Source organism: Ixodes scapularis, unplaced genomic scaffold (genome assembly GCF_016920785.2).
Source record: "Ixodes scapularis isolate PalLabHiFi unplaced genomic scaffold, ASM1692078v2 PGA_scaffold2__306_contigs__length_199485367, whole genome shotgun sequence".
NCBI lineage: Eukaryota > Metazoa > Arthropoda > Arachnida > Ixodida > Ixodidae > Ixodes > Ixodes scapularis.
This window is the reverse complement of record NW_024609857.1, coordinates 177,219,169-177,363,347: the sequence shown is the minus strand read 5'-3', so window position 1 is coordinate 177,363,347 and position 144,179 is coordinate 177,219,169. Positions and strand designations below refer to the sequence as shown.

The 144,179-nt window shown below is 46.8% G+C and overlaps 4 protein-coding genes and 2 long non-coding RNA genes across 7 annotated transcripts; 2 read left to right on the top strand and 4 right to left on the bottom strand.

The window, feature by feature from the left end:
• Nucleotides 1-51,055: 51,055 nt before the first annotated feature.
• Nucleotides 51,056-53,261, bottom strand: LOC120836213 (piggyBac transposable element-derived protein 3-like). The gene is made up of 3 exons (XM_042291631.1): nucleotides 53,231-53,261; nucleotides 52,811-52,950; nucleotides 51,056-52,749 (listed from the first exon to the last, which is right to left on the bottom strand). The coding sequence occupies exons 1-3, from the start codon at nucleotides 53,259-53,261 to the stop codon at nucleotides 51,109-51,111; spliced, it is 1,812 nt and encodes a 603-aa protein (XP_042147565.1). The 3' UTR covers nucleotides 51,056-51,108.
• A 13,288-nt stretch (nucleotides 53,262-66,549) lies between these two features.
• On the bottom strand, nucleotides 66,550-66,966 carry LOC120850288. The gene is made up of 3 exons (XR_005718102.1): nucleotides 66,951-66,966; nucleotides 66,737-66,819; nucleotides 66,550-66,614 (listed from the first exon to the last, which is right to left on the bottom strand). It is a non-coding gene; the product is annotated as an uncharacterized LOC120850288 (long non-coding RNA).
• A 2,316-nt stretch (nucleotides 66,967-69,282) lies between these two features.
• On the bottom strand, nucleotides 69,283-72,983 carry LOC115316340. The gene is made up of 4 exons (XM_040222693.3): nucleotides 72,165-72,983; nucleotides 71,803-71,863; nucleotides 69,793-69,961; nucleotides 69,283-69,400 (listed from the first exon to the last, which is right to left on the bottom strand). The coding sequence occupies exons 1-4, from the start codon at nucleotides 72,981-72,983 to the stop codon at nucleotides 69,283-69,285; spliced, it is 1,167 nt and encodes a 388-aa protein (XP_040078627.3).
• A 10-nt stretch (nucleotides 72,984-72,993) lies between these two features.
• Nucleotides 72,994-80,766, bottom strand: LOC121836851. 2 transcript variants are annotated; one of them, XR_006078039.1, is made up of 8 exons: nucleotides 80,702-80,766; nucleotides 80,483-80,570; nucleotides 78,271-78,357; nucleotides 77,857-77,951; nucleotides 77,450-77,544; nucleotides 77,036-77,130; nucleotides 75,357-75,450; nucleotides 72,994-73,328 (listed from the first exon to the last, which is right to left on the bottom strand). It is a non-coding gene; the product is annotated as an uncharacterized LOC121836851 (long non-coding RNA). The 2 variants fall into 2 exon arrangements; XR_006078040.1 differs by lacking the exon at nucleotides 75,357-75,450 and having other exon boundaries at nucleotides 80,702-80,765.
• A 685-nt stretch (nucleotides 80,767-81,451) lies between these two features.
• On the top strand, nucleotides 81,452-113,526 carry LOC121045576. Its single transcript, XM_040498531.1, has 4 exons — nucleotides 81,452-81,647; nucleotides 91,646-91,828; nucleotides 110,112-110,243; nucleotides 113,438-113,526. Exons 1-4 carry the CDS (start codon nucleotides 81,452-81,454, stop codon nucleotides 113,524-113,526), a joined length of 600 nt encoding a protein of 199 aa, XP_040354465.1.
• LOC120850294 lies at nucleotides 92,634-96,814 on the top strand. The gene is made up of 3 exons (XM_040222746.2): nucleotides 92,634-94,039; nucleotides 94,820-95,721; nucleotides 96,384-96,814. Exons 1-3 carry the CDS (start codon nucleotides 92,803-92,805, stop codon nucleotides 96,576-96,578), a joined length of 2,334 nt encoding a protein of 777 aa, XP_040078680.1. The 5' UTR covers nucleotides 92,634-92,802; the 3' UTR covers nucleotides 96,579-96,814.
• Nucleotides 113,527-144,179: the final 30,653 nt, after the last annotated feature.

Here is a 144,179-nt window from a genome sequence, read left to right as displayed (position 1 = left end):
TGCTGCACAGATATTGTGTGTCTCGGTGTCACATAATCTACAGCATCTAAGATGCATGTGTATAAATGTTTTTGAAGACGGATATTTTCAGAACTTATGGATACCAGGAGGCTCGTTTCGCAGTGTTCAAAGGTGACCAATTTCTTCTTTATGACTCTTCTGCATTGTAAATGCAAGCAACTTTGAATATGAAGCTCCCATGCCCACTTCTGTTTGTGTACAAAACTTGTTTTTAGCTACCCTAAATGTGTCGTTTCACAGACTCGGTACTGTCGAAGTACATCTGCAAATGGGGCAACGCTCGGGTATTGCGGCACTTTTTTTTTGCAAATATAAAGTTTTCACATTGTGACATTGCCAAGAAATAGGTCACAGGTGTTTTTTGATGTAGTAACCAGATAGGTTGCTTGCTGCAAAACAATTACTATATTTGAACAGGCAGAGTGCTTTGGATTGCTGAACCTATGCAGGTTGATCACAGGTCTAAGAAAAGTTTGCCAAAATATGTGGAATATATTTTTCAAAATATGTGCAATATTTTTCAAACTATGTGCAATACATTTTTCAAACCAGCATATCACAATTTTAGAATGTTCTTACTTTTATACTTGTCTGGCAATTTGGGTCCCGTTGCTGTTGCATCAGATGTCCCTAAGGGTAGTGTACTCGGGCCTCTATTGTTTCTAATATATATCAATGACCTATCATTATCAATTAAATTGACAATTAAACTGTTTGCTAATGCATGAGTTATTTACCGGAAAATTAATACACCTATATTAATCACAAGACGATTTAGATACAATATTATCATGGTGTTCCCTATGGCAGATGAACATTAACACATAAATGCAAAGAATTGTCCATAATTAAGTCCTTCACTAAAACACTAACCCAGTACTCGTTACTTTCCAAACCACTAGAAGACTCGCTGTCGTACAAGTATTTGGGCGCGTATTTCACAGACTCATTATCATGGATTGAGCAAATAACAAATAGCGCACTAAAAACACTTAATTTGTGAGAAAGCCATTTGTACGAGAAAATTCTTGTGTTCAATAAACGCATGACTCATGCAAGATATATGATAACCATATAAGAACTATATAAGATATATAAGAAACTTCTTACAAAGTTCTTATATTATTCTAATCTACTTCTTATAGGGCTCTTATATGTTCTTATATATCTTGTATGATTCATACGTGTTTATTGGACACAGAAGTTTCTCATACAAATGAGATTTTTAGTAGGGATCTTGCTCTTATTAAAGCAAAACTACTCGCATACAAAACATTTATCCTCCCACCATTAGAATATGCGAGCATAATTTGGAATCCACACCTAAGTTACCTATAATCTAGAGGCTCGAATCTTCAGAACAAAGCAGACAGATTTATATGTAGTGATTATTCATTCGAAACTAATGTCTCCGCTTTAAAAGCTAGCATAAATCTTCCTAATCTAGAAAGAAGACGAAAAATAGTCTGATTGTGTGTTTCTTTTTTTTTTTTCCAAGATGTATATTACTCAGATTCCAATTTTCAATCTACTTAGTGCTGGGCTGCCAATTTCATATCATCCATATTATATAATTCCTGCAAGATTGAACCATTTCAGTGCCATAATTACACTTTCCTTTTTTCTTCCTTAGTACTTTGCAACACTGACTAGAACAACCTACCTGACCATATTGTAACTGAGAGATATCCCATTTCATTGAAAAAGTGCATCAATTTGTGTAACTGAACTTTGATTTGTAAAACTGCATCATAACAATAACATGCTAATAAGCGGTTTTGTGTGTGTGTGACATTTTCTTTTTGTTGGTGTCTCTTTTATGTTCAATTACTATTTTGTCTTTTATTTTTTTTAATTCCCCCTGATGTAATGCGTCTTTGGATGCCTTTGAGGTGAATGAAATTAAATGAAATGAATGCCTCTGCATCATTTATCCAATTGTTACTTCAGTTCGTTTTATCTGGTCCTACAACTTCGATTATTGTCATTTCATAGGGATTCTTTTTTATTACACAAGTCCCATGTCGTTCAGAGATAATTACACCACCCAGTCTATCGATTAAAAAATAACACATCTGTCTCAAGATATCACTTTCTTGTATTTCACTACAATAATTGTAGGTTATAAGAATTTTCCTGCGTTCTAAAATTGGTTCTTTATATCACTCGGCGTTCACAGTTCTCACGTTAGCTCATAAAAAATAAATTGTGCGAAAACCCGCGTTTCTACAACGTAAAAGCTACGCGCGAAGCCTTCAGCTCCGCTCTATAGGAACCGTGCGGATCTAATTCAAGCCCCGACCAGGGCGCCTCTAGCGGCAAACGGGTCCGTTGCATCGGGCATCTTCTGCCAGTCGCTGCGTTGGTTGTGCGTTGTAGTGGGTTAGCGCCGTGATTTCTGAGATGGCTATTCCGCACCAAAAAAGCCGCAACAATTGCTGCGTGGTCGGCAAGATCGCGCACGGCACTAAGTGCTACATCGTCCCTTCGAAGCCGTACGAGGCGGAGTACTGCGCGACCTGGGTACGACTTGTGTGTCCATACAGGTTAGTGGTGTTTCTTACCTTCCAGTTCGCGCTTTGTTTAAGCTGCTGACGAATAATACAATTAACTTGTTTTCTCTTCTAGCAACGATGGAACAGCATCTACACCGACGGCAAACTCTAAAGTATGCAGCAAATACTTCACCGGAATCGAGAAGCGGAATGCGGTCGCCCTCCTAAGCCTACCGTTGGATGTTTCCATCAGCCTACAGGAAGATAGTTAAGAGAATCGCGGAACGGCGCGAAAAAAAATCGCCCAGTTATTGTCAAGCTGATTCAGAAATAAACGTACATAATTACCGCGGTCCACTCAACGCCAACAAAATTTTTTTGCGGGCGCGCTTAATTTTGTTTGCAGAGTACGGCGCTCCGTGACATCCACTTGTCCGTCGAAACGGACCTCCTTCACGTCGCACACGCGGCCAGATTCATGAAACAGTTTTCTCTTCGTCATATTGGCACCACGGAAGAAGCTTTTTGGATTCGTAACCGCCTTAAACACCGTCGTAATCACCCCGGGAACACTGTCCGCTGTGCTGCTAATCGCCACTGCTTCCCCCCGATGATTCTGCACCGGCTACCGAAGAAGCTTTCCGGATTCTTAGTCGCCCACTATCCTCTGTGCTGTTCGTTGCTATTACTTCGCGATGATTCTGAGCCGGCGGCACCGGCTTCCGAAGGAACTTTTTGAACTCGTAACTGCCTTAAATTCCGTCGTAATCACGACGGGGACACTGTCCGCCGTGCTGTTCGTCGCCATTGCTGCCCGATGCTCCTGCGGCGGCTACCGCCAGGTCGCGACGAACAATAGGCGACCGCCGCGACACGGCCGGCTTGCTCGCTTCCTATAGCGCGGCGCTCGTCAGCCTGCTGCCGTGACGTCACCGGAGGCGTGTGCTGGCCTTCTCCTCTAGGTGGTGTTGGTCCCGCCCGTCACCAAATCCTGTATGAGAGGGAGGGTGGAGAGGAGGCCCCAGCAAAGTGGAAGATTTCGGGGGGGGGGGGGGGGGGGGCATGGGCCACCCCCTTGTACACGTGCCTGGTTCCAGAACAATCGTGGTCGAATATTCTAGAAGCCTTAAGGGAAGCTGTGCCTCGCCGTGCTGAGTCAGTTTTGCACCAGCGCGCGATCCAGCAGTCACGCCGCCTTTGAAGCCCACGACGCATGTACCTCTGATCTTGTTTTGGGCACAAGTTGGCCCTAATAAACGCTTAGTTTGATACAAAATTAACCACATTTCTGTCCGTCATTCGTGGCAATATAGATTCATACGTTTTCGTAAACTTGTTTCAGCTTCTCTCATAGAATTAAAGGGGCCATGAAACGAATTTTGGGTTGGGATGAATGATTTTAAATTGGGACTTTACTAATGGCATATCGTTTAGTTAGCCAAAAGAAAGAGGCTAGAAAGTCAAAAGCCAGCTTTTCGGTACGAACATTTGAATATATAGCGGACTATTTTGTGCCTTCTTGCCTTCGAAAGTTCCCCGCCTTTTCACTATGATACATCCGCGGTTCCAAAAGCACGTCACCGGCGCCAAACGGACGTCAGCAGAGCCCAGCTCACGCATTGGACACGAGAACTGCGTCACTCGGACGTATGCGCTCGTCAACAATCAATCCGTCGACGAATATTTGGACTCGCGTTCATGGCCAATGAGTGCCCTGACGGAACTTATTGTCACTGGGGAATGACAAGTTCTATGGTGTGCCTAAAAAGCACGGTGGAACCTAGGAGTCATCGCACCGGTGCTGAAGGAACGTCACGACCACGTGATTTCACAATCTGCATTTGAGTTGAGGATTAAAGCTGATAAGGAAGGAGTAGGAAAATCGTTTCATGACCCCTTTAAGGTGCAACCCCACCCCTGGTTAGTGTGATTCTGAACCAACAGATGGCGGTGGGATCGCCTTGCAGGCCTGTACATCAATGCGAGAAATCGTGTGTGGTGGCGCTTCGATACAGTTGGATATTCTTCTATATCCAGAATTTGACATCCCTGGTCCCTTGCTTGGTTTTCTCCGCACGAGCTTTCTTTGGAACGCGCACGGCTGCGCCAGTTCTCGTGCAAGGGGGCCAGTTGCCACGCTCCGAGCTCACGTCTCCAACAAATGTAGGAAGAACAAAACGCAAAACTCGTCCTGAGCCAAATGGCGAGACAGATGCACAAAAAACCTACCGACGCGTTGAAAAATATAAAATTGCCTGTGCGCCGTTATCGGAGATTTCAGAGGCCAATGACCCATATTGCAATGTGATCGGATTTATACTGATACGAATGAAGGTGATGAGAGCACGAACAGTGAACTGAAAAATAAATGTTTAATCGGCGAACTTGTTCCAAACAAGAAAAAAAAGTAAACAAAGAGCGTCAAGGCAGCAGAAAAGCAGGCGGCGATTCGGCAGCGTTATAAAGAGCGAGAGCGAGACTGACTCGACAAGGTCGCTGGCAGCTGCTTATCTAGAGTGCGTCACGTCACCATCTCGAAAGTTCGACAAAGAAGGTTCGAGCGTCGGTTCGGGGCGAGGATGAACTGGCACTTTCGAGGACAAGAAAACAGGGCGAAAGTTCCGTCTGGTGCAAGAATGAACGCGAATCTTCCAGAAGTCCGTGACCGAGCGTTGCTTTCTCGGCTCGGCGGGCGGCAATATGACGGGCCGGCGCTTTTGTCGTGCATGTGTTTGGATCTTTGTGGATTTCCAGCAAAACGTGATGACGTCATAGTCTGGTTTCCAAAATTCTAGCTTGAGGAATTAACTACCTAAAAGAAAAGACTATTTCTTGGGCGATCAGGTGTGTCATTTAGGTAGCTGGGTGTTTATTTTGACCCAAACCACGAGACTGGAAAACACAAAAAATGACACTCAGGTTTAGATGTTGAGTTTGGTAAACCCAAAGTAGGACTGGTGCGGGGGTCATAATAAAAAATGCCGAGGTTAAAAATAAACTCACAGCAATACAGAATAATTATTATTTTAATACGAATTCGGGGATAAATTCAATGACTGACCAGGCAAAGATTCTGGGTCTGTTGATAGCTTTTGCACATAGTTTAAGCAACTTGCAGGGTGTCACAAAAAAAAAATACAGGGTTTTTTTACCGCAAGAATAAACTAGGCATCGCCGAACGCTCATTCTCCGCCCATAGGTAGCGGTAGAGGTACAACCAGATGTCAAAGTTTCAGCCCAATACGATACCTTCTTCAAAAATTATAAGCGATTTTCTGAAAAGTTCAATGGGAAAATAGCGGCCGACAGAGTTTTCGAATACATGGAGCTCTATGGCACCAGAAACGAAAAACAGGCAAAAATGGGCTCCATTTTTCCCATCGGAATTTTCAGAAAATCACTTATCACTTTTCAACACACTTGTACACGTTACTGAAAAAAAGTAACTGATTACAATTACAATTACTACAGTCAAAAAAGTAACCGATTACCGTTACTGATTACTGCCTCCCAGAAGTAATTGAACAATTACTGCAAAGTAATTGATTACTTTTCAAGTTACTTTCACGTTACTTCTTATTGCGGTGACAGAAATACACAAATACACAGTAAAATATTGCGTACACAATTTTGTTTGGTTATTGTTCCCTTTTTTGTTTTCAGACCCGGACCTTGTCGTGTAGCTGACGCGTCGACCTAAGGAACAAAGCCCACTAAAAAGTCAATAGCGAGTTCCCGCTTCCCGTCGACTTTATCAGCAATCTGCAACGAGATCCGGAACTCCCCAGCCAAGGCTGGTGGCGCGCTTGTAGAAGAGCGTGGCGCAAAAGAAAAAAGGATTTGCCGACTAATCCTAGTTTTATTTTTTTAGATGTTAAAAAAATGTCAATAATTTTTGCTCCATGGCTGAGTGACTATGTTGATTTTTGTGAGAAAAAAAAATTGTGAAATGAAAAATGTAATTGGTAATTGATTTTGTTATTGATTACAGAAAAAAAGTAATTGAATTACTCCAAGCGTTACAGCTTAACAAATGTAATTGAAGCGTTACAAAATTACACTTAACTGTAACTGATTACAAGTAATCAATTACTTGTAACGCGTTACGTACAAGTCTGCTTTTCAATAAGGTGTCCGTTCGGGATGAAACTTCGGCATCTGGTTGTGACCTAGCGCTACCTTTGGGCGGAGAATGAGGGTTAGGCAATGCGTAGTTTATTTTTGCGGTAAAAATAAAACCCTGTAAATTGTTTTGTGACATCCTGTGCCAGTCTTAATTTGGTGATTCATGCGCGCAAGCAGTGGTGTGCAAAAATGAAAAAAAATGCAAACGTGTAGGCTTTCACGTTGTATAAAATATAGTGTAAGCACGCACATGGTACGCTGATTAAGAATGAAACAGCCCTACGTTTTACACTAGCGTTTAGCGTGTCGAAAGTTAAGGGTGCATCAAAAGCTAAAGCTTGTACACATATACTGCTCAGGCCATTGTGTTTGAATGCTCATAGTAATTTATTACCCTCAGATTTGGTGTAAGTTGTCTCCTGATTGCTTACAACAGAAAGAAGGAAACATTCTAACTCTGGGTTGGTAGAAAAACGCGACCTGCTGATGGCCACCAATCATCTCGGCGCCGATTATGAGTATTCAGTGCATGCCAACGGTCGCGTGTTAGAACGAGTTTTTCCCACGTGATTTCACATGATCGCAATTGTTTTTGACAAACAACAATGTTTCGTCAGGCAAGCGGCCATGTGTGAAGCTTAGAATATTTTCTATTGGTTGCGGCACACGTGGCAAGTTGCATAGGTTTTTTTTTTTTTAATTCGCGAAAAAGATTGCTCTTGGGTTACCTTAGTCTCTAATAATTCATGAAGCACACAAAAGGGCACGAAGTGAATCGCTGTGGAAAACGAAAACAATAATGATAAACGAGCGTGCAATCACGCGAAATCTGAGGGCATTGCACATATACAGAAGGTAAGCTTTGTTTCATTAAATACATTACCAATAAAGTATTTAGTTTTATCCTGCGAGCGAAGCGGAACATACAGGTGCGAGCATACTGTCCTGAACTACACTTCCAGTGAACAAGCGCACCATCCAAAGCACCGAGCTCGCTTTTATAGCGTTTGGGGTGCTCAAACCTTTGAAAACACAATTATAATCAAATCTATTATTTCAATTATTTTTATTAAGTGCGCCTATGCGTTTTTCTTTTTTTACTTTTACGTTCACGTGCCATTTTCTTAGTTATATAATATTTTTCCAGAAGTCTGACAACTATGGTCTGTTTCATTATAAGCAAGAGCCACATAATTAAAGATTTAGACAAACAAATAAAAAAAAAACGCGAACACAGATTAAAAATGCGATGCAACGGATCATTCAACATTAGTCGTTAGTTTTTTAGAGAGCAGCAATTTCGTAGGACGACATTGTTACCCGATTAAGGTTATAAAAAGTGCAGTGCAACTGTTAGCTCGGGGTCTTTAACGTGCATTACGCGTATATGTGATACACGATCGCACGACGGTAGGATGCAGATGGGCGACTGAACCCAGGGTCCCTGCTAAAGCCCCTTGATCAAGGCGTTTTTTACAAGTACCGCCAACCATTATTGTGAAAACGCGCAAGACACGTGCCACGAGCGGGCGCTCCGCCGCCATTCGCCTTTCAAGGGCCAGTCATTATATACCCGTGCCCACGGTGCCCGTGCCACACGGGCAACTCGGATTCTATTTACACCGAATGACATTTGAAGGATCGGACAATCAGCGCGCGACACTCCGAGCGTGGGGCGTTCCACGCGCGACAGATCGCGAGCCGATTCGTTGATCACATGAATGTCATTCGTTGTGAATGACAATCGAGTTGCCCGTGTGGCGCGCGTTCCACACGGGCAACTCGAATGTATTAGTGCTGCGTCGCCATTTGTGTCCAAGGGCCGGTCGAGACACGGGCCTCGTGCACTGGCATCTTTGAGGTTATTTGAAACACCAACGCAAATGCATCGAGGGGATTTAAGGCCGGTTCAGACACTTGCGTTTGAGTGCGTTTGACTGCGTTGCGGCGAGAACCGAAAGCGAGTCACCGGCACATCTGTGCTTCGTATGAAGCGTGGAATCAAATTCAAGGAATCATCTTGGCACGCGACATAAGCAGCAGGGACCTCCTGGTTTCTCGCGGCCGCAACGCAGTCAAACGGAGTCAAACGCAACTGTCTGAACCGGGCTTTAGTCCCTACACGCTCTGCAGCGGGAGCTCCGTGCTTTGAACGGAGCTCGCACTCGAGCATTTCTCCACGTGCTCTTATCTGCAGTGCCACAACACATTCGGCCAACGATCCCCACCGCACTTTATTTATCCCGTGAGCTAGACAAAATGAGCTACACTTAGAGTATCGGCAATTCCTCCCCCGATATTGTTTTGGGCGCCGCCATGTTGGTGGTTAGTAACAAATCAAAGGCAACTGCAGGTCGTCATGATTCAAAAGTGCGACTTCCTCAGCAATAGTTTCGGTGTCAGGAAGCTCACGTAATATTGCTTTGCTTTGTCGCCAACTGTTTAAACATTTGTGGAGGACGGAAAAGCGTTTCCTATGATTTAGATAAAGCTTCAGATAACTGATAACCATCATTTTAAGCATCCATATCTGTATGAAGCGTAGCTTATTTAGTGGGTCTAGTTTAGCCCGACCGCATAGGCACATAAAGAGAATGAACAGCTTATTTTCGCGCTCTTGGCGCTGCTTCAGTGGCTTCATCAGCCCTTTGCGTTGGTTGCGCTCCGAACTAAGGTAAAGCAAAGCAAATATTCAGATCTTAGGGTTTCACAAGCCAAACCAACAAAAAACACTTAACACGCCCAAGCAAAAAAAAAAAAAAAAAAAAATTATTGCGGGTTTATTTTGACTAACCGTAGATCTTTTGACGTGCAACCGAAATCTCACATTGGCCTCCGTCGGATTGCGGGCACCTCGGCCGATATTTAAACCCGACAAATATAGATTCAAGGGCCAGCCCGTTGGCTGAGAGGAAAAAAATTGGGTTGTGTGTGTGTTTATACAGCCTAGAACTTGGTCTGCCTCACAGGGGCGACGAGTCTCCCAGCTGTAGATGAGAAATTTAGCCAGTGCGGTACAGCCGCTAGCCTGGGGTCTTTAACGTGCATCACGCAGTAGTGATACACGACCGCACGCCGGTACGATACTCATCCAGATCGAAACGGGCAGGGGTGGGGCTCGAACCCAGGATCCCTGGGTTCTGCAGCGCGAGCTTTCGCTCCACGTGCTCTGGCTGAGAGGAACTGAGACGTTTTAATGTCATTGCCACTTCAAAGCCACCGAGGTGGTTTTTGAAAAAAAATATAGTCGAACCATTCCGACAAGCACAGTTTGATATCGTAAATGATTTATGCAAGTGATAAAAACATTAAAATGTTTTCGCATACGTGGCGGAATCTGAAATGGCAGAATGCATTTCATGGCGCCCATTTCATTTGGATCGCGTCGGGCATGTGTACCGACGCACAGTAAAACGCGCGCAAAAGTAGCTGTGGTGCACCCGCAGCCTCGCGCTTGTTCTCACATCTCTGGCTCGCTCACTGCGGGCATCCGGGCATCTGACACCCTGACATCTGGCGCTTTTTCTGTCTTTCACGTGGCGTTCCAAGCGGCACACGACGGAAAATGCAGATCAAGCTGTTCTTGAACACGTGTCGCCATCTGTACTTTACATTAAGAGACTGCAATTCGCGTTAACTGAATGGGAAAAGTTTGAGGTCTTATAACATTCTTAACGTGTAATATATCGATATGGAAGTTCAGGAAAATGTAATATCGAAGGATGCTTCATAATTTAATGTCTCGTTATATTAATTAGTTGACGTGATTCCGTTTTTATAGCGCCATAAAATATTACAATTTTAAACTTTATTTTTTATTTTACAATATACATTACCTGTACAGTTCGTTACTTACTTTTTTATTTTGTTACATCTAACCGAACGCTCATGTAAAATATCGTGGACGATGGAGGGTCATAACTCGAGAAATAATTTTTTTCAATATTAGAGACGGTGGTCTATTAAACGCCAAATAATTAACTAACAATTAAAAATAATCGTGATATCAAGACATTAAAGCATTGTTGAAAAACTGCTCTTTAATTTGACTCTAACTTTATAATTGTAACATACATAGAAAGAAAGTTATAAGCCGTCGGAAAAGCACCAAAACGTCATGCACGGTGGGATTGCACCTTAAGGGTTTTCACAATGTACAAAATAAACGACATTTTCTGTGTCGTTTATATGTCGTTTATTTACCAAATTAAAGTTTTTTGTTGTATTTTGAAAGCAGTCAGAAACCAATGCATCTAAAACAAACTACGGAGATTAATATTACATGTTACACAACCGAAGGGGATCGTGCTACGTCCAATTGAGTGTCTAGACTGCCTAAACAAATCCATAACACTGTGTAGTCCTCTAAAGGCGGTACCTGGGGTGCTATGTTGCGCTTTTTGGACTCCCAGGAGACTAGGGAGAGGGAAGTGACGTCAACGACACAGCAAACACAGATTGGGTGTTGATTTCGTTTTCTTCTGTCAACATCCAATCTGCATTTGCTGTGTCATTGACGTCACTTCCCTCTCCATAGTCTCCTGGGAGTGCAAAAAGCGCAACATAGCCCCCCAGGCCACTAAGGAACTATATTTCTTAATGTGTTCTATATGCGCAGAATATTCGTATGGCATCAAAGGATATTAGTAATGTTTGGTAACTGTGATTGGTAAAATAAATAAAAACGAGTTGTTCGCACTCCTAAGTGCGAACTCCTAAGACTGGCAATCTCGACGGTGTAGACGGGCTGCTTAGCTGCGCACAGAGCTATGGCTGCCAGGGAATATTGATTCATTTTTTGGCAGAAAATCGAACTGTACTGGGCGCTTTATTGAGCTTCTTGTCCCCACAGCCCGGTGTTTACTAACACAACATAGCAAAGAAATGGAATTTCTTTGCTATGTTGTTGTCTGGACACGAGCACTTCGCTCTGACCAGTGCTAGAGTGTACTAGAAAGAACGAGTGAGGCCACCGGAGTGCTATTTTGGTACCTCCGCATGTGGAAGGAAACGGCTAATCCAAGAAGGTTATATTTTAAGTCTTAATATAACCTCCTTGGGGCTAATCCAAGCCACTTCGCACGTATAGCGCCCTACCGGGCGCTACGAACGAAGCGGTCCCGATTAGCCGCTTTTTATGAAAAACGCGTTTCGTTCCAACACCAAGCTCGACCGGTAGAACGCCGGACTATATTTTTTAGACAACCTAGACGTCAGGCGTCACGTACAGAAAGTCACCGCGACCTGGCTTGTCACAACGACATGCGGCATCAAGACGACGCCTTGACGTCAACGTCGTCATCGACGTTGACAACGTTTGTTACACGACATCAAGACTGCGTTCGGACGTCATATTGCGTTGCTGGCTCTTGCGCACGCAATACACGTTTGCAAGTCCGGCTTCAGGGCGCTGCCATCTTGCCTGTCTGGGGTGCGCTTGGACCAGTCATGATCCGATTACGAAGCCTTGCTAAGGCGTCGTAATCGGATTATGGCCGCTCCCGAGAGCGCACCCCACTGAGGAAGATGGCGGCGCCCTGAGACCGGACTTGCAAACGTGTATACGCAATAGTATTGCGTACGCTAAAAATGACCTGCTCGGACCGAATTTAGTTGTGCGTTACGTTTTCGAGTGAACACCGCGCATGATCTTGATTAGATTTGCTAGAGCTGCAGAATTCCGCGTGCTTATACACGAACTCATGTTTACAAACAAACCGGAGCGCCCCTAGCGGACGCCACCGGCGCCGCGCATGCGCGGTGGATGGTGGGCAAGAAGCCCGCCGTCGCCCATAAACAAACCATTGAATTGCGTTGTTGTCAGCGTCGGTGGGAGACCCCGTGCTCTTTTTCGCTTTTGAATTGTTGATTCTACGTCCTCCTAGCAATGTCTGACTACTTGAGCGGCTTCAGCAAAACTAACGAGGCAAAACTTTGCGTGAATAATGTGACGTGCGGCGATTCATTTCACGTGAACGCCGCAGAATGGGCGCTAAAGCCTGACTCCCACGATGAGATTCTGCTCGCTATTTTCAGTAGCGACGTCGCTCGGACTGCAAAAGCGTGGACCGTAGCTGAGATGGTGGACGTCGATACTGAAAACCGCAAGTAGAATCGGGCTTTACAAGTCGGTGATGGCCACTGGTAACAATGATTAACATCTTTTTGTATCTGTTTACACTTATAGCCTACTTACCCCAACCAACCTTCAAAAGTGTTTTGAGGCCTGCACTTAGTTCTTATCGCAATTACCGGGTCAATGTTCGGTTTACGGGCCGCTGTCGTTTGAACGAACTGACGACAAAAAGCAGCCAAGTTTGAAAGAGCAGACAACAGTTCGAACGCATGCGCAATGGAGTGCGGGCAAGAAGCACCGCGTCCCGCGTCAACAAACCATTCGAATGTCATGTCGGCGTCTGTGTGTATCTGCATACTCTTTTTCGCGTTGGAATTGTCGATTCTACGTCCTCATCGCAATGTCTTATCACTTTAATCGCCGGAGCGAAATTATCAAGGCTCGTTACGCCGCTAAACTTTCCGTAAATACTTTGATGTGCGGCGATTCATTCGCATGAACGCCGCAGAATGAACGACAAAACCATGATAAGATTCTTCTAGCAATTTTCGATCGCAACGTCGCTCGTGCTGCAAAAGTATAGAAGGTAGCGGCGATGATCGACGTCGACACTGAAATTCGGAAGCGGGAACAGACCAAGCGTAACAAATCGGTGATGGCCACCGGTGTCAATGATCAACATCTTGTATCTACTGTTTGTACCGAGCCTACTTAAATCTTTCGAGGCCTGCAATTACTTCTTATTGCAATTACCGGGTCAAAGTTTGGTCTACGGGCCGCTTTTATTTGAACGAGGAGACGACAAAAAGCAGACAAGTTTGAAAGAGCGGACGAAAGTTCGAACGATCAGGCGGCCGTGTGAATTTGAAGACGCAGTGAACCCGTGGGTGGTTCGGACAACTTGGGGGTTTTCTCTCGTTCATGTTGGAACAAAGCAAATACATCTGGCGACCACAAAGTGTTCACCGCACACGCAATCGTAGTTCGACAGCATCTGGGTTGCCCGTTTCACGGCTACTATCCACGTCCTCGGACGAACGGAGGGGGCAAAAACACATGAAAACTGATCTTCAAACCTTTCCAGACTCTCTTGGCACAGCCCCCATCGCAGCATTTTGACGAGAAGGCAGGTTTTTTGTCTCGTTTCTTCCAAAGAAACACAGGAGTGCATGTCTGGCACGGCGACTTCTGCCCACCACCCCAGACCGGAAGTGCGTCCGGTGCGCCACCACCGCGGCGTGACGTAGGAGAGTTGAGTTCGTGTATAGCCCAACCATGCTCCTGGAAAGAAATATTGAAAATGAAAACGTGTCCAATCATTTTATTTCAAATTAAACCAAGCCGCAGCTGCCTCGTCAAGCGCGCTTTTCTGCGGGGTACAGAGGCTACGAGTAAAGGCCGGTTCAGACACTTGCGTTTGAGTGCGTTTGACTGCGTTGCGTCGAGAACCGAAAGCGAGTCACCGGCACATCTGTGCTTCGTATGAAGCGTGCAATCCAGTTCAAAGAATCATCTTAGCACACGATATAAGTAGCAGGGATGTCCTGGTTTCTCGCTGCCGCAACGCAGTCAAACACAGTCAAACGCAACTGTCTGAACCAGGCTTAAGAGTGCGTAGCCAAATTCGAACACGAAGCCTCCGTCAATCGTCCCGTTGAAACGGCACCTTTTATCAATGCTATCGAGGAATGAAATTCGTGACCTTGATGTCCAGTGCATAGCGAGATCTTCGGCGATTTTTTTTAGAGTCGCTCGTCCGTCGGCGATGAACTTTGCGAATAGGCTTAGCGTTGAGCAGATCGCAGCGTTGACGCATATTCCGAGCGGCGAACATTTTCACTGTGCACTCCTTCAGCTGCACGACGATCTGATTTGACCGCGGTAGGTCCCAGAAAGAATTGCCGAGCTGAACACCACGCAATTTCACGTAACACAGAACTTCGAAAACACCACGTCGCCCTTGCTGCGCCAGTCGAGGTAACCGCCATCTTGAAACTGGCGCTCTCGTTGGGTCCGAGATCTCTCGAGAGCGTCCCGCAAAGCCCGCTAGCCCGCCTCGCAAAATCCCCAGCGTTGCGTGCGTACGCAATACGCTAGCCTTTCTATTGCGTTCTGCGCAAGCGCACTCACGACCCGCAATTTTATTGCGTGTACGCAAGGCTTTAGCGACGTTGTCGTCGTCCCGTGACGACGACAACGTCACGGGACGTCAAGATGACGGCGTCCTTGTCAATGCTACGTCATAAGGACGCTTGGTGTCAGTTCATTGACGTTGTTCGTCGACGTCACGAAGACGTCCCGACAGCTTCACGACGTCGACGTAGTCGTCGACTACTTTACACTACGTCAAGACTTCGTCGTGATTGCGCGTCGACGTTGATGCTGGCGAAGGCGACGACGTTACTCGCCGTCAAGGTTTCGTCGTGGCGTAGACGTTCACGATGACGTCAGGACGACGTTAACGTAACGTCATAGCGATGTGTGGCGTTGTGTGGGGCGTCGACGTTAACATCGGCATCGACACCCACGTCCACGTCGTCCTCGATGTGGTGCGCGACGTAATGACCGCGTTACAACGGCGACTTGATGTCGCGTAACGGCGTCGTGCTCAACACGACGTCACGACCGCGTCACAACGGCGACTTGATGTCGCGTAAGGGCGTCGTCCTCAACGCGATGTATCAACCGCGTTACAACGGCGACTTGATGTCGCGTAACGGCGTCGTGCTCAACGCGACGTCACGACCGCGTCACAACGGCGACTTGATGTCGCGTAAGGGCGTCGTCCTCAACGCGATGTATCAACCGCGTTACAACGGCGACTTGATGTCGCGTAACGGCGTCGTGCTCAACACGACGTCACGACCGCGTCACAACGGCGACTTGATGTCGCGTAAGGGCGTCGTCCTCAACGCGATGTATCAACCGCGTTACAACGGCGACTTGATGTCGCGTAACGGCGTCGTGCTCAACGCGACGTCACGACCGCGTCACAACGGCGACTTGATGTCGCGTAACGGCGTCGCCCTCAACGCGACGTCACGACCGCGTTACAATGGCGACTTGATGTCGCCAAACGGCGTCGTCCTCGATACGACGCGATGTCACGACGGCTTTACGACAGCATCTTGGCGTCACGTAACGGCGTCGACGATGACGTCGTGGCGTTGTCGTGTCCTGGTCCTTTGACGTTACCTCTGACATTCAAATCATAAAGAATACAATATAGCCCCTAAGGGGCTATATTGCCCATATTACCTTGACTTGTGTCGTTGCTTGATTGCTGCGAAGGTGGCGCTGCGAACAAAGTGTCTTGGTTCCACCTAATCGCTTTCCACGTCTTGAGGTGCAACTGAAAGCATGAACGAAGCCTGTAGCTCGTCCCACTCGTACCTTCTAGTACACTCTACCAGTGCATTAGTCCTGCGAGGAGCGGCCTTCGAATCGTCATCTCCGATTTCTTGAATCAAAAACAAGCGAGAAAATACGGTTCGCTGTCTCCACAGCTGAAGCGTACCACTAGAGGCGTGACTGTTTGATCTCCTCCAATATAAACAGCTCCGATTTCGTCCTCAATATTCACGAAGCTTGCGAGCAAATTTTCTGGCAATGCGGTCAAAGCTGTCCAAGCTATGAGCGCACGGACGCTCGAGCGCCTTGAGTGTCGATGAAAGCTATGCACGTGCACACTGACCTTCTGAAATGCAACAGAAAGTTGCCTGCAGGTACATCGGCGGACGACTGTGATACACCTTCTTTAATTTCTTGGGAATCGCCAGCTCTCAAATCTGGGGGAATAGACCAATTTTATTAAGCGTTCCACGCATGTGTGACGCCACCATCATAGAGTTATTATAATGTACGCTAGAGGTTCAACTGGCGGTAGTGTGCTGTTGCAAATTGAAGCAGACAGCAAACAGTCCGAAGTTGACTTCCGGTAATGCATTTCTACGGAAAAAAAACGAGTGTATTTCCTCTCTGCGCTCGATTATAAGAGCAAATATCACGAATAATTCGTACGTACTAGGCACATTAGAACATTTCCCGGACACGCAGATGAAATAATTGGTCAGTTACGGCGTTTTTATTTTAAAATCGTGACATGAAAAGCGGTGCTAAAACCGCTTCATACATGTATTTATGTGCACTGTCGGCCACTGTTAGCGCGAACACGGCGTCGGCGCTTTCCGGCATGGGGGTATACGTGCCAAACGAACGAAGGACATGTGGAAAACCAAGAGAGACGGCAAGAACTAGGCAGTAACACTGGATAAATAACTCCTTGTGCTTGCAGACGATCAAAATAAATTGAGACACGTAATATAGTCCGCTTTGCAATAAATAAGTTCTGCTTTATTCTTTCTGCTCATGAATATATGCGAAGATGCTTGTTCTGTGTTGAAATCATCACCCGCACGCTCCAAATCTTTGCAAATAGGGGGAAGCCAGAGAACAGGTGCGTGATGAAAACTGCCCAACATAGGAAATAATAAGAAAACACACCTTTCGTAGCCCACGTACTTTACTCTTGACGTTTCGAACGTTTTTTTTTTAACCACTCGTAAAGATGCACGACGGGGTCATTATCATATAGTGAGAGGACAGGCATATTAGCAATATATAAGCACGAACGGAATGCTGGCGAACTTTGAACACACTCTACATTTTTTTCGATCGTTATTTTGGTTAGAATCGTCGCTCGTTTCTACATACCTGCCATGGAACAGAGGTTTGGGCCTGAAATGTTGCGAAGTTTAACATCGTTCACTGGTAAAGAAAAAATGCTGTAACCAAAGCAATTACACTTTCACAATATTAATAAAGGTACATACTATCCGGAACAACAAAAATAACAAAAGTTATTCATGTTATTTTCCGGCGACGAGACGAAATTCACGCGCGTTTTCCCATAGGAATACACAGGAAGACTGGAAAAGTAGACTGCATGCTGTCTGCTTCAATTTGCAACCGAAAGTCCCGTAGACACTAGCGCCAGCTGAGCCTCTAGCGTTTCTTATAATAACTCTATGGCCACCACTACTGTGGTCCACAAGAGGTAGGCGCCCGTGCAAGAGACAGCTCGTGCCGTCTTGTGCTTTGCTCGCGCAGACCTCCAGCGCCGGCTTAAGTGACCTTGAGCTTTTGTTTGCTCTTATTCCGTTCGCTTCACTTCGTCATTGTTACAGCAGGACAGGTTATTGCCACTTTAAGTGCTACTGTGTCCTTCTCCCCAGCATGGAACTACTTGGAGTCTCGTCAACGCCCGCTTCAGTGGCTCGGCATCTCGGTAAGACAAGAGAAAGTCGGCAATGGCGGCTCAATCCGGCGTGCTTGAGGCGTCTATACCAACGTTACTGGACCAAGCTCAGTTTCACAGCTCAGGCTGCGACGTGGGCTCAGTGGCGGTCACGAAAACTAGCAGCGCTGCAGTCGAGTCTTGCTTCCGGATTTTCTAGCCCGCCCAACTTGAATGGCACTACTTCAGCTTGGGAGAGTTGTATATTTATACTAACACTTCACAGCGCAAGGAAACAGACGCGCACAAAATAAAGTTCAAACACTCAAAAAGAGAACACTCACAATGCGCTGACCCTGATCTCTGTCGTGAATTACACTTCATCTTCATCTTTCTTTTTTTGCTAATATACACATGGAAGTTAAAAAAAAGGTAAGAAAAGAAAAAGAAAAGGAAGCTCTCAACACAGTGGTAGCAGACAACGCGCGAGACAAGGAAGCAAGATCCGACTGCAGCGCCGCTAGTTCTCGTGACCGCCACCTGGGCCACTGACCTCTGCAATAGGGAGCTGCGAAACTGAGCTTGCTCCAGTAACGTTGGTCTATACTCCGTTAACAGTTAAGCTCATACTAGAAACCCCGCCTTTAGCGTGAACTTTCCGTCCTTGCTAACACAAGTGTGAACGCGCAGGCACGCGCAAGCAAAGCACTGCGGAAGCCAGCGAGTTCGCGCTGAAGGCGGAGCTTCTTGTCTCAGCTTGAGGGAGAGTGGAGTACACACAGGGAAAGTGTGCCATCAGACGTTTGACAGAGGTCTGGCGGTCGCAGCGAATGCTTTATTCGGCGTGAAAATGGTCGTATTTTTCGTTTGTTTTTGTCTGCTCGGTTTTGAGAAAAAAATAAATTTTTTCCTATCCCACATGCCTGCGAAAATGTGTGACTTGCGTGAGCGGCAGAAGATTATATTGAAAGCGCAATGTCTTTTGGAGCGGTCAGTTAGTTTCATTGTGTTGTTTCTTTATTTTGTTTGTGTTATGTTATGTTAGAAGAATAATTGTCTATCTCACCTTACATATCACCATTAAGGAAGCGAACTTGGTGTGATATGTTATGCCACGATTTGCTCTCCACTTTTGTGTCAATGGTCTTCTAATTATTTTTTCGTCAGCTCTGCATTTTTTCGGCATACCTTAAAATACCTAGTTTCTCTTCTAGTGTTACTGGATGTTTTTTTTTTTTTTTTTTGTAGAATGAAATTATAAAAAATTAGCTTTTTTCTTCTGCAATCTCACATCAAGCTTATATATAAACCAGGAAATCTCTGAATTGATTTCATCTAGTGAGCATCCATCATATCAAATAAGCACAAAGTTTGGTAAAATAAATGGAACAACTAAAACTGATGACTTTTAGGAAGAGCGATCTGGCTAGAAGCACCTTGCTTTCTCTGGCATGTGACATGTCAGAAAAAGTGAAATGGAGAGGTGCACTGCAATGGCGGAGGTGTGCCGGACGGAATACCGCCCCATTGATGGCCGAGTGGGCTAGCGCACACTAGAGCCACTAAATAAGCGTAGCTTATTTAGTGGCACTAGCGCACACCAGCTCGGAGCACGTGGAGCGAAAGCTCGCGCTGCAGAACCCAGGGATCCTGGGTTCAATTCCCACCCTTGCCCGATTCGATCTGGATAACTATCGCACCGACGTGCGGTCGCATGCATCACTACTACGTGGTGCACTTTAAAGACCCTAGGCTAACTGTTGCACTCCACTGGCTAAATTGCTTATCTACAGCGAGCGACTTGTCTCAACTTTGAAATGGCTGACCAACTACACGCTGTATAATTGCCTACACAACCCCAGTTATTATTTTTTTGCATGTAGTGGTAAACCCCGTTACACCCCGGCATAAAGCAGCACTGCTTCGTCTTTTTCTTCGCCATATTTGATTTAGTTGTGAGTCCCTCCTCTTTCTGGCACAACTAACAGCCACAGAAAACTGTCTCGCTTCACGTACAATGAACTACAAGAAAAAATAGTCACACATAACGGCCTCCTGGCAACGCTGTGACTGGCAGAACCACCCCAGGCCTCTGCGGCAGTATTGGGCAACACGACACTCAGCTTCTATGAAGAGGCCGACACACTCGGCACACCTCCCAGCTCTAGTACACCTTACTAAAAGGAACCTTTTTCCAGTAAGTTTCTGCGCATGCGTAAACCCCCTCCCCTGTCCTTTCTCCCGGCTGTCGCCACTTTCGGAGGACAAAGGTCATGTCGACCAGCATATTCAGCATTAATTTTTGCATGTATTTTGTTGTTTTTGGCGATTCTGGTTTGAGTACACGCCAGTATGGGGCATAAAATGCAACGAAGATTAACACAACGGCACGATGCCAATGTGTTCTGAGGGGCTGAGGAAAGCTGGGCTGCCCTTCATTTGTATTATGAAGACAATCTGCAGACGGTGTTTGTTACGGGAAAATGGTCTATTCCCACGATCCAAAGTTACAGCGGTGGCGTACTCAAACTAGCTGGCGATATTAGTCTAGAGCCGCTAAATGAGCTACGATTCGAGTATCGGCACTCTTTTCCCCTATATTGTTGTGGGCCCCGCCATCTTGGTGCTTGTGCAGAGCAGACGGAACTGCTGATCGTCATGATTCAATAGTGCAACTTCGTCAGGATTAGATTCGGTGTTAGGAAGTTAATGTAATATTGCTTTGCTCTGTCACGAACTGTTTGAACATTTCTGGAGGACGGAAAAGTGTTTTTTGCGATTTCAAATAAAGCATCAGATAATTGGCAGCCATGCTTTTAAGCCAAAAAGATGGGTGACTGTCATTACTCTGAATCGTAGCATATTTAGTGGCACTAGATTGGTCGAATCGGGCGAGAAAAAACTGGCGCAACAGTGGCCTAGAAATGGGTAGTGGGCTCATTGCGCCCGTTTGCTGACGCGGTTCATGTCCAAATTGAAAGATGGCGCTCCGGTCGACTCCTCCTGAGGTTTTTCCGCGCGCTTCTCAGATCGCGTGCGTATCAGCGCTTGTGTGCGTCGGTGTTTTCTTGCTCACATATCTCGGAAGATTCTGGAGAATCTTAGGAACTGCATCGGCCGAAAACATTGGTTTACCTCGCTGAACGCGTACCTCTTCACCGTCGATCACGTGCACGTAATCTCTACTTACGTACTGTGGTTCAAAATGTAATTCGCACACAGCAGTGATCTCATCCAACGTGTTGTCCGCTCGATGCAAGTTTTTATCCCACAGTTTTCGCCGCTCCTTGTCTTCGGGTACAACGAACAAAGATACTTTTGGCGCGACATTCGAGCATGTCCTGTTCTACAATCAGACGCAAGACGCTAGTTTTGCCGGCGATTAGGCATTCGCGCATTTGAGTAGAAGAACAAAACCGCATGACAACAGTAATCACAGTCACATCACGGCAGAAGCACGCCGGCGAACAGGGGCGAACTGGAGTCACTCACTCAACGCCAACACCCATGCGGGACGCAAACACACGCGGCGGGGCGTAGCCGAGATGCGAAACGGTTCAGGAAGGATGAATAATAGATGAATGGCAGCGATTGCCTTTGAATTGGGCGGTGACAGGAGGAGTCGACAGCAGCGCCCGCTCGGCCTCCGGGACACCTGACATACACCGCCTCACCTCGAAGCATGAGCGAGAGAAGGCGGGAGCTCACTACACACCTGTCCAAGAAACACTCGACCCCAGGGGCAGCAAACCGTTTCCGAGCCCAGACACTGGGTTTTAGGCTAGCCTCTCACAGGCGCTCCTACTAACCTAGCCTACTGGACTGTGATTCCGAAAGGCGCAGCCTGTGTAGACGCAGTTTCAAACCCTGCTGCCGGCTAAATTCTCGTCTTTTCTCGCTGCATTTTGTGTTTAATGGTGTATGCATATTCCCAGGGACACTAAAAAAGCATTGTACCACCTGCAAACAAACAAAAATAAAAAAAAAGATATTTTCGTTGGGCATGCGCGCGACAGAACAAATGCGACTAAAATGTTAGGTCTCGTTTATTTTCTTTTTTACGATAATTTTTTGACGCCGCTGCCCGATTAGCCGCGTGTCAAACGACAAATCGCGTAGTTGTCGAAAATAATTTACAACAGAAGATAGCCAAAAGGCATGCATTTTCCACAAATTACGTGTTTACGGATGGACAGGGCACGGGCACACAATTTAGCAATTGTTACATTCTAACAATATATTTTACGTATCACAGGATGCAGCGTTAGCTGAAAAGAATTTATTCGAGAAAGATTTCAAATAACACAGCCACAGTCGACGACAGTAACATCTGGACCATCGGACGGAATTCAAGATGGCTTCGTTTAGGGGCACGTTTTGCGGAGAGCCTTCTTTTCACACCAGCACGCAGGCGAAGGAACGGGCGCGACTGACTCCAACCCGAACAGCTATTATTGGCTATTCGCGACTCCAGCGACCTATAGGGGGCGCCACCACCAAACACACATGGCGGCTGAGTTCAGGTCGCGGCGGTTCGGCCGGGCCGCCTGAATGGGTGGCGCGTTCAATTTAACAGATTTTCTTTTGTTTAATGCCCAATTTTATAGGTATTTGAACTGAGACGGTGAAGTGTAGCCGGTGCAGATAAACTTGCAAAGCATAGTTTTGTTTTGCCGGTGTTTTTTGTTCTTTTCGTGTCAAACTTTCGTTTCGGAGATTTCGTTCAAAACCGAAACTATGGGCTCCGGAGAGACGGTGATATACTAATCAGTTTTGATCATCTAAGGAAAGCGGTGATGACTATAGAATTGTTCCACAGATAGTAACTTTTCAGCTAACTCGCATGCCTCGACCATGCGACTTATCTGTCCGCGGAATCGAGCTTTTGTGCGTATCCGCGTTAACGAAGCAGCTCCGGTCGTCTGCTCGGCCATCAACACAGGCTGCAGGAAAATTACGAAAATTACGCAACCGCTTTTTGAGCCAAGGACCATGTTAACCCGCCGGCGCCCCACTAAGCAGCTGATACTCGTATTTCAATTCAGGTTTTAGTAGCAATCGAGAAGTCATTTTGACGAGCGGGTTATGTATTATATTACGTACTATGGTCCCACTAAAGCGATATTAGTATATCCTTCGGGTTGAAATATGAGCTTAGTTGACTAGCTATTAGGTGAGCTGCTGAATAAAAGTATATTTGACAGACGAAGACATACTACTTAAATTTAGCCAAATGGTTCTATAGCCGGCAGCACGGAGACAAACTGAAGAGAGTCTTCATTGAAGATCCACGCAGAACCTCTCTGTATTGAACTTTGCTTCGAATCCTGAACGGAGAAAATTAGTATTTTTTTGTGGCCGGTCAACCTGATCAATGTAGACGTATATTACTGCTGGCTTCGACGTCCTGGTAATATAAATATTGGAAGCGCGATAGGTCAAAATGCCGTGGCAGCATCTAACGTTGCGAGACTTGTCTCCCACCTTTTGAAAACAGATAATTTACCTCATTCATCATTTGCATCGAGCAAGTTTTCCTGAATCAAGTAATTGCGAAATCAGCCCAACCCCTTCAGTGTGGTCCAGAGGCTTTTTCGGCGAAAAGCAGCCAAGATGGATAGCCAACGCACCGACCGGCGTGGGTGGCTCAAACTTGAAGCTAGCCGAACACAACCAAACTCAAGAAAAGCAGCTATCGAACCTTCCCATTCACTTGACTGCAACATTGATGTTCCCTCCAGTATCAGTTACCAAGCAGTCGTCACTTTGAATGTGATTCGAGACAGACAAGAAATCAAAAAGTTTTTCCGTGATTCCTCCCAATCCAAGAAATCGAAAGCACGCGAGCGTGTGCTGTGGAGTAAACGGGCTTTCAAACACGTAATAGAAGAAAACAATTTACTGAGGCTTCACCACACTAATGATCACTCAGGCAAACTTAAGAAATATTCGGACCTTCGTCAAATTACATTGTTCGCCACCGCGCCGACAACACGTCTCCGTGAAAGCCACCAGAGACGCGGAGTGGCGCGGAGCGAACTGGACCGGCTGGCTCCCGGTTTACCCGCTTGGCGGCGTCCGTTTTGCTGGAGTCGCGAATAGCCTATCACTGAGAAGGAGCCTGCGCGGATTATCTGTGGGAGGGGGGAGAAAAGTTGTCGTTGTTCGCAAGATGGCGTCGAGGGTCGTTCGACGTCTTTCCCTACCTTGGTTTCCCGTGAATGTCGAACAGAAACGCTTGAAGGGCAGGCACTTACAAGCCCTGTTTCTCACAGTGGAAGATAACACAGAAAGGGTACGCATTACACATCAGAAAAATGAAGTGGAAACTTTCAACAGGTGCCAGAAATCGTTGAATGCAAAACCGCAAAGCATAGGTAGAAAATCGTGCTGAGCGGGTTTTCACAGTCCAAGGGAGTGGCAGAAAATTTCTAGCTGATAGGGGGCGTGAGAGTTGCACCAGTCGCATCAGCATCAGGCACCGTGGTGGCTGTCTATGAGTGTTTTTTTTGGAAAGGTGTATACTGGCGCTAGTTCCACTAGACAAGCTACGCTTCAGAGCAGAGCCACTAAATAAGCTGCGCTTAGAGTATCGGCACTCCGTTCCCCGACATTGTTGTGGGCGCCGCCATTTTGGCTCGTATGCAGAACAGACGCAACGGCCGATCGTCATGATTCGAAAGTGCGACTTCCTCAGCATTAGATTCGGTGTTAGGAAGGTCATGTAATATTGCTTTGCTCTGTCGCGAACGGTTTAAACATTTGTGGAGGGCGAAAAAGCATTTCCTGTGATTTCAGATAAAGCTTCAGATAACTGGCAACCATGATTTTAAGCCACAATATGGCCAAGTGTCGTTACTCTGAAGCGTAGCTTATTTAGTGGCACTACTTCAGAGTAACGACGCTTGGCCATATTGTGTCTTAAAATCATGACTGCCAGTTATCTGAAGCTTTATCTGGAATCACAGGAAACGCTTCTCCGCCCTTCACAAATGTTTAAACAGTTTGCGACAGAGAAAAGCAATATTACATGACTTTCGGAACACTGAATCTAATGCTGAGGAAGTCGCACTTTTGAATTTCGACGATCGGCAGTTGCGTCTGCTCTGCATACGAGCCAAAATGGCGGCGCCCACAACAATGTTGGGGAACGGAATGCCGATACTTAGAGCCACTAAATAAGCTGCGCTTATTTAGTGGCACTACCGATACTCTAAGCTACAGTGTGTGTGTTTATACAGCCTAGAACTTGGTCTGCCTCACAGGGGCGACGAGTCTCCCAGCTGTAGATGAGAAATTTAGCCAGTGCGGTACAACCGCTAGCCTGGGGTCTTTAACGTGCACCACGCAGTAGAGATACAGGACCGCACGCCGGTACGATGCTCATCCAGATCGAAACGGGTAGGGGTGGGGCTCGAACCCAGGATCCCTGGGTTCTGCAGCGCGAGCTTTCGCTCCACGTGCTCCGAGCTGGTGTGCGCTAGACCACTCGGCCACCGATCCCCCCGCTACAGTGTTAGATACACTCTAAGCGCAGCTAATTTAGTGGCTCTAATACCCTTGTTACACGGGCACATTTAACTGCAGTTACGCTAAGCCACAGATAGCGCACAATACTTGCGGACAACATTCTGCGGCTATGCAGTCAAAGCTATGGGCGAACGTGCGCTCGAGCATCTTGAGCATCTATCGAAGCAGTGCGCTCGCGCTCTTCACTTCTTCTGATATAGCTGTCAGAGAGTATAGTGCGGTATCTGTGGTGCCGCGAAACAGCAGTTAAGTTGAGTTAACCGCGGTTAAGTGTGCCCGTGTAACAGGGGTATAACTGGCGCTGTTCCTTTGCCCACAATGTTGCCAGACTGGAAAGCGCTTGTGTTTGTTTTAACGATAAAATAACAAACTTTCACGCTAGCTAGAGAAAAGTTTGAAATCCAGCAGTTCAGTGCGTGTAAACCGGATTATTTTAGGGAGCGATCATATATCTTCATATTTTGCACCAAAATTATGTTATAGGTGAAACAAGTTGGTTGAATCTCGTCTCAAGACATCCCCGCGAATGCAGGAGTAAAGTAGGAAACTTCGAGGAATTCCTCATTGGAAGAATTTCGGAGAAGCTTCTGTGAACCGAACGCCTATTGAGTGGAGGTGTTCCTTTTTCTTTCCCTCGTGGAGTGCAAGTCGGGTGGCGTTTAAGAATACGACTGCGAGAGTAATGCCCGTGTCCCACTAGAGCGCCAGACAGAAACAAAAGACAGCGACGAGCCCCAAACCCATGCAGCATGCTCGCGATGGTACCTTAGGCAGGCGTTTAGTCGTTCGGTGCTCGTGAGGTAAGCACGAGCCATTGAAAGTCTGCCAAACCACGGCTGGACTGGAAGCGCGCGCTCTCTTTCTCTTCTTGAGATGAGAAAGAGAGCGCGCGCTTCCAGTCCGGCCGTGGCCAAACACACACTCGCGTGCATAATGCTCGTGTTTGAGCGTAGCCTCCTTTATTCTACAAAGCCTCTCAGATCGCGAAAGACTCTAGTTCGAGGCTTGTCGCTGTCGTTTGTTTCCGTCTGTCACTCTACCGGTACACGGGCATAATAACGCACCACTGCTCGGAGAGCGCGAAAGCTCGCGCTCCAGAACGAAGGGATCCTGGGTCCAGTCCCCCTCTCTGCCCGTTTCGATCTGGATGGTCGTGTATCACCTACTGCGTGATGCACGTGAAACACCCCAGGCTGGCAGTGATACTTTGCAGTTAAGATACCAGACGCCCACTGGGGTTCAATAACTTTGAACTGAATAAGCGTAAGCATACACATAGCACAATTACTTTTATCTTAAATATAAATTATAGTAATTGTGTTTCCGGCTGCCCGTTTCCACCGTGCAAGTGATAGGGTTTAGCGTGGAATATCAGCTTGATGATATTGCAATTGCTTCTTGACTAGAGTCGGCCAAACCAGTCATAAAGACTCCACAACGAAAGAAGCTGGGCACGCTCGTTGCGTCGCAGTCAAAGAAGACGAAGCGTATGACGGAACGGGCACGCATCGCCAGCACTGAGGTGTTCCCCTGCTACGGATTTCACAGACACCTAATACTTCAGACACAGGTAAGACTGCAGTGGGACATCCAGGAAACGTCGACCGCGCCCAAAGTAATGCGTGCAGCTCGATGTTTTCTCCTGCCTGAGCTTCGCATTTTGAACTCGGCGCGTGTTTCTCGGGTACATTGACGTGCTGGGCCGAAAATAGCGCACTCTTGTGCGTTACGCAGTCCCGAGGAACGAGGGTCGGCGTATCCCTTAATTGAAAAGCTGGGTTAACAGCGCCTGCTACAGTGTTTGCCAATAACAGATGATCTTGCAGGAACAGTTGGTTCAGTTCGAACCTATAAAATTTATTAAAATTAAGCACAGTGAAAAGCAAAAAGGCTCCGATGATCGCATTGATCAAAGCGTACAATATACCTTTTTTTTCCCTTCCGAAAGAGTATTTCGGTTTAGTGTTCATATAAACTTCACTTACCTTTAGGATCGTTAAAAAAATTTCAGAAAGAATACTAAATTGATACTACAACGAAATGTTGGCGCTTATTTTATGGTCTGTATGTGTTTAAAGGAGCAGTATCACATCGAACACACCAATATCTTTGTTAAAAGAGTCACAAAAAGGAATTTTAAAGCGAATAAACGATTAGAAAAGAGCACCTGGTGAATGTCGCTAACGCCTCGTTTGTAATACCCGTCTAGGAACCTTGACAGATAGTGACGGTGTGTGTCTCGCCTCCGGCCACGACGAGAGAAGAGGTAAAGGGGGAACTCCCCTCTTCCCGAGAATCCCTTTTGTGTGAACCAGAAGTCGCTACTGTCCATCCACAAGATTATAGAAGATTAACCTGTCACTCAAAATTCGTACAAAAGCAGCCGCTTCGGTGTCTGGAACGACTAGGCCATCCCCTCGACGTCAGCCTCGCCGTAGCTTTGCTCGTCCCGAGACGACCTACGTCACGATTGCGTCGGATGTCACGTGCTCTAAGCTTTGCCTTCTCCAAGCGCTTGCTAGAGTGGGCCGTTTATAACAAGAAATATAGCCACCAGGCTCAAAATACAAATGTGCGATTGTCATGTACGGATATTGTGGATCATATTCAACCTATTTTTGAACACGACGAATATATTTCATATTTCGTTGAAGTATCCCTTTAAAGGGACCATGAAGGCAGTTTCGAAGTTTTATTCGACGATTGAAATGGATGTCAGGCACGTCTCAGATACTGTTGACCAAGTTCTAGCCCGAACAGAAGTTTGGGTGCCGCACCAATCGAGCAAACAGGCGCGGTAATAATAGCGCCGGGAACGATGCCTCAGACCCCACCGAGGCGGCGGCAGAAAGGTGAACTAAAGTGCGCCGAAGCGTGACGACAACGGGCTGCTCGTCTGGCGATTGGTTCAAACGATAGACGCGCTCTTGGTTTCGAATTCGGTGGTGAGATGTGATGAAAAAAGTTTATTTGAACGTTGAATAATATTTTGAAGTTGTAGTTGGGAATTAATAGGTTTCATACCGTGTATAAAAGCATAATCTGAAGCGATCCCTCCGTTTGTCACTGGTTGAACGCATCCCGCACTGCTACCTCGGGCGCGTAACAAGCATCGAGCAACCATGGACAAAAAAAAAAAAAGAAAAAGAAAAAGAGGTACGAGCGCCGGGGGCGGCGGACTTTTGGTTTTGGTTTCTTGCGTCGTCTCGTGTTCACTTCGCGAACTGATGTCTCACCAATCATGCCGTGTTTATGTGCAGTAGTAGGTTGCGCGAAAGGTCGGCTAAAGACGTGCGGTCGATCGGGCGACGTTAGTTTGCAGAAACTGCCTACCGATGCAGCAATGCACAGCATTGCTGCATCGGTCGCTAATCCAGAGTTCTGCGTCCTTAGCAGCATCTCCCATTCAATCGGCGTAAGGTCGCTGAACGGGAGCTCAAACTCGTTTGCGAGCGCGGCGTTGTCGTCCATTTCTTTCAGGTTTTCTTCACAGACCGCCGTGCACTAGAGCGAACCACGGGAACCACACTGAGTGTGCACTAAATCCTACCGATGCCGACAGTGCTCCCTGACGTCACTTCTCTTTCCAGAGGCGAAAAAGGGAAGAAATCTGAATGTTTGTTTCGGTTTCGCAAATTTATTTCCAGGTACAGAAATAAGAGTCACAACGTTCTAGAAAAAATTGTGTGGCATGCCAGGACCCCAATGCTTCCGAAAACACCTTTTTTAAAAAAACAATTAAATTGCCTTTATGGTTTCTTTAAGTAAACCGCTCTCTAATAACAAGTTTGTTTCACACGCGCTGGCACCGTTCGAGTTTTCTCCCAGAATGCATCGCACTCGCAGTGTTGCATGCAGAACAGACTCAAACGAACACGCCAAATGCACCGAGTGCAGAAGACTGATGCTGCCGCCATCTATGTTGCAGAAAAGGAACCAACCTCAAACCGAAACTAGCGCTTTTCTGTTCAGAGTGATGGGTGGGAATGCGATTGTGCAGTCGCTGCCAACGTTTATCTACAAACGTTGGTCACTGCAACCTGTAGTTTATATTTGCGATAACTTCAAGCAACTCGGCTGTCGTAGTGATAGTTACAGACGGCGTAAATTATCGCAACCAGCTGTCTACAAAGCAGCTGGTTGCGATCTCTTACATTGAAGAAAACTGATGATGCTGTCCGAGCAGAAACTTGATCCGTTTGAGCATGGTATAATGCGTGAACCACTGAAATGGTACGGCTTAAAACTAGTCTGTTGGAATATCTGGCAAAACGTTTCGTGGGACTTTCGATTTCGATCGTCATTACAGGTGGATCAGATATTAGCCTTGGTGAGGGTGCCTCGGGTAAAGTCACTATGTGCCGCGGGAAGCACTCACTTGATCGAATGACGTTTTATCGAACGCCGACGTTTCACCGAATGACACTTTAGCGAATAGTCGGACGCCGCGAAGCGCGCGTTTTTTGTGGGGGCCAAATGGGTTCACAATTTTTTAATGAGCCGCCGCAGATCGCCGCCGCGAAGCGGCGTAAAGCGCAGCGCGGCGGATGGGTTAACGCGCGCCCCCGTTATTCGCTAAAACGTCGATTCGCTCAAATGTCGCTGTTCGCTAAGACGTCATTAGCTCATGTGATATGAACCCACGTTAAGCTTTTTCTGGTGCTTATTGGGCAGTCACAAGATTCTGCTTGGGGAGTTTTGTCGACAAATGTTCAATTTTTCACCCGCCCACGGATGGTGATAAACATCTCGGAGGCCGCTGAAGTCTGAGCATTTCTTTACACCCTGGTATATTATTTCAGCGTCTGTACGGCAACAGAGCGACTTAAAACCTGCAAACAAAGCACGGTTTGTCAATTGCTTCCTTCATAAAATAGCGGGCGCTCACAATTCAAGCTCACGTTTGATTTCGTTGCCCGCGGGACGCGATTTTAATCAGAAAATCTACTTTTTTTCCTCTCGTTTCCGCGACACATCGTAGCAGACGAAACCTCGTCGTCTGCCCTCGCTCCTCGCCGGAGCGAGGTATGACGGGATTGCCTTTTGGTGCACTCCCGATTTTCTCGGTGCAGCGAGTGCATGCACGCGTGGAATACCAGCGCTGAAACGAACTCTGAGAGTGCAACCACTCGTGGATGGCCGCCTGAAACGAACCCTCTCCACGCTGCGAGTGGGCACGCGTGGGCACGAGTGCCGTGAAACGAACTCGCTATAAGAAAATTTTATTTTCAAAAACAATACATCAAGAGCTACAGGGAATCGACGACAGCGATTAATGAGTATCGTTGATTGCCGAACATAATATTTTAATCTGGAAAAAAAATTTTTCGCCTCAACTTATTTCTTTTACTATTTGAGAAAGGTTGAAATGTACACCCGCAGGCGATATGAAGGTGACCGCCCGACCGTCGACAGGTCCGTGCTATCAGCGCCATGACGCGGCTGCCATGGCGGCTCGCTTTCTTATCGCGCTCTTCGCCGAGATTAAGCGCTTGGATCGAGCGCTGTTCTCAGCTCTGCTGCTACTCCCCGCAAAATGCGCGAGGATTGCGGAAGGAGCCTTTCAGACACTATCGGTAGACAGTGTGATGGTTGAAAAAACCCCGAGACTGCGGGTAAACGACACAACACTAAAAAGTCTCTAACACAGCTTTTTAGTGTTGTGTCATTTACCCGCAGTCTCGGGTTTTTTTAAACCCTGGGCAATGCACCCCAGCTCGTTTGCGCCCTTACATTTTCTTCAGACAATGGGATTTAGTAATTTTTGTTGTTGTTGTGGTATGTGCTAAACCGGAAAGCTACGGAACAAATAAAAAAGTAACTTACCCTTTCCGTTTCTTAAAGGACACATGTAGGGATGTCGCGAACTTCTGCCGAACCGGATTTTAATGTCGAACTTTCGGGGTTCGACGAACCTTCGATCTTTTCACCATATTCGACCGGTTCGACTTTGTGGACAGTGCGACCAGACCTTGATACGAGCATGCCTAAGTTTGGAGAATTTTTTTTTTTTTTTTATGCAAAGGGTTATTTTATTTTGTGAGCAGCTGCAATTAAAAGAAACGAATTCTAATTACTGAAAAGTTAACTTAATTGTTTGTACACGGTATTAATTGAAATAACCAATCAGCGCTGCCCTTAGTTCATCCCTTAGCCATCACCATCGAATCCGAATTGGCCAGCCTGTCGCGCATCCGCACACGAGTCGAACCTCAGCAGAAGGTTCGTCGAACTTTCCACTAAACGATCGAAAAAGTCGAACCTGGTCGAACCCGAACCTCAGCCGGTTCGCGACACCCCTAGACACATGCAAAACAAAAAACAACCAAACATTTTTTTTAAACAGCTTGGATAAAAAAAAAGAAAGAAAATGTCATAAAACGATTTTACAACAAAGAAAAAACTTTTAGTTATATTTACGGCGCTATACGAATTTGTAGTTGGCGCCCGTGGCCGCCGCGGAAAAGTGACTCTTATTTATCACGCGACTGGCCCCTATTTACCACTTAGTGCTTGCGCTCTTTTTGTAGCTTCCTATGGCCTCTAAAAGTAACTTGTTCATCTTTTTATAAAGTAAAAAAAAAAAAAAAAGCTAATATTAGTAATTAACTTTTAGAGCCCAAAGGAAACTCCTGAAAAAAGCGCAAGCAGACATGATAGACCTGTGCGCCGGTCACATGACGGCGGCGGCGCCCCGAAGCAGACGAACTTGTGCGGCGGCGGCGGCAGCGGCGTTGAGAAACGCGTTGAAGCGGCGTCGCACAACGCTCAGCGTGCGGCGGCGGCGACGCAGAGCGACGGCGCGCGGGCCTACCACGTGACCAGCGGCAGCTCCCACAACTACAAATTCGCTTTACGCCATAAATATAGCTAGATTTTGTTTTCTTCGTTGTAAATTCGTTTCATAATATTCGTTTTCCATGTAGCCTGTTTCGAAAAAAAGTTTTTTTCCTTTGCATGTGTCCTTTAAAAAGACCACTTATTAGCGTTCCCAGTTATTATACTTCGTTCCAGCTTAGGTCCGAGCGCCGCCGATGTGATGAGCCGAAGGGCCAATCAAGCAGCAAAAGAAGCACATCGTCATGGCGTACTTTCTGAAGTTGAGAGGACCAGCCGGTATTCGCCGTCTCTCTGTGCGTGCTCCGCTGCCCGCTAGTCCTATCAAGTGCAGAGCACATGCCATGACGCTGCGCTTTTTGGCTGTTTCATTGGTCCTTCGGATCATAACATCGGCCGCGCTCGGACATAAGGTGAAACAAAGTATAGTTCACGTGCAATGTGCAAATCAATGTGCGTTCAATGACAGGGGCACGGCGCCCACGAAAAACGACGCCGAAATTGAAACCCTCTTCCACGCTTTCTGCGGGGAGTATATTCACTGGACGCCATATTTGAGGGCGATGTTTCAAGCGCATGCTCAGAACGAGCTCACAATAATAGCCTGCTAAGACCGGCAACCCCGATGGTGCTAAATGCACGCTCCAAAAGGACTGCGGAAGCTCGCCGTCAGCACGCGCTCAGCAGCAGCGCACACGGATATGGCCGCCACTGAATACTCCCCGTTGCTCTGGGGCAGGGGGCGCGAGCGCGTCCGCAAGACCAGAGCCGTATACTAGGCTCTGCGCAAGACGCGACAATGTTATGAAGGCTGCACCATCCAGGGTCGCCAAACTCGTCGAGCACAACTTTGTGTCCGAAAGTTGCGGAACGCGCTAATTGGACTCTCGCGACGCTGACGTCACGCCGAGCGAGGTGTCAATCATTCGAACGCTCATTTCTTCGAGAGAGGCAGAATCTAGCAAAGTTCATCGAGGCGCGCGCGCGGCGCGTGAGGTGCGCGAGGAGCCCGCTGATTGAACGGCTTCGCCGATGACGTAGCGCCCGTTTGTCCCTACATCCCTACGCCAAGCTACGATTAATGCTTTGCAGATTGTCCCTAGGCGACCTGCTGACGCTCCAAATCCCTCCATAGTTTGTGTGAAAAAGAAACCTCGTTCGTCGAAGTTGCCGCTGACGTCAAGGTGACGTTTCCGAACTTTGCGAGAGCCGTGGTTTGAGCTCGAGATCTTCGCTTCGGATTGAGGCGAAGCTTTGTCAAAATGGCGGTGCCGTACGCTGCGGCCGAGCTCATCTTCCGCCACCGTCGGCGTCGCTACTGAGACCACCGGGGTTGCCTTTCAACTCCCCGACGACGACTTTCGGCGACAGTACCGGCTATCGAAAGCCGTTGTGCGTTGACTGCAACGAGCTTCGTTCGGCGCCCGGACTTCGAGGCGGCGGAAAATCGCGTCTACCATGACCGTGGAACAACAAGTTCTCTGCGCGCTCCGGTTCTTCCGAACCGGTAGCTTTCAAGAAATGGTGGCGACTGACGAGCACCTGTCAGTCTCCCACATGACCGTGAGCTGGGTTGTCAGAGTTTTTGCGGCTGCTATCGTTTCTTATTTTTTTTTTTGGGAATATTTGGAGAGGTACTAATAAGCTGGTATATAATTCAGAATGTTGGGAAACTAAGAAGGACCGGGGTAGTTCATGGGTAGGGTCGAGTCTCCCGGCAGCCGGCAGAAGTATTTCCCCGAAATTCTACTGGCAGTCGTCACTCATTGGCGGTCAAATCAGTTCATCGAACGACGTGTCATCGACAGATCGTTTCATCGGCACGCGATGTAATCACATGAAAGAGATTTTCTTTCGTTAGAGGTATATACACATTAAACATTTTCACACCTTTATACATGTAAGTGGGGTGTCCCATAACTAACACCCTAATAAGTGTAGCAATAGACGCTATAAAACAATGTAAACCTCACACTTTCGAAAATGTGTGATTTTTTTAACACGTTTCTTAAAACGTGTGATAATGCACTACACCTTTTCATAAAGATGAAAAAGTACAATACCCCTTGTTGTGAGGCACGTAGCCAGGGGGAGGGGACATAAGGCCGCCCCCCCCCCCCCCCCCCCAAAAAAAAAATCTTCCATTTTGCTGGGGCTCCTCTCCCCCCCCCCCCCCCCTCATAGAGCACTTTGTCATGGGCGCCCCCCCCCCCCCCCCCTTAAAGAAAATTCTGTCTTCGTGCCTGCTTCTCGTCAAGGAGTAATTACCACAGTACCTTTCTTTTTTGGGGTGTACACAGTGGCCCGGGACCCAATAATATGACTGAACGAATAAATTACACAAACGGGTCGCCGAAACTGCACGTTGCTTCTTGGCGAGTGTCGAGGCAATTTCGGCCGAAAACCGGCTTCAATATTGGCCGGATGTGCGGTTTTGCGCCTTGTTCCGACATCCGGCAGCTATGGGTGTACCGATGCAAATAAACGATTTATTTCTAATAGCACTGGCACCACTGATTTCTTAGGAGGCTTGATCGCGGATAGAGGCCTGTATTGCTGGGGTCGAGCGGCACCACCGGCAGTCATCGCTTGACACGATCTAATGCATGCTATAGGAGAAACGAGAAAACTCAATTTTATTACGTTAGTAGGTTGTTCTCTACCATGAAACTTCTATCGTGTTTCCGGAAATAACAGTCAATATTTTGGGCAAGAATATTAAACGCGTTAGAATACCAATCTTGTTTAACTAAATGTTGTGTGGTTGAGGGTCGAAGGCGACTTTGTTGGGCGTTAAAGGGATACTGAACCGAAATTCGGATTCGCAAAATTAGGCCGCAGAGGCGTTGAACGGGACGCTGCGAACTCCAAAACATCCCTCATAGATCGATATCTGAAACGGATGGCCGTACTTTTGGAAAAGAAGGGCGCGATCAACCGAGGTCTTCGACGTAACTGTCCTCCGGGAGAATTTGAGAAAAAGGGGAAACGCCTTGCTTCTCTCTTCCTCGCTTGGGTTCACCAGCTTGACGGGACGTAGCGAGGAGTAGAGAGAAAGGGAGTTGTGACGTGCCTTGTCTCGTCGGCCTCGTCGGCCGTGCTCAATCGCGGATTTCTTCTCGCCTATTTGTCCAGCATTGTTTTGTGAGGTCGAAATTTCGGTTCAGTATCCCTTTAACTGTTATGTGTTTAATGAGACAAGGGCTACCGAAAGTTATTGTGGAGTCATCCGTGATTCCGGAGTCATCAAAGCTCAGCAAACGATAAGTTAGAAGGCCTTTACTGGGGACATTCGCATCGTTTTAACCGCTTTTACATAGTACTTCATGGTGAAAGCTTTTTCTTTGAACTGCTGTGAGGGCTTCCGTGACAAACTGAAACTTCGAGCGTGCCATTCAGTCGCTGTACGTGCCATTTATTTAGCAACCGAAGCAAGCGACGTCTGTAAAGTCGGTGGTCCTCTGTCCCATTTTGTTTTTAATCGATGTTCGAATGTTTGACGAATGTCTATTTGATCTCCAAGCTCCAGATATAATCATCGCCGCACTTCATAAAATACTCGCCCTCGAGCACCGCGTACAAGCTTGCTATTTTTGCGTGTTTCTCCCTTAGACTTGCGTGTATTGCCTCATGGTGTAATACGCCAAGACAACAAGGACGAAAACGAGGTGAGATCTAGACAGGACGCGGCGTATTGCCTGTTGTCAAGCAATGGCCGTTGGTGAGGCCAGTGGCGGGCTTCCGATACGCGATCCAGACTTGCACTGTGATAGTTCTAATGCACTGCACCCCCGGAATGCGGAATGTTGCACGGAGAACAGGCCCCGAACGAACTTGCCAAATGCACCCAGTGCAGACTGATGCTGTCGCCATAGATGTTGTAGAAAAGTACCGACCTCAAACCGAAACTAGCGCCTTTTTGTTCGACGTGATGGGTGGGAATGCGAGGGCGCCAGTCGCTGCCATCGTTTATCTATAAACGTTGGTTGCTACAACGTGTAACTTATATTTGCGATGACTTCCAATTAAGGAACTCGGCTGTCAGAGATATCTACAGACGGCGTAAGTTTCCGAAACCAGCTGGCTACAAAACAGCATACACTTGAGGAAATTGATGGCACTGTACGCGCAAGAGCTTGCTTCATTTTAAGCTTAGTAAAGCTTAGCAGGGAAGCCAACTATCTTTAAACAATACGGCGCCGTTATCTAGTTCTTTGAAACATCTAGCAATACGTTTCGTAAGACTTTTTATTTCCCTGGTGAGGGCATTAAGAACGAGAGCTTTCTCAAACAAAATACGACGGGGGAAGATAGCTGCCGTTCAAATATGACTTTGCTTGAGTCTCGGGCAACGTCTCCATGTTTATCCTTCACGGACGCTGAGTGAATTAATGCGTCACAGGTTTCTGCTGTGGGAGCTTTGTCGAAAAATGTTCCACTTTTCACCCGCACACAGATGATGCGAGATCTCGTGGCTTCTGTGTTGGTCCTGAGCCTTTATTACACACCGGTAGGATCAGCGTCTGTACGGCAACAAAGCGACTCAAATTTTGCAAATAAAACACGGGTCGTCGATTCCTCCCTTCGTGAAATATCAGACGCTTACAATTCAAGCTCGCGTTTGAGTTTGTGGCCCGCGGGACGCGATTTTGAGCAGAAGACCAACTTTTTCTTTCAGTTCCGCTGTGCGAATGCCGCATCGTAGCAGACGAACTCTCGTCGTCTGCTCTCGCTCCTCGCCCGGGCGAGGCATGACGGGATTGTCGGCGCTAGAGAGCTCGAAGACAACGTACAGCGAGCGGCGTGAACACTCGCCTCCTTGCGTTGTCTCGTGCACCGCCTAGGGATCGCGGGGGATTTTTTGTCAAAAGTTGCGAAGTTGAGCGCGCGCAGGGAGAAGGAAACTTTGCAGAGTTCTTTTGGTCACTCCCCCCGCTACGTCAGAAAGCGAAGAATGTTTTGCTCCACGAGTTTAGCTACCAGGTGTAACGTTCGGTTTTGCGGGTGCCACGTTCAAACCATTGAGTTATTACAATAAACGCTAGAGGCTCAGCTGGCGCTAGTGTGCTGTTGTAAATTGAAGCAGACAGCAAGTAGTCAGAAATTGACTTCCGGTAATGCATTTCTATGGGAAAAAGCGAGTGCATTTTCTCTCTGCCCTCGATTATAAGAGCAAATATCACGAATAATTTGTACGTACTAGGCACATTGGAACATTTCTCAGTCACGCAGACGAAATAATTGGTCAGTTACAGCATTTTTATTTGAAATTCGCGGCATTAAAAACGGTGTTAAAACCGCTTCATACGTGTATTTATGTGCACTGTCGGACACTGTTAGCGCGAACACGGCGTCGACGCTTTCCAGCATGGGGGATATACGTGCCAATTCCAAACGAACGATGTGGAAAACAAGGAGAGACTGCAAGAACTACGCAGTAACACTGGGTAAGTAACTCATTGTGCTTGCAGACGATCAAAATAAATTGAAGGTCACGTAATATAGTCCGATTTGCAATAACTAAGTACTCCTCTATTCTTTCTGCTCATGAATATGTGCGAAGATGCTTGTTCTGTGTTCAAATCCTCACCCGCATGCTCCAAATCTTTCCAAACAGGGAGAAGCCAGAGAACAGGTGCGCGATAAAAACTGCCCAACATAGGAAATAATAAGAAAACACACCTTTCGTAGCCCACGTAATTTATTCTTTACGTTTCGAACGTTTTTTTTTTAACCGCTTGTAGAGATGCACGACGGGGTCATTTTCATATAGTGAGAGGACAGGCATATTAGCAATATATAAGCACCAACGGAATGCTGGCTAACTTTGAAAACACTCTACATTCCTTTCGGTCGTTATTTTGCTTAGAATCGTCGCTCGTTTCTACATACCTGCAATGGAACAGAGGTTTAGGCCTGGAATATAGCGAAGTTTAGCATCGTTCAGTGGTAAAGGAAAAATGCTGTAACTAAAGCAATTATACTTTCACAATATTAATAAAAGTACATACTACCCGGTACAACCGAAATAACAAAAGTTATTAATGTTATTTTCCGGCGACGAGACAAAATTCACGCGCGTTTTCCCATAGCAATACACAGGAAGACTGGAAAAGTAGACCGCATGCTGTATGGCTCAATTTGCAACCGGAAGTCCCATAGACACTAGCGCCAGCTGAGCCTCTAGCGTTTATTGTAATAACTCTATGGTTCAAACACAAGCATCTGTAGATGCGCAAAATCAAAAGCGATAAAACAATTAAAATTATAATAAAAGAATTATGCAGGTCGCGGCCCCAGTGTCCCATTAAACAATCCTTTCATCTTTGCTTTCTTTCATAGCTTCCGCGAGCACGTATGTTTCACTTTACATGATAGCGAAGCCGAAGCTACTCGCAAAAGCACGTCCTCTTGAACGATGCTTGCACCGCACGGGCGTTCGTGCTTGTCAGGGACGCTGAAAGCTCGCCAGCTCGCTCTTAAAGGGGCGATGCAACGATTTTTGTACTTTGCGCAAATACCGCTTAGAAGGAATCTCTGACATTAATGACCTATGAAACACGCGTTCGTTTTTCACCCTACGCAAAAGAAGTCCCAGAAAAAAATAAAGAAAAACGAGCAGCGTTCACCCTCTCAACTCGCTGCCAGAACAAGCGGCCACATGACCTGGAGCCGATTATATGCCGCCAATGTTGATCATAGCCACGCGCTGGGGTTGGCAAAGCACAGGACACGCGCTGAGTTCCAGACATTGTTATGGCTCGGCTATTGTCGTCGCTGCAGCGATTGGACCCGAATGCTTCTCGAGCTAGCAATTATCACGAGCCCAAGTCGAGTGCCCACGCAATGCTCGGGTCCAATCTATGAACCGCATTCAAATATCGTCACTTGGGTGTTCTGCGATCCCCGAGTTACGTCATCAAATTTTGCAAAGGAGAGATTGAATGAAAATGGTCGCTCTTGTCCTTGAAATTACACCGCAACAAAGGGGTTTCTTGGCCAGTGGTGTTGCGTGTGAGTATCCTTGAGTCCCATTAGAGCCAGTAGGCTCGTGTAAAGTTAAAAACATTCCAACTGAATATCGTTGCACAGCTCCTTTACCTCTGCTACGCTGGCACCTATAGAATGGAACGGAGTAGAAAACACTGTAGTGGGGAAGCGCATTGACGCGTGTTCGAAACGCGAGCCAAATATTTTATTTTGCTCGCCTGGAGCGCTGCTCAAAACTTTGAGAGCTAAGGGCCTATATAGCATCAGAGCTTAGAACAGCGCTCAATCTAAGCGCTTAATCTCGGCGGAGCGAGCGATAAGAAAGCGAGCCGCCACTGCAGCCGCGTCATGGCGCTGATGACACGCACCGGTCGACGGTCCGCCGTTCACCTTCATCTCAACTGCGGGTGTACATTTTCAGTTGATAATACATTTTGGCGATTAGTTTATAACAGTCCCAAGACACAAAACATTTCTCCAGCTGCGCATGCAATGAAGTTCGCCGAAATTCTCCTGCCGGAGACATACACTTGCACGGCGTTAATGCAGCCTTTTGCAGTTGCTTTGGGTTAAAACCCCTGCCTTCTGTAGTTTGTATTCAATCCAACTGTCACCTAAAGCTGGCCCTTCATACTAGTGTACCTCTGCGCAGCGTCGAATACTGAAACTAGTAAAATAGCCGCAAGATGCACAGCGCCTCTCCCCCTCTCTCTTGCCCCCCCCCCCCCCCCCCTCCTAAACAAAATTACGAATCAAATAATTTTTTTTTTGAGTTGTTCACGTGTCCTCTGTCCCATGATTAGGACGCTCCAAGAAGGAAGGAAGAACGCGTGAGTAATATTGCGTCCTCTGAATTCCGAACCAGAGTAGTGTAAAACTAAAAAAACGCCTACTTTGTGCGTTCGCTCCCCTCGGATGCTAAGGATACGAGCAGATGCGACGACGGCGCACTAAAGCGCGCCGTCGTCGATCCGCTAAATTTAGCATATCGTGAGCTCCGCAGCCACGCTTAGCTGTCGTGCGATTTCTTTTTTTTACAAAGTTGGTCAACGAGGTGGTTACACCGGGCTGCGTATTGCCTTTTGCTCACGGAGTGAAACCATGGATCAAATCCAGGGCCCTGATTGTCCTATTTGAACGTACCGTTCTTTTGCAAGCAGGAAGCGACAATGACCCTTTCGCGCTAGCTGCTCGTTTTTTGGGGTGTTGTATCACTGGGGTGCCTGTTAACCCACCCCACATCCCTCGTTCACGCAGCTTTGCGGCGAACGTGTGCGGCGGCACATTACATAACAACTGGATGGGCGCTGCTGACAATAAATATACCTGGCGGTAAACAAAAGGAGGATAGTTTCGGCGGCGAATACAAACCCCCAACGCCGCGTGGTGGAGCTCTAAAATTGTCTAAATCTCTCAAGGCGGCAACTCTAATACATGTTTGCAAAAAAGGCTCCTGTGCGCTGCCATTTTGAGCGATGCTGGCGCCCCGTAACGCTTTTACCAGACTGGGTTGCGCCAGGGGCACGTCATTGGAGTGTGCGATGACAACATGGCGGCGTCTGGTGTATCGCCGACGGCCAGCGTTAGCGACACACTCTTCCGGAACGCAGGAGGAGGTATCCACACAGAATCGTAGCATCAAATATTATAGGGGCACCTTTAAGGGTTGGAGCTGACTTTATAATGATATTTATTTCCGAGTGTAAAAGCGCTAAATATAACGGACAAGTAAAAGAAACGAACACCACAGAGCGCTACTTGTAGCTGAAGCTTTATTCTCGAAAAACATCCATATATATACACCGTTAAATCATGACATGTCCGCCTGAAATGCGACATCATCCAATCAGTGTTTGTCTATCTGCTCTCTACTTTACGGAAGATTTTAAAAACGCTACCTCAGAGTCAAACAAGGCTATCGATGGAGCGCTGACACACGTGCCTTCAACGCACTCCGTTATGAATAACGCTTCGGATATCTCCCTTGTCATTTTGTTTCGGTTTCGGGCTAAGATAATGGTGTTCTCAAACTTCAGGACACACCCGCATCTATCCCAGTGCACAGCCAGATTTTTCGAGGGTGACAATCTGATACCCCTGTCAGACGGGCTAGATTAGTGTCACTACAAGCGAGTGCACTTCAACCCGTCGAAACACACTCCAAGTGTGTTGGTGCTACACGGGAGACCTTAGTGTCACTACAAAATGATGGCAATAACGATGGGTAAGTAATGGGCACGCAAAATATTACAGTGCATATACAGTTTTTAATAAATAACTTTGTCGTCTTATTGGAAACACGTTACCACAGATTGTTGCGCTAAATTAAGAGGTTTAATCCAAATTTAAATCCAGTTTAATCATTACGATCAGCCATTAGAAGCCAGTGATACACTTTTGCACGGCTTGTGCAGCGCGAGCTTTCGCTCCGCGTGCTCCGAGCTGGTGTGCGCGAGCCCACTCGGCCACTCGCCACAACGAAACATCATGGAGTGTGTGGAGGACAAACTGGAGGGCGATATCAGAGATGTTGGATTGTGGAAACGAGTGGTTAGGGCACTTTTCTCCTTGACAGCCAAACGCCTTTCAGATGAGAAGCAGCTGGACCTGGGGGGGATGCCGACGCACAGGCAAGAATTTCAAGTGACATCAATCAGCAGCTGCAGTCCAATGCCTTCACCATAGCCACTCCCTTGACGGACAACCTACCCGTGATCAGTCGAGAACGATGGACTTTCTAGAGGAACGAACGGTAGTTCGAAGACACCTTGCCCCATTTGGGCGAGTTCCATTTCAAGCAAGCCTTTTGTGTCTCTCCTTGCCACCTTCAGATTCCTGGTGGAGTCTTGCAGGTGCCTCCTGGCCGTCGCTGGCCGTCGCGCAGGGGCCAAGGCTGGAAACTAGATTAGCCGCTTGTTTTTCTACAATGCACTACTTTCCTGCCAACAGAAAACAAGTACGCATCTAATATAACTCCTATCAAAATAATACTCTTTTTTAAGCAGCGTTAATTTCTTCGATTATTTCTAATTATTGAACACTGCTATTGAGATTACACACTCGGTCTACCAGAGCGAGCGTAGTGCGCTCCCCGAACTCACTTCATTGGAAGTGTGTTCTTCAGGCAGGGCTGGGGATTGAGCTCAGGATCACTGGGTCTCCAGCGCGAGCTTTCTCTCCGCGTACTCCGATGTGGTGGGCGCTAGCCCACTCGGCCAGCAATACCCCTTAATAAAGGCATGTTAAAAAATTATCCGTTTACAATTCTCTGTAATGCCGAACTGAAGCGCAGCTCTTGAGGAGGAGGGAGGAACGGGTACGAAGGGGAGGGTATGCCAACTGCTCTCCCTCCGTATCCTCCCACCTGCTTTCTTATTCCCATCCCACTTAGCGTAAAAGTTTCGTGAAATTTCCCGCTATATTTAGCCGGGAAATTTTCCCGCTGAATTGACGTGCGACGTTACATGACGCGTCATCTGAAATTTTAAATGTGACGTCACGTGACGTCACACGGGTAAAATTTTTCTTTTAAACTTAGCGGAAAAATTTTCCGCCAAACTTAGCAAAAAATTTTACCGCAAAATTTAGCAGGAAAATTTTACCCGCGTGACGTCACACGTGACGACGCATGTGACGTCACGTGTGACGTCATTCGAGGAAACAGCTCTCAATGCAACGCGCGGTTACGCCGACGCCGTTCAACTCAGAAACGGGTGCCATGGATCTGTGCTCTGAAACAACGTTACATTGAACGAGTTTTACGCCAATAGACCCTTTCCGAAATTCAGTCTGGCCACTTTGATCACTATCATCATCTGTGGAACGGCATCTGTGCCATACCAATGGCGGCCTTCTAGTGACTGATAAAGGAAGACGTTGAAGATGCTCCTAAGCAGATCTTGCGAGGCCTGTACATTGGGGGGTTCAGACGCGACGTAGGAATGGAACACAAGAGCTACGTAAGCGTTTATTTCTAATTGCTCAGATTCAGTCAATCTGTGGGCGGCACACAATCGGCTTGAAAGCACTTTGGTGTATAGAATATTCTCGAGGCATCTGAGTGGGTTGGAGCTTAATTCTGAATGCAGCCTCTTGGACACCATCGAACTGAAAGCGATCGAGAAAGAACTCACACCGAACAAATCCTCGTGTGCCGTTGACTTGCGAAAGTGACGGTGCCGATACAAGTCCATTTCCGCCATTGATATGGCAAAACCTAAACTGCTTTACAAACCACCAGATGGCACTGAATTTCGGAAAGTGTCTATTGGATGATTCTGATCGATCATCGCAAGCAAAGATAAAGAACGAAGCATATTCAACTTTGGAGTTCCGCTTCGTTCCACGGAAGTCTACGAGGAGGCCCTGACACTGCCTAATCAGATGAAAATTATCGTGTTGTCTCGAATAGTTACATGCTGAAACAAAAGTAGGCTCTATTATTCTCTGCTAACCAAGATAACCGCAAACGACTGACTCTGTCGTCCTATTTTATCGACTTACCGTTTCGCTAATCTTGATTCAGATCAGCCTAAACTCCAAGTCCACCCCACTATTGTTTTGCAATGCCACTCTTCTACATGTCGTCTCTTTCACGAATTTCGTTTTCTTTATAAAACAAAATTTACGCCACGCTTTTGGTTTCTGTGTTGTTATGTTTTACTGCTGAAACACTACTATTGATGCCACGCACTCGATCGAGCGAAGTGAGTTCGTCAAACCCACTCCAAATAAAGTGTGTTCCTCAGGAAGGACTCGTGTGGCACACTACAGAAATGACACTAAGGGCGAAGTGCACTCGCTTGTAGTGACACTAAACTAGCCGGTCTGGCAGGGGTATAACTGAGAGTGCATGCTCCCTCAGCCTATCATTTGTACAACGTCACGATTGGCCTATGTATACTTTGCCACATTATAAATGAATCTTGTAAACCACGTCTGGATACACTCTACATACCTGGTCTTGTGTTTTTTCTGACAGACACCGACGCGTGTCTACCCTCGTCCCAGTTTTCCACACAATCTGCCCAATTTTTTAGAAGCTGAGAGTAATACAGGAACCCTATGTTTGTGCCTCACTTTCTTTATACTGTGGCTCACCTTACGCACATACGGTATTACATCTGGCCTACGCCTTGGCTTCTCTCTTACAGCACCACATCCTCCCCAAAGTTTTTTTATCAGGCCTTCTGCCACTCATACAAGAAGTGTAGGTGGAAAGCCTCCTTCCTCTAGCTTCACAATCTGCAACCTAAAGCTATCTTCTATCTTATGAAGTCGTTCACTTCAGTCAGCCTCCCGTCGTTTAAAGCGCCATCTAGATGCTCGTTTCAAAACTGTGTTTTCCACACAGTAACGATAGAGTACGGTTGAACGCCATCTAGACGCTTTGCTTCGAAACGTACGATTTCTATACAATACACTGCAGTCACCTTAGCAGCCGTCCGGCTTGTCGAACGATGGAAGGCGAGTCGTGGTGAGTGAGGGGGGGGGGGGGGGGGGGGAGGGGGGGGGGGGGTTCTGCTTGTGCAAGCAGCATCTATGAGCCGTTCCGTAACTGAGCTAATTTAATAACGTTGGCACGGGCTTATTTATACGACTAGGTAAAGCAAACTTGCAATTAGTAAAAGAAAAAAAGACGAGCAAAGGAAGGAATTTCTGAAGGGTTCTTTCGTTTCCAGCGATGCGGCCTTGCAATCCCGTGGCGCGGCTGCTGATCTCGCTTGGGTCGCTGCAGCTCGTGCGGACCGTCGCGTCCGCCGGCCCCGACTTCGCCCAGGACGAGCTGCTGTTGCTGCCCCCGCCCAAGAGTGCCTCTGCCCTAGGGTATGCAATCAACTCTTCAACCTCGGGGCAGAGGAACGCCTCCTGTTTCTGTGGCCTTTTGAACGAAAGGAGTGTGCGTGTACCGCCATAGCTTCCTCTGTACTGACAAACCCTGGCAGATCGCTACGAGAAGCGGCCGCCAAAATTGAAAAGGTAGAGCGGCAGATAACGAATGAGAGGATGGATGGATGGATGAATACGGCTGAGCCCTTTGGATCGGGCGGTAGCTTACGCCACCTAGCCATTTTGTTTTACCATTTAAGCTTAGAATATTTAAATGTGAAATATATATTCACTCCGCAGTACAAAGAAAGTGAGGCTATGAAACCCTCTTGCCAACAGGACAGCCGCCTGACGGGTGCCTCGCTGCGGCGAGACGCCGAAACACTTCTCCCAAGCGATGAAACGTCCGCTCGTGCTCCTCGCGTTCCTCGCGCTGCCGCTTTTTTCTTTTTTTCTCGTCGGGTTAGAAAATCATGTTTCCGGTCCTCACCGCTGCAAAAGCTGTTCGCTGACGTCCAGGTTCTCCGTGAAAGGCTCTGTGCTACCAAATCCTCGCGCTCCAAATCTACGACCAGGCACTTTATGGCTCCGTCGTCGAACTTCCAGGCTTTGTGAGTATAGAGGAGGCTATGCCACAGCATTAATTGGCGTCCCTGCACGCGCCCCCGTGCTTTTGGCAGCCTCAAAACGTTGTTCGCAACTATTCGCGACTCCAGCGACCTATAGGGGGCGCCCCACCAAACAAAGATGGCGGCTGAGTCCAGGTCGCGGCGGCTCGGCCGGGCCGCCTGAACAGGTGGCGCGTTCAATTTAACAGATTTTCTTTTGTTTAATGCCCAATTTTATAGGTATTTCAACTGAGACGGTTAAGTGTAGCCGGTGCAGATAAACTTGCAAAGCATATTTTAGTTTTGCCGGTGTTTTTTTGTTCTTTTCGTGTCAAACTTTCGTTTGAGAGATTTCGTTCAAAACCGAAACTATGGGCTCCGGAGAGACGGTAATATACTAATCAGTTTTGATCATCTAAGGAAAGCGGCGATGACTATAGAATTGTCCCACAGAGAGCAACTTTTCAGCTAACTCGCATGCCTCGACCATGCGACTTATCTGTCCGCGAAATCGAGCTTTTGTGCGTATCCGCGTTTACGAAACAGCTTCAGTCGTCTGCTCGGCCAACAACACAGGCTGCAGGAAAATTACGAAAATTAAGCAAACGCTTCTTGAGCCAAGGACCATATTAACCCGCCGGCGCCCCACTAAGCAGCTGATATTTGTATTTCAATTTATGTATTATATTACATACTATGGGGGGGGGGGGGGGAGGGGGTGGTTCCCACTAAAGCGATATTAGTATATCCTTCGGGTTGAAATATGAGCTTAGTTGACTAGCTATTAGGTGAGCTGCTGAATAAAAGTATATTTGACAGACGGAGACATACTACTTAAACTTAGCCAAATGGTTCTATAGCCGGCAGCACGGGGACAAACTGAAGAGAGTCTTCATTGAAGATCCGCGCAGAACCTTTCTGCATTGAACGGAGAAAATTGGTATTCTTTTGTGGCCGGTCAACCTGACCAATGTAGACGTATATTGCTGTTGGCTTCGACGTCCTCGTAATATAAATATCGGAGGCGCGATAGGTCAAAATGCCGTGACAGCATCTAACGTTGCGAGACTTGTCTCCCACCTTTTTAAAACAGATAATTTCCCTCATTCATCATTTGCAATGAGCAAGTTTTCCTGAATCAAGTAATTGCGAAATAAGCCCAACTCCTTCAGTCTGGTCCAGAGGCTTTTTCGGCGAAAAGCAGCCAAGATGAACAGCCAACGCACCGACCGGCGTGGGTGGCTCAAACTTGAAGCTAACCGAACACAACCAAGCTCAAGAAAAGCAGCTATCGAACCTTCCCATTCACTTGACTGCAACATTGATGTTCCCTCCAGTATCAGTTACCAAGCAGTCGTCACTTTGAATGTGATTCGAGACAGACAAGAAATCAAAAAGTTTTTCCGTGATTCCTCCCCATCCAAGAAATCGAAAGCACGCGACCGTGTGCTGTGGAGTAAACGGGCTTTCAAACACGTAATAGAAGAAAACAATCTACTCAGGCTTCACCACACTAATGATCACTCAGGCAAACTTAAGAAATATTCGGACCTTCGTCAAATTACATGGTTCGCCACCGCGCCGACAACACGTCTCCGCGAAAGCCACCAGAGACGCGAAGGGGCGCGGAGCGACCTGGACCGGCTGGTTCCCGGTTTTCCCGCTTGGCGGCGTCCGTTTTGCTGGAGTCGCGAATAGACGATTGCAAGCTGGGCGACTGGCCGCCGCCATGTCTCTGCTCGAGCAGGCACGCCCGTGCGATTACGAGCTTGCCAAAGCTACGTTCACCCGCGCGTTGCACGCGCTTGCACGCATGGGGCACCACTTGTGGCGCCACGCTTGCAATTGTCTATAGGAGACCGTAGTATCGGAGTTTCTACGTCACCTTCAGGAGGCAATTGCGATGCACGGACTGGACACGAGGGCTGCCTCGGCGTTCGACTGTGGCTGCACTCTAAAAAAAAAAAAAAGGGGGAGGAGAAATAGAGGAAAAAGCGAAGTTCGTCTCTGTCGCCAACGGAAGGAAGGAAATTGCCTCCGTTCCTCCATTTCACCGATTTAGATGCAGCGCAACCTGGTGGAGCTTGAAAAAGGGACGAAAATTCCTCCCCCATGTTCACGGCGGCAGCGGCGGTCGAACCGCCGCGGCCGCCGCGAACATGTTCAATGGCGGTGACGGCAACTTGAGGGCTTGGGTACCGTCACCTAGAGCAATCCAACTACTGCCTATGCGCAGTGCTATGAGAGAAAAAGCAGAGCTGCGGGGGCTATCGGTGGTACACTAGTTTAACAAACAAGAAAGCGAGGCGCGTAGCGCGGCGTGTGTATTGCGAGAATCACGCCGTATGTGCCCGCTTCGAGGTCACGCTTGTTCATGGTCGATGAAACCTTGCTGCTGCGATAAGTAAAGGTGGCGACTTTTCATTCGCATGGGAAGTACGACCACTTTCGTCGCGTTACTTGCTACACGAAAAGTTGACATAGTAGAGAGTTTTAGAATAGGGGGTCCCAACGCTCTGGTTAACCCTACGCTTTGGGGTACCCAACGCAACGACACCTCACGCAGCGTGCTTATAGAATAGGGTTTGTGACGACGCAACGCGGCACGCTCGCCTTTTTCACATGCAGCGCCATTGTGGACAACGAACGAACTTCTTAACAGTGAAAATTATGAAAACTTAAAACATTTGCGCTGAAACGACACTTTATTGTGGCTTGCGGTTCAAATAATAGGGAGGGTAACACCAGTTGGAACGGCACAGCAAGACCCATCTGCCGACCGTCTCTGAATCAGAAGATTTACTTCTCTGGTCACAAGTAGGGTGCTTCAATGACCTTCTGTTTAGAGTGATGCCACCCTTTGTAGTACCCGATGCCGACAACACGCGCTCACGGGGAAAACATAAAAGAAATCGACGAAAACAAAATGTCGCCATAGCACAGTCAGCGCCACAGACGCGTGCAGGGACACGCTCTTTCACGCGCTTCTGAACAAAAAATAAATGTAAAAGTGGAAACAAAATGGCCAGATGTCTCCACCCTAAGCAAAACGCACATGAAGGCACCCTAGTCACAAGAGAGTGCACGCCCTCAAATACCAGGCTATCATATGCCCCAATGGAATTACCTGCGAGCTCGACGGGACCATTCCCCGGTCACAGGCACGACGCTGGTAGGTGTAGCTTGCTTTTAGCCCATCCTGTAGTTGAAGCAGCACGACAGTTATAGAGAGTTTTATAATAGGGTGTCCCAAAGCTTTGGACCCCAAAGAAATAGGGGCTCAGCACTGCGCATGCGTAGAACCCAAACTCCTTTTGGGGTTTTGGGTTTGCTCGCGCCCCCAACGTGAAGTTCAAAAAATAGCGTGGGGCCCCCCAAGTGCTTGGGGCCGGGTTGTGTCGGCAAACATGGCGGCGCCCTTTCCGCTCGCTCCCGTGCAAATTCGTCATGGTCGCTGCAGTATTAGCCAATTTCATTGCCAATGAATAGTGCAACCGGCTTTCGCTTTGCTTAATCTCGCTCAAGTCACAAAGAATGAGCGGTGGGCTCACCCCATCTTAAAGAACGTACCCGATCCTGGCCGTTCCTAAGCCTAAACATACGTCGTAACTGTTGACATGGTGACGTATTGCTACGCCGTGGCTGAAAACTCGTTGACTCGGACCCATTTTATTTTTTTTATTTTTTTTTTTACGTTACGAAAAGTCACCGGGAAATCTGTGCTTCGTATTAAACTGTGCCAGCAGCAGGTCGACCCGGTCGCGGATGGCCCGCGTGGGGAAATTTCTTCCGATTGCATCGGAGACCCTTTCGGCAATTGAAGTCCATCTCCTGGAATCCTGAAATGGATACCAGGGGGGCCCCACGCTAAAAAAATAGCGTGGGGCCCCCCAAGTGCTTGGGGACGGGTTGTGTCGGCAAACATGGCGGCGCCCTTTCCGCTCGCTCCCGTGCAAATTCGTCATGGTCGCTGCAGTATTAGCCAATTTCATTGCCAATGAATAGTGCAACCGGCTTTCGCTTTGCTTAATCTCGCTCAAGTCACAAAGAATGAGCGGTGGGCTCACCCCATCTTAAGGAACGTACCCGATCCTGGCCGTTCCTAAGCCTAAACATACGTCGTAACTGTTGACATGGTGACGTATTGCTACGCCGTGGCTGAAAACTCGTTGACTCGGACCCATTTTATTTTTTTTATTTTTTTTTTACGTTACGAAAAGTCACCGGGAAATCTGTGCTTCGTATTAAACTGTGCCAGCAGCAGGTCGACCCGGTCGCGGATGGCCCGCGTGGGGAAATTTCTTCCGATTGCATCGGAGACCCTTTCGGCAATTGAAGTCCATCTCCTGGAATCCTGAAATGGATACCAGGGGGGCCCCACGCTAAAAAAATAGCGTGGGGCCCCCCAAGTGCTTGGGGCCGGGTTGTGTCGGCAAACATGGCGGCGCCCTTTCCGCTCGCTCCCGTGCAAATTCGTCATGGTCGCTGCAGTATTAGCCAATTTTATTGCCAATGAATAGTGCAACCGGCTTTCGCTTTGCTTAATCTCGCTAAAGTCACGAAGAATGAGCGGTGGGCTCACCCCATCTTAAAGAACGTACCCGATCCTGGCCGTTCCTAAGCCTAAACATACGTCGTAACTGTTGACATGGTGACGTATTGCTACGCCGTGGCTGAAAACTCGTTGACTCGGACCCATTTTATTTTAATTTTTTTTTTTTTACGTTACGAAAAGTCACCGGGAAATCTGTGCTTCGTATTAAACTGTGCCAGCAGCAGGTCGACCCGGTCGCGGATGGCCCGCGTGGGGAAATTTCTTCCGATTGCATCGGAGACCCTTTCGGCAATTGAAGTCCATCTCCTGGAATCCTGAAATGGGTTAGTGGCATACACTTCGCGTAGCACATAAATGTCATCGTCGATCAAGAAGCGAACGCGCGCGGGAGCCTTCTCTTCCGCCATTTTCTTCTGGCCTTGAATCGGCCTCGACTTGTTCGGCCACCCCGCTTCGGGTGTAGCCGAAACAATCCAATCCGTAGCGCTCTAATTTGGCGCTTGTTCTCGTAGTAACATGGCCCCTTCAGGCGCGAATTAACAATTTTTACTGGAAAGATAATTTGAGCTTATTTATAAAAGCAAAAAAATACATGAAAACTAAATGTAGTGTCAAAAGAATTTTTTTTCTCGTTTTTTTATGTTTTTTATTGCGTCCACAATTGTGCACATTGCGCGCGGTCCAAGTAGGAAAATTTTTTAAGATATTTCAAACGGCTTAATACACATTTTCTTGACACATTCTTGTGAGAGAAATAAAAGAGAAGGGTGTTTCATCTAGAAATCTCGACCCCCAGATCTGCCAGCCTAATTCGTATGAAACAGGAAGAAACAGTTCTTCTGCGCCGACAAACAAAGGAAAATGCCGCACTTCTTGCAGCGAATTCGGCTTTTTGAGCTGCAGTCTTCTCGTCTGCACCGTTGGGCAAATGGCATGCTGACATGTTCTGGCCAGTGATAGCAGCCGTCATACCGAACTGTGTTCGTGGGTAGTGGCTCGGCATTGTGAGCCTTCTTTGCCACCGGCTGGGGACTTTCATTGCTTGGCCGACCGCGCTTCTTTTGGGCCGTGTTGTTGCATGTTATTAGGCTATGGGCGACATCTGTCTGGAATGCCAGCATGTCCATAGTGTTCTTTTTGAGCAGCTTTTCCTTATCTGCGTCTCTTACATACTCTAGCCAACTGTTTGCCAAAGAGAAAGAGGCGAAGTGAGATATTACTCTTACGGTCCATTTCTTCGTTTTCGTCCGCATGGGGTAGAACGACATCACGAAGTCAAGTTTGTCGACTCCTCCCATGTACTTGTTGTACTGAAGAATTACATCAGGGCAGTCTATGTCGATGTGCGTTTTTCTGGACTCGCTCCACCTCTTCACCTTGCCGGTGTTTCCGGTTCCCACATGCGTTGAGGCCATATTGACCACGCCATTGTCTTGCCAACGGACCAGCACGATGTCTCCTTCTTTAGAAACTTTGTGATCAGTGCATCCTCTGCCTTCTGTCTTCATCTGTTTTTCGGTCTTCAGCTGGCATCCAAGCAAGCGGTTTGCTCTAATCGTGCCGCTCGCCAAGATACCTATCTCCATCAGTTCAAGAAAAAGCTTCACTGATGAGAAGTAGTTGTCCATAAAGCACTTTAGATTTTGTCCTTGCGGCATTGTCTGGACAAGTCGCATCACAACGGAGCCACCAAGTCCGAGGTGGGAATGCTGCGCGCTCACTCCAGTGCCTTTGCCTTGGTATAGCTCATAGTCATGTGCGAGGCCGTCGGAACTGCAGCGGACAAACACCTTGACCCCTTCTGGGTTGGGTTTTCCCTTGACGAACTGCTTCGCTGCAACGCGACCCGTAAATGCAATCATCTGTTCGTCCACGCTGTTATGCTCGAGAGGCTGCAGCAGCAAGCATCGCTGCCTGACTGCTTCAATGACCGGACGAACCTTCCAAAACTTGTCCTGGCTGTTTGGATCTCGCGGAGCATTAGACTCCGAAATGCGTAAGGCGGCTCTGACCTTGAAGTACCTTTTCGCACTCATTGCCTCAGCAATTGCCGGAATTCTTGTGGCAGTAGTCCAGTACATCCGCACTCTTGGGAATTTCAAAACCCCCATGAGCATGAGCATTCCAAAGAAAACCTTGATTTCTTCTTCGGTGGTTCCAAGTTCAGTGCCATCTCTCTGAAGCGCATACATGCTTGTAAATTTAGCAAAATCTCGAAAGATCTGAGGTGAAAAATACCGGCTAAAATACACCAGTGGCTCCTGCGGCACTGAGCCTCCTTGCAGTCGATAGCAACAAGCAGTGTCAGTGGGAGAAAATTCTTTCGCTTCCCATTTCACAGAAAACTTCTTTGATGCGATGCGGTCTTTCGGCTGCACATGGACAGCCTGCGAGCTTCCTGGAGTTCCTGAAGTGCTCGTTAATTCGCTGCTCCCGGCATTAGCGTCCTGCAATAAATACGTTTTTACTTAATTTAACAAAAAAAGCTAAAAATAAACTTGCACTTACTGTGCTTTCCAGGTCAGCTTCGGCGGATTCATCATCAGAAAAATCCCCGTCCGAAATATCTCCATTTGCAATTTTTTCCAGCAGCTCTTCAGCCGTCTCATCATCCAATTTCCTTCTCGCAGCTGCGTGATTCTGGATATCTGTAGGAAATCACAGGCAATTTATGTTAGACGTGTTTCGCTAGGAAAGTAATCCCCTACTCCCAAAGAACCTTTGTGCGAAAGACTGCCTTCAGGCGCGATGTCAACTAATGGGGACGCGAAACTACAACAGTCCTGTTCAGTATTTTGTACTTCGACTGCGATAACTGCAATCGTCATATCGCATCTAGTGTATCCTTAAGTACATGCAGCTATTTTTTCATTTTTGCAAGACATGCTGCATTATCAATGAAAACTTCAAGAAAAGAGAGCCACTTACTCGTTCCGCCATAGAACGTCGAGGCGTCCATCCTTCCACGAGGTTTCTAAAACGTTTCGCCGAGATTTCCCGTGATAGCGCCACAGGTCCAGAGAGAGCAGCGTCCACAAATGTAAACGGTGCGCTTCAAAGGCAATTTCTCTTCCGTGTACTATTTTAGATTGGCGCGTAAACGTGGCGTGCACATTTGTGGATGTGGCGCCCGAAGGGGATAGAGAGTTGAGCTAGCTGGTACTTAGAAGACATACCTAATACAGCGCACAAGCACAGGAGCAAGATAGCAAAACACAGGAAGGGGCGCTGGCTCCCAACTTATGTATTGTGAAAGAAAGAGAAAGAGGAAGCTTTAGACATGAACCCCACGTTTACCCACGTTGTTGTTTTTCTTTCTTCTTTTTTCTCCTCCTTTTTCGTCGTGACCTTATAATGTCAGTTTTCTCCTTTTCTACTGCAACTTAGTAATTTATATGTTTTTATTCTTTCTTCTTTATACCTTATGGGTCCGCGCGGGGCTTCATGTCTGAAGCTTCCTCTTTCTCTTTCTTTCACAATACATAAGTTGGGAGTCAGCGCTCTTTCCTGTGTTCTCTTTTCGGGGGATCGGTGGCCGAGTGGGCTAAAGCGCACACCCAGCTCGACGCGCGTGGAGCGAAAGCTCGCGCTGTAGAACCCAGAGATTCTATGTTCAATCCCCACCCTTGCCCGTTTCGATCTGGATGACCACCGTACCGGCGTGCGGTCGTGTATCACTATTGCGTGGTGCACGCGTTAAAGACCCCAGGCTAGCGATTGTACCGCACTGGCTAAATTGCTCATCTACAGTGGGTAACAGTGTCGCCATGTTCTGGCAGACTAAACTCCTGCTGTATAAACGACTAATTTTTTTTTTTTTTTTTTCTATTTTTTTTTTTTTTGCTTGCGCGCTGTTTTAGGTATGGCTTGTTCTCGAATTTTTTGGGCGTTCGTGTGCGCTTTGAACATATGCAGCCAAAGATTTTGGCCTTCAACTATGCCGAGACTGAGACGAACGCGAGCGCGCATACTCTGCGAGCAGCTGCACAATTTAGACTTGAGCTGGAGCGACTGTGAAGCCTTGAAATACTTGTTTTCAAGATGCAGGTATCGTGCCACGAACGAAATCTACTCGGAGCCACAGAGTAGCAATACGTTGCCATGTCAACGGTTACCGCGTATGTTTAGGCTTAGAAACGGACAGAATCGGGGACGATTTTTAAAATGGGGCGAGCCCACCGCTCATTCTTTGTGGCTTGGGCGAGATAAAGCAAAGCGAAAGCCGGTTGCACTATTTATTGGCATTGAAAAGGGCTAATACTGCAGCGACCATGACGAATTTGCTCCGAAGCGAGCGGAAAGGGCGCAGCCATGTTTGCCGACGCAACCCGGCCCCAAGGGCCCAAGCGCCAACCCAAAGCCCCAAACCTAGTTTGGGTTCTGCGCATGCGCCGTGGTGATCCCCTATTTCTTTGGGGCCCCCAAACTTTGGGGGCCCCTATTCTAAAACTCTCTAGTAAGCCTGGAGGGAAGGAACAAAAAAAGGACGGACAGACAGAAAACTATGTCTATCTATCCTTATACCAGCTCGCCTGCCTATTTGTTTTATCTTTAATAACAAGTAGGGCACAAGAAACAAATCATCATAATTTTGTTTTTTCTTTCTTTTTTTTGCGTGATTGTCGTTTTATTTGAGTCGACATTTCGAAACGTTCCTAGCTCCGTCACCTCCGCGAGAAACATATACTCTTTAAATAAAGCGTACGTACCATACAGCGCAAGGTATTCCGTGCGGCGTTTATTTCAGTTCTGTTTAAACAGAACAGCATATCCAGTCGATAGGAACGAGCACTGCGTTGTGGCGAGCGACTGCGTCCGACACACTCTGTAGTCCGTCAACATCGGGACCACAACCGGCACGCGGGAACACGCGTTTTTTTTTTTTTTTTTTCAAAACCATAGCCCCGCAGAAGAAATGACACTGAAATAACGATTCGGCGAAGGAACGAAGCAACAGATCTGGGAAACAAGGTCAACTATTAATTCGGGAAGAGTCCACTTGGAAGAAAGGGTAGTACAGACATTCCATTCTGGTTGCGGGGTGAAGTGGGGGAGGGAGGCCGGATCCGCGGTTTCGAAGGAACGGATGATTAACCTCAGCGGACGGTTCACCGCCGCTCTTTTAGTTTATGCGGCATCTGCTGCTACTGTGTGCTATATATCAAATAACGCCCTCGCAAAATAATAATAATAATAATAATAATAATAATAATAATGAAGCGAAGCAAAAACCCCGTCACACTCTTCTTTTCTTTCATGCGGCCGACATAGTCCATTATCGCGCGGTTCCTCTCGTGCTACGAAATGAGCGCGGCTGTTGTACAGGACCACACTCTAAGAAAAAATGGAGGAAAAAAGTAGCAACGGCGCGTCTTCCTCCCTTCTACTGACGCGCCCCCAAGCGGACACGAGAAAAGGGGAGGAACGAAACGTTTTTCTCTTCTCCAGGAAGACGGGAGAAAGCTTTCGCCCTCCCGACTCTTCTTTCGGTTTCGTTTTTCGAGCAGGCCGCGCACGTTGTTTAATAAAGAGCTGTTGAGTTGATTGAGCTTCAGTGGCAGCGAAGGCCGCCTGCAATTCCGTCTTCTAGTCTAAATGTGCAGAACATTTCGGTTGCATTGACGTTTTCATCACTAATTTTATCAAACGAGCAAACGAAGCCGCTAGAAACAGCGAAGTTCCGGAGCAGTGCCAAGCGCCACGTACACTGGGAGATGGCCGTCTCCGGATTGTAGCGAAACCAGTAGCGAAACCACGCGGAACTGTGTCGACGTTTTCGACATTATGGAAACCGCAGGAACTGCGTCCAAGGCAGGCAGGTTTTGCTGCCGGCTGCCTGGGTGCCTTCCGTGCTGAGTTCGGTTCTGTTTTCCGATGCCGAGTGCAACCGGCGTTCAACGTGGTTCTGTATTTGTGCGTGTCAACAACATAGCTGCAACATCGTGATGGCAGTGTCGTGGGTTGTGAACAGAAGACTGGAATTATCGCCGATGTGACCGTGTGTTCGCGTATCAGTGGTGTAACAAGGAGGTGAGATCGTAAACTGTCGGGCATTGATGCCGCTGGTCAGGCCGTGATCGGAGGGGGCGGGGTGTCGCAGGTTGACATTCCGCTTTACATTAAAAAGTTTAATACCATTTGAGGGATTACGTGCAATCGATCAACGTGCGGATAGTCATGTTGGAACGCTGGTCTGAACGGTAAGCTCCTATCGTACAGTGGCCAATGTGACTGTCGGTTGTCTCGTCCCCGACAGCGATTGCGCTCTGGGGAAAGGACAACAGTACGAAATCGTGACGGAAAGTACGTATATTTACTGTGTTTAATTTAGCATTAAAAAACAATAGTAGGTAAAATCGGAAAAAAAAGCTATTTTATTTTGCTGTTTAAATATACTACGGTTCCTGGAGAAACTGCCCTCCAAGTGGCGCGCTGGGATGAGCGCTAGAAGTTTTGCTCGCCACGGCGTAGCTCCGTACCTGCCGCTAGTCGCAGCTTTGACTGCATTCAAGTTGATCGAAAAGCGATTTCTCAGCCCGTGAAGCATCACTTCCAGCTGAGTGAATATCCGCTCTACAGAGATTAATTTAAGACGGCAAATGCAGCTTTGCGCGAACAGCACAAATAGAAAAACCAATAGAAATACAGGCTACGACGTGCCGTGTGGGGAAACAAACTCATGGCTTCGAACCGCATTGGGGCGGCTTGATTTATTGGCTTTCAAATAATTACGGCATGATCGAGCGTTTACTTTTTAATAAGAGATTCATCCCCTGGGCCATTTAAAATACTCTCAGGGGTATGGCATTGCAGGAAAAAAATCAACATGCTGGGAATATATGTTATTGCTTAGGGAGTCACCGAAAAGTTTCGTACGTTCAAAACAACCAGTATAAAAGACGGAAACGCAGAGCACGGGTGTAGTGTTCGGGTTAGTGTTGTATTGATATTTGTGTGTGCCGTGTATGTGCTCAATGCAATGGCTCAATGTATGTTCACCTGATGCTTGTAATAAGCTTAATGTGTGTATAGTAGAGGATCCCCAAGCGCCGGAGAGCGGCTCTGAAGCGCAGTAGTGGCCTGGGAAGAGCAAATTATTTTTTGTAGAACATGAATGGGGCGGTACCTAGCGCCACCTAGCCGAGCTACTTGCAATTACTCTGCTTGACCCCGCGACCCCGCCGACCCCGCCATCTGGTGGCTAGCGATTCAACCTTTCACGCTACGCGATAAACAGTGGCTTCGAGTTTGTTCTTTCGAAAGCGGTTTTTGGTTCGCGGATTGAGTTTGCCCTTCTCCGTGATGTGCGGTTGACGAAGGAATTGTGACTCGAAGAACACCTAAGGTAAGACGCAAAGTGCGCGAAGTAACTGGGTATAGGTTGCCTCCAGTTTAACATCGCAGTGCTGTCGACTAGAAGACTGATTAACTGCTTTCGAAACGCCTGTAGCCGGAATCTGGCTTCGGAAATAAACACAGTTTGCGGAAAGCTCGTGTTATGCTTTTATTTGCCGCTCCTGTCGTCCCGTACAAGAGACGTAGCGTCCTCGTCAAGCCTTATTGGGCTCGATTTGCTCGATTCGGGGCCGCCATATTGAGATGCAAGCGACGGAGGAACTTTGCTCCCCTGCTTCAGGGACGAAAGTTTCTCCCTTTCTAAAGGAACATAGGTTACAAGACCGTTCCTCTCCTAAGGGAGGACTATCCATACCCTTTTTTCTAAGAGTGCAAGCCGACCGGCGTCAACAACGTGGGTCTCAAGTCTACTCGTCGCAAATATAATGGGCGCACTTTTAAAAGAAGCAAGGATGAACATAAGCTTACTCGATAATAAATTAACGTTCTATTTAGATAGCGACATGAATAGAAGATTACTAACAATTGCTGTACAAACTTTTATTTTAGCTTTAGTGTCCGAAATAGGTGCATTACGTTAACTCTCGTAATACTAGATTCTGCAACGGGGTACAAACGTTTTCTAAAACATGAAAACACGGCTCCGCTACGGTATATGTAGCGGAGGCCATACCCATTACGGATTGCTTATAGAGTTGCGGAGGTGACTGAACGATCTAAAACTCTCAACACGGGTTTTTTAACTTTCTGACTTGGGCAACGTGATGTTTTCAGGTGGTTGGATTATATCACCAAAGACAGTTTCATTTTAGTTGTCTGCTGCGATATCAAAGTCATGGTTTTGTGGGTCCTTATCACTCCTGGCACTTACTTTTTATAGGAAAAACGCTCCAGGTTAGAAAATTAAAGCAATATTAAATTTCTCTAATACGGGTGACAAAGCATGACCCAATACATGTTCTCTGCTGTTGCAACGAGTCTTGTTAAAGCCAGTAATATTTTGTTTGAAAAAAATCATTGAAATACTTGCGCAACAATTAACAACCCCACCAAAACTGAAAATAGATTACACTGGCACTGAACACTCCAATTAAGCAATAGCTTGGATGCAAATTTCAGCACCAGTGTACTACATTTGAACACTGCATTGCCAACGTGATTCTTCGAACTTATTAAAAAGATAATTATTAAATTTTAGCTAATTAGCCAAATAATCTACATTTGCATTGATCAGGGTGTTGAATTAAGACATGGGGGCTATTCCAAGAGACAATTGAAATAATGTATCGAGTACGAGTAATATTTGCTCCGTCTCTCCGTGTTTACGTGACAAATGATGGCAGTCACCGGCCAAGTCGGATTCAAAAATAAGACTGCCATATATAGAGAGAGCGCGAATTCAGCGTACCTGGTCGGGGTCGCGGTGTCGGCTGCAGTGTTGTTGTAGGGTGTTTTGCTTGTGTTTCGAGTATTCTGTCGGTTCGGTGTTGTATGCGTATTTACCATGTAGCGTTCAGGTGTCGGGTACATTGAAAAACAAATTGGCGCTTCACCAACACTTTTTTTTCTGTTTTGGGCGCATCTGGTGGAAGCTTCATGAATTACACGAGTGGAGAAAGTTTCCTCCCTTGGGTGAAAAAAGCTGGCGATTTCCTTCCTTCTTAGGGGAGGAACGTTTTCTCCACGAGCAAAATTAGGTGGCAACTTTCCTCCCTTTTAGGGGTGGAAATTTCCTCTCCTTTTGTAGGAGGAAATTCCCTCCTTTTGCAGAACAAAATATGATACACAGAAGTTCCTCCTTTAAAGGAGCAAGTACTACTCCTTTTTTTTTAGTGTGTGGTGCTCCCTCGGCGAGGAAACGAGTCCAGGACTAATGCTGACGCAGAACTCCTGTCAAATACGGGCTCACAGGGGTAGGTGACTTAGAAGCTCGACCAATACCACCTCTTGTATAGGCGGTTCTGGTTCGGTGGCGAGGGGCGCTTTAGCAACTTTGCCTATCTCTAATCCATTAGACTCGATTCCTTACGGCAGCCCTCTAGACAAGGGTAGACATTCGGCCGAAAAAGTAGGTTGCCCCACTTTCTCCCACAAGAAAATTATGAGCTAAGTCATACTTTGATAAAACGCCTTCGGGAGCAAGGAACAAAATCGTGTTATCAATTTCTTCTTTCCAAATATTGCGTCATCTTTTACGGGACAACCAGTGATGGGTGAGGTTCTAAGGATCAGGTAAGCGACTGCTTGCTCGTAATGATCTGGATACTGTCGACATCTTTGAACTTTGAGTATTGTCTACAAGTACATTAAAGTATGACCTCAGTAGGCTGCTGCACTAAAATATACCTTGAGCATACTAGCACTCTACTTTTAGCGTATCCATTTTTTATAAAGCCGGGAGCTTTATATTAACCACCGCGCTTTCCCCATGCTCCAAATGTTTTTGCTTAATATACCGTTATGGTGGTTTTGGATGACGTTCAAAAACTATCTATTTAAAACAAACTGTTTATTTTCACAAATTAAAAAAGTGAGTTCACAAGACTTAGTTAACTACCCGACTTAGTGTGACGATTCCCTACCCCCCCCCCCCCCCCCCCCACACACACACACACACACACAACCCATATCATGCACCCTGGCCATGTAACTCACCTGCACAGACAGAGAGGTTTCGTGCAGCCTTTAAGTGATCGAATCCTTAAGGCTTAAAACAAAACATCCAGTGTATTTAAAATTGGCACGTAGGGGCAGTGATGATGAAAAATCTCGGTTAGCAAACCTTGATTATTCCACCTGCACTGCTACATGAGGGACTTTGGGTACATCACTTCATCTAAATTTCTACACATAGTAATTTACCCTTTCGGATTAACTACTACAACCTCTTTTTTATTCGTGTCAGAGCCAGAGACACATAAACGACTGATACGTTTATTAAATAACATGTTTTTATTCATACATATATTTCCTTCCAAGGTTATCATATATAAATGGCGATGCAGCCATGCCCGACGCCAGGTGCGCTTACTTGGACTGACAGGGCTCTCCGAAAGAGCTCTGTGCACCACTTGGCAAGGAGTCACCTGTAAGGCGTTAAATATCCACTGACGAAACTTACGTATTAAGTGTACTTCATGTTTTGATCGTCAAGAGAGGCTGCTGCTGAAGCGCTGAACTCCGTGTAAACTGCCCAGTCGGTTTGCACTGATTTGAATTCAGGACATTGTCCGCACCACTTATCGTAGTAGGAGCCCACCGGTGACGCAAGTTACCCGACTTTACTGAGGGATCCCGGCACCAATAGGTGAGGCAGGCCGGGGCTGTCAGAAATGAAAAAAAAACGCTGACATCATTATCTTGAATTTAAAGCAAGTGTGCAGGCGAGCTAGTTTAATACTGACGTGGTAACCCAGGAGCGGGGAAAAAACGGGACGGACAAATTGTAGCATTTTGTTTGTCCCTCCCGTTTTTCCCCGGCTCCTGTCATTATTATGTTTGTATTATACACAACCTGGCCCTTCCACCTGCTATAGTCACGGGCAGACTGAGGACTGAACGGCATCTCGTCTAGATGCCCGTCCTCCCGCGCACACTAGCTGCCCTCCGTCGTGGCGTGGCTGCGCGTGCACGCTTGAAGTTCACGTGATACTAAAGAGGGTGGGAAGCTCGGGCTGGAAGGAGGACAACTGAAAGGCCCCCTCCTTCTGTGCTCTCGTCCTGGCTGTGACTACAGCACCTTAGTGGGACCCTTTGATGGATTCCTATGGAATGCGTTAGCATGACCCTTGGAAAACGCCACACACGACCCCCTTTAAGAAACGCTAACGCTGACCCTTTCACTTTTCTGTTTTGTCTTTCGCTTTTGGATTTTTATTTTACTTCCTCTAGTTTTGCTGCCTCTTTTTGGCTTTGTTACGGGGGTCAGTGTTAGCGTTTCCCACAGGGGGACGTGTGTGGCGTTTCTCAAGGGTAATGCTAACGCATTGCCTAAGGATCCAACACTGAATCTTACTTTATTCTATTCCGGAGAAGCGGGCTCGCCTAGCCCGCTTCGCCCCATGCCTGTGTCGCACGCAGACCGGCGTTGGCTTGCCGCTTCTTGCGCCGGATTTCAAAAAGCCGAGCTAGGCGCTGCTTCCACTCCTCTGTCTCGTTCGCCCACCTTGCACGCTTATGGCGCGTTCACACTGAAAGCGGATCCGCGTTCGCGAAGCGGATCCGCGCGTTCTCAACCGCAAAGCGGCTAGGATCGAGCGGTTGGACCGCATTTTTGCCAACCGCTTCGAGACCGATTTCTCCCAACCGCTTTCACGAACCGCAAAGCGGCAACCAATCACAACGCGACGCTGACGTGACGTCAGTGACTTTCGAAACAAGATGGCACCTGCCGCTGGTGAGGCGTCCCAAGGCGCTGTAGTCCTAGCGATGTAGTCTTAGCTTTTGAATCCGCCGCGAAAAGAAATGACTCGTAATTTTAGCGGGTTTCGCACCGGTGATTTGGTTCGGGTAAGAGTTTATTATTCCGGGTGCCACAGCCCAAGCTCGCTACCTTGTTAATCTCTGCCAGTAGAACATCGGAACCCGCCCCTGATCGACCGAAATGTCAGCTTTTCTACCCACTAGGATAGTCGTGTGAACTATTGAAAGCTTTTGACACCGTGCATGACCACCACGAAGACCGATAGAGACGTCGTGAACTTGATTGCGTAGCCAACGCATTACCGCGGAGGGGGCAGGGTATCTGCGCTAGCTCGACCTGTAACGTTTACTACTAATAAAATAAATAAAGGGAACCCACACAAGGAATAAAGTGTACGTACCAGACAATGAAGAGGTAATCCATACGGCGTTTATTTGAGATTAATGCCAAACAAACTGTAGACTCGATCGACGAGCGAGTGACGAGAGGAGAGTCCGCCACCAACGAAGCAACGACCGGCTAGCACCGAACACGTTCCTTCGCATCACGGTCCACCCCACCGCTCACAACTTCGAAAATGATAAGAGCGAACAACGAAGGGAGAACACTGGCCCTCTATCCCGAGAACAAGGTCAGCTATTCATGCGGGAAGGGTCCACTTCGAAGAAAAGGTCGGGAGCATCCTGTTCTGAGTCAGCAAGGCGCGCCTAGCTGGGCTTTGCTTATGGACGAAGTCGAAGGAATCACAAGCGAGTTCGGCGGGTCCATGCTTCTTTTTTCCTTGCGTGAACTCGTGATGCGCGCGAACACCCCAAAGAAAAATATTCCAAGTGCCAAAAAAGCAAAACTTTGGCTTTGGATCTTGAATTAAAGTGGATTTTGGATTGTAAAACAGGGTTGCCAAACCCTGTTTTACAGGGTTTGGCAACCCTGTTTTGTGATCTTGTGATCATGCGTGATCACAAGATCACGCATGATCGCCGAGAAACCGCCAACCGCCTCTCGGTGTGTCTGAACGGGGTCGCTCGCAAACCGCATCCGCGACCGCTTCGCGAACGCGGATCCGCTTCCAGTGTGAATGCTCCATTAGCAGCGGCATCCCCTGCTTGACGCTGCTTTCACTCTGTTCACCACCGGTTTCCTGAGCGCGTTGGCTTCCACCCCGTGACGTCGCATCCCTCTCGCCCTTGTCCTTTACCACTCTCCTCCTCCCTACGCGATGCGCTTCGCTTTCCAATATTTTGTTCCGCAGACGGATGCGTCAACGTTTCGCTGTCATGTACGTACTCGTGCTAACTCATTAGTATGTAGATGACACCGTATTATTATGCATTGCGCATTATTACGTACATGACAACGCATTAGTACGTACATAACAGCGTCTGGATACCTCACCGGCTCCAATGAGCCCCCGGGTTACACTCCAGCAGTCAAAATATAGGTGCGAGCAAGAGTTCCTGGGCAGCATTCAAAAACAGTGCTGTTATCAATAAAAAAAAAATCTTTAACGATTTTTGTACAGTTGAAAAAGTTCTCATTCTCTGTAACTAATGCTCGGCTTCCAGTTTAACTGGAGCAAAATGTTTGCCACGCGATGAAAACACCCGCATTGCTACGTTTACTTTAAGGGGGGGGGGGGGGGGGGACGGGGAACGCGACAGGTACACTGTAAAAAATCTTTCGTAGAAAAAACGAGAAAATGCTTGGCAGCTCTATTAAGAGGGGATGCTTATTAAAATAACGCACCCCCATATTCAGAAAATATGTGAAAAGGGACGTTAATGCAACGATACCCATTTTTTCAAAATACGAAGATGCTCGTTAAACTTATGTGTACACATCATTTTAATGAGCATCCTTATACTCTGAAAAAATGGGTATTATAACATTAATCTAACGTGCCCCCATATTTTGAAAAAATGTGAAAAAAGTCGTTAATATGACAATACTCATTCTTCCGAAGTATAAGGATGCCCATTAAAATTATGCATGCACATAATTTTAACAAGCAACCTTGCACTTCGGTAAAATGGGTACAGTTGCATTGACGACATCTTTTTTTCACATATTTTCACAATAGGGGGGCACATTAGCATTTTAATGGGCAACCCCTCTTAACAGAGCTGCCAAGCATTTCATCATTTCTTTTTTACAAAATATTTGTTTCTACATCTCTTTTTAGCTGAGGCACTGAAGTAGCTCATGTTCTGCTGTCCAATATTTTTCACTTACACAAGTTTCTGTGCAACAATATTCTGAAATATAACTTCAGGGTCATTGATGCACCTGGAAACGTGAGCCATATACTATGGGGATTGCAATGCAATAGTAAATTTATGCACTTTGGAGCAGTTCTGCTGCTTTGTCTAAAATGAAGAGAAAATAATTGGCACAGAAACTTTAACTTCAAAATAGGTGAGATAGGGTGCAGCAAAACAGCAACTAGCTAGTGTTTCTCATATGATGCACCTGCAGACACAGCTGTGAGCTGCTAAAATCTGTTGCAAGCCAAGAATAATAGGTAAGTGGAAAGAAGGAAACCACCATTGCACCATGATTGGTTGTTTTCTCCTCCCCACTCCCCTGCTCTCCAGCCTCCGCTCTGCTGATGTTGAAAGAGTGGCGGGCTCTGTGGGAGGGGCTTGCTCTTGCTGTTCTAGAGTTGCAACAGACAAGAGCGACCTGGAGGTTTTCGAAAGTGCAGCTCAAGCTGGCCGGATCATATTAAGGCATCATATCGGCAGCAAATTCTCACAACATAAACACCCTTGAGAAAGGGTTCAGAATTGAGACAGCAGTGAAAATGCAAAATAGTTTGGTCGGTTGTTTGTAAATTATTTTTCTTTAGCTCTTTGTAGCTGTTTTCTTCGAGCTTAATTTAAACAACAAAAAACGAGGGAAATTGTAATAGCTCTTTATTATATCTAAAATTCGTTTATGGGTACTTCTTCCGAGGTGTAGGGCTATCTCAATGCTCCCTGCATATGCAAAAGAAAGATGTATATAGTCATAAGCTAAGCACAAGGCTGTCGAAACAATACAAAACAAGGTGAGCCTGACATGCACACAATACAAATAATCCTGCTCGATCTGCAAAGAGAGACCAGCTCACCTTGATGAAAACAACTGGTCTGAACCATAAAGGAAGGCCAGCACATCTCGGCGCCTAGTCTTTTCCTCCAAGGAGACCTGCGCTTATCACAGAAAATGTAGTTTTAGTTGAAAACCAATTGACATTGCAGGAGAGAGGCATGAAATATGATACAGGTGTCCGTGACAAATAGAACACAGACCACAGCTCACTTCCAGTAAAACACCGTGCCTTGGGCCTCAGGCAAATAATGAAACAATAACTTGTCTACGCTCCATCTTGCGCTTTACGTGCAGGAAACCTGCAATAGACCCTTTCCGAAATTCAGTGCCATCTGGTGGTTTGTAAAGCAGTTTAGGTTTTGCCATATCAATGGCGGAAATGAACTTGTATCGGCACCGTCGCTTTCGCAAGTCAACGGCACGCGAGGAATTGTTCGGTGTGAGTTCTTTCTCGATCACGTTCAGTTCGATGGTGACCAAGAACTTGCATTCAGAATTAAGCTCCAACCCACTCAGATGCCTCGAGAAAATTCCCTACACCAGTGTGCTTTAAAGCCGATTGTATGCCGCCCACAGAGTGACTGAATCTGAGTTATTAGAAATAAACGCTTACGTAGCTCTTGCGTTCCATTCCTATGTCGCGTCGTACTGACCCCCCGAATACAGGCCTCGCAAGATCCGCTTAGGATCATCTTCAACGTCTTCCTTTATCAGTCACTAGAAGACTGCCATTGGTATGGCACAGATGCTGTTCCACAGATGATGATAGTGATCAAAGTAGCCAGACTGAATTTCGGAAAGGGTCTATTGCCAGGGAAAATGCAGATTTAGTTGAAAACCGACTGACATTTCAGAAGAGAAGAAAAATCTAGGGCAGCAAATAATGTCTGTGACAAGTAAGGCGGGTAGGAGACCATAGCTCACCTTCAATAAAACAATGTGCCTGGGCCAGTTAAAAGAAGAACACCTTGTTCGGACCCCAGTCTACGCTTTCATCTGAAGAAACCTGCGCTTAACAGGAAAATGCAGTTTTAGTTGAAAACCAATTGATATTTCAGAAGACGAGCGAGATAAAACCTGATGCGGCTAATAATGTCTGTGATGAATAAAACACAGACCACTTATAATGGGACCATAGCTCACCTTCAGTAAAACTCCATGCCTTGGACGATTAAAAAAACAAAAAAACTTGTCCATGCTCCATCTTGCGCTTTACGTGCAGAAAACCTGCAATTGCCAGGGAAAATGCTGATTTAGTTGAAAACCAACTGACATTTCAGAAGATAAATCTAGTGCAGCGAATAATGTCTGTCACGAATAAGGCACAGACACTTAAAGAAGAACATAGCTCACCTTCAATAAAACAACGTGCCCGGGCCGTTTAAAAAAAAAGAATAACAGCTTGTCCGGACCCCAGCTTACGCTCTCGTCTGAGGAAACCTGCGCTTGTCAGGAAAAATGGAGTTTAAGTTGATATTGCACAAGAGGAGCAAGACAAAACCCGATGCAGTGAATGTCTGACGAATAAAACATGGACCACTTGTAACAGGACCATAGCTCACCTTCAGTAAAACTCCATGCCTTGGACGATTAAAACAACAAAAAACTTGTCCACGCTCCATCTTGCGCTTTACGTGCAGAAAACCTGCAATTGCCGGGGAATATTCAGATTTAGTTGAAAACCAATTGACATTTCAGAAGAGAAGAAAAATCTAGTGCAGCGAATAATGTCTGTGATGAATAAGGAACAGACACTTGGAGAAGACCATAGTTTACCTTCAATAAAAACGATATGCCCGGACCAGTTAAAAAAAGAATGACTTGTCAGGACCCCAGCCTACGCTTTCATCTGAGGAAGCCTGCGCTTATCAGGGAAAATGCAGTTTTAGTTTATAACTAATCGATATTACAGAACAGAGGCATAAAAAAAAAAAACTAATGTGGCGAATAATGTCTGTGACGAATAAAACAAAGACCACTTTTAAAGAGACCATAGCTCAGCTCCAGTAAAACACTGCTTTGGTCAGTTGAAAAGAGAAGACTTGTCAACGCCCCATCTTGTGCTTCTCTCCGAGGAAACCTGCGCTTGTCTGAGAAAATGCAGTTTTCGTTGATCCCAACACCTCAAGGCCAGGTATTGTGTTCTAGGATCTTTTAGAAATCATCCGCAAATTACAACAAGTCACATATGCTACAGGTGAAAACGAGACTATTTTAAGACTACTAGGGCAACATATGAAACCTGCCCACTGAACCACTCTAAAAATATGGCATATAAAAAGTAATCAGGTTGATGATACATATCAACTATGAAAAACAAATAAAGTCTTCCAATTTTTAAACATTCTACAGCGAGAACCAAAGGGAATCTAACCCATTTTCGCGAGAAGCGGCACTGTAATTTGTGACGTATCGTAAAATACCGGGCAAGCGCCCACTCAATATTTAGACATAATCGCAAAAAAATGGGAGATGGGCGCTTTTCCGGTTATTAATTTTACATTTCAACGTACTGCGCAGACTTTGTCAGATATTACAAATTTGGGAATGGGCACTTAGTGGAGAGTGGGCGGATGCACGGTATTCTACGGTATGTTCAGCTAGGTGGTGGATTTCTTTTATAAAAATTTCGAAGGAGAAACTTGCCCCGGTCAAATGTTACAAATAAATACAATAGGTTTCCTATGGACAGACATGGAATCAAGGCTGTCTCAGGTGGAAGTTTAAAAACGCGGTTGAGGGGCACTAAACCATATACGAGACAAACCGGGTGATGAGAGCGGAGTAATAAGTGTCTTCGTTCCTACCTTCAATGTTTGAGCTAATTCGAACGTCCCATTGGCCCACAACATTTTCAAGCTCCAATCTGAATAAGCTCAAAACCACGTTGGTCCATAACAAATATATTGTTCTTATTTGTAACTCTTTGCTGAGGTAAGTGTTTTCTTTGGTACTATATTAACAAAACAAATCCACAACCTAGCTGAACCTACGTCACAAACCACACTACCGTAGCAAGCGAGACTGATTTTGGGGGGTGGTCAAGTCGGCTAGCGCACACCAGATCGGAGCATGTGGAGCGAGAGCTCGCACTGCAGAACTTAGGGATCCTGGGTTAAATCCCCACACATGCTCATTTGAACTGGATGAGCATCGTACCCGCATGCGGTCGTGTCTCACTACTGCGTATGCTTGTTAAAGACCGCAGGCTAGCGGTTCTACTGCACTGGCTAAATCGCTCATCTACAGCGAGTTATTCGTCACAACTTTGAAATGGCTGACTAACTACACGCTGTATAACTATCCACATAACCCAAATTATTTTTACTGATTTTTGCAATGTATATAAATTTGTGGGCTAGATTCCTTTGGCCCTCGCTGTAACAATTAAAACATAGATTAACAAATATTTTTGTAAATTTACAAGGACCTCAAGATTCTAATGGTAGGCGGCGGTATGCGAGCCTTCATTGTACCTAATATGAATAATATATATAAAATCAAGTTATCTAATCTGTCTATCATTTTAATTCCATCTAGCACTATAAATAAAACACTGTCTCTTTAATTTATGCTGCAGGGCTGCCGCATGTGTCCTTGCTTTTTCTTTTATATTGTGTACCATTTGTAAGAACTGAAGGCAGTACAGGAACTTTTAGAAACATTTTCGCCTTTAGTCTCGTATCCCCATCGGTCAAATTAGAAAAAGAAAATCGAATTAAAGGAATTCTTTTCGAGCGCAGCTCTTGGGCGCCCCTTTACCGGCTTCAGCGGCGTCGGCGTCGCCGTAACTGCGCGGTGCATTATAGGACCTTTCCCATGATGCAACACGCGGGGAGGAGGACGAGGGGAGGAGGAGGGGAAGAGGAGAAGAGAAGGGAAGAGGGATGAGGAGCAGGAGAGGAGGGACAGGGAGGAGGAGGAGGAGAGGAGGAAGGGTATACCCTCCCCTCTTCCTCCTCGAGAGCTATGCTCTAATTCGGCGTTACGGGGTGTTGTAAACGTCTTTTTCTTTTTTTTGATCCGATAAAACAAATTTTTATCTGCAATAGCAAAAATCAAGCATCACAAAATATAAGAGGGAAAGATGAAAATAGAAAACACACCATTAGAGTGAACGAATCTTGTTCAGCAGGCCTAGAATTCTGGCTGGGATTCCATTGACCTTGTTGTGACCACGGGAGCTGGACTTGCTACCTTTAGATGGGTTTATCTGGCCAAAATGCCTGTATAAGAGGTCAAAGAAACGCATGTCAATTGAACATGAACAACTCACATTCTTGGGTGAAAGATGTCGAGATGTCCTTGTGCGTGTTTATACAGCCTGCCTTTGGGCTGACTTTCACATGTCGGTGGCTGGTTCACACTGCGCAGCAAAATATCTCGTGCAGTATGGCTGCTAACCCGAGGCCTTTAGAGCCAACATGCAGTAGTGATACACGAACAGATGCCAGTATAATGCCTATCAAGATTAGAACAGGTGAGGCGCTAGTCCGACTGTGGATTCCTGGACTCTGCAGTGCGAGGTCTAGGTCCACATGTTCAGGGTTGCGGTGCACTAGCATAATCGACCACCAGTCCTGCCATGAACAAACACTGAATTCTGACATATCTGTACCTCTGAAGGAACTCCAGCGTGTACGAGGCCTCCTTTGGGTACTTGATGTTGAAGACGAAATACGCTCCCAGGAGCGAGCAGAGAGCGACCTCGAGACTGCTTGCCTCAAACACAAGCACCCTGTCAACAACCAGCGCAATCTGGAGAGGGTCATCCAGAAGCGTAGAACCTAAATAAAAAAAAAAAAGCAAGATGTGATGATCATCAAACCTACATGTTACAGATGTAGTTAATTTATTGCAATCGTAACGGTTCAAATGGATGACAGAAAGGACATTGCAATGAGGTAAACTAGGAAATATGGATGCTCTGCATTGGAATACAGTACAAGCTCGTTACAACAGATCTTGTTGCAGCAGAAACTTGGATACAACATACTGATTTGTGAAGCTCAGTTGGTTTTCCTATTTGTACCACTGATTCAACTTCCTATCTGAATAATACATAATCCTTTTTTACAACAGAGCGAAATAGTGGTCAAAACCAGGGCTCGGCGATATCAGAGATGCATGTATCTCCAATACTAACTTCAGAGACAGTCGAGTACCTTGTATCTGGTACTGCCTGCCAGGAAAAAATGTACCAATGTATCAGTACCTAATACCCATTTTTACAGTATCGAGTATTTTGGAGATACCCAATAGTTAAGAAATTAGCATTAACTTTTAAAGATCACTTCCAGTTCATTTTCTTTCTGGCAAAACCAGGCTATCCTTCTTTCTATTTTGTGAGCTGTACATGCAAATTGCACAATTTTTTTTTTTTGGAACTGTGGGAACAGGTTGGGTAACACCTGTAAAAGGGCAGACAGACAACACCGGCATCTTTGTTGAACTGACATCTCCTTAGTTGAAGGCCGATAAGTGGACTAATGCAATGCAGTATATCATCATTAGAGGGTTTTAGTAAGCCGGATTTTCAGTCCTAAAGTGATACCCACTAAAGAAACACGTTTAAGGGCAATGGAAGGGTATCGTCATCGGGATTAACAAAACGGTCTATAAAAATTTCAAGATCTCTGCTAAGCGTGCCTTTGAGCTCGGCAGAGAGCTATCAAGGCAATCGTGGCTAGTAGCATTTGGCCTCTTTCTTTCCTGGTTCCCTGCCCTCCTCATTTCCAGCTCTCCCTATCCCCCGTTTACCCTCGTCACTCCCATCCCCTTGTCTTCCTCCTCTCTCCCTTGTTGGCTGTGCGTTTGTCAAGGTAAAAGGTGACCCTGACCTTGGACCCTTGACCTCTCCTCCTCCCGTGTCCCCCATCCCTTCTAGCTCCCCTCCCTTCTCCCTTTCATTCCCTCGTCTCCTCCTCTTTGCTCATCCTCTCCCTTCTCCTCTATATCCCTCTTCCTTCCCACTCTGCCATCCACTTCACCCTCCTTCCCCTTTATTCCTTCTTCCCCCTCCTCCTCACTCCCTTGTGTGATTATGTGTTTGTGCAATCGTGGACTTAGACCGATATCTCTCGATTTCCTTTACTCCATCAATTCGCCTCCTAACCCAGAATCGTTAAGAATTTCTTTATAAATAACACAATCGTCAACATAGAGGCCTATGAAAGAGGAGATACGTGCAGGAAGGTTGTTAATATAAATGAAAAATAAGTCGGCCGAGTACGATACCTTGTTGGACTCCGCAGCTAACATGCAAAGCTAACAAAAAACGTTTATGAAAAATATCGATACCAGAACCCATAAAATCCAGGTGAGAAATGTTTATAATCAATGTAAATTAATCAGGTTTCCTGCTTTCCAAATACTTGCGATGGGATTTCAGCTATGTATCGAAGCATCTAGGATACTGCATGGAGTATTTATATCAAAGATGGACTTTGCGTCTGTATCTTGTATCAGTACCTAAATGTAATTTTCCATGGTGTCAAGTATACTATCGAAAGCCCAGCCCTGGTCAATAACAAGGGCCATTATAACGAGCTTAGACTGTAATTGCACTACTCCTTTCACAATTTTCTTAATTATCTAAAAATTAAAAGGCAGTGCAAAGCTATCTCACCAAGGACCGCAAGGTGAGGTGTATCTGGGCAGGAGCCAAGAACACTGGCAGCTGTTGAGTGCTATAATGAATACAAAAATCAAGAATATTTAATGGTGTACTTGTTATTGATAAGAAAACAGATACTTTCATGGTAAAAAATTGGTCAGCAAGGCTGAGAATTCAGAAATTAAATTAATAAACTTTTTGCAGCTAATATTTAAATGCCATGAACAATATTGTGTGTGGTATTATGCACTTCACACAAGGAATTGCAGTCAACAGAGCAGATGATCACTGCCTCACAGAGTTGACCTCTGCAATTGATTGCATACATTTATGAATAACTAAACAAGTTCATGGAATAAGATTACCAAGCTCACCGGGTGAAATGAGATGAGAGCCTCTGGATTCTCGTCGAAGTAGGTAGTCAGGAGCTGAAGAACAAAGGTGTAGCGTGGTGGCGCTTGTCCATTGCAGTCCAAAGTTTTCTGGATTGTCTGGAGGAGGGACCTTGACTGAGGCTTCCATGCTCTCCACATGACATCAAAGAGCTGATTTCCTTTCGACGTCAGCTCAGTGGTGAAGGCAGTGTGGTAGGAAAACCCAAGGAGTGTATCAACATGAACGAAGAAGTGTGGCTCTTTGAAGAGGTGAGGCCAAGACTCCGCAATTTCAAGGAGTGTTTGCTGCATGGAGTTGATGTGCCTCCTCTGCAGTGCGTAGGTTTTCTTCATAGTAGAGGAGATCTCCTCTAAATTGGTGGCTTTGCACAGCTGCTGCCTCATTACCTCTAGATCGTCCCACGTGTATGGCGCACAGTCTGGCTCCCATGCCACGCAACCGTGGGAGTCTGTTTGTCTGCCTTGCTTAGATAATGTCGCTTCTGGTTCGTCATCTTCAGTTCTTCCCGGCCCTCGTTTTGCAGCATTGTGTGGCCGACGCCTGTTATCCATGTATACAGCAAGTTGTCGTGTTAAAGATGACGTACCGTCACCAATAATATTTCCTGTCGACATCACGTCAGCAAAGGAGTGTGGGTATCTTGCCACAACCAGGGAGGCAATCTTGCTTACTTCTTTGATTTTGGGTTTCGGATCATGCACTGCGATTGCTTCTCCCAGGAGTTTGACCATCTTTCGTCTTAGGTAAGGCTCTGGCACCTTCTCCTCTTGGCAGGTTCGTACCAGATCTGCAGGCATTGCACCCCAATCCACTTCAAAAGAACTCGCCCAGCGGTCCTTCGAAGCCCTCTCTTGTGATGCGCGGTGAGCCGTGGCTGCCGCTGGGTTTGTCGGTGTTGAAGCTGCTGACGTTGAGGGAAGTGCACAGTTTTCAGTTTGCAGTTGGGACCCAGATTTTATGAGATGTAAAAGCTTCCTGATATGCAAGGTCTTGAGGAAAGGCTTTAAGTCCTGTTCTTCCAAGTATAGAAGGTCTTTTGCTGTACTGTATCCCTCCTCCACAAGGTGGGTCACCAGTGCGTCAAGTTGGCCATCGGGTATCTCGGGTACCAGTTGTGTTATAGTTGCCCTTACAGAGTCCATCTTTATTTTAGGGGAGAAATACAGTCAATGTGATTAGATTAAATTTCCTTTACTATCAAAAAAAAAAAAAAAAAAAGTGACAGGAGACACTAAGCTATTTTTATAAAGGCATTCTAAAGCGTTAAGGAGCCTGGCAAAGCATCACTGTGATGAGAACTACAGATATGCAAAACCCTGCATGAATACAGCGATCTGATCATGCAATCTGCATCTGGAGACTTTATACCCACACCTGAACTGTATCTTCGACTTTCTTTTCTACCGGTCATCCAAAGTGTTCCTTTATATTTCTCCTACATCATAAACACAAGCGTGAATTAAAAAAGATTCCCTCGCAGTCACACTTCATAAGCTGTTTGATTTTCTTTTTATTAAGATATTGCATCCACCAGTTCACTGTGGATACCCACAGATACACAGGGCTCTACAGGTAAGGAGTATATTCCACATCATGTTTCAAGGAAACCACATTCCTTGTTCCACAGGCATAAATGTGCAAAGGAGAAAAATCCAGAAGCTGACTGTAAGCCACACACAGAAAACTACCTCTGCAACAATTTACAATTTTCAGTCCCATGCTTGCCCATGTTGTTATTTTGCATGCCTCTAACGCAAACACAACCTTCCCGTTCTCAACGATACAGCAAACTATTTTGCCAGCCATTGGCTCCCTACACTGTTGGAAAAAAATTACCGACCCCGCCACATACTCTGTCCCTCGATACACCAATGTTTGACTAACTTCAGCAGCTGACAGTTGAATGCCACAGCTCACTACACCATCAGTGAGTTCTTTTGAATACATTCCCTCTACAAAAGACAATGCATGCTCTTGAAGCAATTCATCTGGAAAAAGCTTGCCCGCTCTGCAATATGACTGAAGCATCTCGTGCTTCCTTGCCATAGAGTAAGTAATATTTTTGAAATTTTGAGTGCTGCGTATGATTCGCTTAAAGTAGGAATGCTTGCTCTCAAAGCGAAGCGTTGACAAATGGCACAATGGACCGTATTCGTAGCAGAGGTCGGGGTAGTGCCTCAGATAATGATGTTTTGGTTTTAGAGCTATGCCAGGAAACAGATGTACCCTACGGGACAAATAGTCATCAATGAGAGCACGCAAGTACTCTATTTGAGTCACATGAAGTTGAGGCGATGCCAAGATGGTTACAATGTCTTTTAGGATGAGGTATAGCTGCCACGCCTCATCTTCCACATCTCTGACCTTGTCAAAGAGCAGGACGGGCAAAAATCTGACAAGATAAAATGTCTCTACTGCCTCTCCTCTACAGTTTCCTTCACAGGAAACTTTGCACGGCCGGTTCTTAGAGTCATGCCCCTTAAGCTTCATGTTCGCTATTCTTGAATTGAGTTCCTCAATGCTGAACCACTTCTTCTCAATGGCGAGTCTCCGAAGGATAAGCGATAGGTCATATGGGACTACACCCTCATATAGGTCGTGAGCAATGCACGGGGGCAGGCCAGACGTGGCATGAAAACTCAGGAGTGAGTTTAGGGATGAGTCAAACTTAACCCCAAGACATGAGTCTAGTCCTTCTTCCTTGATGCGCTTTAGACATTTTTCATAGCTCTCAGCCGTACGGCGAGGTCCCATCGATCTAAAATCGGCCATAAAGGCATCTCTTGTCACTTCGCAAAAGCGACAGAAATATTTTGACCTTGAAAACGACTCTACAAAGCCCCCTATCCCGTGGCTTCCGAGGTTGTCACCGAGACATGACAACAAGCCGCAGTTGTATCTGACTCCATTTACAGTAACACCATCTTTTTCAAGATCTGTAAGGTCTGATACAAGAGACTTCATCACAACATCATGTCCCACTTTTTGTAAGGTGGACTCATAGCACAACATTACTAACTGCATCGCATGAACTTTTGTCTGAGCGAATGGTGGCATGTTAGCGATGGTGTAGTACATCCCCAAGATTTTGTGTTTTTTTCTGGCAGATCCTAAAGGGTTAGCAACTTCAAATGCATCCTGAAATAATAGTAGCTGAATGGTGTTCTCACCAGCAATAAAAAAATTGGACTCTCCATAGAGCTTCCCATCAGTGATGTCTTGGAGAAAGCCAGGCTCCAGATCGTTTGTGCGAGAGAGTAGCTTCTGAACAGAAATGTCAGAAAGGAAAGCCTCTAGTGTTTCCTTCACTGGCACATAGTGAAAACTTCTAGCATGCGCACATTTAACCTCCACAGGGTCTATCACGGCAAAATTATTTCTGTAGAACTGGCTCCTCGAATGCATACTACGCAAGACCCCACTGTCTGGGCACAGAGGAGATTGCTCAGCTTTCAGTTCTGCCACAACTGCATGGCATACTTCTGCGCTGACATCGAAGCATTCCAGAACTCTACAAATGCCTGAAACTTTGCTGTCTTTAGCTACAGATTCAAGAAAGTACATCTCATTGGCAATACTCTGGACAACTGATGCAGGCACTAGGTGCATTGCTTCCAACTTCATAAAAAACAAGGCCAGATGTGTTGTTTCTAACGATGCCTCACCAGGGCCCTCACAAGATGTGTTTGCCTGTTCAGCACTGTGCGCGAATGAAAGAGACTCACTGTTCTCCATGTCAGTTCTAGGTTGTGCACCATCACTATCATAATCATGTTGACTGTATGACGATGGGGGTTTTGCCTGGTGACTATGACAGCGACTCATGTGCGCCGAGAATGTATTTGAGTTCTGAAACTGCCTTCTGCAGTTTTCCATGAAGCAACTTGTCTTGAGGCCTGAACTGATGTGGCCTTTGATATGTTTGGTCATTTCCAGTCTGCTCCAAACCTTTTGTGAGCAGAATGCGTGAGGGCAAACATATTCTCTCCCGTCGTGATGAGATTTCTGCCCACTGTGACATTTTGACGTGTGCACTCTTAGGGCATTGAATGAGCGGAAAGACCTGCTACACCATTCTTTCAAGCAGGGCAAACTTAGGTTGTGACTTGTTGAATGAAGCCTATAGTGTCTCTCATAGTGATACAAGTTTTTCTGTCGCAGCTTGCACACATGGCAACTGTACATGATGCAGTTTTAATGATGTGAACTTCCGGCCTGAAATGGGAGAGTTTTTGAAATAAGAAATAACATAACCGATGAATACTGCCATAATGCTGTGCTTATGTAACCAACGGCAGAGGTTCATAAAGTATCAAATGTCCAGAAGAGACAGATTCCTATACTGAAAGTGTGCGTTAAATGTGTTCATTTGACATCCTGGTTTAATTGACCCAGCTTTTCATTAGTCAACAATCCAAAAATAGCAAAATGTTTGTCGAATCTGTGTTACATTTAAATTGTAGAACAGGTGTCCCACTGTACAAGCTATTTTGATGTCTGTGGGCTTGTTTCAATTCCAAAAGTTAACTACAAATGTCTGGGTAAAAAAGAGAAACATTAGATGCCTGCAGTAATTACCACAGAGGAGAGAGTACGTGAATTAGCCATCCGCATGTTATGGTTGCTAGTGATTTGGCTTCAAATTGCGCTGCTCTAGCATGATTCACAAGAAAGTTACAACTCCGCAGAGAGTGAAATACCACCACCGCTGAAGGGCAAAACTTCTTTTTTGCCTATAAAACACATGGTTTGGAGTGTTGCCCAATTTAAAAGAGCAGCACGCTGGCATATGGCCCTTTGATGTTTGAGCACACTCCTCTATGGAAGTTATCAGGTGGTGTATACATACCTTCAGACTATGGTGATGGCAATTACGGTGCAGGCCTCGCTTGCGACCACCACTGGACAGAGGGACGCAGAGCCAGGCAGAGCCCTGCTGTAGGTCTGGGTAAAAAAGAGAAACATTAGACGCCTGCAGTAATTACCACAGAGGAGAGAGTATGTGAATTAGCCATCCACATGTTATGGTTGCTATTGATTTGGCTTCAAATTGCGCTGCTCTAGCATGATTCACAAGAAAGTTACAACACCGCAGAGAGTGAAATACCACCACCGCAGACCGCTGAAGTGCAAAACTTCTTTTTTTCCTATAAAACACATGGTTTGGAGTGTTGCCCAATTTAAAAGAGCAGCACGCTGGCATTTGGCCCTTTGATGTTTGAGCACACTCCTCTGTGGAAGAAGTCAAGTGGTGTATACGTACCTTCAGAGTATGGTGATGGCAATTACGGTGCAGGCCTCGCTTGCGACCACCACTGGACAGAGGGACGCAGAGCCAGGCAGAGCCCTGCTGTAGGTCTGGGTAAAAAAGAGAAACATTAGACGCCTGCAGTAATTACCACAGAGGAGAGAGTATGTGAATTAGCCATCCGCATGTTATGGTTGCTATTGATTTGGCTTCAAATTGCGCTGCTCTAGCATGATTCACAAGAAAGTTACAACTCCGCAGAGAGTGAAATACCACCACCGCTGAAGGGCAAAACTTTTTTTTTGCCTATAAAACACATGGTTTGGAGTGTTGCCCAATTTAAAAGAGCAGCACGCTGGCATATGGCCCTTTGATGTTTGAGCACACTCCTCTGTGGAAGTTGTCAGGTGGTGTATACATACCTTCAGACTATGGTGATGGCAATTACGGTGCAGGCCTCGCTTGCGACCACCACTGGACAGAGGGACGCAGAGCCAGGCAGAGCCCTGCTGTAGGTCTGGGTAAAAAAGAGAAACATTAGACGCCTGCAGTAATTACCACAGAGGAGAGAGTATGTGAATTAGCCATCCCCATGTTATGGTTGCTGGTGATTTGGCTTCAAATTGCGCTGCTCTAGCATGATTCACAAGAAAGTTACAACTCCACAGAGAGTGAAATACCACCACCGCAGACCGCTCAAGTGCAAAACTTCTTTTTTGCCTATAAAACACATGGTTTGGAGTGTTGCCCAATTTAAAAGAGCAGCACGCTGGCATTTGGCCCTTTAATGTTTGAGCACACTCCTCTATGGAAGTAGTCAAGTGGTGTATACATACCTTCAGACTATGGTGATGGCAATAACGGTGCAGGCCTCGCTTGCGACCACCACCGGACAGAGGGACATAAAGAGCCCTTCTGTAGGTCTGGGGAAACAGAGAAAAATTAGGCGCGCGAAATAATTTCCAGGGAGGACGGGGCGAAAGCCCTTTCTGTTAAATTACCATCAGCATGTTATGCTGATTTTAATGACTGAGCTCTAACTGTCGGTTCCCGAACATGATTGACAGGGAAGTTATGGCTCAAAAGACAGTGAACACTGACGGCAGGGTTCGTTTAACTTTCTAGCGTAAGCAACAAGTGCTTTAAAGTACTGTATTTTCCGGTCTAAAGACCCTAGGAGCCAATTTTGCCTAAAAAATAAGTTTCGTTTGGATAGTTGGTGCTCAATGCATAGTCCGCAGGGCAAAACGTAGGCTGAAATGCTAACATCCATAGTCTGTCAGTCCACACCTCTCGCACAAAAGATATTTGCAGACGAAAGTCTGGATTTTCTTGTGCACCTCTCCTGGGTGAACCGCAGAGCTCTCAGCTTGACCCACATTGACCGCTTGCAGGCATCCAAGCGAGCAGTGTGTCACACGCAAGGCATAGAAAGCCTGAGCAACAGATTGAAAGTGTGACGTTCACTTCTTAATCCCGGCATAAAACATTCGAAAATCTGCAAGCCAATCAGACCAGTCTGGTGCTAACGAAGGATCTAGAAACAAAAATTATTGCATAGTATAACCCGTATCTGTAGATAGTGTGCACAACATAAAAAAACAACTTTTATTCATGCATAGTCTGCAGACTATAGACCAGAAAATATGCACTGTCTGATTCCAAAGAGCTGCACACTTCCGTTTTGCCTTTTGATGTTTGGCCTACTTATACCAACACACTCATTGATAGAGTTAGTCAAGTGGTGTACACATAATTTGAGATGTTGCTGATGTCAGTTATACTACATGACTCACTTTCCGCCATAACATAACACAGGGTCACATAGCCACACAAAACAGTGAGATATGTTTGGGTAAAAAAAAAGTTATGAAAAACAAATTAATATTATGTACACGCTTGAATTTGCATGGACCAGGTAACGGAAACCTTTTTGAATTTACCGTCCGCATAAATGTACTCGGTGTGACTGTAAACGCTGGCACGTTTAGCACGCTGGCAAAATTTGCAGCTGGCGATGAACGATATAATTGCGATGAAGATTTATTTTTACAAATTAAATGACCAATTACCCAGATTAACAAATATTTTAAAATGAAGAAACGTTTATTTATGAAAGATCTACATTACACAAAAAAAAAAGGTTGCACCTGTTTTTTTTGTTTTTTTTTCGTCTTGCTTATTCGTTTGGGCGTCCCCAGAACGAAATGGGAAAAACAACCGTTCGTCCGGTTGTTTTTCCTGATAACATGACATCAAAAGTACTGCTAGCGAAATGGATACGATCGCTGTCGCGGCTGTGACGAACACGGCGGCATAAACATCGAAACCGAAATGTCGCGAGTGAATATACATACGTCAACCGCGCGAGCCTATGCAGAACCACTACGCAGCGAATTTTTTTCAACCGCTCTACGCGCTCCACCTCCTTGGGCACATCAGTTAGTCTCCCGATCTACAAGCGCAACACACAGAGAGATCGCTCGCGATTTACAAGGGGCACAGGAATTCACTCGGCGAGCTATCCAGATTTGCAAAAAGAAGGCACTAACATTGTTCCGAGAAATGCACAATTTTTCAAACGCCTCGATCAAATCATTATTTAACGCGATTATTTTGCTGGACACCAGCCTCTTGTAGGATAGAGGCTTCTTTTTTGCATTCAGTACTACATTACCGGAGCCGACGGCAACGAAAATATGCACGGTAGCCGTTCTTGTTCTGTTTTTAAGATTCCACGGCTTCAGAGTTGACGAATAAGAGAAAAAACATAATACTCTTGGCTCAAAAATGTTTGTATGACCAGTTTCAGGTAAGCACGTTTGAAATTTGAACCTTTAAAGACACGCCAAATGTATTGGATTTTAAATACAAGAGTTATTCAAAAGGACGCACTCACACTCGGTCCTCATGCAGCACCGCAGACACTACCGACGGCAATGCAGAGCGGGGACCAGTAGCACTTTGGAGTACAGATTTCAAAAAGCTCCATCCTTCTTTTTATGCCTTTCGATGTTTCTTTGAAGCAATAAAGTAGTGTTCACATACCTTTGGACGTCGCTCCGCCAGGAACGAACGGAGGGAACGGCGCGATACAGCCAAACAGGCCACGCCAAAAACCACGAGGCTTCGATTGCTGTGCGAAAGGGTAAAGTGCTATCGGAAACAATAAGAGCGTGAACGCGCTTCCGCAGTGACAAGCGGAGGCGCGTTCACGCTCATATTGTCTCCGATATTACATAGAAAGTTTGCTGGAGTGGTGCATACCTTTGGACGTCGCTTCCCGCAAGGAACGAATGGAGGGAACGGCTTACAAGGCAACGCCAAAAACCACGAGGTTGTGATTGCCGCGCGAACGTAAAGAGAAAGTTTGTTAGTACGTCCTACACGCGGCGGTACTGGCGGTACATGAACAAACGCGACGACGCGCCGGAAAGGGAGAGGGGGGCCTCCGGGCGTCGAGCACGGGTCGGGTTCGCCCTTCTCTGCGCATGCTCGGCGTCCTGGCGCCTGGCATGCTCCCCTGGCTCTCGGCTCGCCGCGCGCGCTTTTCGCCCCGTTCACTCCGAGAAACGATCACAACTCGTCTTTTAAAAATACGAAAGCGCGTCGTATTTTTTGATTGTGAAAATGCACGTATATTTTACGTACATTTTTTACAGTGTAGACTATTTTTCTGCATAAGGTTAGCAACAAAAAATAAGACGAAGACTAGTAGACAGGATGGCAACCAAGCAAAATACAATGCTGGTTTTAAATATTGCACTATCCTGATTTAACTTCACCCGAACTAATCCGTAGCTTCAGAATGCTCTTCATGTATCGGTGCAAAGCTGGGTTAAAGGACGAGACGACGACGCCGGGACAGTCGCGCTGGCTGCGCAATCAATTATCGCGTCACGTGCCTCGCGCGCCCAAACTTGGCCTCCATTAAATAACAACGTGGTCTCACCGTCACCACATCTGTACGGTTCGTTCCTACCAACCGCAAATCCTCCCTATATATCCTTCCCTTGTATGTTTTTTGTCTTCAGGAAGGGCGACGCCAGGCAGGCGCCCGTGGGTGTTCAAGGCATCCAGAAGCTACGTCATTATCATCATCATCATCAACAGCTGAACCGGCGGGATCGCTACGCTGACGTCGCTGAAAAGGCTGAAGGCGGTGGAGTCTTTTATAACAAGGTCTTCCGTAGGAGGTCCTTCGAGATCAGGAGTGCGTGCTGTTCCGTAACACCTACTTCGTTCCTTCTTGTGAAGAAGAAAGGGGACATGAGCAAAAGGCAAATTTAATAGGAATCCAAACAGAACCAGCAAAACTAAATAATAATCCAACTCGCAAAGAGTACGCAAACAGGACTATAGAAGAAATGGCAGAGGGCAAATTGCTTAGCTATTAGTTTATGAGGATATGTACGAAGGCCGTACCATATTGATTTACAGTCAATTATTTTGCTGTGATACAGGCCACATAGAGGTCGGAAGATATGCCACCTTCTCATTAGACTCTTCTTAGAACTTACTGATTTTACACCATTTGCGTTGCAGTTTTTTCATGCCATGCTAACCCCTTATTGGAAGTGCATCGCACATAAGCCTGGACAGCTGCTTCCAGCTCACCAATGGCATCTTCGCTGGTTTTGTTTTATGGTCCCGCAGTGGTGATAGCCATTGGGGGCCAGATCAGAACGAACCTATGCATGATGAAAAACTGAAAGGGCGTACGACGCGTTTGAAAGATAGCTGAACCTCGCCAAGTGCCGCCGATTACGGCGTCGCGTTCACTCACGTGAAGCAATGACTGGGGGCCGCCTAGTCCGATTCGGCAATTCTAACGCGTCGATTGACCTGTTTGACCTTTAGTCGTGCATGGGCACGGCCTCGATCAGTCTCCCAGTGATTACCACGTTTTTGATGATGTGATAACACCTATGCGAGGACGCCATATCGCGGCCTCTGCGAATCTGAATGCAGCTGTCCAGGTGGAGGTGCGATGCGTCTCCAAAAATTGGCTCTGCCAGCGCATGGAATTATGCCAAACAGCTCGTGCAAGTGCATTCGGCTACAAGAGAGTCTGTTAAGAAAGTGGACAAATCTGCCAACCTCAATGGAACGCTATCCCCCCAAAAATAATGAAGTGTAAATCAATTTGGTACGCCTTTTGTACTAAAACAAAACAATGAGGTGCACGTGCAGTTACCAAAATAACCATTAAGTGAAACGTTTCGTTTACAGGATATCGGCGCATTAATCGCTAAAGGGTAACTGAAAAAAAAAATGTTTTTTTTTAACAACCCAATTGGGACAAGCGTGCCTCAAGACAATTGTTCCGCGAAAAAAAAAAATACAATATTTATTGCACGGGACTGATTTTAGTTTGCGGCTATTTCGTCTGTTTTAAATCGCGCGCCAAAAAGTGGGTATTACACGTCACGGAGTGGCTGCTAAACGTCACGGACTGGATGCTACACGTCACGGAGCGACATCCGATAGCAACTCTTCTCATTGGCTAAGAGTTTGATTGACAGCTTAGATCTTGGTTGTTCAAACCTTTGTTATATATCGTAATTTCCTTTTGAGCGGCATATTTCTACGTTTAAAGAATAATCCATGCAATTAGAGTCATTATTCTTTTTAAATGGTTTACGAGACGGGCACTCCCGTTTGTATTCATACCATAACAAACATAAGCTTTGCCATTTTTTCATGGCCGCCGAAGTCTCTGCTCCCGCCTGTCTCGCCTACCTCAATAGTCGTTTCGCCGAAGTGATCACTGTTTTGTGTTGACCCAGGTGCTTGTTGTTTGCTTTCTTAGCGTTTTCTTTTGCTTGCGCATGTAAATGTTTTTTTTTGTTTCTTTTTTTAGGTGTCAGCTCCTTTAATTCGGCACCGTTGCTCTGCAAAGTGGATTCAGATGAGTGATCGCGACAACCGGGCGTTCGTAGCGACAAACGTCCAGGAATGTTCTCTTCATTTCGAGATTTGCACTGGGGGCATCGAACGTCCGCGACTGAGACACAGCTGTTACGTAGAAAACCTCGCACACCCAGATTATTACGTAAAGCAGTTCGTAAGCTTTCGGACGTCCGAATTCTGCGGTAGCCGACAGATTTTTTTCCTCGGCTTCTGAACCATCTTACGTAAAGTTGTTTTAAATTGTATGTGTACCGTTATCGTAAATCTTGGCTTGTGATTGCACCTTTGTAGATCATCTTATTCGTTTTGCTGGAGACGCAAACGACGTACATTACAAAATGTTTTGCACATCCCGCACATCTGGTAAAAGCACTCCCCCAGTCACCTTGCGAAAAGGGCGAAACACCGAGTTCTACTTTCCTGACTTCCCAGTCTTTTACCTGCTTTAGAGCAGTTTATACCTGCTAGTAGGTATGACTACTGAAACTGCGACTTGAAACCAGGGGCAGTGTCAGATAGAAAAGAGGCAAAGTTGGGAAAGCCTGCTCGCCCTCCACAATTTCTGAACTCTCAAGTGATTGTACCATAACAAATGCACCAACGCCTGTTCCCAAAATAAAAAAAAAGCACTATGTTCACTAGGTAACTAATGGTCTCAGTTCATGCATCTGTGGGCAGGTATTAAATCTTGCCCAACTTTATTCACTCCGCATGATGAGCGTAGGTAACTCGCACGAGATTTACCGGAAAATATCGGTGGCGACTTGTTTCCTTGAAATTCTGTATAACCGGTCGTTTGCAGGACCGAATCATCTGCGCGAGCGGTGTGCGCCGTTGTGGAAACACGTCGCTGTGCAAACGCAGTCCAGCAACACGAAGCGTAAAAACGGCAGATTTAGGACAACAATCCGAAGTCCAATGTTCAATTAAAACGACGTAATTTTGTTGAAAACGCCAGCGCCTTTCTACTCGCGGTATGCATCGGGAATCTTCAACATTTTGAAACGGAACAAAGGAAGATATACTTTTAAAGACGCTCGCTGCGTCCTCCCGGACCAGCTGGACCGGATCAGCTTGCGACGATGGGACTGAACCCGTTGAACCTGAACCCCACAACAACCGATTTGAGCTCCGTGTTAGTGTGAGTTTCTACTTCCAAGCAGCGCACCACACCTCGAACGTTTCAGTTCTTTGTCGCATCGCCGTGTTGCACCAAACAGAACGAGATCGCCGTAGTCAACGCTGTCATGGACGTTGGCTTGTGGTTGCGCACTCGTGGACCTTTTGATTCCCTTCGCTTTCAAAGCAGACACGACGATTACGGATGATACTTTCCTTCTTTCGGGAACATCACAGGGGCACTTCTTTGGTCACGTCTTCACTACATGTCCTCGCAAACTCCGGAGCTTCTGGCGTGCTGTCAAACCAAAACAATACCGGCGCTATGTCGAACGTGCGTTGTTGCCAGATTTTCTCCGACCAAACAAAAACAACGAAAGCAAACCGGCTCTAGCTTCCAGCGTACATCGGCGGCACCTTCCGCACCTTCCCCCCATTCCTGCCCCCTCTTCTCTTCCTCTTCCTCTTCCCCTCCCCCCGATCCCGAAAGTCGCGTCGCTGCGTACGACTCCGCAGCCAAGTAAATCCAAGAGTGAGAGGCGGAGTAGGGTGACCACCTTCCTGCTAGCAAAATGCGGGATACGCTGACCTTGGGGAAAGGGGGGGGAGGTTGTAATAAAAGAGCGGTATGACATTTCGGCTGTGGCAACAGCAAAAAAAGGAACTTAGTGCGCAGTCGGGCTGGTGGAAATTTACCATTCTGCCTTTTAACCAGAGACTAGGGCAGGTGGAGGAAAATGGTTTTTCCGCCTTCTGCCCCGGTCTCAGGTTAAAAAACATAATGGAAAAATAACTATACGAGTAAAGTTACCAACACACGCCACGAAATGCGGCTCCTGTAACACATTTGATATCCTGTCTTGTCTGAGAGCATATCATACAGCTGCAAATTGTGTCCCGGCATTTAAGCTCAAATAATTTTAACCACAAGTGACATTGTATGAGTTGAAAACATAAAATCGACTGCAACATAACTCAATGCATCAAACGATAAAAGAAGCAGTAGCTTCTTCTATCGTTTTGAAAACGAGAAGAATCTTCTCGTTTTCTGTCGATTCGTATTTTTACCAACATGCTCCTCCACAAATTTCGAATCTTACGTTGTTGTTTTTTACCGTTGTGAGTTGCAGTCTTCTTGTCTTGTGTGATCGTCTTTACTAAAATAAATTAATAAAAAAAAGTTTCCGCAGCAACCTTTTCGCATTGACGCAGCACGATTTGAAAATAATTAAAATAATTTATTTTCAACTTTTGGTGGGCAATTGTTCGTTGCAATATTTTGCCACCAAGGGAAGAGAGGCACAACGGCCCATGCGCGTCATATCTCTTGCAAAAACGACGATCACTTCCCACAATTCTTTGATAGAAAATGGTGTACTATCGCGATTCAGACGTTCACCAGCGATCTCCGCGTTTCCCTGTGCCCCGTTGTTCGGCAGCGCCATAGGCTGTGTAGTGAGTTTTACCACAGTGTGAAATGCGGGACATTTTGAAGATTTTGATATTTCTTGCGGGACGCGGGACACGAGCCCTCGATGCGGGACAGTCCCGCGAGTCGCGGGACGGGTGTTCACCCTAGGGCGGGGCGAACTACTCCTCCGCGCTTGTCGAAAGAGCGTGAGTTTCAAATGCGGAGAGGTTCTGACTCCGACTAAATTACGTCCTGTGGCGTAAATATTTCTACAAACGAAATGTATGTTTTGCGGAAGATTTGTTTTCCGACATGCTTGTCCCAACTAGGCTGTTTAAAAAAACACTTGTTAATCTTTGCAGTTACCCTTTAAGGAGAAAGCTTGCAGCGCTAAAATCTGACCGTGTCAAGTGAATATCCGGAAGAAAATATCTACCTTTATATAAAACCTTTATTCCCGCAAAGACGCGCACAAAAAAGAAGAGAAAGTAAGACCAGCAATACAGTCTTCCAATATCACTTTCCAAATGGCAAAAGTTACGTACCCCATCGGCCAAACCGCCGTATGGCACGAATCTTTCCACACGAGGAGTATCAATCGTGTGCGCTACTAATTGTTCACGCAGTGAGCAAACAGACCGATTTGAGAGTGCAACTTTTTAAACAATTTTGCTATGGTTTCTTTTGAGTCCGGAAAACAGGATAGGTTTTCTCTTTATAGTAGCAAGACATACACTGCAGCCTTTTCTTGAATGTAAAAAGATTATAGCAACAAAATCTTTCTTTTTCATTAATGAGCGTACCTAAAACAAACAAAAAAAAATATAATATCAAGGTGACCTAATAAAGCCACTTAATTAACAAGATATACTACCTATGTTTTTTTTTGTTTTTTTAATTTGTTATGGTTTAGGACATAATCAAACTTGTGCGTAGCTCAAATACTCTACTCAAGATACTGTATTTCAAATACTTTTTGAAGTGTCTTGGTATCTTCCAAGTATTTGATACTCTGTTTTAATCACATTTGTGAGTATCTTAAACTTGTTATCTGAAATACATTTTTGAAATTCCTTCATTTTCCAAGTTTTTCGGTATCAAGTGACGTGGGCGTGGCACGAGCAAATTTGAACATTCTTTCGAGCAACCAAATCCCGTTGCTAGCGCCGATTAGCTAAGGTGACTTTGATTGAGCTCGTGAAGACATCGCTTTTTGCCGATTGTGACTCATATTTCAGCCCAAAGTTCGTACAATGAAAGTTTTCCTTTCGCCTTCTCAAAGGCGCCTTTTGATTCCTGGAATTTCCCCCGAAAAATCCTCATACAAAAGGGGTGGTTTTACGGAAGTTACGATTGCCCCTCTGAGGCGTAACGAAGACCGGGAAGCGACCTACGACAACAATGCAGACTTCAATGTCAAGAAGATAACAAAAAAAAAAAAAAAGGGAAGTGGACACACAAAAAAAGACATTTTTGTTTTGCTTGTAGTATATTTGGCGCTACTGCAAAACGTCTAAGCGTTCTTTTGTTTATTTTCTTTTTTGTCAGTCCGTCACTTATTGCTCTCGCGAACACTGTCTGTAAGCGAACACCAATAAGCAGAGAACAGGACAGGAAACGAACTAAAAGCTGAATGACCTCTAATATTCCCAACAAAGCTGACCCCAACGCTGAGTGCCTCTCTGAACGCAACCTACTTGAAGAAGGTGGACTACTGCCGTGGCTATTATGTGGGTTCTCTTTGTTATCCATCCACTCATATCCGTATCCCAAGTTTGTTTATAGTGAACTCCCCATACAGGGAATATGGATTGTAGTTACACGATGCGTCTAAGGCAGGGGCAGATCCAGACCTCCATTTTTGGGGAGGCGGTTCCTCGGTGTAAAGCGGCGGGGGGGGGGAGGGGGAAGTGCGTATATTTTTTGTGGGGTTATTGTTTTTACTTAACTCTGATAACATAATTTAGATCTTGAGAGCTTTTGTATCGGTTTACCTGTCGGGGATGAACTCTTTGAATTAAAACCTTTAGGGTGACCACGCTAGAGGTAAGTATATAGAAAATTGTTGTGGCGCTATCCTTTCTGAACACCATGATGTAAGGAATTTTGTAGTTCATAGGAAACGCGATTACTCCATTCGCGTGGCAACGCGCTAGAAATAGAAAAAGAAGTTTAACTACTGGGGATGAATGTTTGGTGCTATAGCGGCTGTCACAATCGAAGACAGTGTAACTTGATGGCTCAAATATCCCCGGCAGGGTTACAACTTTTGGGCTCCTTTGCGTGAATATTTGTATATTCTCGTTACACCCGCAGAGCATGTACCTTTACCAACTATAGGGAGGAAGTTCATACAGCTAATGACAATGCGAAAAACGTTTTAATCTAAAACTCGGCTGTTCTTTGAGATTAAGCTGTTCTTTGAGATTAAGCTTGGCATAGTAGTTAGAACTTTATATTCAGTGCCAAAATGCAGAACGTGGTTTTAAAACATACTCTCATTGTCGCCGGTTGCTTCAATGGAGCGAGTACGTTGCAAACAAGCGACAAAAGTGGCCCGGCGGCTTCGACGCTGCTCGCGGCGTCAAAACACTGTTGATGCAGCGAGCGAAACGAACGCTGCCAGGCAAGTTGTCGGTTGTTCGCCGTATATTTGGAATGTCCAGAGCGCAGCACATGCGGCATTGCCAACCCAAACTCGTGTTTTCGCGTGTTCTGGATGCAACTCAAGAGAACGAAAGCGAATAATTGTTGAATATTTTTGGAAGCATGTTGCAGTTCGGCAACTACAACTTTTAAACTTAGACAAGACCATAAACCAGCAATGAATCGTTCCAAATTATTTTCAATTGTACTTCCTCTGGATATTTTTTGTATGAAAGGAACACTCACTTGTTTCTGGGTAGTTACCTCATTCGTCAGGGTCGAGAGGACAGGTGCAGAGATATGATGGGGCAGAGCGGTTGTCCGGTCGGCGTATCTCAACTGGGCTAAAGGCCGATCACGACTGCAGCATGGATATTTAAGAGTCGGTGTTCACTCGAACGGGCACAGGCACTGTCTATTTAATTTATGTATAGTCGCATCTTTGAAAGGGCTCGTTTTCCCCAAGACCCTAGGTAATGAATTCGAAGGCGCAGTTGCAAACCAGCAAGCCCGCCTCTTTTCCGTTCGACACACACATATTCGCTCCTGCAAAGCCGCGCGAGAGCTCTGCCGACAATCCACAGAAACCGCGTTTAACTCGAAAAGTAAAGACGGCACCAAGGGGAGACAAGGCGTAGCGGGCGCCTTTTCTAAAATATGTCCCGCCACCCTAAGTTGAAACGGCATTGTATACAAATAAATGCCTACGGCGTCGGCTTGAGGACCCCGTGTAAGCAGCCTCCAGCCTTTAGAGTGCTCGTACCGTTTATCTTTCTTTTATTAGCTTCCCGCCACGAGAAGTCGTACCGCAGGCCGTATGAAGCCCATTAGAGGAAACATCTCCCCCTTCTGGCGCTCGTCGGCTTCTTTCTGTATTCCGCGCTGCGGCGCTGATCCTCAGTGAGGGATGGAGGCGAGGACGAAAGCGGGCTTATGTTTAAGCCAAGGTCGTGGGGAAGTCCGAAGCGTCTTCAGGAGAAGCTCAGACACAGACTACACTGTACCCAGAGCATTTGCTTCCTCTCAGTTGAGAAGAAAAGCAATTGGTCACCTGGTTGTACAAGCTGCATCCCCCCCCCCCTCCCCCCCCCCCCCCCCGGGAACGTCTCCTCCTGGTACGTCCCCTCCGCACTTCCTTAGGCAATGAGCACACCCTGCCAATAAGATACCTTTAGTGAGCCCGTGGGCGACAGCATCTCAAAGCAAGCCAAAAGAGACATGCCAAAGGATAAGCCCACAACCACGAAGAAACCATCAAACGAAAAGTGATGAAAAGGCGGCCGCTGGAGAGGAAGGATAATCCGCTGTGTATAGGATCGTACCATTGAGGAAGGCTGCTTGGCGTCTGCGTTTGGGAGCTTTCAGAGCACAAATTTTTCGCAGACAACCTCCAAAGAGAGAGAGGGAGAGAGAGAGGGAGACAGAGAGAGAGAAAGGGGACTAGATATGTTGAAGGTATTTTCCCCCGTGCTCGACGTGCTGGCCTTGTTTGGAAGTGTGCCTGCAGTCGAGGACCCTAATATTTGGTGCGCCTCCCCACTGTCTCTCCACTCCGAAACTCCTGGCGCCGTCCCTGTCGAGAAGACGTACCGTGACCTTGACGGAGATAAACCCCACTTTGGAGGCGCCCAGCAGGCGCGTCCACCAACTGCTGTTTTAATCTTTTGTCCCTCGCGTCGATTGCTTACGTTTGTTCTTCGAGCTGACGAAGAACCCCGGGGAGGGGGAGTTGCCTGGCGAGGCGTATGGGGGGGGGGGGGGGGGGGCGATCGCCCCCACCGCCCCCCCCCCCCCCCCCCCTGGATCTGCCACTGGTCTAAGGTGCGCCGCAGGACGTGATATTAAGCGATGTCACTATTGACGAGGCGCTCTGACCCGTTTGTTGCACCCACATCTCGGTGTTTACTCAACACAAGGCCTGTGCACATGCCAACAGCCCTTGTGGGCATGTTCATGTCACCTTTTTGTAAAAGAGCGCGGGGCACAAAGTTATGTAAAACTACTAAAAAATTGCAAAGTGATGTTAAGTGCCGGATCTCTCCTGAAAGCAGTTGTCAGAGCATGCGAGCGTGACCCACTTGGGCTTTTGTGCTGAGCTGGGCACTGTGCATGCTGTATTGTTTATGCAGGCCGGAGTGGTAATAAGAGTCCTCCTCCCCCTCACCGGAAAACACGAACTCCAGCCGCGTTCGATTTTGTCAGCCGCGCGCTGAGTCATTGCTATTCAATGTCTCTTTTCGTGTAGTTTCAAAGTTAACCGCTTGGGGCGCCACGGTCTGATCTTTTCCCCATTAAGCGACCTCTTTCTTGTTGTCGCAGAAATGTTTTGTAACATGTATCAGTGATATTACCACGCGCGTTGCCGAGCGAGCGCGTGGCCGAATGGTTACCGCGCTTGGCTCTCGCGCGGAGGCTCCGGGTTCGATACCAGGATGCGGACTCCTCTTTTATTTATTCTTTCAACTTGACATACTCGTAAGTTCGAGAACATTGTCGTCTGATTCAGTTACAAATGTTCTACGCGCCGAACGTTCTACGCCGAATGGTCCAGAAACCCACACGAGTACAAAAGGTGCTCCGGAGTCAGTCTCGCCCCCAGCGCTCGATCATGCTGTTTCGCCGACATCGACGCCTGCGACGCTAGCCTTTCTCAGATATTTTGTCTTGGGCACAAGTTCGTCCCATTAAGCGTTTAGTTTCTTCAGTTATTCGCGGCCTCATCATTTGTCATTCTTGACAATATCCTGCTCCTCATAGTTGGACTGCATGAAATAGCCCTACCATACTTTTTTTTTCTTTTCCGTTTTGTATTGTTGTGTGCTAATAAACCATTCTGGTAACAAAGATTTGCGCAGCTCTATAATTTTCGTTGTGAGTGACGTCGATACAAATTACGCAATGCGAAACTATCTTCAAAAGTAATTGAATTAGAGTTCTAAGTATTTGTACTCTACTCAAGATAGTTTACAGTGAAGGTAACTTGAGTAGTATTTTAAATACTTTATGAAGGGGGTATTTAGTAACTTAACTTAGATACTTTTATCGAGTATTTTGTGCAACAATGGGACATCTGCAGCAGTGCCCCACACAGGTCTGACCCATTGGCCACTTCCGCGGTGCAGCACGGCCCACTCGTCCGCCCGTGCGTCCGGAGCGGCACGAGACGTGCGACGACGACATGGACTGCCGGCGCTCTTCGAGCCAGATCTGCATCAAGCGGGCACGGGAGCCCAAGGGCCGCTGCCAGTGCCCCTTCTACCGCCCCGTCGAGGTCGCCTTCAACGGAGTCGTGCGCTGCGTCACCGGTGAGTCGCCTTTCGCCTCTCTCGGCTGGGTTCGAGCGTCGCATCTTCCCTAAAAACAAGGCCGTAGTGTTCTACGTCACGTACCGGAGGTCAATCCGGGTCACAGGTTGGTAACGGATGTGGCCGCAGCGTTTGGGTCTGTGTCCTTACAGGTACAACACTAGCCCCAGCCTACGCTGACGCAGCATCGGTGTCCAATCGTGACATTTTAATTTCTAAAATGAACGCATTCTCCAACTCAAACGGGTTATTTTAACCAGAAGAAGTGCACTTTAATTCATGCTCAAGCCGTCATCATCATCATCATCATTTATTGTTCCTTGAAGGCCCAGGGGGCATCATACAAGGGAGTGAACACATCAAAATTAAATAACACAAATATTTATCGACAAAAACACGCTGCAATCTAGTTATAGGTTAGAAAGAAATAAGCTAATGGCTGCAGAAAATTTCCTAGTGTCAGATAAGGGAAGAATTACGCCAGGCAGTGAGTTCCAGTCGTCAATGGCCAATGGTAAAGTAGACATTTGGTGAGTGACGGTTGTCGATGAAATTGGACGGAGTTTACAAGAATGGGCGAGACAAGGGAAAATGCGGTAAGGAGGCGATAGTAAACTCTGTCTGAGATGACTGTTGTAATAAAAGAGCCGATGAAGAAGAGAAAGACGAGACATCCTGCTAGAGGCCGCTGCCGTTGCTATCAGCAGTACGCATAGTACTGACGTCACCGGGCGCTCTATAAGAAGAGCACCGTCATACGCGCAGCCAGACCGCTGCCGGCCTCTGCGGAAATAAAGCTGTTTCGCAGTCCATCCTTCGTCTGGCCACTCCTTGCACCGCAGACATAACAACTGGCGACGAAGATGGGGGCAACAAAGCCAAGACGAAGGTGAGAAGCCTTGAAGCTGCGTCCAAACAGACAGCGAAACATCACCGCAAGCCGCTGGGTACTCGGCGACAGCAAGTTTCTCAAGATGGCATCCTCCAGTCATATCGGCCAAGTAGAAGCCTTCGATGAAACTGTGAGTGACTGGCAGTCTTATGAAGAAAGGTTGACGTCCTTTTTTCTGATCAACAAAATACCTGACGACCTCAAGGTGCATGCTTTTTTAAGCGTTATTGGGCCTAAAACGTACAGTCTCTTGAAGTCTTTGACGGCACCTGCCAAACCGTCAGAAAACACGCTAGAGCAACTAACCCAATTGCTGCGAAACCAGCTGTCACCGAGAGTATCAGTGATTGGAGAACGAGCGAAATTCCATCGCCGTAGTCAGTTGGAACACGAGAGTATCGCACAATATGTAGCGGAGCTCAGGAAGCTCTCTCAAACCTGTGAATTTGGCGGTTTCCTAGATGAGTCGCTGAGAGATCGGTTCGTGTGCGGTTTGTTCCGTGCGGACATACAGCGGTATTTGTTTGCAGAGGATAAAACGTTGACATTTCAAAAAGCCGTTGAACGCGCACTCGCGTTAGAAGAAGCTAAAAAAAATGTTCAGGAGGCGCACGCAAAAGAAAGGAGCGATGACTTGCACAAGATGAGTACCGAAGATTCCGCGAAAAGGAAACAGTCGTTCGAGTGTTATCGCTGTGGCTCTGATAAGCATTTCGCCCGGGCGTGTCCGCACATTGCAGATAAGTGCATGAATTGCGGCAAGAAGGGTCACGTTCAGCGTGCATGTCGGAGTGCCAAGAAGAAGACTGTTGGCGGAAAGAAGTGGGTCCGGACTCTTCAAAGCGACGACACATTCAACGTCAAGATGCTGTCACCGCAAAGCCGGCGACCCATCACCGTCGACGTGGAAGTTCAAGGAACTTCCTTGAGCATGGAATTGGACACGGGAGCCACGGTGTCCATAATACCGAAGCAGCAGTTCAAGAAATTTCAGCCTCCTTTGAAGCTTGAACCCACCGAGCTACGCCTCAAGACTTACACCGGGGAAGTCGTGCAACCCTGCGGTTTCGTCAAAGCGTCCGTAAGATACAAGGGTCAAGAGGACGTTCTACCCCTCTACGTAGTTGACCACAATGGCCCGCCTCTTTTGGGCCGCGAGTGGCTCACACGTCTTCGTCTGGACTGGGACAACATCTGCGGCGTACACAAGCTGTCGGACTCTCATCGGTCTGATGCAAGCAAGAAGTACGAGGCACGCCTAAAAGAACTTCAAGCCAAGTACAGCCGCATCTTCGACGGCACCCTTGGCAAGATAGAAGGTGAGCGAGCCACTTTATTTTTGAAAGAGCAACGTCCGAAGTTCCTCAAAGCGAGAAACGTGCCTTACGCACTCCGGTCGGCCGTAGAGGAAGAGTTGCAGAAGCTTGAACAAATGGGCGTCATTACGCAAGTGTCAACCAGTGAGTTTGCTACGCCTATTGTACCGGTAGTTAAAAAGGACGGCACCATACGTGTGTGCGGGGATTACAAAACAACGTTGAACCCTATCCTAGACACGGAGCAGTACCCCCTGCCCAAACTTGAGGAAATACTAGCTGCGCTCGCCGGAGGCAAATACTTTTCCAAGCTAGATCTTAGCAGGGCATACCAGCAGGTAGAGATGTCGGAGGACTCAAAAAAACTTCTCACACTAAACACGCACAAAGGGCTTTTTGCGGTGAACAGACTCCCTTTCAGAGTAGCGTCTGCGCCCGCGTTGTTCCAGCGCATTATGGACAACATACTTAAAGGACTACCGGGTGTCATATGCTACCTTGACGATATTCTCGTCACGGGAGCAACCGCTGAAGAACACCTCAGGAACCTTGAAGCCGTGTTTTGTACACTTCAGCAGAAAGGTGTTCGCGTCAAGCGTGAAAAATGTGAATTTTTCAAAGAAAGCCTGCAGTATCTGGGGCACATTATCAGCGAGACCGGCGTCAAGCCAAGCGAGGAAAAAGTTCAAGCGTTGCTGCATGCCCCAGCGCCTACTAACATCGCACAGTTGCGTTCACTGCTTGGACTGATAAATTACTATGGAAAATTCACGCCACGGCTAGCAACGCTGGCAAAGCCTTTCTACAGGTTACTACAGAAGGATGCTCCCTGGTGCTGGAATCGGAAATGTCAAGATGCCTTCCAAGCCATCAAGGAAATCTTGTCTTCGACGGAGGTGCTGGCACACTACGACCCGGCACGCCCGCTGCAGCTATCCTGCGATGCGTCTGCGTATGGTCTCGGCGCTGTGCTGTCGCACGTCATGAAAGATGGCACGGTAAGGCCAATTGCCTACGCTTCCCGAACATTATCAAAGGCTGAGGAAAACTATAGCCAGATTGAAAAGGAGGCGCTCGCCCTAATCTTTGGCGTCAAGAAATTCCACTTCTACATTTATGGTCGGGAGTTTACGTTGATTACTGATCATAAACCTTTGCAAGCGATCCTTGGGCCAAAGAGTGGGATCCCGGCAATAGCCGCCGCAAGACTGCAGAGGTGGGCGGTAACTCTGTCAGCCTACAAGTATAAACTTGCCTACAGGACGTCCGCAGAGAACGCGGACGCGGACTGTTTTTCACGACTTCCGTTGCAGTCCACAGAAGTAGACGACAGTCACGACGAGACGTTTTATACGCTGCGATTGGCATCTCTACCAGTCACCAGTAGGGACATCGCGCGTCATACAGAGCGTGATCCCGTCCTCAGCTTGGTCGTAGACTTCACCAAGAAGGGATGGCCATCACATCTTGATGATAAAGTGTTGAAGCCCTATTTTGACAGACGCAGGGAACTCACAGTCCACGAGCGGTGCCTGATGCATGGAATGAGAGTCGTCGTGCCCCCGAAACTTCAACAGCTGGTCCTGGAGGAGCTACACCAGGGACACCCAGGAATAGTGCGGAGCAAAGCACTCGCCCGAAGCTACGTATGGTGGCCCTCCTTGGAAACGGACTTGGAGAACCAAGTGAGACACTGCACGGCATGCCAACAGCAGCGCCACATGCCAGAAAAGGCACCATTGCACCCTTGGTCATGGCCGACACAACCGTGGTCACGGGTACATGTAGATTTTGCGGGCCCTCTTCGCGGTCGTATGCTACTAGTCATTGTAGACGCGCATTCTAAATGGCCGGAGGTTTTTGTCATGACGTCTACCACCGCAGAAGCGACGATAACAAAACTGCGCGATTTATTCGCTCGGTATGGGGCACCAGAAGCTCTGGTTAGTGACAACGGTGCGCAGTTTACATCGTCCGAGTTTAAAGAGTTCCTTAAAGAACAGGCAGTTCGACAGGTTCTCACTTCTGCATATCACCCCAGCAGCAATGGACTCGCAGAGAGATTTGTGCAAACCCTAAAGAACGCACTACGAAAAGGCCCTGCAACTGAAAGTATGGAGGAAACCTTGTCAAAGTTCTTAATGACATATCGCAACACTCCGCATGCGACGACTCAAGAAACCCCATCTTTTCTTTTTTTGGGTCGTCGGCCACGAACACGGTTGGATGCACTGAAGCCGGCTCTGGATCGTACTATCCGAGCACGTCAGTTTGAACAGACTTCACGGCGCAGGGGTGCTAACAGTGTGTTCGAAGTGGACGATGAAGTGTTCGTGCGTAATTTCAGGAGCGGCCCCACATGGTTCCACGCAACAGTACTGCAGCGGACGGGACCAGTGTCCTACGTGGTCAAGGTGCGGACACCGGATGGACTCCGTACTTGGAGGCGACACAAGGACCACCTGCGCTCAGCGTCTACTGCAGTGACAGCGCCGTCCCTTGTGGGGGAGGACGATACCGACACCATCTATCCTGCGTCTGAAGCCGACGTACCACCTCCGTCTACTGTCTCCGCAAGACAAGCGGTGCCCGTCACCCCCACTAACGCTGCGCCTCGGCGATACCCACAACGCCAGAGAAGACCCCCCGATCGCTATGAAGCCTCATGACGTTCCAAATTGCGGTGGAGGAAGTGCTAGAGGCCGCTGCCGTTGCTATCAGCAGTACGCATAGTACTGACGTCACCGGGCGCTCTATAAGAAGAGCACCGTCATACGCGCAGCCAGACCGCTGCCGGCCTCTGCGGAAATAAAGCTGTTTCGCAGTCCATCCTTCGTCTGGCCACTCCTTGCACCGCAGACATAACACATCCTGCGGCGGTGAGAAAGACTTTCAAGGTTAGCTTATTGGCGAAATCCTGATATGCTTGCGTAAGGGGAATAGTCAGAATAAATAAAACGGAGGGTTCTGCTTTGAACGGATTCCAGGTTGTTAGTTAGGTATGACTGCCACGATGACCATATGGAAGAAGGAAATTCTAGTTTAGTTCTGACCACGGTAGTATAAGCTAGTTTTTTTTTACTGGGGATGTAGCTTGTCTGAGGTTAGGGCGAAGAAATCCGAGAGTGAGGTTAGCATCGGCGATAACAGATGTTACGTGAGTGGTCCATGACAGGTCAGATGTCAGATGAATTCCTAGATATTTATGCAATGAACAAGCAGTTACTGGTATGCCAGAAAGGTGGTAAGAGGAGGATAGAACATGTGAACTGCGGGAAAAAGATACCGATTTACATTTATTAAAGTTTAAAGGCATTTGCCATTTATGACACCACTGAATTATAAGTTGGAGATCGTTCTGCAAGATTGGTTGATCGTGGCGTGAATGAATCGGTCTATAGATGACACAGTCATCGGCGAACAAACGTACTTCACAAGTGATGCCGTGGTGGAGGTCATTAATGTAGATTAAAAAAAAGAAGGGGGCCGAGGACGGTGCCTTCCCTATTGAAAAAGGCCAATATGAACTCGGCTTATTGGAAATACTGTATTCCAATGAAGTTGATGGAAACCAATAAAAACTTATTGTTATCCGATTAACCCAATACGCACGATGGGAATTCATATCGGAGCACAATATCCCGATATAGTATGTGGCTATTGGTATACAACAGGATATTGGAGCACAATATCCCGATATAACTTGCGGTTATTGGTATACAACACGATATCGAAGCGCAATATCCCGACAGAACTTACGGTTATTGGAATAGAATACGACACCGCGTGCATATTGGTGACCGACATGGACATACTGCGCGGCCACATGATATATAAATATCGGTCGTCGATCACGGGCCCAAAGGAGAATACAATATCGCGTGGATATATCTCAGAAGGAATTCCAAGTTACCAACATGAATTACGTCGGCATATACCGCGGACTAAGAGGATACGTAACACAGTCTTGATCGCCCGTGAAGCAACATGTGGATATCGGTACGCCCACATATACGACATCGCGTGAATGATATTGTAGAACAGCAGGAGTTACCATACGGCAATACGAGAGAGAACGATATTGGAGGTGGATACACACAGAACATAAACGTTCCGCGTTGCAAACACATTCACATTGATCGAAAGCGCAAGTGTACGTACGGCACACAGTACACACAGCCTCGAGCGCTTGAAATGCTAGACAACCACCAAACCATTCAGAATAACTAGCTGGGACACCCGCGACCTACCTTTCAATGAGAAAGCCCAATAACGACGTGCTCATTGGAGTGATCGTTTTCAAACAAATGTTTATTGCAGTTTTAATGCAACAAAAGTTAGGTTACCGATGTTGGAACCCAAATCGAACGCGATACGTGACAATGTCAGTTCGCACGATAAAATAATGAGGATTAATGGGCTTGACAGGTCACGTGCTTCTTACCCGCACATTTATCGATATTGACCCACCTTTCTGGGTAATCCTACGTCGTACACAAAATCCACAACCACACGCGAGCACATTTCACCGACCACTCTTCGTTGCCTGTTTCGCAAGATTCACACACTGTAAAAAACGACGGGAAAAATACGTGCATTTGCGCCATCAAACGATACGTTACAGACTCGTTTTATGAGAAATTTTTCCATCGTCAACCCGCGCGCGCGAAAGCTCGAGCGCTTGAGCTTCGGAGGCAGTTGGAATTCCGAAGGGAGGCGAGCCGAGCAAGCCGCGAGTAGCCCATCGAGCCAGACAGGTGGCGAGCCGCCGAGTGGCCGAATCCGGCGATCCAGCCAAGCCTAGCCAAGCCGCCGAGATTACGCGATTGCGCCATTGCGCAGCGACCGCGACCGCGCCAACCCGGCGAGACAGCGGCGATGGCGGGACCGACGGATAACGGCTCGTCAAGTTCGTCGCGCACTTTGCTTGTGGGTTCCAAGTGAAACCAACGCACTTTCAATCGCTTCGAAAGGTACGTATAGACGACTTTATTACTTGCAGCATGGGGTGCTTTGGTATACACAGATCAAAGTGAACACTGAAGGACAGAAGGGATACATGATGTTTTGAAATCGCAGCTTATTTGAACGCATGCGTCCCCTGCTGAAAGCGTCTGGCTGTGCTCTGTTGCAGACGTCATTTCGACTGCGTGTACTCTGATGTAACTTCAGTCAGTGTTTACACTCGGCTAGCTATCACTCGGCTTGTTATCTCATGTGCGAAATAGACGTAGAAACCAGCGCCTCGTCTCTTTCGGATATTCCACCTCCAGCCCCCTGGCTCCCAGCGTGCTTACCGGCGCAAACCGTTCGACGTGTTGGATTCGTGGGCTCGTTCGAAGAGGCGTTGTTTAACGCTCGCGAGTCGCCGGAGTGTTACCGGAGCTTCTCTTTACGAAAGTCGCGATCGACGCTGGGCTCTGAGCTCGTACTTTTTTTTTCCCAGGTAGACTAAGAGTGCCGACCATTCATCTGTGGTGCCGACTGGCGCCGTACGAAGTTGAGAAAAGCTAGCGAGTCTGTCAGATTTTCGTGACGCCGCCCAACTGCTCTGCTACCGGCTGCGCTCAAAGAATAAGATAAAAAAAAAACGAAAAAAAAAAACGCGTTTTATGATTTTCAATTTTTTTTTTTGCCATGTTTTATTTTAGTCGCCGCAAAGTAAATCGCGGCCGTACGTCGGTTGACTCCCGATTACTGTCTCTACATCGTAGATTGTCTCACCACAATGGTGCCTCGTTGGTGTGATCTTATTCTGATAGCGTTACATCTTGCTTTTTCATCTTGGCACACTTCTAGACGACCTTCTACACGTTGCACTTTTTGTCGACATGTCGCTGGTGTTAGAGACAAATCTGAAGTCGCTGTTTGCTCACTCCTTGGTGCACATATTTCATGTTCAACATCAGGTATCTGAAGGAGGCGCCATGAAACCCTGGAGTTTGTTTAGAGGTACCTCAACATATTGCATTCAAGTGTCGTTTTGTGTGTTATAGTTTCCTACAAAACCAAATTGCACTTTGTTCGTAATATACCCTATAACTGTTCACTACAATTAAAGTTGCTATGAAACATTGGCCACAAGAGGTGACTCGGCCAACGCAGCCTGAAAATTCCTCGCATAATTTTCTTCATGGGTCATTTTGGACATTGACAAATTTTCTTGTGAATAATGAGTGTTATGCACATGTGTTCTACTTTTCGCACAGGTACTTCAGTTAGATAAACCCCAGCAAAGGCAGCAAGACAGTCTCATGGGGTCACACCAAGGATAACTGCATTCCTGCTCGAGTCCCGAGTCTTGTCACCAAACTTCACTGAACATAATGGTACATTCCCTTTCCTTAACCTTTTCTTCTGAAATGTTTTTTTTTTTATTGTTGCTTTTTTCTATTGAAAAAGGGGTAGTACAACGTTTAAACACCCAATGTTTTTTTTTTATTTCTGTAAAATGTGTAGTAGATTGTTTAAACACCTAAGCGTTCATAAATTGTCTCTGTACCAGACAATAGGGTGTCTTATACTCTGTTTCATATTTAGCGTGCAACGCTGTCAAAGGTACTAAAGTGGTGCGCATGAAAAAATAGAAAAAGTGTTACTCCGCGCGTTTCGTGGACGAGTGGTAGAAGGCGCTGCTCTGGCGATATTGACGTCTCAGTGGCCGTGGTTTGAACCCGTTTTACGTGCAAAGCTTTTTGGTTTTTTTTTTTTTTAGACATACTTTTTGTGCAAGATTGTGTGCATTGACGAAGTGCATATTTCAGTTCCTCCTTCTTGATTTTTATTTATAAGTCGCCGGAGTGGCCAGATTTCTACCATCTGGTCTGCCGCTTTGCAAGTGTTATTTGCCTCCAGCACCGAGTTATATTTTTCTTTCGTGCAGCGTGGAATGAGGAATCGCCCTGATAGCGGCCTTGTCCCAAAATTTATAATAAAACGTTAATCGACAATAGTTGTGGCCTGTACAGTTTATTTTGAAATAGCTGTCAAGGGTAGGAATCTCTCTCTCGGAGGACTTGCGATGCACCTTCAGGCGAATGGCGTTCTGTGTGAACTCGTCATGCTTGACGGTCCCCGTGCTCGAAACTTTCACGTTGCGAGGTCTTTGCTTCGGGGATGCCACCTTGCCAGATAGGCACTGCGCCTTGCACTCCGCGACAGTACAGGGCACACTCCAGTGTCGTTACTGGCCGTCTCGAGGACTTCACGACCGAATTCTCCGGGGAATGTGTTCTTATACTCCCATACACATCGGCGATCATCTGCTTGCACTCTTTCAAGATTTTCGCACAACGAATCTTCGAAAACATCCGAGCAGGAGAGGTACTTGAGCTTGCTGCATAAGATGCCATCTTCTCAAAACCAGCCAGTGCCACACAACCCGAAAACCCACAGCGGCTGCGACACGGATGAACACGAAAACAATTTAAGGTGGTTTACATTATCTTTTCCTTTTTCTTGAAAAACATTTGTGCTCCGTTGAAATCATAACGCCACTATCAGTTACTAGCCCCGAGGAGGCACATTTTCCGACTTTTAAAAACTTTTTTGCAGGGGACGCACTATCTTATGGGGCGAACGTAGGCACGGTCAGCAATGCAAACCAGTGCGCTAGCTTTGACTGCTTTGCACTCTATGTATGAAACAGAGTATAGGATCGCTTCAGACGGGGCAACCTTTTCAGCAATTTTGGGGCTGCTGGCTGGTCCCTAGTTTTCCCTAGATCGACACGAATTGCTGAGATTGGGTCCGGCTCGAAGCGGACGAGCAACTTTGACTACTCGGAGATGTTTGAAGCGGCAGCAGCCAATCAGGAATGCAATATTTGCACGTGACACCCCTGTGGTCGTGATGATGAGAACTGAGGACTTAGTTCTGGTTTGAAATGGATCATTTTTGAAAATAAACTGTTTCAAAAAGATGAGTTAGTATTCTCAGCGCAATTTAAAGATATAAAAACATGTTTTTAGGATATAACTGTGCGCCTAAATACTGTAAGAAAAATAAAATTTCATGATGATGATGGCAAGTCGTAGCAATTCGGTTGCTGCATGTGAACGCGGGTGGCCCGTGTTGCTGGTGTTGCGACATGAAGTTGCTGGGCGAAATTGTTCCGTCTGAAGCGGGCTTTAGGGAACTGAATTCATGGGCCGTGGAGCTCTGGGTGCAAGCCCACCTGGAAACATTTTTTTTTCTTTTTTGCCTTTTTTAGTATTTAAATAGATATATATATATACATATATACTTTTTTAAGTTTTAACATATAGATGCATAATTTACACACTAATTCATTTTCAGAAGCGCTTTTATTCACACACTGTGGCTTTCTAGTGCTTGCAATAGCTTCTCGGTGAGCTAATGCCAGCTCTGCAAAGGGAGAGGGATCTTCCCACGCTTTGCAGGCTGTAAAGCTGTGGCTTGCACAGCTCTAGTGTGTCACACCTCGCTCACTGGCTCCATCGCAAAGCATAGGTGCTTCATGAGTCGCGCCTCACCGTAAGCCCAAAAAACGGTCGGGTGACAAACCTGGGACCATTTGTCACTGCACTCAGCTATGGTATGGTGGCATGGTCGGGGCATGAAGCAGGGGTACAGCTTGGAAATGCTGATATTCATGACATTTTAAACACATTTTTCATTACTTTTGTGTCGAGTTGTCAGCATTCTAAAGGTGAAAAAGCAAGCAGCAGCGACAGCAAGAAAAGAAAAATTTAAGACCGCTTTCACCAAGAATCAATTACGATTACTAGAAAGGCATGGAGTGTAATTAAAATGCTTCTAAAGGTGAATTAGCGTATAAATTAAGTACTTGTGCCTCAAAAATACAAAAAAAACAATGTAAATATAGTTATAAGGATAAAAATATACACCAGGAGGACTTAAACCAAAACTACATTCTGTAAGTTTGAAATTTGATACTTTAAACCACTTGGTAACCACCCAATTTTATTTCCAGGTCGTTCATCGAGGTATATGAATTTTGTTTGCAGCTGTCGGCTAGAAGAGAGGTTGCCTTATTTTCATTTACTCTACTATTCCCACCAAATATGACAAGTGATAAAGAATAGAACCTCATTTGGTTGGCCGAGGCACTGTGCTTGCATCAAGGCAAACTAGCCTGTCATGCTGGGTTCATATTTTGTTTCATCACCTGTTTAGGATTCTGTAGTCGCTCATCAAAAGAAGAAAGAAAAAACTGACTAATTCTGAATTATTCTGGTGTGCAGGTAGCCTTGGCAGTAAACTCTGCTAAATGGGGCAAAATATAGATACTTTTTTTTAGGAAATATGCATCGTTTTAGCAAAATGAGCTACACTATTTGACTAGCGTGAAACAGAACGAGCCTCTCCACTTGGGTTTTTTTCATCTCTCGCAGACACTATTTCCTGCTTTTTGTGGTTTGTATCAGACGTTTCTATTCTGTCCGGCCAGAGCATCTGTGTTACACTAAGACTGGGTTCTTTAGGATATCTACAGGTATTCTTCGCAGCAAATGGCTTCCAATCAGGAACACGAGTTTGTTCTCGGCCATCGAGAGCAAGTGTTTTCAAGGTGAGCTATTGCCCGCCTATATGAGTTTTGTATTTCATTCCTCTTGAATGCCATAACCTATGTGTAGTGGTCTTGCATTAGTATTTTGTTGTCTCTCTTCTGTAAAACACCAAAGTTTGACTAAGACCGGGTTCTTTCTTATACATGCAGGTCTTGGTGGCAAGCACCAGCCAATCAAGGCCAGAAGTTTGTTTTTTGCCACGCATGGCAAGTGTTTTCAAGGTAAGTGGTTGATGCCTATCTGAGTTGTTTGTTTCATTCCTCACAGACACTCTATTTCCTGTCTGTATAGTGGCCTTGTTTCAGGCTTTTGTGTCTCTGTCTGGCCAAAGCATCTGTGTTAGACTGATCTTTAGGATATGGGCAGCAATTCTTGGCAGCAAGTGGCTGCCGATCAGAAACACGAGTTTGTTCTCGGCCATCGAGAGCAAGTGTTTTCAAGGTGAGCTTTTGCCCGCCTATATGAGTTTTGTATTTCATTCCTCTTGAATGCCATAACCTATGTGTAGTGGTCTTGCATTAGTATTTTGTTGTCTCTCTTCTGTAAAACACCAAAGTTTGACTAAGACCGGGTTCTTTCTTATACATGCAGGTCTTGGTGGCAAGCACCAGCCAATCAAGGCCAGAAGTTTGTTTTTTGCCACGCATGGCAAGTGTTTTCAAGGTAAGTGGTTGATGCCTATCTGAGTTGTTTGTTTCATTCCTCACAGACACTCTATTTCCTGTCTGTATAGTAGCCTTGTTTCAGGCTTTTGTGTCTCTGTCTGGCCAAAGCATCTGTGTTAGACTGATCTTTAGGATATGGGCAGCAATTCTTGGCAGCAAGTGGCTGCCGATCAGAAACACGAGTTTGTTCTCGGCCACCAAAAGCAAGTATTTTCAAGGCGAGCTATTGCCCGCCTATATGAATTTCAGCATTCATCAAGGAGCGCAAAATCAAAGCCCGGGGGTTGGCCATTCCAAAAATGTTGACTCGGAAGCGCATAGGGAGGAAGCTTTATAAAAGTATCCACCTGCTTCTACAAGACAAACCAAAACTAAGAATGTGGGTACCATTTGAAAAAAACAACAAAAAAAAAACATTGTCAGCCCGAATTAACTCGGGGGCGGCACGGAGCAAACAAGCCACGGTATGAGTATGCTTGGTTAAGGCGTTTGTAGGGGTGGTACATGACTCGGTGTCTTCTAAAAAAAATATTTTTTTTTCTAAAAGTGTGGCGGTCGAATATTCAGGGATGGGCATTGAGTCGCGATGTTAAGGTAAAAATTTCATTCACATGCCGGTATTCATGTGCCTTGTCCCCCTAGCTAAGGGGGACAAGGCCTTCAAAGTTTTGGGTTCGCAAAAGGGGTGCGTCAGTATTGGCGTCTCATTTTACATCATGCGTCTCAATTTAAAACTCACTATAAATGACATGCCTAAGATTCGTTTGGGTGTACTTCCTCTCAGCAAGTATATGGTTCTGTCTCAAAAAGGTCTAATCTGATGTTGACCGCTCCTCAGGTCTCCACCGACGATTCATCAGGACGAGACCAACCGGGACACTAGGGAGGAACGGCTTAAGCAAGGGAGGCTACATATACGACAGCTTCTTGCGGACAAGAAACGAAAATAGATAGATGGTGGGTGTTTCATTTGCTATGCCTTTTGGCGTGCACATTATGTTTGTTATGTTTCAAGATTCCTGCAGAGTTCGGTTTCAACTATTGTAAAATACCGAGCATGCGCCCAGGTCGCAGAAGCGCCTACCCTCTGATTCGGAACGATCCGCAAATAAGCAAAGGGCATACCAGACACCCATCCACCTGTTTTGAGCCGTGCTCAAAATATTGAAAGAGCACATCAAGCGCCAGGTGCTGTGGCGTCTTTGCCACAATAGCGCCATTCGCAGAGCTGACAGATCCGTGACTGGCGCAAGCCATGGCATGGCCTTTGGGAACCAGGGTATCGAGATTAAAGAAGTAGCGCAGAAATTGGAGGCGAGTGGTGAAGGTGATCAGAGTTAACAGAAAACAAGGACGAAGGGAGTTCCGTCGCACGAGGCATCTGTGTCCCGTGCATGTAATTTTGAGTGTGCTGTAGGTGGCTACCCAAAAAAATTGTTACATGGACGTAACTAATCGCAAACCTCTCTTGCAGTTTCCATGGCCCACAAGCCAGCCGGCGCCAGTTCGTTCTCGTTCAAAGGTGAGGATTCTAGATTTTCTAGATTGCTCTGAAGCAGCAATACTGAAGCCAGACAAGCGGTACGGCATATTTAATTGACAGAACGACTGGGGACGCTTTCACTGAAGCTTGTTTTGCTGCAATACACGTGTGTATTGCAGAAAAACAAGCTTCAGTGAAAGCGTCCCTACTCGTTCTGAGCTCCGTCAATTAAAGGTGCCGTACCGCTTGTCTGTCTGGCTTCAGTGTTGCCATAGGCGACAAAACGTGTGCCCAGTTTTGTCACAAGAGGCATATTATGTCACGCACATGTAATTTTGAATTTATCCGGCTTAGTGTGCTGTAGGTGGCTGGTCAAAGAAATTGATACTTGGACGCAGCTAATCGCAAATCTTTCTGGCAGTTTCTACAGCCTAAGAGACAGCAGGTCCCAGTTTGCTTTTCTTTAAAGGTGAGAATTCCAGATTCCCGAAGCAGGGAATACTGAGGACATATGACCGGTACAGCAGTTTTATTTGACGGAGCTCAGAACGATTGGGAGCTCCTGCATTGAAGCTTATTTTTCTGTAATACAAGCGGGCGACATTGACACGTGCCCAGTTACGTCGCAAGAGGATATCTATGTCTCGCGCATGTAATTTTGAATCTTTCAGACTTGGTGTACTTTACGTGGGTACTCAAAGTAACTGCTACTTGGACGCAACTAACCGCAAATCTCTCTTCCAGTTTCCACGGCCTGCAAGCAAGCAAGCACCAGTTCGTTTTTCCTCAAATGTGAGCATTCCAGATACTCTAGTTAGTTGCGAAGCAGGAATAGTGAAGCCAGACGAGCGGATACGTATATTTAATTGACCGAGCTCAGAATGACCTGTGGCAGTGGCATTGAAGCTTATTTTTCCACAATCAAACGCAGACATAATTTTGAATCTATCCGGCTTGGTGAAGGATTGCTACTTGTCGCAAACTAATCACAAATTTTTATTTTGCAGTTTCTATATGGCTACAGCTAGCAGGTGCTGTTTTCATTAAGGTGAGGATTTCACATTCTGTTTTCAAACATCAAGTTTTTGAATGAGAGTCCTAAACAATTAACTTTCTTTTGCAGTAAATGCCAGATCCTCCAGTTCAGGAATATGTTAAATATATTTGGAATGGATAAGTCCAGTGTTTTGCTTCTTTATTCACAATTTGACAACAGCAACATTTTTTTAATTTATCACTCAGAAATACACACAAGAAGAGACTGCGTTGCAGAGAAAGGTTGCGCTAAACGTGATATTCCAACTCGTATATAGTTTTATTGGTAGCCGATATAGCATATTGGATTCCAATATCCATAATATGCTGAGTATATTGGAATCGTAATCCCTTATTGGATCCCCAAACGACATATGGGGATCCAATAAGGGTTTATACGGTATTGGATTCCAATATTTTCAGCGTATTATGGATATTGGAATCCCATAACAAATCCTTATTGTAATACAATACAATAAATGTAATGTTTTCCAATACACTGTCTATATTGTATTGCAATACAATAAAAAGATATTGTTTACCAATATCCATAATACGCTGTTTATATTGGGGTTTTCCAATAGGGTTGAGGGACGCCAGACGTTACTGTGCGTGTGGTAGGTTTTACATTGTTAACAGAACTGCATTGAGTGCGATTAGTGAGGACTTCAGAAATCCAATTGACTATAGAGGGGTGAAGATTTTAATATCTCTTAGTTTCATTAAAAGACGTTGATGAGGGACCTTGTCGAATGCTTTGGAGAAGTCAATGAAGATGGCTTCAGTTTGAAGATTGGAATCGAAATTTGAGTAAACGTCAGTTAGAAATGCTGTTAGCTGAGTTTCGCACGAGTATGACTTGCGAAATCCGTGCTGGTGCTTGAAAAAGAGGATATGAGAGCCAAGAAAGTTTATTATGTTAGAATAGAGAATATGCTCCAAGACTTTGCCTGAAACACTGGTGAGCGAGATGGGACGATAGTTGCTGATTTGTTGGCGATCGCCTGTTTTATGAACGGGTATGACGTTAGCAATTTTCCAATCGGATGGAACTTCAGAGAGTTTAAGTGATTGAGAGAATATGTCGCAAAGGAAAGTGGAAGAAATGTTTTTAGTGCTTATTAATACCTTAGAGTTCATTTGGTCACCTCCAGAGCTGGACGACACATTCAGTTGACCTATAGCCTTAAGTACTCCAGTGCGGTCAATTAAGATAGGATTCATAAGAAGGTGAGTGGATTGGCACGAGTCGGGAATATTTAGCAAGTCCTCGTTAGTAAAGAATGAGAAGAATAAATTGTTAATAGCAAGAGCGCCGTGTTTATCTGAAAGTGGAAGTCCGTCGTCATCTACAAATTGCAAAGGAAGTGATAGTGCTGGATTAATTATTTTTCAAAACTTCTTTGGTTTGGTGGTTAGTACGTTGGGGAGGTCGATACTATAAAATTTGGTTTTGGCTTGATTAATGGCGGATTTATAAGCCCTAGCGCATTCGTAGTAGGCGTTCCAGGAAGCCGTAGTGTTAGCAGCCTTAGTCCGTTTAGTCTTTTTAGAGCGCAGCTCTTAGGGGCCCATTCCCGGCTTAAGCAACGTCGCCGCCGCCGTCGCCGTAGCCGTCGGCGTAACCAAGGTCACCCCAAGGTCACGTGACCCCCAAGGTCATCACAACGTCACGTGACCCCCAGATTACTACAAGGTCACGTGACCCCCAAGGTCACGTGACTCCAGCCCCAGGGTCACGTGACACCCAAAGTCACGTGCCTCCCCAAGTCACGTGACCCCCCCCCCCCCCCCCCGAGGTCACGTGACCCCTCCCCCAGGATCACGTGACCCCCAAGGTCACTTGACACCCAAAGTCACGTGGCTCGACAAGTCACGTGACTCCCCGAGGTCACGTGACCCCCCCCCCCCCCCCCCGAGGTCACGTGACCCCCCCCCCCCCCACCCGAGGTCACGTGACCACTCCGAGGTCACGTGACCACCCCGAGGTCACGTGACCACTCCGAGGTGACGTGACCCCCCTCAGGGTCACGTGAACCCCTCCCCGAGGTCACGTGACCCCCCTCAGTACCCTTTCCTACTCATCCTCAAGAGCTGCGCTCCAATTCGGCGTTACAGGGATTTGTAAACGGCTTTCATTTTTTTTTCTATTGGATTGACTATGAATTGTTTATTGTACCAATGGTTAGTGTTATCAGATATATTACGAGTCAGTGGAATAAAACGTTCGATTAGGTACCTAGATCATTTTATCTTTGAAGACAGTCCAGTTTTCATTAACCGTTCTTTCCCAGAAGTTAATGACCTACAAGTTAGCTGCAGACACTTTACATTTATTTCTTCAGTGACAAAATTGGCAACTGCCTTTATCTCTAAAGTCCTAAAATGCATGAAATGCATTATTTAAAGTGAATTAAACCGTTGTGTCGGAAATTGAAGAACCTTTATTGTTATCAAATTCACCGATATATATGGGAAAATAAGTTGCTGTATACGTCGCCCTACGTGAGGCCGCGTCATATCAATTTGCCTTCTAAATTTAGCGGAGAATCAGAATTGTCGTATAGTTCACGTGACGTCACATCACGTGACATAAATTCACGTCACGCGACCTAAACGCCAATTCAGTTTCCCCACTAAGTTGAGCGGGAAACGCACTCGCGGACGAACGGACGAAATTTTGGGATTGGGGAGTATCCTTAAAAAAAAAATTCACGCTTCAAAAGTCAAAACGAGCGGAGTGGTAGTTAGAGCGATTATTAGAGCTACCAGTTGAAAATGACTGGAGCGATCCTATTCGCACAGTAACATTTGACAGCAATTGACTGTACGCTGGTGGACCTTAAACCGAGATACGTCACCCCGGCAATCGAGCATTGTGTCGATACTTGCCGTGCTAACTACATCTCGTCGCAAGACCCTCGCAATGTATTCAATCTGCTCAAAGCTACGACAGAATTTACTCTCAGGCATGTTGTAGCGGACAAAACAGTCCGCGATACCCGGTTGAATAGGAGGGTGCTTTTGTAGCGAGGGGATAGCTCTTGTGACTTGATGAATGCTCTTACCGGGAAGAACGAGCGCTTGGGTGAGGGGGGCCGTTGATGTTCCACCTTACGATGAGTCACAGGGGACGAGCCATCAAAGCCAATCCTTTGCCGTTTTAGTGTCACGTGACCTTCCAAAGGTGCGCAGTGACCCGTGGGGCGCGGAGTGATGTGTTGTACGTTCACAGCGCTGAATTGAGAGGGATGGCTCGTAGCTTCGGCTGTGGCACACCGTAAGGCGGGGGGTAAAGTATGGCGCCTCGATGACGACGCAGCCGGTTTTTCCCGCAGCCAAGGACCTGTTCGACGAGTGCCGCGCCACGGAGGAGTGCACGGTGAGCAACCGGTACCTTCAGTGCGCGAACCGGCTCTGCGTCTGCACCGCGCCCTACGTCCTCAGCCAGCACGACGAGTGCGGTCCAGGTAGGCACATGTCGAGAAGGAAACGCATGACGTACGCGCGATCCCGTCACACCGAGTTCCAAACAAGACGCAGAAAAAAATAAAACTAGGAGAAGCCAGTTGTTTTTCAATTCGTAGAGCAGTCATGGCAATGGCTGCGACATCTGATCGAACCCTTACGAATCCTCGTCTATCACCCTGCGTGGAGAAGGGATTATCGCCAATAGGGCTGTAGCTCACGCTTTAAGCGGCGCTCCTGGCGAATGCAATGTAATATTTTAAAGCGATAGTTTTAAGGAGCTCGTGCTACAGAATAGCCGGCGTCGGCGTAAGTTGGGAATCCAGGATTGGTCATGTCGTGACGTCGTGGGTCGTGATGCGTCATGACGTCAATGGGCTCATGACGTCAAAGCCATTTGACCTCGCGCGGGAATTTGAAACCAGCCACGACGCTCAGGTGAAACGTGACGTCCATTGTGTAATGAAAGCGAATGAAACGTTACATGTAATGCGAATCAAAGGTCGCCGCATATTTAAAATAATTTCACTTTATATGGCAATTTATTTGCCTAGAAGATTAATTTGAAGAACTTTTAGGCGGAGGTGGGATTCGAGCCCACGACCCTAAGGTTGCGAGCCAGACATGCAATCGACTAGGCCACGCAGGCGCTTCTTTTTTTTTTTCTTCTTTATTCCTAGGCTACGCAGACGCACTTGCACGGCTTGGGAACGAGCGAGTGTTTATGTGTTTCGCTATAGCGTTCCACTCTTAAATTCAGAGTTTGAGCATTGTGCTGTAATTTTGTGGTCGCATTTTGATTTCCCACGAACGATGTGAATGAAAACAACACGGACAAAACACTCGAAAGGAATGCATTCTTAGCGGTTCAACAGGACATCAACCTGCAAACTTTTTGTTACGTGCTCTGTTAGCGTGCATTGACAGAGACGCGAGTATTTGGGGGTCCCTTTCAGTGTACCCCAATATACTTCATCCTAGGACACTTCATTTCAGGACAATTCATCCCAGACACTTTATACCAAATATGTTTCATCCAAAGACGTTTCATCCCAAGATGTTTCATCCCATGTGCATTATATGCCATAATATTTTATACTTTTAGTGGCTCTGCCACACTCTATCCCCGAATACTTAATTCCCGGAATTTTTTACCCGGTCACCTTATACCAAAGTCATTTCATCCCAAGATGTTTCATATCCCAAGACGTTCTATGCCAGTGGCATGAAATATCCAGGCATTTCGTACCAGAATAATTTCGGGCACCCACGAGTTGCTGAGCTCGAGCAAGACGAAATTTTACAGACTATTCTTGGCGTACCATCAAAGTCGTCGTGTTAATTTAAAATAGGTTCCATTTCACCGGTTGTAGCACTTAAATGAACGTAATTTTGGGGTTTGCATAGGAGTGCCCACAGACAACTCGGTACTGTGTCAATTGTCCACACAGTGCAGGCCTGCCGAAGCAACCTTCACGCGAATGCTGGACGTGCTTGAAGGCACGGGGCGCCAATCAGGACGCCATGCTTGCAAACTTAAATATCGGATTTATTTCTCAGAAAGTTGTCCCGTCCATAGCCCAGTTGTTTGGGCGGTTTAATTGTATAAAAAAGTTTGAAAGTTTGAAAGTTTATTGGGTTTTTCACGGGCCATGCCCGGTAGGGAGGTAGTGGCAAAAGGCATTTCTGCCTGACTGGGCCTCTACCCCCCCACAGTTTACAGAAGTGCAAAAGGTGGCACAATCATTGTATCATTCCCTCTGCCCAAACACACATGCCTGTGTACGCAAAATACATTTCATTCAACGGACTGAAAAAAATGTTCATTTCACACAACAAAATAAAGAAAGAAAACTCAGAAGTTCTAGTATTCACATGTCCAGTGGTGAACCCAAGGTAACAAAAAACAAAACATTTCTACAACGCGTAACAAATGTACTTGTCTATAATAATTTGTTTTATCCCTTTCTTGTACTTATAAAATGACAGTGCAAAATCAGTGTAATCTTCCATAGTGTTTAGTAATGCAGGAATCTGATAATCGATTTTTTGTTTTCCATAGTTCGTACGCACCTTAGGAGTTCTACGTTTACTATTTCTCAATAAATAAAGTTGTGAAGCAGATTCATCCACTCCGTAGAGTTTTCTTTTGTGTATTGTCTGCATAAGTTTGAAATAGTAGATTTGATTTGCTTTGAGCATGTTATGCTTAGTAAAATAAGGGCTGCTATGAAATTCGCGAATATTTCCACGGTAGTTTTCCAAAATTCGCAGAACCTTTTTTTGAAGTACGATTAGTTTACCAGCATGGGTCGCTAACAATCGTTAGCGACCCATGAACGCTAACGATTGTTAGCGTTCATGGGTCGCTGGTTATGTTCGGGAAATGGAAATTTTTGTTTTTGTATAAACTGACGCCACCGGGAGCTCCCGGGAAGGGCACCCGCGAATGGAGGTTCCAACTAACAGCAGTTACTGTACAAAATACGGTGCTTCTTTGTTTCTAAAAGAGGCATCGCAATGTTGCTGAAAATAGATTTCCTAAAACACCCTCTCGCGGTGCACCATAAAAATAAAAGATGCCGAATTTATTGCTGTCGCTAAGCTATTCTCGTCGAAATGCGTTAGCATTTAGCGTAGGGGTTCTGATTCAGCGAAGGATGGGAATTCCAACCTCCCAAAGGTTCGCATACTGTTAAGTCGGCAGAGCCAGCATGTTCTATCTGGCGTCGGCGGCTTCGGATGCACCCACTGCAGCTTCCCTCAATCGCCGCCTACGGTCCGCATACTCTTGCCTTTGAGGAACAAATCTTCCCTCAGGGGTGCAGGCTGTTTCGCAGAAACGGTGTCGTCGCTGCGTTTCGATTTTACCTTGTCGCGTACGTTGTGCCACCGACATGGCCGCTCGATCTCCACCTCCGCCCGCTCTCCCGGCTCATCATGGAAAACGTGCCAGGTCAGGAAACTCTTTGCTTCTTGTAAGAGAGAAAGTGGACGCAACGAAGGGTGGACCGGGGCGAAAAAGCGCAGGGGGAACCGCGCTGTGCCCTCACGAATCCTGTCCCCTCCAAACCACGACCGGCCAAACGGAAGTCGAATGCATCCACCAAAGCAATAAATGATAATGCATTTAAAAGTAGCAGAGTGTCACTACGAGAACACTTAGTGAAAAACGTGCATCCTGTTTCTTCCACAGGCACTGGAGTGCGTATCTGGCTCGCCTGGGTCCTCCCCATCGCGGTCGTCCTCCTCGGTGCGGTGTCCTGCGCCGTTACTAGACGGTGAGATTCTGTCAAGCTTTTCTCCATCCCATGTAAAAAAAAAAAAAAAAAAAAAACAATTGCGTAAAACGCGCGCAGTGAGGAAAGTGTAAACACTGCCTGCAGTATCTTCTGTCTCAATGCGTGGGCCAGGAATATCGAGAGGTGGGGGAGGTAGCAAAACGGTGCATTGCTTCAACACCAAACTATCTTTCGAATAAAGAAATAATTAAAAAAAAATCCTGAATACAGCAGCAGGATATAGCTTTTCACGAATTCGTGTTTTGTTATAAGAGTCAAAAGCCGGAATGAAACGACGGGAATTTCCTAGATAAGGTGTCAGCTTACACCTCAAATGCTTAGTTATTGTTATTAATGTTCGATAACTCCGTGCAGGTTCTGCTAGAGTTAAATAAATAAAAATAAAGAAAATCTAAATTTTACGGATACTCCAAAATTTAGAAAGCCGGAGGTGAATCAGAGAAATAGAGCTTGCCCGATATTTATTGATCAATGTTATCCACAATGCGATAGCAAGAATGAAGCAATCGCTATTTTTGTTTGCAAAGTCTTTCTGGCTGTGAAGTAATCCATAATTCAAGTGCTGAGACTATTACAAACTGATAAGTGGCTGTGGCCCCCGCGTTTAGCCTCTAGTCAGGGGCGCCATGGGAGGCGGCCACTGCGTCGTTACGGTTTACCAGCCACTACTTAGCGGCAGGCGTTCAGCCGCTCGTCCCAAAGGCTTGGGGTAGAGTTGGAAATAGGGCGGCCATAGAAATGGCATTGCCAGACCATGTGCATAAAGGTGAGACGGCCGCCGCAGCGGGGTCACTGAGCTAGACATTGGGAGGGGTGGAGTGAACAGTAGAAAAGGGGCGAGAACACCGAACCACACAATAACTTGCTGACATCTTTGTGGCGTGAGCCTCTTTTGAACTTCCCGCTTTTTACAAGCGAGGCACGCACGCGCGTGTCGTGGGGCACGTGACTTGTGCAGGACCATGAGGGAATAATTATTCTTTTTGGTTTGCCGTGACACGGAGTCAGTCGCATTAATTTCGGGTGCCACCGAGTACCGATGCATAGTGTCAGAAGTGGGATTCCGCCGCCTCTGAAGCTTCGGGTGTCGCCTTGCGGTTGCGGACCGCACCGAGTCATGGATCGGGCAAGCGTCGCCACCGGACTCGCCCTCAGGCCGCCTGAACCCTTCCGCTTTGGGTACGCTTCGAAGTGGCCGGCGTGGATCGCCGAGTTCGACGATTTCCGTCACGCAGCCGGACTGGTCGCACAGAACGAGGAAACCCAGGTACGAACGCTTCTCTACGTCATGGGTCGCCAGGCTAGGCAAATTTTCAACACCTTCGGGTTATCTGACGCCGACGCCAAGAAGTACGACACCGTGAAAGCGAGATTCGACGGTCACTTCATTCAAGTCAGGAACGTAGTATATGAGTCTGCATGTTTTGCTGCCTTTGCTGCCTGACCCTACTGCCTGACCGTACTTAACATTTGCCCAGAGTAGTAAAACTTTCAATAAATAATAGGAATGGCTCTATTTGAAGAAACCCAGAAGCAAAAAAAAATGTTTATTGAACAGAACAGTTTTTGTCAGTTGGGACATGTGTGTCCCGACAGTACTACTGGCCTATAAGAAACACGAGGTTGTTAGGAAATCTCGTGAAAAGCTGCAAATCAATTCCTTTCTTTAGATATGCAGAGAAACACTCCGGAACAGGTGCATTTGCTGAAAGGCCGTGATTCTTGCTTGCGCTGTGCACAGACCTCGCACCTTCCACGTTTTTCTCCAAAAACAGGCCGATGTGAGCCGAGACTACTACTTCGCACATCTGCACACACTGAGTAGGAGGATTTGCGCCGCTTGAGACACTGTCCACCGGCTTTGCTATCTGAATCCCTTTTTCGACTAGACGACTGTCCCATGGTGAGGAGTCCCATCACAACGGAGCGCTTGTAGTCCAGGTAGGGGATCTTTTCGTTGAACTCACAGTAGGCGACATAGCTGTTTACAAGACATATGTCTAGGAAACCAAAAAACAAACGGTGCCACCATTTCTTCAATATTTTGTCGGTTCCATATATACTCCGTAGCATGTCCGCCTTGTCAATACCTCACATGAACATGTTATAGTCCGAGAGCGCAGTCGGGCACGAGAACGTTATTTTTGTGCCGTCTCGCTCCGTTCTTTCCACAGTTCCCACTTCACAGCCATGGTAGTTCGAAATAATGTAGACTACCTTGTTGTTTTTCCATTTGGAGAGAGTTATTCCTTCCTCGGTCGTTTTGAAGTCGTACTCTCTCCGTGTCAAGCTCTTGTCAGAGCGAAGTTCTGGAAGCTGCCTTCGGTTGCTCCGTATTGTGGCATAGGCACATGTTTTTTCCATTTTCAACTTCGCCATCAGTGGCACGGAGGAGAAGTAGTTGCCGAAAAAAAGCGTGTAGCCCTTTCCTAGGATCGATGAAGAAAGGTCAAGAACCACACGTCCCCCCAACCCAAATTCAGACTGAAGTTCAGATGTTTCTACTGGCTTTCCTTGATACACCTGGAAGGTCTGGATGAAGCCCGACATGTCTCCCAAGCACCAAATTTTGTAGCAACGTTTGATCGGTTTCATGGGGTTATACGGCTTCATTGATGACCTTCCTTTGAAGTGTATGATGGAGTCGTCGACGCAGGCCTCTCGTCTCAGACCATAGGCTAGTTGAAACTGCCTATTCAGCCCATCTATCAGTGGCCTCAACTTGTAGAGCTTGTCGTTGCACTGACTGGATAACAGTGAATTATCATTTAGATGCACGTTCGAAAGTATCCTGGAGAACCTGTCTCTCGACATAGTTCTTGAAACCAATGGCACCCCAAGGTCTGGGGAACCTGACCAGTAGTCCCTCCAAGAGGGAAGTTGATGATATCCCATCAAGAAATTGATGCCCAAGAAGCCAAGCAGCTCTGTGGTTGACAGCTGGAGCTCAATGCCCTTTTGCGTGGCATAGAGGTTGCTTTGAAAAGATATTTCCTCTTGCAGTGGCACGTGAAACAGAGCTAGAAAAAATTCCACCGTTGTTGAGCAACCACAGAACACGTCTTCGGAAGCCCCTTCCTGTTCCTTGAACTCCGGTCTCTCAGTCACGTGCTGCCTTCGACGCCACTCGTAGCGTTTCTGACGAAAGGAAAACGCAGAGACTGCGGCTACTTCTTCTGGACTTACACACGAGTCTTCAGAGGCTGGGTTGTTAATGACTCCGCCTGTGCTGTGCGATTCTGCTTGGTTGTAGTCCGTCCCTGGCCCTGAGGCGTCGACCAGATTTACTTGGTCAAGCAACTCTTGCAGATCACGTGGGCAGTTAGTCTTTCCTAGTTCCCTATCCGGGTCATCAAAATCAGACTCAATATCCGTATCAGCTGAATAATCGCAAGGTAGGTCTTCAAATAGGAGCTTGTCGATTTCATCACGGCTAAGTGAACTTCCACCTGCTGCCATGCTGAAAAAATAACGAGTAGTAGTATTTAGTAATAGCAATATTTATTCAAATATCCGTCAAACGTCGAACAAAGTAACATTAGCCTAATTTGAAGCCTAAACTAAGCAAACAAAACAAGCTTTTTCAGGGCGCGAAAAACGCTGCAGCGCGTTCCATTTTTGTCTTGTAGTATGACGGGACATGAATGTCCCAGGGAACAAACATTCGCTTAATTGAAAAAAAATTTAGCCGGGCGGCGCTCTATATTTATACGTGCTGCCTCAGAAGCTATTAGTGAATGCACATATGGTCGCGCAATAATGTAGAATAAAAATTACTTACGTTTTCGATGACTTTCGTTTCATGAATCAAAGAGCCCGCGCAAACACGCCTTCAGCCATCTTGAAAATTGTGTTCGCGCGATCGCAGCGCCAAAACGGTACGATTTGGAAATGCAGCCAATGCCACCAGTGTCCCGACAGGTTTTGGCCGGGATATGGAGAATGCAGGAGATAATAAAGAATCGCAAACTTTTGGGACATATGTGTCCCGTCAGGCGGGAAAGGGTTAACAGACGGGAGCAGGGGCCCACTGAAACAGTGGACCAATACGTAACCGTGCTATACAACATGGCGGACCGATCCGACTACGGAAACCTGCGTGACCGCCTGATTCGTGACCGCATCGTTCTTGGGCTGCGAAACAAGTCACTCTCGGAATCTCTTCAGTTAGACGCTGCGCTCACTCTGACTTCCGCGCTTGCCCAGGCTCGACAGAAAGAGTCTGTTCACAAGCAGCAGTAGTTGAGAGAGATTGAAGTGCAACCGCCTGTCAAGACTGAAGACGCCGACTTGGACGCAGTGGCGGAAGGCTCGTCATCTAAGCCTCGCAGCAATCCATTTTCTTCGAATGCGAAGCGAACCTCACGAGCAAAACAACCAAGCTCCACGTGCGGTTATTGCGGAGGATTGCGTCACGCTCGTTCTAAGTGCCCTGCGCGAGCCGAAAAGTGCGTTCGATGCAAGACCAAGGGTCGTTACGCACGTGTCTGCAAGAAGATGCCTGGAGGAACCAAAGGCATTTCCTCAGTGGAACAGAATTCAACACCGACGGTTTTTCTCGGCGCCGTCGGGGAGTTCGGTAGACGTCCAGACGCTAAGTTCGCGACGATAACCGTGAACAACGTTTCACTGACTCCAAAGATCGACACCGGTGCAGAAATCTCCGCGGTCCCAGATACATTTTCGGGAATACCGTCTTCTGGCCTGCGCTCAGCAGAAGAGGTCCTTTCGGGGCCCAGTGGACATGCCCTGAAGGTGTTGGGGGAGTTTGACGCTGTCATGAGATGGAAGGACAAGTCCAGAAGGCAAGAGGTTTGCGTTGTACAACAACCTCGCACTGCCTATGCAGAACTTGGGACTCGTCAAGTTTCTCTGCAGCACCGAACGCCTCGAGAAGCGCTTTGCTGAATTCTTCAGTGGCCTTGGGACACTTCCAGGAGAGTACACCATCCGACTAGACCCAGCGGCGGTGCCTTACTCGAGCGTCGCACGTCGCGTGCCCATCCCTCTGAGAGATGCTGTCGTTCCAGAACTCAGAAAGATGGTAGATCTGGGCTTCATTCGCCCAGTTGAAGGTCCAACCGACTGGTGTGCTGGGATTATTCCAGTCCTGAAGCCTTCCGGAGAAGTAAGGATCTGCATTGACTTCACTCACCTCAACACCTCCGTCCGACGCGAGCGCTATGTCCTTCCAACTGTGGAGGAAACGTTTGGCCAGCTGGGGGCGGCGGCAGTGTTTTCGAAGTTGGATGGTAATTCCGGGTTCCATCAAACCCGTCTCTCTTCTCGTGCCAAGAGCTGACCAGATTCATCACCCCAATTGGCCGTTTTTGCTTCACACGACTACCTTTTAGGATAACATCAGCTCCTGAATATTTCTAAAAACGCATGTCGGAGATCTTGAGCGGACTGCCCGGAGTTCTCAACCTCATGGATGATATACTTGTCTTCAACAAGGACCAAGCTGAGCATGATGCGAATCTGCACAAGACTCTCAAGCGCCTAGAGCAAACTGGAGTCACCCTCAACAAGGCCAAGTGTGTCTTCAGCACAAGGGAAGTTAACTTCTTGGATGTATCATATCCCGCGACGGTGCTCGACCGGACCCAGCAAAGGTCAAGGCAATCAGAGATTTTCCGGCTCCAGAGGATCCTGCCGGCGTCCGTCGGATCCTTGGAATGGCAAACCATCTGGCAAGGTTTCTTCCAAACTTGGCACAAATTACGGCGCCGCTCAGAGACCTGCTTCGAAAAACGGCGGAGTGGACCTGGGGTCCCCCTCAAGCAGCCGCTCTGCAAGGCGTCAAGGATCTCCTGTGTTCAGATTGTTGCATAGCTCACTACAATCCGTCGTATCCCACAATACTCTCGGCGGATGCGTCTTCACACGGATTAGGAGCAGTCTTGCTTCAGGTCCAGCCGGATGGGAGGGAAAGAGCTGTGGCTTTCGCATCAAGGTCCCTTACCCCGACTGAAACCCGACACGCTCAGGTGGAAAAAGAAGCATTGGCTTTGACCTGGGGAGCAGAGCGGTTTCAAGACTTTTTGCGGGGCCTAACAGCCACATTCCAGACCGATCATCAACCTTTGCTGACGTTCTTGCTTCCGCATGCGTCTGATGCGGTTCAGATACAGAATGCAGTATGTTCCTGGCAAGAGCATCGCGACGGCTGATACTCTATCAAGGGCTCCGGTGGGGGAGGAAGAGCCGGCGGAGACACTGACCTGCGCTGAAGTTCAGTCATTCACTGTTGAAGCAGTGATTGGGACTCCGAAGCAGCTCTCTGCATCCAGTCAAAAAAGCCCAGGAGAAAGACAAAGTTTGCCAGATGCTTCGGGAGTACTGCATAAACGGATGGCCATCAAAGTCAAGACTTCCTCTCGACGTGTCGCCTTTTTGGCAGTACAGAGGAAGCCTGTCCCACTGAGAAGGCTTTCTGCTCTATGGAACCCGCCTCCTTATTCCTGGCTCCCTAAGGAAGGAGATGCTGAAACTACTGCACGAGGGACATCAGGGAATTGGACGGTGCAGCCAGCGCGCGAAAGAAGCTGTCTGGTGGCCAGGCCTGTCGTCCGAGCTGAAAGGGTTGTCAATAACTGTGTTGTATGCACGAAGGTACGTCAACAAAACGCCGAGCCTCTCATGCCAACGGTGACGCCATCTCTGCCATGGCAAATGGTTGGGCTGGACTTGTTTCATCTACGAGGCAAGGGGTATTTGCTCTGCGTTCACTACAGCTCTCGCTTTCCCGAGATCGCCTATCTATCGTCAACGAAAGCTGAGGCTGTCATCAAACGTCTAAAGAGCATATTCACCCGCCATGGGATACCTGCAACGGTAGTAAGCGACAATGGACCACAGTTCTCCTGTGATGCTTTCGCAGAGTTTGCCCGGAACTACGGTTTCCAGCACACTACCAGCAGCCCTCGTCATCCTCAGGCGAATCGAGACCATGAAGAATCTGCTTGAGAAAGCAGAGTACCCGTAGTTAGCTCTACTTGCGTACCGGGATACCTCGGGTCCGATAGGGTGGACTCCAGCCCAACTCCTCATGGGGCGACGTCTGCGGAGGCGGATCCCGGTGTACCCAGCTCTTGTGACTCCCGGCCAAGTCAACGACAACGTCGCAACTAGACGCGACTGTCATGTCAAAGAGCGCCAACGGGCACACTTCGACCGCCGACATGCAGCTCGAAGGCTATCCAAACTGTGTCTCGGATCGACTGTGTGGTTGAAGGACCTCAAGTGCCCAGGGGAGGTCCTCCGTCAAGCAAACAGGCCAAGGTCTTACTGGGTCAGAACCACAAGAGGGGACGTCCGTCGCAACCGAAGAGCCCTCAACATAATTCCGGCTCGTTCTGGTCAATGCGACGAGCTGGTATTGTGGCCAGCCAACACGACCGCTCCTGATGGAGCGGTCTTGTTGGCTGCCCCCCCCCCCCCCCCCCCCCCCCCGCTCCGGCAACACCTGAGACAAGAGCGGAGGCCGAGCGCGCGCAATCGTGAAGCGGCCCCGAATGGCTATCTAGGAGCTGTTTCGCTAAGCCAATTGGAGAATGGAGATTAATTTCTTTCACGTTCTTTCGCGGTTATAGACGCCGTCGGGTCCGCCCCATAGAATAGTTACTGCTTCCGCATTAAAAATGTGTTGAAAAAGAAAGCGACCACATTCTGAAAAAAAAAAAAAAAAAAAAGACCAAATGCCCACGTGAACAAGATTGCGTTTGTTTTTTTAAATAAAGTTGACACTCAGCGCCTTGTCCCGTGTGTTCTCATGTGTCCTTTTGTTTTTGCGTTGTATTTCAACATGTATTGTGTTAATTTTGTTGCATGCGCAGTTTTGTGGTTTTGTGGTGCTTCACCATAGCCGGGATACAGGACTCTGACAGTCTTATAAAATATTGTTTGGTAGGTAGTATACTCTTAAAGAAGCACAAAAGTGTTTTTGGTAGAAGTGTGTTTTTGATGGCTTATTGTTTGTTGGCCGGCCTTAGTCAATAATAATGACCAGAAAAGAAACACAATGTCACTATATTCTGCGGGGAAGGGTAGGTCTCGGGTTCCTGCCACCTCTATAAAAATTGACAAATGGAAATAGAAAAATTGCCTGGAGATTATGAACGCTACTATTACTGCGCTTTTTAGGCGTGCTGTGCATTATATAGCTACGCGCGTCGGCGAGCGACCGCGTGCGTGGCCGAGTGGTTACCGCACTTTACTGTCGCGCGAAAAATCTAGGTTCGATTCCAGTCGGTGGAATGTTTCTTTTATTTATTCTGTCAACATTGCGTTCTCGCGGGTTCGAGAACACTCTCGACTGATCGAGTTCCGAATGTTCTAATCGCCGAACGTTCTAGGCCGGTTGTTGCAGAAGCCAACGCGCGTACATAAGGGGCTCCGAGTAGCGATATGCAGTCCGTGTCGCCCAAGCGTTCGACTCTGCTTTTACGCAGACTTCGACGCCCGCGACGCTCTGCTGTTATCTTCTGTTTCCTTTGGTAATAAACGCTTTTTTCAACAGTCCTTGGTTAAGGCAGTGGTACCTTCCGATATGAAAATAGGTGAGGTCATTTCAGCCCACAAGTCTGGCAGTAAATTCCTTCTGCTTAACAACCGGCCAGTCTCACTTCCTGCGTGCCATGCAAAATTCTCGAGCAAACCATCTACAAGCACGTTGTCGATTTCCTGGATTCCAGCGACTTCTTCCCCGCAGGGGGCACCTGTGAAAGCAGGTGTTTGGGGAGTGGCGTCTGCACGGATCCCGAGCCCCGCAGGAGGCGCCTGCACCTTAGGTGCTAGGTGCTTGGTGAGTAGCGCCACCACGGACCCCAGCCACGTGGGCCACCATACCCGCACGCAGGGGGCACCTACTTTAGTAGGTGCTTGGTGAGTGGCGTCACTACGAACCCCGAGCCATGCGGGTTCGCCCACCCACGTCTGGCTGTGCGTGGCGTACCCGTGTCCGGGGAAAAGGGGACCCTGGTGGTTGAGCTGAGCCCGGGGTATGTTTGGACCCTTCGGGGCCCCCCGGGCGAGGCAATACACAGCTTCGACCTCTGCATCTCGTAGACGGGTGTCCTGGCTTGGCCCGACCAGGATGATTCAGTCAGTCGCCTCTTCTACCCTTTTCTTCCTTCTTTCACTTTTCCTCCCACCTCTTTCTCTTTTCTTCTACACTCTCTTCCTTCCTTTTTCACCTTCTTAGGCGGCAAGGGCTAACCTTGAGTGGAAACAGGTCCTGTCCCTGCATCCACACTTGGTTATAGTGCCCGGGCAGCACTGGTACAGTAATTGTGTCAGCCAAGCCTTTCTTGTTATGGCACCTCCCCTGCTCTACCTGGCCCTTTGGCCCCTAAGGGCCGAGGCCTACCCCCTAGCACCTCTGCTCCACAGAGGAAGCCCGGGAAGCCGCCAAAGCAGTCGACCTCCAGGGGTCAACTGCCGGCGGCAACAGACGAGCCCATGGACGTGAGTGGACCCAGGTCCAAGGAGGATTCTCCCCTCTCAGGATCGGAGTCGTCTCTTTCTGTTGCCAGTGACCCCACTTGGAAACAAAAAGATCCTCCTAAAAAGCAGAGTACCCCACGTGTAAAAAAAGATTTTAAACCTTAACGGATCTTCTTTTTAGGTCACTTTTTATATATTTGTTTCGTCTCTAAATGGCAAAGCACTATGTACCATGCAGTGGAATTGCCGTGGTCTTTTCCCTAATATTGATGACATGAATTTTTTTCTTGATGAGCTTCGACCTGTCGCTATATGCGTACAGGAGACTCAAACAAATGTTCTACGTCGTCATCAGGTTTTTAGAAAGGACCGTGCATCCCATAGCAACTCCTCTGGTGGAGTAGATGTGGTTGTCCAGAGTGATATTGCCTGCGCTTCTGTTCCTCTCACAACCTCCCTAGAAGCAGTGGCAGTTCGTATTCTTCTTGACTGCCTTATTACGCTTGTTCCACTCTACTTGCCACCAAATATTCCACTGCATTTACATGACCTGCATGGACTTGTAGCGCAACTTCCGCAACCTTTTTTAGTCTTAGGGGATTTTAACGCCCACCACCCCATGTGGGGTAGTGCCCGCCAAGACTCCCGTGGTGGTGTCATTGAAAGATTTTTATTGTCATCCTGCCTTTGCTCTTTAAATGGACACGATCCTACATTTTTTAGTGCAGCTCATAATACTTTCACTTCCATCGATTTGTCTCTTTCATCCCCAACTTTACTTCCCTGTTTTTCTTGGAAGGTTTTAGATAACCCTTTTGGGAGCGACCGTTTTTCTGTTATCTTTTTTAGAAATTAACGTAGCACCTCCTTCACTTTCAACACGTATTCCCAAATGGAAATTAGACAAAGTTGGCTGGGCTCTTTTTGCATTGGAAGCAGTGCTTGACGCAACTAAACTTTTAGCTATGACTCCGGAAAATGCCACCTTGCACGTTACTGACCGTATCATAAATGCTGCTTCTGCCTCCATTCCACAAACATCTGAAAATCTTCCTAAGCGCTGCAAGCCTTGGTGGACCAAAGACTGTTCTGTTACGCTTAAACGTCAGAACAGGGCCTGGGGCACTTTCTGCCGCTACCCAACGGTCTGGAACAAGGTAGAGTTTAAAAAATGTAAAGCAAAGGCTCGTTGGACAAGGAAACGAGCTAAGAAAAGCTCATGGATGAAATATGTTTCCAAGGTGAACAGTTTTGTCACTACTAAGGAAGTGTGGGACCGAATGAGGAAAATTCGAGGTAACTACCTCTCTTTTAGGACGCCTCTTTTTCCCTCAGCTCCGCCAACGTTGAAAGACCAGGCAAATGTTCTTTCGGAACATTTTTGTGAAGTGTCCAGCTCGTCTAATTATTCGGCAAAATTTAAGAAGTTCACAGCTGTAACAGAAAAGCGGCCAATTGCTATGTCAGGATCAGACACTCTTGTATAGAACCAGCCTTTCACAATGTGCGAACTCGAGGTGGCCCTTGGGTCAAAAAAGCAGTCGGCACCTGGTTCTGACAAAATCCACTATGAAATGTTGCGGCACTTGTCTCCTGAATCTCTAGGCCATTTGTTAACCTTTTTTAATCATTTGGGGAGGGCTTCTGCCTTTCCTCCGTGCTGGAAGTGGGCACATATAATTCCTCTCCTAAAGCCCGGTAAAGACTCTACTCTACCAGCAAGTTATCGTCCCATTGCAGTGACCAGTTGCCTCGGCAATACTTATGAAAAACTAATAAATAGACGATTAGTACACTTTTTAGATACTGAGGGAATTTTGGATCCCAATCAGTGTGGGTTTAGAATGGGGCGATCAACATTGGATCATCTTGTTCGCCTGGAAACTTTCATACGTGAAGCGTTTGTTCATCGACAGCACTGTGTTTCGGTATTTTTTGACCTAGAGAAAGCATATGATACTACTTGACGTTACGGGATTCTAAAGTACTTATACACACATGGTGTCCGTGGCCGCATGTTGCGCTGCATAAGGGAGTTTTTGACTAACCGAACTTTTCAGGTTAGGTTTCGTTCCACACTTTCGGATGTATTTCCTCAGGAAAATGGCGTCCCTCAAGGGGCTGTATTGAGCGTCACTTTGTTTATGGTGAAGATAAACAGCCTTGCTGCAGTGATGCCTCCATTAGTTTCATATTCATTATATCTAGATGATGTGCAGATTTCCTTTTTGTCCTGCAATCTCTCAAGTTGCGAGCGTCAGCTTCAACTTCCAATAAACAAAATGAGCAATTGGGGCGATGAAAATGGTTTTAAGTTTTCATCTGAAAAGACAATGTGTGTGCCCTTTTCACTATCTCGTGGTCTGTTGCTTAATCCTTGTTTGCAGCTCAATAGCGCTGCAATACCTGTAAAATACGAGCACAAATTTTTAGGGGTTATTTTCGACAAGAAACTTACCTTTCTGGCTCACGTCAAGGAGCTGAAGCAGAAATGCTTGCGGTCATCTAACATTCTCAAAGTACTTTCACACATCCTGGGGGTCTGACAGGCGATGTCTCATCCGATTGTACAACTCACTGGTCCGTTCCCGTCTGGACTATGGTGCAATCGTGTACGGATCAGCAAGGGAATCTGTCTTAAAAATGCTGGATCCGGTCCATCACCTTGGCCTTCGACTTGCCACCGGAGCATTTCGGACATCGCCTGTTTTGAGCCTGTATGTAGATACACATCAAATGTCACTAGAGAAGCGCAGACAATATCTTAGCCTGTGTTATGGGTGCAAAGTGAAATCTGATCCCATGCACCCATCAAACAACTTGGTTCACACCTCCATGTTTTTACGGCTTTTTGAAAACAAACCTAGCATAATACGCCCATTAAGCTTCCGGCTTCAGAGCATTTCTGCCTCCCTGCAGCTGGCTATTCCTGAAAGTGACTTGATTAAGGAAACACAAACTGTTGCCCCTTGGAAGGCAGTAAGATTGTCATGTGACTGGTCGGTTACAAAATATAACAAAAGGTCAGTTAACCATCAGGTTCTTCACGAGGAATGTCCTGCATTACAAGAAAAATATCAAGACTATGTGCAACTTTTTACTGACGGGGCCAAAAGCTCGTCTTTCGTAGGTTCCGCAGTTTATTCGGAACACTTTAATAGAGCGAGACGTATTGACAGTGTTGCAAGTATTTTCACTGCTGAGGTTTACGCTCTGCTCATTGCGCTTGAACACATCTTAGAAGACCATGTGACGAAGGCTATTTTGTTCGTAGATTCCCAGAGTGCTCTACTGGCTGTATGTTCTCTTACCGTTACGAAGAATCGCCTTGTTCAGCAAGCGCGTGTCCAATGAATCGCGCTTTCCTACTTGGCCTTGATAATAATAATAATAAATAACAAATGTCTTTATTTTGCCAACAGTTTACAGTTGGAAGGTGAAAAGGGAAAAAAGCTGTAACACAGCTTGACTAGTCCCGAACCACCTAAACAGCAGTTGAGACGCGGGCGCCAAATTATTTACATATGATTAGGACATAAATGAAAACATGAAGAGAACGTTTGCACGAAAAAAAAATTTAATAGTGTCATTATATAATGCTAATTCAGTTTGAACAGACTAACATTAGTAGACAAAACGAGGCAAAAAACAGCTTCCACCCCTAAAAAATTAACACTTCTTCTATTGGAAAGACGAAGACTCACGGCGGAGTGGACGCATTTCGGAAGAGCTCCGCAGTCTTTCAACTATTTCTGAGGAAAATCGGATTCCAGCCGGACTTCAACGCTACGAGCCGACTCAGCTCATTGTAGTGTATGCGTGGAAACTTTTCTGTGACCAACTTCGCAAGATCACTCCGAACGTCGGGCTCGTCCGCCGCCGACAGGGGTCGCATCGCGGACTCCCCTAGCCCAAACTCAAACGACGAAGAGGCTATCGCGATGAACCACGATTCCAACGAAGGTGAATACTCAGAGCTCTCCTCAGAACATGACTCAACTTGGATCGATGTCGTCACCAAGGCACAGAGGCGAGGCCAGCGCAAGATCAACGATGAGGTAGGCCCAACCGCCGTGCCCAAACCTCCAACTCCCCTGCCAGTACGCAAAGCCGCCCCCAGGCCCAATCCACTTCCCCGCGATGATTTTAAATTAGCTCTGCGCCCACAAGACGGCCTCAAGCTTGCAAATCTGGACATAGCCGAGGTTTCCCTGGCTCTGTTGAATTCGATCAACTTCGCGCGGCGCAAAGCCAATCTTAGGGTTCGCCTGGATGCCACGCAAAATACGGCCACAATCAGCACACCCTCTTCAGATGCAGCCAAGGCCCTAGGAAACTTGAAACAACTCAAGATCGGCAACACCATTCATATGGTCACCCTGTATGGCCTGGCGCCCGATGACTCATCCAAGGGACTCGTTCGGGGAGTGCCGCTGCGCTTCTCTCACGCCGATATCCTCGCGAACTCCGACCAAAGCCAGTTCGAAATCTACACCTGCCGCAGACTGGGCCAATCCAAGATGGTAATACTCACCTTTGCGGCCCTTCGTGACATTATTCGGCGGGGAGTACCCTGTCTTGCTGTATAAAAAGACAATTCCCGCGTGCACCGTATGCCACGAAGCCGGACATCGATCCACGGCGTGTCCACAACCAAAAGTCAATGTGTGCCACCAGTGCGGCCTCAAAGACCCTCACGAGGGCCACACCTGCGAACCTCTGTGCACCCTCTGCGACGGACCTCACCTCACGGCGGCTCGGGGCTGTCCCAAGCGGTTTTCTGAGCCCTACGTCCTCCGACGGAGAGCGCTCGCGAGGCAGGCGAGAGAGCGAGCCGTGCGGAGGGACCCGACACCGCAACGCGGGCGGCCCATAGACTGTTTCAGGACCCCGACTTGAAGGTGGCGTAGCAGCTCGGGCCCAAGGTCCCAGTCTACCTACCGGAGCAGGGAACCCCTGTCAGGCGAGAGCAATACAAGCAAGTCAGCTGGACGCCAATTGTGTCTCCCACTGCTCCCAGTACTCCTAAACCCCCAGCACCAGTCCAACCCACACCTTCACCCGTACCCGTACTGTGTCCGGAATGCACACAACTCAAAACACAAATGGCAGTACTCCATGCTAGACTAGAAACAATAGAGAAAGTCCAAATGAGGAACACTACAGACAAACGCAAGAAACCAAACCGCCCAGAAAGGGAGCAAATACAAATGGACATGGTTCCACCACCACCATCCCCAAATAACGACGCTCAAAAAACAACACCCCAAGCTCCCGCGACGAGCGAGGTCCATACGCCAGATGCCTCACAAGTCGCTCAACCGCAGTGGTTTCACGCAACCATAACATCCATATTGGAGCCACTTACCACACGCCTGGAGTACAATACAATGCCCTACGACAAGATATACAGAGACTACACCAAGATGTGCAGCCCCTAAAGCAAGATATGCGCGACCTAAAGCAAGATGTACAGTCTCTTAAGCAAGAAATAGAGCGCCACACCATCCGCATCGAACGCCTTGAAACAGTAAACCCACGCAGTAGCCGCAGACCCACCCCATACGAACGAGAATCCCTGGTGGAAAACAAGGACCCAACCAAGCCATATGTCCACTCGCACAAACAATAACACGAACGGTACGGTGGCTCTCCAGTGGAACTGCCGAGGTATAAAATACAAGCAGGGAGCACTCCAGCAATACGTCTCCTCCCTAGACCCTCAGCCAGAAATAGTTGCCTTACAAGAAACAAATAGGAGCCCTCATCTGCCAGGATACATCACCTATGCTGACCCAACAGAAAAATCCACAGCCATTCTCATAAAAGGTTGCACTGCGGCAATGTAACATCTCACGACTCAGAAGGACTGCGAGCACACGCTCGTAGAAATTATCTCGAAGTCAACGAAGAAGAAATCTAATTTGTTCATACTCAATATGTATTGCCGGCCATCGCGCAAGCAACCAGGAATACGAGAAGTTATTCGGGGAGCCTTATAAATAGCAAAGGACTCACCCTTTCTAATCGTGGGTAACTTTAACGCCCCACACCGACTATGGGGAAACACTCACAACTCCGAAAAAAGTGAAAGCCGTTTACAACTCCCTGTAACGCCGAATTGGAGCGCAGCTCTTGAGGAGGAGGAGGGAAGGCTACTGGGGGGGGGGGGTCAAGTGACCTTGGGTGGGGGTCACGTGACCTAGGGGGGTCACGTGACGATGACGATGCCGATGACGTCATCAGTAACGATGACGATGCGGATACCGATGACGTCATCAGTGATGATGACAATGACGATGCGGATGCCGGTGACGTTATCAGTGATGATGACGATGACGATGCGGATGCCGCCGACGTCATCAGTGACGTCACTGATGACGTCATCAGCGATGATGACGATGACGATGCGGATGCCGGTGACGTCATCAGTGATGATGACGATGACGATGCGGATGCCGGTGACGTCATCAGTGATGATGACGATGACGATGCGGATGCCGGTGACGTTATCAGTGACGTCATTGATGACGTCATCAGCGATGATGACGATGACGATGTGGATGCCGGTGACGTCATCAGCGATGATGACGATGACGATGCGGATGCCGGTGACGTCCTCAGTGATGATGACGATGACGATGCGGACGCCGGTGACGTCATCAGTGACGTCACTGATGACGTCATCAGTGATGATGACAATGACGATGTGGATGCCGGTGACGTCAGCAGTGATGATGACGATGACGATGCGGATGCCGGTGACGTTATCAGTTACGTCACTGATGACGTCATCGGGGGTCACGTGACCCCGGGGGTCACGTGACTTGGGGAGCCACGTGACTTTGGGTGTCACGTGACCCTGGGGAAGGGGTCACGTGACCTTGGGGTGACCTTGGGGGTCACGTGACCCCCGATGACCCTTGGGGAGGGGTCACGTGACCTTGGGGTGACCTTGGGGTCACGTGACCTTGGGATGACCTTGGGGGTCAAGTGACCTTGGGATGACCTTGGTTACGCCGACGGCGACGCCGACGGCGACGGCGACGGCGACGGCGACGGCGACGCCGCTCAAGCCGGGAACGGGCCCCTAAGAGCTGCGCTCTAAAAGAAAAAACGATAGTCGGATCCATCGAACAGGACCATCTAACCCTGCTCAATGACCCCCAAACGCCTACTCGAACGGGCACCAGCGTATCCAGAGACACGAGCCCCGACCTTACTTTATTGGCAGGAACTCTGGAAATTACCTGGACTAATACACAGGAAAACCTAGGATCGGACCATGACATAATTCATATTTTAATTAAGGACAAAAGCAACAAGGCCCACATCGGTTCAGCCCGCATAACCAACTGGGAAAATTTCCGCGAGGACAGAAACTCGCAAGACCTCGATCAAAATCTCTCCTACAAAGAACTGATCCAAGAGGCATTAAAAGATTCCGAAACGCACACTCAGACTATTGGCACCTCATACAGAACGCCGTATGTAGATCCTAAACTCCATCTTTGGGAAGCACGACACAGCCTCACAAGGAGATGGAAACGGCAAAGGCACAACAGAAAGCTCAAGAAGCGCATAGCTCGCATAAACCAACAGGCTGCTGAATACGCAGCTGCGCTATGCAAGGAGAGTTGGCTACAAGAATGCGACGGCCTACAAGGCACCCTGACCACAAAGAAAACATGGCATCTGCTTCGGCACTTAATCGACCCCCTGAAAAGTAGAGGAGAGTCTAACAGAAACATGACGCGCACACTCAATGCCTACGCGGGTAGCAGCGAAGAACTCCTGAAGGACCTGGCAAAGAAGTACCTCCCGACGGGGGGAGTCTATTCCTCCCCTTCGTATGACGGAACGCCCAATCAAGAACTAGACAAAGATATCCAACTGTACGAGCTACGAGAGGCAATAGCGGATAGTAAGCGGAACAGTGCCGCGGGTCCAGACAAAATCACAAATAAGCTCCTTTTCAATTTAGACGACCGCACCATGGAGACCCTGCTCACCCACTTTAACAGCTTCTGGACGACAGGCAAAATCTCGGACCAATGGAAGATGGCGGAGGTACACTTCATCCCAAAGCCCGGCAAATCGCCACATATTGAGAACCTAAGACCAATCTCTCTTACATCCTGTATCGGCAAAATCATGGAGAGAATCATACTGAAGAGACTTCAGAACCACCTCGATGCAACGCAACAAATGCCGGACACGATGTTTGGATTCAGGAAACACCTCGGTACCCAGGACGTGCTCATTCAACTCAAAGAGGACATCCTTGTCCCAGCCACACGTAACTCCCCGAGAGCCATCCTCGCTCTAGACTTGAAGGGAGCGTTCGACAACGTCGCACACGAGGCGATCCTCCGAAACTTAGTCAGCACAGGCTGCGGGTAAAGGACATATAACTACATAGGTGACTTTCTCTCTAACCGCACAGCCATACTTAAAATCGGGGACATCACCTCCAAAGAACCCATCAACCTGGGATGCAAAGGGGCTCCCCAAGGTTCGGTCCTCTCCCCCCTGTTATTCAACATCGCGCTCCTGGGCCTCCCTGAGCAGTTGGGACGAATACCGAACTTAAGCCATGCCCTGTACGCGGACGATGTGACCCTTTGGGCGGGCACTGACTCCCTCGGAGGCTTGCAGGACACGCTCCAGCTCGCCACCGAGACGGTGAATTAATACGCAAAAAGCTGCGGACTGTCCTGCGCGCCACAGTAGTCCGAGCTTCTTGTGGTGAGGAGACGGCGAACCAAGGACGACGACAACATCCACGTCACTCTCGAAGGGCACGACATCAAGCCAAGCAAGTCCCTCAGGATCTTGGGCTTGCTAAATCAAGCGGACTGCAAGAACGACGCAATGGTGAAACAGCTCAGTAAGGCGTCTGAGCAAGTCATGCATATGATACGCAGAGTCACGAACCGACACAGAGGCATGAAAGAGAGCGATACGGTCAGGTTAGTTTAAGCCTTCGTCCTCTCGCGCATAAGTTACGCTGCTCCCTACGTCACCCTGAGTAAATCGGAACAAGACAAGCTCGACGTGCTCATACGCAGGACGCTGAAACAAGCAATCGATTACCCGTGAACGCATCTACGGACCAGCTACTTTGTATGGGGCTACATAACACCGTGGGGGAACTCATTGAGGGCCACTTGTCAAGTCAAAGGACACGACTCGCTCACACTCAAACCGGCCACAACGTGCTGATTAAACTGAAGCAGGTTCCACGGGACCAGGCCCTGCCGCTGGGACTCCCGCAATCGTGGCGCCAACACATATTTGTTTACCCAATCCCTCGAAACATGCACCCGAACCACCATCAGGGCCGCAGAGCAGCAAGAGCAAGAGCACTAAATAAGACATACTCCCGAATACCCACGACGACGTATACCGACGCAGCCAACTACAACGGCAAACGAGCCATGGTGGCCGTGGTGACAGACGGGCACAAGTACCTGACCAGCGCCTCCGCCCTCACAAAAACCAAAACTTCCACAATAATCACGGATTCGCAAGAGGCATGCCGTAGCTTCCAGTCCGGCTGGGTGGCACCTGCCACGCTACGTATCCTAGAAAACAAGGCATCGGACAGGCAGGTCGACATTGTGTGCACCCCAGCCCACTCCTTCATGAGAGGCAACGAACACGCCCATCTCATGGCCCGAGACCTCGCCCACCAGGCCACGGAGGAGACACTGGAACCGACACCCCTCACGACCTATCAAGAAATTACACAACATTACAGGCTCAACAGAAGAACATTACCCGCACCGCACCCTTCGCTCACGAGAAGTCAGGAAACCACACTCAGATTACTACAGACTAACACATTTCCCCATCCAATTAGGATGCACCTGCTATTCCCCACACACTTCGACGCCCAGTGTCAATTCTGTAACCACCCCGGCACCCCGAGACACATCATATGGGAGTGCGACAACAACCCAGACATGTCACCCCCCTTTTCCTTCCCCTACCCCCGAGCAGTGGGAGACACTGCTGTCCAGCTCCCTCCCTCAAGATCAGCTCTTGCTGGTGGAGAGGGCCGATCGAGCCAGGACGGCACATGGGTACCTGAATTGAGGATCCACCCCGCAGCGTAAAACGCTTAATAAATATGTCTTTTCCTCCTCCTCCTCTTCTATTCGTGTTGGTTTAAGAAGACTATATCAACACTTAGCTTCTATTAGGTTTGGTTTGAGATGAGTAGGATTAATTCCCGTAAGCTGCTAACCGACGTATTGTTAAGCTCTATATGTTCCCTACTTAACTGATTCAGCGTAGTCGGAAGGGTGTATGATGTAGTGTATTGCCCGTAATTAGTTCTGAAAAATGGTACTTCCCATGGTTCTACAGTTCGCGTTGGATATGCATATACCTTTTTTGTTAGGTTTGCTAAGTCTTGGAGATAATGTTGAGATAGATTTTTTTCTACCTTATATTTTGAACATAAACGATATTCGTATAAATCAAAAATTTTCATTACTTTAAGATGATTCAAGACTATGTTCATTGGATAATCCAGCGTAACATGAGAAATGCTTCTTAATATCTTTTGTTTCGTAATATGAATATCGTTTGAAGATTGGTATGTGTTGTAGTTCCCCATATAAGATGGCCATAATTTATATGCGAGTAAAATATTGAATTATATAATATAACTTTGTTTGAAGAGGCAAGATATGTTTATGCCGATATAAAATACCAACGACACATGATAATTTAGATGCGATGAAATGAATATGATCGTCCCATGACATGTTTTCCTAAAAAAAAAAACCTAAAGTTTTAAATGTGGGTGCAATTTCAATTTTCGAAGAATTTAAAAAAAAAGTATCTTCAGTAACGTAGACATATTTATTTCTTGGTCAAAATAAGACTGCTTTTGTCTTATTGGCATTTATTTTTAGAGCATTACATTTACTCCAACTATCAAGTTTTTGTAATATTTTGTTGGCGTCACGTATCTGCTCTGTGGCGTTTTCTCCAGTGAAAAATAAACTAGCATCATCAGCGTAGATAAAAAATTTGTTGTTGAACTTACGTTTATTATGTCATTTATATAGATATTGAATAATAAAGGCCCCAAAATACTCCCTTGGGGAACGGCGGACATAATCGGTTTTATTTCGGATGACTGACCATGTATATCTCCATATTCTCTGCGGGAAGACAAATATGAATTTAAAAGAAGTGACACTTGGCCACGAAGTCCATACTCATTTAATTTTTTAATTAGCAAATTATGATCCAGGTAATCAAAGGCTTTAGTGGAGTCGACGTATATACCAAGAGTAACTTTTTATCCCCAAAATGTTTAAGTATATGTTCTTTTTGGGCAAAAAGAGCGAGTTCGGTTGAGCTATGTTTACGGAGACCAAATTGACATGAACTTATTATGTTGTGTTTATCCGCAAATGTTGTCATTCTAAGGTGTGTAATTTTTTCTAGACCCTTAGACAATACCGATAGAATGGAAAGGGGTCGGTAATTACCAAGGTCATTTTTATCACCCTTTTTATATATGACTGTTACTTTAGCTAATTGCTATCGACTGGGAAATACTCCGGCTAGTAAGCTTAGATTAAAGATGTGCGTTAAGCAAGGAGCAATGAGATCAATAGCATACTTAACCCGTGTGATCTATAATCCATCTAAGTCACAACTTTTACTATTTTTAAGCGCATTAAAAACAGATATGACATTTGTATCAATGATAGGCGCAAGAATCATTGATGCATAGCTTTGAAAATTTATATACATGCACGCATCTGACTCGGGAGTTTCTTTAACGAGGTTAATAAAATAATTATTAAATGCATTTGCCAATGCTCGACCAGATAACTCCTGGCCATTGTTGTTTATATTTTCTATTTGTTTCGGCGCACATGAACGACCCGAGACAGAATTTAGTTTTTTCCATACCACGTCGACATTGTTACTACACCTTGTAAAGAACTCACGAAAATACACTTCTATAGCATTTCGAAGTTCTTTGTTTAGTTGATTTCGATATAGTTTAAAAATTTTCAGTTTTTCACTTTCTCTGGTTTTTATGAATTTATTATATAGCGCATTTTTGGTACGAATTTTTGTGAGTAATTCCTTTGTTATCCACGGTTTACGACTTTTTCTAGAAGTACGTAGTGCTTTACGTGGAAAACTACTTTCATATAGTTTTTGAAATTTATTCAGAAACAAGTTATATGCCGCATCGGCGTTCGTTTCTTGAAGGACGTCGTTCCAGTCCAAACATGACAGCTTCTGTCTAAAATCGTTCAAGCTATCGGGTGTTATGTTTTGGAACTTAATTGACTGATTATTCTGTTTTTTGCTTGCAATTTTATTTTGTAAACAAAAATATGCCTAAGTGATCACTTATGTTGGTGATTACGACGCCAGATTTAGTGTACGATTCATCATAACTTGTAAAAAATAAATCAAGTAGTGTAGATGATTCAGCAGTAATCCTCGTTGCCGAAGATATCGTATTGACACATCCGCTGCCCCTAATCAGTGCATTCATCTGTATTTTAGATGAGGTTTCAAGAAGCATGTTTATGTTAAAATCGCCCCCAAGATTACGTTATACTTATTTTCATTTGCATACTCATGGAAAGACTCTAGGTAAGTGAAAAAAGACGATAGGTTCCCACTTGGCGGACGATAAGGAACCGCAATAATACTATGGCCTATCACTAAGGAAAGCATCTCGTAATCTTTATGAACACAACAATAGTCAGTGAGCATCTCACAGGAAATATCCGATTTAACCAAGATAGCCACGCCACCTCCCCGAGACGCCGTGCGATTAAAAAAATAGCTCTTATACAGTGGCAACTTTAACACGTCAGCAGTATTCGTAAACCACGTTTCTGAAAGCATAATTAAATCAAACAAACATTTGAATTGATAAAAAAATAAGTCAAGCTCCTCTACTTTGTTTCGCGCTGATCGAGCGTTAATATGAAAACACTTAAAAAAACTGGAATATTCACTTCCCAAAAAGGTTTCCACATTTGATGGAAGAAAGTAATCATATAAAACTATGCTGGGTACCAAGCCATGTAAGTATTCCAGGTAATGAGGCAGCAGATAGATTGGCTGCCTCTGTTAATGGTGGCCTAAAAGCATCGGTCGGCCTACCTTATGAGGATTTTAAACCAGTTATTAAAAAATCAATTTATGAACTTTGGGAGTTAGAATGGAATCGAGAAACAGACAATAAACTACATATCAAAACCTTGTTTAGGATTATGGGAGAGTTCCCACCAGAGGAACCGATTCCACGAGGTCTTGATGTGCCGCTTGCGTATTGGGCACACTCGTTTAACGCATCTGTATTTACCTTGTAATGATGATACCCCGCGCTGTGAGCATTGTGGCAAAATGTTGACTGTCCTACATATTCTGTGGCACTGTAGGTACTTGGAATAAAAACGACGAGTATGTTTTTTCACTATTTTTAGATCCCATCTTCCATTTCATCCCAAATGTTTGCTAGGAAATGAACCTCTTGTACCTTTCAGTAAAGTTTTGGAATTTCTTAAAATAACAGGCTATCTACACCTGTTATAACGCCTCCCTTTTCACCGTGTTTTTTTATTTTCAGATAATTACTTATTGATTATAACTTTTATACTTACCTGAAATTCATATCCATATCTTTTACACGACTCATGTTCATACTTTTATCGCATCACCAGCTACTATAGCTCTGTCTTCTCCCTAGCCCTTTTCCTGCAATAGTGTTGCACCTGGCGCATTTTGGCCCAGTTGCTCTCGCGCCATAAAACTCCAATCAATCAATAAATCCATTGACTTCTTCAACAACACACAGCATGGCTTTCTCAAACAAATTTTATGTGAGATCCAGCTTTTTTTTTTTTTTTTTCTAATGTTGTGTTTGACAGTCTTAACCCCGGCTTTTCTACCGATTCTGCTTTCCTAGATTTCGCGAAGGCTTTCAACAAGGTGCCACACAATCGTCTTCTCTTTAAACTCTCTTCACTAAAACTAGACCCCCTTGTTTGAAAATGGATTGTCTATTTTCTTAGTCATCACTCTCAATTTGTTTTCGCTAACACTCTCTCTAGCTCCAGTCTCTTCCGACGTTCCGCGAAGAACGGTACTTGGCCCTCTATTCTTTTTGTTGTATATTAGTGACATCTCTCATGATATTGTCACTAATATGTAAACAGTCGTAGGCTTTACCGAGCGAGGCGTCCGGAGGGGTCCTTCAGTTTCGCGAGCCAGCAGAGTGAGTGGTGGTCCAAATGCAAGACGGGGCGGAGCGAGTCATCGCATACGCGAGTCGGACGCTGTCCAAGGCGGAGATGAGCTACTCAACGACTGAAAAGGAGTGCCTCGCTGTCGTCTGGGCAATAACAAAGTTCCGCCCATATTTGTATGGAAGTCCTTTTCGCGTAGTCACAGACCACCACTCCCTCTGCTAGTTGGCGAATCTGAAGGACCCCTTATAACCTTATAAACCATAGACGCTCTCACGTGTTTTTGAACACATTTTTTTATTTTCATTAGGGTAGCCAACATAATGCGCCCGTGAGGTTTTCGCATGATCCCTAACCTCCTCCAGGAGCAAGAGCGGATCCAGGAACAGCGAATCGCACAACGACGAGAGTTCTCTGACTGCCCGAGCCCCGTTCCCGCCTGCCCCGCTACCTGCCGATCGCGGAGCTCGGAGAGTCCCGGCTCCACAAGTGGACCAGCCGGACGGCTCCGGCTACACGTCATTCCCGCAGAACGACGTGCTCAGGCGCCCCAAGATGCCGACCTTCGAGTACAATCGTGTCCGGGACTGGGCCCGTCTCCCGAGGGGCGCCGAAAGCCCGGGCTCGGGACCTGACCCGATACGGGTCATGTGGGCCCAGCAGGCCTTCCGCTCCATGGCGTCGCCCATCTACCAGAGCAAGCTGCTGCGGAGGCTGCTGGCCTCGCCGGACCCCAAGTCAAAGGCAAAAGCCTACCGGGAATCCTTCAGTATGAAGACACATGCCAGCGCTGCCAGGGGGTACGCACATCGCGCTGTTACGTGTTATTTTCACGGAGCATTTCAGTTCTGATAACGAAAGAGGGCCATGGATGACAAACACGCATGACAGGCTTTTCGACTTCCCGCCAAACATTTACTGGCTTCAATTTGCCTCCCGGAGCTCGACAGGGGAGCGTCAAAGAAGAAAGGGGGGAGGTTGGCGACTGAGAGAAGGAGTGCGCGGGCGCTAGTACATCGATTCAGTACCAGGGTCCCCCTGAGCTGTAAATTAAGTTGACAGACATGAGAAAGCTCGTTACCAGCACACAACGTCCGCACACATGCACAAGCAGCGCGCGCAGTGTTTCCTGCCCTGCACGAGGGAGAAGGTAAATAGTTGGGGAAACACTAGGCCTCTCCGCTCATTTGGATTAGAGAAGAGCGATGGCAGCGCCGTAGCTTCCCCTTGTGGCCTGGCTTCTTCCTGTCGCTCCGGCCACCGACTTCTTTCTACTCTTTCTGACCGCCTCCTCTCTTAATACAACCCCCCCCCCCCCCCAAACCGCTTGTGGTCGATAGATCCAACGAGTCAGAAGATCCATCAAGTAAAATGGTCAAAAATGGATCTTTTGACGCTTTGGACCGTGTGATTCACCAGACAGGAGTCAAGAGATCCAATGTTTGTTAAGAAATCCAACGCGCCAAGGAATCCAACTAGTTATAAGGTTCATAGAGAGTCAAGAGGTCCAACGGGCCGAAAGGTCCAATGAGTCAGAAGGTCCAATAATGAATATCTTGACGCGTTGGATCTCTTGACTTGGCAGAGGCGAGTCAAGAGGTCCAATGACTCGAGAACTGCCGAGTTATTTTGCAAGGGGGATACGGGCGGTTCGTTGAAAGAGAATTCGTAATAGGGCAACGGGTAGCAGGGCAGTACGTCACATAGGGAAATTCGTCATAGAGCGACCCGTCACTGGGACAACTCGTCGAAAAACCAGAGATAATGTTTGAAGATCTTGTTGCCCGCGTAATAACTTTTTTAGCGTTCGTTAACTTTTGTTATTGAGCTTCTGTGTAATGTTCTGTTTATAAAATGTAGTCTTGTGTTTCCCTTTTGAGTTGATAAACAATTTTGTTCTCCTTGAAAGCATAGAATATAAAACTCGCGGAGTGCGACACGGAGAGAATGTGGCTCGTCCACGTGCGTGACACAAACAGAAACTGCGCATGGTCGAACGATACGTTTCACGTAACACCCCACAATTGCCTAACAATTCGCCATTCCTTTTTTACTCTTAGTGACTCAGAGATTGGCTAAGATTTTGGTGGACAAAACATGATTATTTGGTGTCTGTTAGAAATGACTAAAATTCTAATAGTATGTATCGAGAAAAAATAATTAATTCGAGGAATTGTGTCGCAGGCAATTCTGCTAATTTGGAAGAACTATGCGCGATAAACATCAGAAATGCTAAAAGAACAAGAAATATATCTTAATAGCTGGACGAATTGTCATAGTGACGAACTACCCTGTGGCGAATGGCCTCAAAGTGACGAATAGCCCTGATACCACTTGACGTGTGACAAATTGTTATTCGACGAACGGTCCTGCAGCCATTGCACAAGGGTCACGAAAAGCCCCTTACCACTCCTCCCCTAGTCGCGGCTTTAAATCAAAGCAGTTTTGGTTTATCAAAATAGGCACGGACACTTCATTGGACACGTTCGTCGCCGTTGGGGCCTTGTTGATCAACCAACGAGGTTTCCCGTTTGAATTTTCCATTATTCAAGAGCGATCAGACAGATAAAATGAAGATTATGAACCGTACGCAGGTAGCGAAAATCTGACGGGTGTTCTGGATTTAAGACAGAGCGATTGTCAGCCATCCAGTGGCCGACATATCTCTAACAAGCAAACTAGCAATTTAGCTGGGGTCCTGACTGCTGTACTCTGTTTCACCTTAAGATTGACTGTAACGGACGCTACGAGCCAATGGAACCAATCCCGCGCCGACAGTGTGTCACGTGACTTTCCGGTTCGGCGCGGTGACGCGCAAAGCGAGATGTTCCGTGACGCACTCCAGGGGTGGCTTCTGACATCGGCTGCTGTACATTCTTAGGTGAAATGGAGTATAGCCTGGGGTATTTACGTGCACCACGCAGTAGTGATTGCACGAACGCACGCCCATGCTGGTTCTCTATGCAACGTGGTGCCAGTTAGCAGCCATGCTGCGCTGGCCATATCGGCAACATACTGCGGAAAGGGATACTGAACCTCTGGATGACTGAAAACATTGCGCTGTCCAAATCATCCACATAACCCAAAATGTCCTTCCAGTTGAGCTCCTGCTGCGTGTACACGCCTCGGAAACAAGTCACCGTCTAACTGTTCGTTGTTTTTTTTAATAAAAAAAAACAACCTGCGTCCCCGCGACCATAGAGCGCGTACAAATGTCGCAAAATTCCTCCGGTAGTCGCGTGTAGTCACGAAACGATGGCGTTGGTCGCCAGCCAATTGAAATGAAAAACACACAACGCCGTGAAACAGCGAGCCACTCAGGATCCCAAAGCCTGCTGTCTCCGAGGTCACTGTATCCTTTTCTCCCATCTCCCTCTTTTTTGTTGCTTTATTTTTATTTGCGGGCTCCCAGACCGTTGCGCTGTAGTGATCGTCACGCTCCTGCTTACCACCGAAAGCCACCATTCATCGTTGTTTTGCTTTTGCTTTTATTTTTATTTTTCCTCCTCTTCTTTTTCCAACTCTCTTCGAAGCCCTTCCCGCCTTTCCCGGTAATTTGGAAGTAAGTCAAGAGGTCTATCGAGTCATAGGGTCCAATAATTAATCTCTTGACGGGTTGGACCTCCTGACTCGTCAAAATCGAGTAAAAAAATCCAATGTGGGTCAAGAGTTCCAAGGCGTCAAGAGATCCAACCTGTCAAAAGATCCACGGCAAGTCAAGAGGTCCAGCGCGTCAAGAGGTCGAACAAGTCAGGAGGTCCGATAATGGATACTTTGACGCGTTGGATCTTTTTACTCGTTGGATCTCTTACCTCGGAAACCCCCCCCTCCCCCCGCCCCCCCCCCCCTCCCCGCCCCCCCCCCCCCCCCCCCCCAATCCAACCGAATATGTGGGCGCCCAGCAACCCGTATTTGAAAAAGCCGAGGAAAGCGGACGCAAGCAGTAACCGCGATGCGATGCACCAACCCCGACGTAAACGGAAAGCACACGACACGAATGTAACCAGGTGAGACGACTCTATCATTTTTCTGACCGTCGTGTGCTCTGGTGACTGTCACATTCCCAAATACCTAAATGTCTACCTGCTAAATATTGCAATGATGTAAAGTTCGATTACGGCTAATCGACCTCATCGACACCCTTGAAGTAATTAAAATTTCCGGTAGCTTCAAATGTTGTTGATGAAATTCGAACACCCCGCTTAAAGGCCGACGACCAGACTCGAGATTCTGCAAGGCAGAATATCCTCCTCACCATGGAGGAGGAGGAAACAGACAACGGTGGACAGGGTAGAAGTGGGGAGAGGAGCAAGCGGGGGAAAAGTGGAAAGAGCGAACTGGTCGTCGGTCTTTAATTATTTTACTGTAACACCTGCTTATCTGGTGGCTTACAAGTTACCCGTGCTATTATTAGACGTCACGGTCAGTTCAAAGTAAGTGGAACCGAGCAGGAAATTAAGCCCATACTGCGCATATGCCCCTGGTATGCAATGAAAGGTCATTTTAAAGTTTATTTTACATTAAAAAGAATAAAAAGACTAGGACGCCGCGACCGTCCAGTGCGAAGACCAAATGCGCGGCCGATTGCGAAGACGCCAACCCCAGAGGTGGCGCTGGTTACCGCCCTATTAAATGTGAAAAACCATGACGATGCGACACACTCCGCCATTCAAACACCTCAGATCCTGTCCGCTCCGAGCCTACTCTTTTCACGGTGGGTGGCCAGCATTAGGAGAATGTTTACAGTATTCCTCTTGCGTGCGGAGCCGGGTACATCAGCGAGACGAAGCGCTGCGTGACTGATCGTCTCCGTGAACACTCCAAGGAGATCTCGCCTCGTTCACCTGACTCCGTGCGTTTAGTCATGGCTCATGCCAAAAAGTTTCCTCGTGGACCCCTGAATTCACGGAAAACAGGGAAGTTATAGAGTCCCTACACACTGAATATCCTGTCCCACACCTTTCCAGCCCTTGCCCTTCTCTTTCGTATCGATAAATTCGGTTCCTGCGATTCGAACAAATTCTCCGAAGACATTAAAAATTGCTTTCTCCTCCTCCTCTTTTCTGTAGCCTCTCCTCTTCCCATCCTTCCTGAAGCAAGCACCACCGAACTTCAGGCTCTTTGTAAAGGCGACTTGCCGATTGACACTTAGCAGACACTCACGCGTGCAAGCTGCTGGAAAAGACAGGTGGCGTCCTGCTCCCCTCACCCACCATTCTTTATCCCTCCCTCCCTGACTTTCGTAAGTCGAGCTTCGGGAGGCAAGTTGAAGCCACTAAAGTTTTTTTTTTTTTTTTTTTTTAAAGTCGAAAAGCCCGTGTCGTCTGCTTGTTCTCCATGGCGCTCTTTCGTTATCGTTGTTTAAAAACAAACACGCTCAGCCAATCACATTTTAAATCCTCTAGGCCTGCGTCGTTGAATTGTTCGATGTGTAAAGTACCCGCTTGAACAGCGCTGAACCATAGCGTCCGAATAAGAAGCGTGTCTGTTTCATCGCCTTGAGACAAGTGTTACGAACAGGAGGTTTACTGCAAGGCCATGCCTGCAGAACTGCGGAGCACGGTAGGACACTGAACACGGGTTGCTAGTGCGCGTTGCATCCGTTGCAGCTTCCTGCAAATATCGAATCGCTGATTTTCCCGGCTTTCATACTCTGCCTCAAAAGGTGCGTCCAACGGTATGAAGCGCAAAGCCAAAACAGAACTAGTCCACACCGTGTATGTGGAGTGCAGGTTCGTTTGCTTCTTACACTGGGGTTGCGATGACGTCAAAGCGCCAAACTGTTATTGGCTGATCAAAAAAAGAAAATAGCGGGTAGACTTTTAGGCATCTAGCATTGAGGTTTGCTCGCTATCCATTCATTTAAAGCCAATCGAAGCTTGGCGTCGCTCTGATGTCATTGCTAGTCTTGCGCAAGAAGCAGACTACTTGCATTCCACATTGCTTGTACAAGTCATGGCGGCTGGACCCCGTTCGATCGGTCGGCAATAAATGGTCTGCTTTTTTTTTACCCCGAGAGTACTTAGAGATCTGAAAGCGCCCACAGGGACCATCGTTCAGCTTGTTCGAGCTGACCATCACGTATGCTAGCTCAAGTACACGGCATGAGGCAAGAGCAAAAAAATACTTCAACATATAAGTCGCAGCAACGGTTCTGTCAACACAGTAGATTGATAAGTGCCGAACTCCCTGTGGCGTCAGAAAACGCGAGCAAATAAGGAAGTTGATAGTATCAGGACGCCACAGGATTTCGTGCCCTAGTATACCCCAGCAATGCATTTGTTTGTTGATACGCAATGTACAGCGTTTCTAAAAGTTTATATTTATTTGGCAGGCTAATTACCGTGATCTGCTTGTGAGGAAAGACAATACAAACGCGGAATAGAAAAAAAAAAAAAAGCAACGGAAGCGCGCAAGGGTCCGCCGAAGGTGAGCACCGTAGTGAGCATGTTTACAAACATACACCACCTTCTGTTTATTTTTTTTTATTCGCTGCCGTCATGGGAATGTTCTAGACATAAGCCTCACTCAGACTCGCGGTGGACGCGCATTCGCGAACCGGTCTCGATAGCAGAGGCTTAAAATGTTCAGCTTCGCGCGGATTTGATGTTGAAACCGAGCGGATTAATTAACTTCGCGGTAGCGATTGCAACGCCATTGTGAAGGCAGCGTAGAGGGTATAAACAGGTACTCCTCTTAAAGTATGTACACCGAGCCACTTTTGTATGTCAAAGTCATTCAGCGTGAAAGTAATTATTATCAATGAAAATACATTCAGCAGTTCTACTCAACAAGGAAAGTACCTTAGAACAATAACATGCCGAAACAAAACACGATCACGAGGGTACGTTTTCGCACATTATTATATTGCATATCAAATTGAACTAAGCTGTATGCATGTGCTCGTTTAGCACCTCTGGAAACTTACCTCGAAGGCCTT

Bases quoted from the DNA above. Each gene is read 5' to 3' on its own strand.
- LOC120850294 (XM_040222746.2), top strand. From the start codon at position 92,803: ATGGCATCCTCCAGTCATATCGGCCAAGTAGAAGCCTTCGATGAAACT. The intron at 94,040-94,819 runs GTGAGCGAGCCA...CGCCACGGCTAG, and splicing joins CACCCTTGGCAAGATAGAAG to CAACGCTGGCAAAGCCTTTC. The intron at 95,722-96,383 runs GTGAGACACTGC...GCGTAATTTCAG, and splicing joins AAACGGACTTGGAGAACCAA to GAGCGGCCCCACATGGTTCC.
- LOC120836213 (XM_042291631.1), bottom strand. From the start codon at position 53,261: ATGGACGCCTCGACGTTCTATGGCGGAACGA. The intron at 52,951-53,230 runs GTAAGTGGCTCT...GATTTCCTACAG, and splicing joins GACGTTCTATGGCGGAACGA to ATATCCAGAATCACGCAGCT. The intron at 52,750-52,810 runs GTAAGTGCAAGT...TATTTATTGCAG, and splicing joins AAGCTGACCTGGAAAGCACA to GACGCTAATGCCGGGAGCAG.
- LOC121045576 (XM_040498531.1), top strand. From the start codon at position 81,452: ATGTTTTTTGTCTTCAGGAAGGGCGACGCCAGGCAGGCGCCCGTGGGT. The intron at 81,648-91,645 runs GTGCGTGCTGTT...TCCGCGGTGCAG, and splicing joins GAGGTCCTTCGAGATCAGGA to CACGGCCCACTCGTCCGCCC. The intron at 110,244-113,437 runs GTAGGCACATGT...TTTCTTCCACAG, and splicing joins GCACGACGAGTGCGGTCCAG to GCACTGGAGTGCGTATCTGG.
- LOC115316340 (XM_040222693.3), bottom strand. From the start codon at position 72,983: ATGCCTGCAGATCTGGTACGAACCTGCCAAGAGGAGAAGGTGCCAGAG. The intron at 69,962-71,802 runs GTGAGATAGCTT...TTTTTTATTTAG, and splicing joins ACCTCACCTTGCGGTCCTTG to GTTCTACGCTTCTGGATGAC. The intron at 69,401-69,792 runs GTACAGATATGT...CCTCTTATACAG, and splicing joins ACGCTGGAGTTCCTTCAGAG to GCATTTTGGCCAGATAAACC.